Here is a 144,179-nt window from a genome sequence, read left to right as displayed (position 1 = left end):
TCTTGGTTTCTCAAAATTACATCTCCAGCATGTCTATCTATAAAAATCACCCACAAAACTGTTGGACTACCTAACTAAATCTTGTTGAAGACAGCTTGGTTTTTTCTCCAGAAAAGCTCGCTGAAGCAAGAGCTCCTGAGTAACAAACAATATCTGAACCTTGCAACGCACAAATGCAGGGTGAGACTTCAGTGCTGCTTTCTGAATGAAACTTGCATTAGAGAGGAAGACTTGTGCAACAAACATATTCAATACCTAATTCTCACAGTTTAGTGCCCAGGTCCCAACTGGCACTCAGCACAGTGCTAAATTTCCCCTGAAGGTTACTTACACATACTGGATTTAGTCTGCCTCCAGAGGTATTCTCACCTAACACATGACTGCTCTTCAGCCATACTTTCATGACTCTGAAATAGATCTTTACTCACTCCCTATGCTGACACTGAAACTGGAGTGGGTGTGAATCCTTACCTCGTGACAGACTTTGTATCCTTTGTGCTTTCAGAAAACTGTTTTGCCCAAGCTGAACTTGTCTGAGTACACACCAACAGCTGAACACAGGTTATACTTGTCCTGAAATTTTCAAAGCAAATTCAAATAATCAGTATTATCATAGATAATATTAAAACATGAATGCAATTGTAATGGCTATCATCTAAAAATAATACATGTATATGAAATTGCAGCTCAGGTTAGAACTCAGCAATAAAAAGGGCATCACTAGGGCATGTTTACAAGCATGCCTGCCACATGCTACACTTAGGAAAAATTATGAGAATTACTTAGCAAACACATAGAATAGTTTCAGACCTCCAGGTACATGAAATACCTGCTTTTTGCAATAGGTCTATCTTTGCTCAATTCAGAAACTAAAATAGTTTCACGTGTTTAACCTCAAAGGCTTAAAAGACATAACAATACAACAAATCTGAGTTGAACCGTCCACCTAGCAATAAAAACAAGATGAGTGCATGTCTCAGCCAAAATCTGAAGGATATTTCTATTTTGGAACTCATTTATTTAGACCAAAGAATATGCTTAGTGCTTTGCAAAATGGAAAATAAATTCCTACTATGAAATAAGCAACACATAAACCTTGGCAGCTGGAAAACAAAGGAGCTGACACAGAGATTTAAAGTACCACCCGCCTAATCCTGTATTCATCACTTTTTGGCAGAACTTATTTCAGAATCAATGTCAATTACACTTACATAAAAATTACAGAATTACCCCCCTACTTCGTTAGCATGATTACTACTTCAGTTCTTCTTTCTGTTATGACAGCACAGTAGAGGTCTCAGACTTTGAGAGTTCACATACTGTACAAATATACAGAAAACAATACTGGCTGTCCTGAAAATCTTAATTTGATTTGAAGAAACTGTGAAAAGAGGAAGAGAATAAGAAAGCAAGGGTCGTTTATTTATACAGACAGAAGGGGAGTACTAGCATACATAAAGGTACCAGTATGTGGCTTCTATTTTCATGTGACCATAATTTCTATGCAGAATGTACTTCTGTTTCTTGTAATTAATTTCTTGTGAGGAATCCATTTTTTGACAGGTTTTGGGGATGGTTTTTGTCTTGGTTTTTTTTTTAGCTGCAATTATTCTTTGAATTCTTACTGGTGTAATTTGGAGTTACGTTAATTCTTTCTGCTTTTTATGTGATACACATGTACATTTCTAAATGTTTTGTACACAAGGATAGCCTACATTCTGGGGGGAAAGTTAATACAGCATATTACAGAGGAGACATATGCAAGAATTTCATTAATTCTTTTGTTTTCTGGGGTTTTTTTTTCTCTTAATTTAAAGGAAAATTAATTCAGACAGAATGTCTAGAGTTGATCTTTGGGTAGGGAAAAACATGATTATTATTCATGCAGCAGTGTTTATTTCCATCTGTCACCATAGCAGTTCTTTTAATAACTTATTATACAATTAGTTCAATAGCCTTTCTGCTCCTTTTCTACCACTACTCATAGAACATTCTTATTGCCATAATGTTTTCACTGTCTCCATTTTACTCTCCATAAGTAAGTCTATTTAAAAGGTTTTAGTGGTATGCTGGTTTTATTTCCTGTGCAGTTTCTAAAATGAATCTCCTGAACACCTTTAGAAGTTACATATACAAAATATAGACAAGGTGAATTGTGAGAGAAGAAACCCAGGATCATTTCTAGAATCTAAATAGCTATTACATCGCAAACTAAAAATAAATTTTACACCTGCAGAATGTTTATGCATTTCTTCATGAGTACATGAAGGCTCCCATTTCATCTTCAGAGAGGTGGTTGAGCTCCTTCAGATCAGAAGCTTTTGCAGGATTCACCAAGGAAAAACTAAATGCACAGGCCTTGCCATCCTTCACGACCCCACAGGCTTAATAGGAAGCAGAGAGGGGACATACATTGTAAGTTCATATTTACAGAACCAGCAGTCCCTTAAATGAAAAAAAAGTCAAACCTGAGTGAAATGTTATGTGGAAAGGAAGGGAGAAGCTGGGAGTGGAGGGAAGAAAGATCAGACTAACTGGCTCACAGTATCTATGCAGAAAAGGGTGTGGGTCCTAGTGAGCAAGATGAACATGAGTTAGCAGTTGTGCATTTGCGATGATGAAGGTTCTGTTAGCAAGGACATAGCTAGGAGATTTAGAGAAGCGATTTAGCACTGGAACAGGCTGCTCAGAGAAATTGTGCTATTGCTTTTTTTTTCCAGATTTTTGAAACTCAACCAGATATATTTCTCAGGAGCCAGATCTAACTCAGAAGTTTACCAGGCTTTGAGTATGAGTTGGGCTAAATGATCTTCAGAGGCCTCCTCCACCCTAAGTTAGTCTGTGATTCTAACTGTATGCTAAAGGTGCATCTTTTTTCTTCATTATAGCTCATCTTTTTGGCTATGCCTGCTTGGTTAATATTCCCACACTTAGAGAAGAAAATACGAACCTGAGAGTTGACTTAATCAGTTCTCTTCTTAATTTCCAGCCCATGTATCTCTAAAGATCTGATATCCAGAGGATAATTTATATCCCACAGAATTACAGAGAAAAAAGTATAAGAATGTTTTAGCAAAGGAAGAATGTTTTATTTCTATTTGTTTAAAACATGAGGGAGAAATGTTTTTGATATAAATGTTTTAAATTATCACACTAGGCCATGAGATCCATTTAAAAATCTGTCTGAAATATATAAATACAGAACAAGTGGATGAAAAAGCAGTTGTGACTGCCATCTGTTTAAAGAAAAAAAAGGAGGCCAAGGACATCTATGGCCTGTGGAGATGCAGATGAGCTAATCCAATGAAGAGATACTGATATTTCAATAGTAGTTATTTTGGTTAAAAAATACAGAAACCTGTTAGTGAGTGTTGTACTGCTGCTTATTACTTCTTATTGTATGGCTAAAAAAGCACCCATCTGCCATTCTGAAACTTTCACCAGTCTCTGGACAGGAAATGTACTAAAAATTTTATATCCAGTAGCACAAACTATAGCATCATAGTACCAAATAAGACAAAGCTTTCCAGATTTATATACATAGATTTGTATATAGAATGTTGTGCATAGATTTCTGTAATCCTGGAAGAATGAAAATATATTAGTAGTATTCATTCTGTTAGATTAGTTTTAGAAATAGTAGCAGCCTTCTAAGTGACTCTATGGATGGTCATCACTGAAGAAGCCGGAGAAAAAAATCAGCAAGAAATAGGAAAAAATGTGCTGGAAATTTAAATCTCTCATGGCTACCTGGCTTTAAAGCATTGTGAAAATAGTAGTAGTAACCAGTATTCCTCAGCTTCTGCTAATTCTTCTGGTCAGCCAGCTGTTAGTGAACTTTCTCCATCCTCACTCAGTTTATGAGAAACATCCTTTAGTTGCCTCAGATTAATGCTATGGGATAGGTATGACCTTCTCCTCCTCTCTCTCTCACTCACAGGGCAGAACATGGTACCATCTTTAGGAGCAGGCTGCTTCAAAGACATTTCTGTTTGCTTAGTTCAAAACAATTCAAAATTCATAATCTAAAATCTAAATATGTTGAGAGATAAAAGAGAAACTCAAATAAGCATGCTGACAGAATATATAAATATATATGTAATGCTTAACTAAAAAAGGCTTTTTCCTGCTGTAGAATGAAGATAACTCATTTCTCAAAATTAGATCAATTGCAGTGGTGTTTTGTAGACAGCTGCTAGCCTAATTGCCAGATCTACCAGATCTGAGGAGTTTGAACTAATCTGGTAAGTGTGCTGTGGGAGAAATGAGGGGGGATCCTGTAGCATTTTATTATATCAAGTGAAATGCCAAGAAATGTAGCTATTTTAGCCTGACCCCAGCACATCCCTGGGAAAAAAGTGACCCTGACCATAAGAATCTTGACCATGGTTGACCGAATCTTGACCATGGTTGACCAAATCTTGACCAAACCACGTATCATTTTTTTAAACTTTGTTTCTGTTGTCAAACATGAAACGTTTTCTTTCTTGTATCTTACAGGATACCTTAGTTGTTTTTGCTCTTTCCATTTGCTTCTATTTATTTACTATTTGCATTCAAGACAATAGCTTTTTTTTTCAAGTATAGAAATAAAGGTACTTAGAGACGAGACATTTCAGAAGAATGGTATGGCTTATTATGAATATCCATGGTTTATAATAGAACTTTTATCTATTAATTATTGCCTTTGTGCAAATAGGTTGTATTATAAATCTTCTATTGCACTTCTTCCTGCAGAAGTGCTTTCAGCATATAGCCGCACGTCTGACTTCCCGCAGTAGTCACCCTCTGTGACTCGTGCTGAAGAAAGGTACTTTTGCAATGCCAGTAATATTCTTTCACTCACTGCCTCTAAGCCACTGTGTCAGACTGAGGGAAAAAAACAAAAATCAAAAAAAACTGTTAAGGGACAGCTGAGGCATTTCTGCATTGCATCAGTTATGAATTTTCAACAGCTAAACTTTATTGGCTGTATTTATTAAATTAAAATCATTAAACTCTCTTTATTCTTCTCAAAAACATTCAGATTTGTGACCAATCCAATAAATTAACTGTTTTATTCATAGTTTATCATAATGCAACATATAGTAAATGATTCTTCCTATTTCCATTTATAAAATAACATAAATATAATTAAAATCTCAACAATACTTTTCTAGTAATATTTTTTCATCCAAAATATGGATATTGCTGCAGCTGGACATAAGCTTCAGCAAAGTCAAATTCATGGAAAAAGTATAATTTCAAATAGGAAAAATGATACTCAGTCTCTGACACACTGATACATCAGAGTTCCCTGAATTAGAACATGAAATTGTAGATGTAAAACATCCTTTATGACTATTCTAATACTGAGGCCCTACAAACCTCTAATTAATTGGAGCTGAAATAGAAGTCATACATAAAGTTTTAACATTATAAGCACAATCTACTGAATGACAAAAGAGGAAACAATACTATATGTTTTGTGATCCATGTTTTTTTCTCTTTTAAAAGAAATATGCATGTACTGCTCACAGCTTTGTAAAGGTAGCACCCTTTCCTTATATTTAACTTAACCATATAAATAAGAATGACCCATTTGGGAAGATCACAGGATCAAGCACTTCATAGAACTAGACCTTTTAGTATTTAAATTAATGTCAGAATCTCCATGGCTTCTAAGTAACTGAAGTAACTTTAGGCTTCAAAAGTAGCAGAAATAAGAGCAGTATACAACGGAATGAAATGAATAATCAGTAAGAGCCTGCATTGTAATGTTCATATAAAGATATTTGCAAATAACGAAAAAGTTATCTTAATAAAAATTATATGATGAATTGCTGTATTGAGAAGAAATTATAAATTAACATGTAGAATTTTCTCTACAACATAATTCATATTTAACAGATGAATCTGCGAAGTGACTGTGAAGGAAATGTTTTCAAAAGCACCTGAATTAGTCAGCAATAGACCTTGCAAAAGAGATTTCATATAGCAGGCAAACTTATAAAATAAATTCATACCACCATTATCACCTCTCTTGTGTAGTCAGTCTTTCTAGCTTGGACAATTATTTATAGCACTATTTTGATCAGGAGTCTTTTGAGTAGGCTTCACTGGTACAGCGGAAAAAGACTTGAGCAAATCAGAAAGCCATCTCCCTGAAGGTTTCTGTGGTAGTACCAAAGGTGCAGGTCAGATGATAGTGATGATGAAAGAACTTGTTAAAAAATATTTCTTTTTGAAAGGGCAAAAAAGTCAATGACAAATAGTGAACAGAATGCCAGGCAAATTATTTACTGAACAATGACAGGAATTAAGTCCATAGTTCCAAGGACAAATTATATCAACACTGATGTCCACCTAGTAACCAGTTTGTAGTCCCTGGTGCCATGGTTTAAGCCCAGCTGGCAACCCAGAACCATGCAGCTGCTCACTCACTCCCCCCCACTTCCTCCCCCAACTCCCAGAGGGATGGAGAGGAGAATCGAAAGAATGTAACTCCCACGGGCTGAGATAAGAGCAGTCCAGTAACTAAGGTATAACAACTAAGGTATAACACAAACCACTACTGCTACTACCAATAATAATAATGATAAGGGAAATATCAAGGGAAGAGAATACAAGTGCTCACCACCCACTGGCCAATACCCAGCCCAACCCAAGCAGTGATCTCACCCTTCTGGTTAACTGCCTTCAGTTTATATAATGGGGATGGTGTGCTATGGTATGGAATACCTCTTTGGCTACTTTGGGTCAGGTGTCCTCTCTCTGCTTCCTCCTGGCTTCCCCCCTAGCAGGGGCTGGAGCATGAGACTCAGAAAGTCTGTGGTCAGAGTAAACATTGCTGAGCACCAACTAAAACCATTGGTGTTATCAGCACTGTTCCCAGGATGAAAGTCAAAAACACAGCACTGCAACAGCTACTAAGAAGGAGAAGAATAACTGCTACTGCTGAACCCAGGACACCTGGCCATCAATATTGTGTGGAAAAGACTCAGTGTGGAAGTCAGCTGTTGTGTGAAGACATTTTCAAAGAAATTTTTGCAGAAGTATGATAGAAAGAAAATCAAGAGCCCACACCTACTTACTCAAATGCACTAATAAAGAATTATTAATATCTATGGCTTAGATCATCCTATCTCTTAAGAAATTACATGCTTACAAATATCTTGTTCCTATAACTTGGGCAGAAATGTGGGTCTGTAGTTCACCAGATCCTCCTCCTTGCCTTTCAAAAAATGGGCATAATGTTAGTCTTTTTGCTAGTCATCAGATACTTTCCCTAATCATCACAACTTTTACAAAAGATTTTTTGACAGCCCTCACACTGAAAACAACTAACTGCTTTAGCACCACCAGATAAATCCCATCTGTCCCATCGACTTACGTATACCACGTTTACTCAACCTGATTCTGATTTAATGCTTTGTTGTGGACAGAAATTTTCTCCCTCGAACTTTGCTGCTAGGAACAGGGACATGTGAGGCCTGAGAGCAGACCTTGCTATAACGACAGAAACAAGGACAGCAGTGGTGTTGAACTTCATTCTTATCAGATTTCTTGCCCTGTTCATCAAAGGGCAGTGTTTTCCCATGTCTTCCTTCTGCTGCTAGTGTACCCACACAAGTTTGTTTGGCTTTTTTTTTGTTTTTTTCTTGTTCACATCCCTTTCAGTTTCAGATGTAGCTCAGCTCTGGTCTTCCTAATTGCATCCTTGCATGTCCAAGCAATGTTTCAATAGTCCTTGAAAGCCTGTCCATGCTCACAGCTCCAATACACTTTCTTTTTTGTGCTTGAATTGCCAAAGTTATGGGATTGTAAATGGGTAGGTATGATCTGTAAATTTATTAATAGATAAGGGATAACCCCAGTTACAAGACCATAATGTTGCAAAATCTGATTAATTTGAGAATAGATTCCAAAAATAAAACTTACAGGGCTTTGTGTTATTCCTTATGATTAAACAACTCTGTGATTCATCTGCAAGTTCACTATCACCTCAATGGCCAGATACAAAATCTTGAAATCATCCATTAGATAACTTCAGAGAATTATTTGGAAAACTACAAACTTGAATTTGTGAGCAAACAAGAAGAACCATCTGTAAGGTTCTATTCAAAGTACATTATAAGAAAAAACTGCTGAGGTGGAATCTCTGTCATTTTGATATTCAAAAACATAAGGTGAACCCAAATGCCAAACTATGCATTTAATGAATCATGCTGTTTTATGAAACACTCATATAAAAAAATAGTAAAATGAAGGTCATGAGAGGACAGCATTTTTAATTATTTCCAAAAACACCTTTTGTATTTCACAGCATTTCAAATCTTTTAAATACTAATTATTTTCCAGTAACCTATTTTTATCCTTTGCATTATTTATGTAGCTGCTGGCTGAGACATGCTTACTAGCAATGTATGCATGCTCATCTTCAAGCGTTAGCAACAGAAAAGTTAAAAATAATAGCGAAATGGTACCTGCAGCACAGATGGGAGAAATCCCAGAAGAGCTGGATAAGCTTCCGGTAAATGCCATATTTTTCAATGAGAAAAAAGAGTTCAAGTCAGTTCCTGTTTTCTCAGAAGCAATTCAATCAATCTTATGCAAGCTGTTTGTTGGGGGGGGGGGGGGTTAACATTACCCTAATGCCAAACACATTCAGATGTCAAAATGAAATAGGGATGGAGGTAAGGAAGAGAAATAAATCTGATAAATAAATCTGGTAATATAATTATTGTATATTCACTACCCTTTCTGCCAGGCTGACATTTGTAGGGCCATCAGACATCCAAAGACTGCAGATAGATGTTTGCTTTCAAGTCAGTTTGTTTTGAAAACTCACTGGTTTAAACAACAAGAACAATTTGGTTAAAAACCCAGTCTACTCTGAATGCAGTATGGTTTTAAAGATTCAGTCTGAACATTACCCTGAATTTTGTGAAGAGGGTGAGATTGGACAGTGAAAAATTTGCATGCCACGGAAAACATAAGGACAACCAGACAGGTAACTAGCACTACCCAGACTAGAATCCAAGTGGTCCTCTCTTTTACCTTCTAAATACTGCTAGAATTTGCTTTAAGACTCTTCTGGTTTAATTTTCCATAATCCAGTGTCCTTTGTTATTCTTAGTCATGAGCAAGCCTGCATCTTGGCAAATAGGATTTTTTACAACTGCAGTTGCTTTTTAGAAATAACTCAAAGCTGACAACAGCCATGACTCCTTCCAGGCTGCTGGTTGAAAACTCAGATTCATCATCTAAGTACAGATCATCTCACCACATATATCTCAGTCTGTACCTATGAATCCCTTGTTATAGCAATGTTTTCTTCGTCTCTCATATTTTCTTCCTCCTTGGTCATCTCTTTCAGGGCAGATGAATTCCTGCTTTCCATATTACTTTTTCCACCAGTCTTCCACTTCATGTATTTTTCTAATGAAGTATTAATGAAGTAGCAAAATGAGAAAACCTTCTTATTTCCTTATCAAAAATGCTGAGGCTTCTTCTTTTTTCTACTAGTCTGTGGGCCTGGTGTTTGTCATGGCAGAGTATGTATGCTAGAGACACATGCAAGCCATTGTGATCAAATATCTAACTGGGAAAAATCATGGTGGCCATAGAATTGAAAGGATGGAAGGTTTCTGAGGTATAAGAAAAAGCATAGGAAAGAGTAGCTGAGTTAGAGAGAGTTGGTGGAACCTGGGCAAAGGCAGAGCAAAAACTGCAAAACTTTGCAAGCCATGCAGAAGCAGCAGAGAATGAAGACAGAAGGATCTAGAAGGAATGGAAATAATTCTGGGGGAGAAAGAACAGAGACCAATGCATGCTGAAAGGCAATCAATATCTGGCTAAGAGAAAGGAAGCTTTACCTTGTATTCCTCAGTTCTGCTGGAAAACAATTCCGAATACACAGGACCCTTCCTAAGATGCTTTGCATATTAATTGGCTGCCAAAGATAGGAATAGGAGTGAAAGCTGTATTTATAATGTAACAGAACAGTACTACTATAGATGAAATAATTGGTGTCTGACATCTCTCCATAATTAACGTTTTTCATCATACTGTAAACCTATCTTAACCTCTTGTCAGTTAGTGGTTTTTTCCTGTAGTGTGAGACATTATGGTCTCATTTTTCTAATATAAAAGAGGCCAAAAAAATCATTATTGCTGTTTATTAACATTATTCCAAATGATATAATGAGGTATTACCCATGGCATTTTACTGTACGTCTGCTCAAGTAGATTAGGATTTGCAGCAAGGTCCTGTTTAGACACTGAGTGAACCCAACAGTCATGTTTAATAAGTCTTATGTTCTGTCAGAAAAAGCAGCTTATTGCTAATGAGATGGAGTATGTTATTCAATACCCAAATAAAACCGTATTGTTCAAATATGCATGCCTGGGGCACATATCTGACAAACACTTAGGGAAGCAAAATGCTGTCCAAAGAGACAGTGATTAATAAAGACCAATTGGGTGGAGGTTGTTTCCATGTTCTAAGATACTGGCTTTGCTATATTTCTTTCTTGGAGTGAATCCAGTCCAAGAGAACAGTGTAAGTATGCTGGGGAGTGTTTCAGGGAAACAAGGAATATCCACAGGGTTTTTCCTACGGCTGAAATGTACGGCTATGTTGCTGGAAACAAGAAAGATTTGCTGGAGTACTGAAGTGATGCCTGTGTATATTCAGTTTCTTTAGTTGGGGTTTAAGCATACATAAGAATTATGGTGAACTGTCATTACACTTTGTATTAGATTTGCATAACATTTTAGCCTGACTGCACACTATGGACATAGCCTTTACTCAAAGAGAATTTGTATCGGTCAGTTAGCACGAAACACTCTTCACAAGCTACATGATGGAAGAAAAACCGTAATTGCTTTCATTCTCTCATGGGCCTCTAGTGGTAAAACCTAAAACCTGATATCTCTATACAGTGAGCTTACCCAGCTTTCTCATACCTTGGAACTGTCACATATATAGTGCCAAGGGTACCCACTGCTAAGCCACAATCACCTAGTCTTTCCTTGCTTACTTCCACATAAGTAGGAATTGCTGTGTAAGAATGCACTTATTGATTCAGAGACTCCAACAACAACTAGAAATGGATGCCTAAGGAAGCAAGTTCTATGCACAGAAGATTCACCCTTCCTAATTCTGCTCCATTTTATTTAAAGCTCACTTCAGCACACCTGTCAGGTGGCCAGAAAACATAAAAAAGCCCACACTACAGAGGAGTCAAAATAATGCAGAAATATTCTGGGAGAAATACACAGTTGGAGTAATTATAGATAATATTTGTTTTCAAATTACTTCCATGTAAAAGCAAAAATTCCTACGGAATTTAAGAGAAACAGGTTTATGTGACATATACTATGGCAGTTACAAAGAAAGTAACAAAGGTAGAAAAATGTTATACCTGATAAATGATATGAATATACAGAATTTTCTCCTATTGAATTCCTCTTAATCAAATTCTACAAAAATTGTCCATGAAAATTTGTAACTTTGTATTTTTCTCCTATTTCCTAATTGCTTACAAACTAATCACATATGTTCATATATTCCAAATACAGATGTAGTTTAGGTTTCTCCTTGAGACTGTCCTCTTGAAAGAACACTTAATTTTACAATTTATTAACCTTGTTATTCATAATCACTATGATGGTATTGACTGACAAATATTTGTGTTGAATTTTAAAAATAAATAAATTAAACCATACAGAGATCTTAAAATGGCTGGTATCCCATTTGGCACAATGAAAAAAAAACACAGCAATTGTGGTTTTCCAACATAATTGATGTATTCAAATATCAGGCTTATGAGCTAATAGTACATTGTCCTGAAGTGGCTTTATAATGGAGAAAGATGTTGAAGACTCAAGAAATGGAATACTGTGATACTTGATCTAGGCTGCTGCTGTAGACCGGCCTTTGGAATAACGAAAGCAGTCTGGGCAGAGCATAAACTACTGCGGAAAGAGTAAGGAACAGGTTGTGCCTATTTATGCTGCTTTTTATTGTTCACAACTAAATGAATGTTAATTGAGAAGTGCTGTTACATATTTTATGACACTCTGGGTACATGCTCTGAAATCCCATGAGGCCTGGTTTAAATTCAAATTAATCCTAAACTACACTTAATTAGCTTTGCTGTAGTCGACTTTGCTTTTTCTGTTGCAAGGAAAGTATGATATCTTACAGTTTTGCTGTTTTCAAATGTTAAAATATATGATGGAGGTGAAGAAGTGATTTGGTAGCTGAATGACTTCCTGGCAGGAGAGAATCTGACAGGATGGCATTTTACTAATTAAGAAGAGTGCTGGACTAACCAGATGGGAAAAATACATACTGAAACTTTTCTCTTTATTCCTTTTTTTTTTTCTTCCCCAAGACAATGTAGAAATAAACAAGAACAATGAAGGGCACGCAAAGAAGGACTGGTAAGTAAGGCAATTTGCTAGCATAAAATAAATTTACCCAAATCAGATAGTAACCAAATCATCCTGCTTTAATCAGATCAAAAATTAGCCAGGAATCAGAAGCCACTGATGCGAGCAAGACATTTCTGTGCTTCAGACCCATCTCTAACATAAATGTACAGTGTGACACCTTGCAAATCGGCCAGGACTAGATCTATACAGATATTTTAAGTGTCTAAATCCAGCATTTTCCTGGGGGTGGGGGGGTGGGGGGGGAGGCAGGGAGGGCAGGGAGAGCAGGGAGGTTTTCAGGAGATTTTCCATCTCCTTTAGAATAAGAGAAGATAACTCAAACCACTCCAGTGCTTGGGACAAAATAAGAAATGTGCTTTAAAAAAATCCCAACATGCTAAACAACAGTGAGATTTTTTTAACTACCTTAAGCTCATTAAAGGTTCTACTTTCTATGCTCTGAGTTAAATTCCTGAAGAGTGTAAAAGAATAATACAACAATGTAAAAACGATGCAAAATCAGAAAAGGCAAGGCACAAAATGGGATAAAGAGGAAGGCAGAATAAAGATGCATTCTGGTAATACATCTGTCGCAAGACAAAGACAAAGGGAAGAGCTCTGCTAGTCAGTGGAGAGAAACTATTAGATGATGCTGAAAAGGCTGATATCTTTTTCAGTTTTCTTCACTGGAAGGGTCAACCTCAGGCAGCTGGCTAAAATAATCAGTATCAATGACAAAAGGAGAGAATATAGGCTAGAATTATAACTTGCATAAAACATTTTCAAATGAGCTGGGCTTGAAGGAATTCCTCTCAGAAAAATTTGAGAGCAGAATAAAGACATTTTTGAGCCATTAGCAATGATCTTTGAGAACTTGCGGAGAACTTCTAGAAGAATGAAAAAGAACAGACATCATGTTTGTCTTAAGAGAAAATAAGAGACAAAACTAGGGAATTACATACTGTTCTGCTTTACTTCCATTCTGAGAAGAACACTGGAGCAAATAATTGAACAAGTTTGTCTAAAAGCCTAAGTTTTTGTCCTGTTTTAAGGACATAGAACAGGCAGTGTGTATTTCTTGAAAACTGTGGTGGAAAATCTCAGCTGGAGCATATTGTCCAGTTTGTTCATTGTACCTTGTGGAAAATGTGGTTCAACTGAAGAATAATTAGAGATCTAGAAAAAAAAAATCTGTAAGAAAGAACAGAAGGTCCCTTGGGAGGCTGTGAAATCTTTATCACCAATATAGATCTTCAAAACAGGCAAACATATGTTAGAAATGGTTTAGGTAAAGCTGATGCTGCCTTTGGCAAGGATGGTATCTTCAGAGGGCTGGTTCTAGGCATCAGTAAAATAGAAAATCAGTCAGTAAAGGCGATTGTAAAAAGCAGCAACGTGGGAATGACCTACTACTTACTGTGCCATAAAACATACATACATTGTTAGAATGGAGGCTAGAACCCAAAGTTTTGTTATAGCTCTGAGACTAGAGAATTATAATCTGTCTTCTGCCCTAAATAGTCCATGCAGAATTGAATTTTCATCTCCAAGAGACACAACTAGAAAGGATTTAGGACTACAGAGTATGACCCAGAGGCAACAGTTCTACTTAAATTTTCTCAGCAAGCTAAATACTCTGTGTAGGAAAGAAGTTATGTACCAGAGGTTATAAATATGGTACACTGGTACCATGACCCTAAATTCTGTTTGTGATTCTTGTCTGTTCAACAAAGTAGGAGTATATAGGTTAGAAGACACAAATCTGTCAGGGTTTGGACTGGTAGAGAAATACTTTATCAGCTCATTGCCTCTGAAGAATTTGAAGAAGTTTAAGGTCACTTATAAAAGGTCCAGGCCATAGTGTAGATCAAATAGTCTAAAAGAGAGCTTTAGAGACAGCTATCAATTTGGCTGTACTTCAGAGTATGAATGGGAAGATAAAGCCAAGCACTAGGGAAGGAGGGCCTCTGGTACTTCGTTTTCTTATTCCCAACTAACATGACATCCAGCACTTTATCTTTCCTGGGTTTATTACCCATATGAAGAGCTGCCTTTTTTCATATTCTTGCCTGATCTCCTTTTGCGATCTGAAATGCAGTTGTTACTTGCTGTTGCAGGGAAGAATTTTTCGATTTTTCTGTGTAGAATTCTACCATTGGATTCAGCACACAATAGACTGGTTGTAGAGCAGTGGCAGGTGTATGCTAACAGTATAGCAATGGTCAAAACCTAGTCAAATAAAGTATTTCTAAATGGTATAGACAAAAATAAAGTGAGGAAAATGCCACTTAGAACTTTTTTTTCTAGGCCTTCAATGTGTATCTACTGAAGGGAAATGGTAATTAATACAGACAAAGTAACATATAATAGCACTACAGGAGTATGGCAGTTTGGAGTTATCCCATGCTTATTCAGATCTCTAATACAAGCCAAAATTCTCTTACATCTTTTGCTTCCAGGAAGCCAACAATAAATGGATACAATACTAGAAGAGCAGGTGTGTTTTCACTCAGAGGAAGCAGCTACAGATTTGAAAATGCCTTAGCAGCTGGTGAAAAAGATAACTGAAGCTGTGCCAGACAAAGTAAGTTAGTGTGTGTGTGTGTGTGCGCACGCACACGTTTTGCCACTAATTATGCAAAAAGGCCCAAACCCATTGATCATGTGTTTCTCTCCCTGCTTTACCAGGAATAAATCTTGAAATGTGACAACTCTTTCAGAAAGTCAGAGCTATTACCAGTGATGTACTTTCTGTATTAGAACTGAGAGCACACAATGAATTATCTTTTTTTTCCCTTCTTTCTTTTTTTTTTCTTTTATTTTTAGTACACATGTTCCTGTTTACAGCATGGTAAGAATAAATATCACTTGCAAGATGTCCGGTATTTTTGTTTATCATTTAGTCCTCTTAGGCAATGATGCTGTTCAGCCAAGCACAGTGTCAATCCACAGTAAGCCTCTACACAGCACATAGCTTCGAGTTTTATTTGCTTAAAGGTGGGAAAGATTTTCCATAAAATTCAGCAGGCACAGCTGCATGTATCTTTGGTACATGTAGATATCAAGAAATTTTAGTTAATACTTGAGTAGCCTGACTGTTCAATGACTTCTTAAATCTTTTTTGTTTACTTGGTTACAGAAAGCAACTGCAATTGTACATGGTATAATTTACAGAAATACTCATCTGAGCATCTTATTTTGTCTTACACAGCCTAATTAGTCAAGCCTTAGATCCACCAAACTCTCATAGGATGACTATGAGTAAGAATCAAGAAAAGCACCCTGTTGAAGTCACAAAGGTATCTTTTAACTTAGAAAACAACTTAAAAATTAACACAAAGAGCTGAAACAACTACATCAACAAGACTGCAGGGTTGAATAATTCCAAAGTATTTTTTCACTGTGCAGGGAAACAGCTATTTCTTTTCAAATTCCACTATAACATACAACCAAAAAATGTTGAAAGGAAGTATATCAACTCCACATGTTGAGGAATTTACAGATATATTTTCAGTTGCTTTATCATCTTGTAAAAATAATTAAAGGGAAGTTTTGTTTTCCTTAAAATGTGAAACAGAATCAAAACATTTTACTAGCTTTCCCTATAGATTTTACTTTAGGAGGAAGCATGGAAAGTACAGGTTTTAACTAGGGTAACATTTACTGGTGTATATGGAGACCCAGTTCAAAACTTCTGCACTAAATGAACAGCATTAAATGCTTAGGTGCTGTCATCAGCACCAATTTCTAACCATTACTCTTTATGAGGCCTTTTTCTCAAGAGCTGTTTACAGTCCACTAATGAAGAAGATAGCCTTGCTGTGCATTTACACAGACATATCTTCTGTTAAACTTTGTGTGCAGTTACATTTCTAACAATGAAAGCCATGATATGCAGCTGATCTTCAGATCATCACAATTTAACTATAAATATAGTTGAACTATTCACAGTGCCTTTTCAGAAACCAGATAAAATTCACTGATTATCTTTAATAAACCTGCTCAAAGGTTTTATATTTCAAATGAATATTCTAAAAAAATAGGAAATAATTCTGAATGGATGTTCCAAGGACTCTTGGAGCTTCTGCATTAGTAATGTTCCCTATCCTTTTACAGTATCCTGTCTTTTACAGGAGATTGTTTAATGTAGAGGAATTCCTACACATTTTTATCAGCATGAAGTCATTAACATAGGAACATATGCCACATTGGTTCAGACCCATCTTCTCTTCAGCAGTGGCTAGAAATCAATGCCCTGGGAAGAATAAGAACAGGGCAAGCATATGCAATACTTCCTCAGAATCTTCTTCCAGCTGCCAGCTATTTTCAGGTCAGAGAACTTCCTGAGATTGATGCTGCCTGTCTCCTTAGTTTCCCACAGTGAATCTCTCAATTATTAACTTGTCCAATCTCCCGTTGAACACATCCCAAATGTTCTCATCCTAAGCAGTTTTGACAAGAGGTTCCATAGGTAATATTGACACAGGTCCATTAACTTAATGACTTTGCATCAACACGTCTCTTCCTTTTCCCCAAACTTTGGAATTTTATGAGACTACAGAAACAAAAATAATACTATTGCATCTGTGATAATCCTGCACTACAGAGCTCCCCTTTTTGCAGAAGAGTAAAAGAGGTCATAAGATCCTAGAAATTAAATGTCTTATTTCAAATGCATTTCCTCTTTGCCTTCATCCACTCTTACTCCACCCTAGAAGACTGGATAAAGGCTCGAAATCAAACAACATTCAACAAAAACTGCAAATGCTCCTTATATCAATCATGTTTTCTTAAATTAGATACTGAATATAATATAGCTCTATCTAAATCACCTAGCAAGATTTACTGAATTTAGCAAGGAACAGAAGGAGAAGGCCTGTGTAACGTACTCGATATCAAAATATCTCACTTTTTCACACTGACAGGTCTAACGAATCAATGCTTATGTGTAAAATCTCCTGAGCATTTGTCTCTATGGCAAAAAAAGGCACCGATGTTAGAAAAAAATGAATTTCCAAGGTAAGTGTTTTCCCTACATTTTTCTACAGAAACTCAGTTTCAGTACACAGTGGTTTGGGGAAAAGGGGAAAATACACAATAAGGGTAAACTTAAACAGAGCTCAAGGGTCTGCACAATTAATTTCCTTCGGAGCTTAGCTAAGAATCAGTGGGTTGACTACTCTTTTCTAAGAAGTATTTCACCCTCCATCTTGTAGTACTCTCTCTATATGTAACACAGATTATGTTCTGTATAGATGAATAGCATTAGTTCTACAAAGCTGTTGCTGCTTTCTGTTGGTGTCATTACCAACACAGGCTTTTTCTTCACATGTTAAAAAGTATGTATTATATTCAGTACAATAGTTGCTATGTATCCAAGCATGCAGGGTTGCCTTTTTATGCACTAATCCCTTTTCATGCAGGGTAACCTTTTCCCAGGGTATTGAGCCTCCAGAAATCATGGGTATCACTTACAAAAATAAGGAATGCTGCACTGGATCCAAAGCCAGTTTGCAGGCTGTTTCTGCTTAAAGTCTCTGCTTCAGAGAATGATTGTCTGCTTGCAGTTGCATTTAAGGAAGTTCCTCGGTTGGGTATTTCTCAGTGGAAGTTCCCAGCTAATATTAGTAATGAGCTGTACTTAAGTACAGAACCACATTTCATAATACTGTTGACACTTTTCTCAGGCAACATAAAAATTGCCTATACTGTTACTAAAGAGATGAGAAAAGAAAATCCAAACCTTTAGTTTCTACACTTTGGAAAGAGCAAATTATAAACTTCAGCATACAGATATATAAAAATTACAAGATGAGCTAAAAACTTCATAATTCTGCTAACACTACTTTATGTTGCTTATAATGCACCAAGTCTGTACATCTGCATTTTGATTTCACATTCTTTAGCTAGCTTCTTGAACCCAGGTTTTGTCTGTTATTACAAACAACAGGCAAAATACATGCTTGATTTGGACTGTATGTACTAAGGTTTTCACGGACTCATCAACTTGCTGTTGGAGAAAAAGGAAAAAGATTCAGCCTCACAGCCTCAACTTCCCTCTTGCTACAGGACAGTGACATTTGGTCTAAATTATTCTCCTTTTCTGACCAGGAAAGGCATTTCAAGAGCAAAATACGCTTTTTATTTCGTTGAAACAACAGCAACAAGGTATTGAAAGAACGGAGACACTTTATGGCGTACCTTATGTATGCCGTATAGTACAGACTCTTTTAGGACCCAGCACCCTGCCACACATTCCCTTGGGACCACAGTTTAAAAGTTCTGGAAAAGGTTTAAACATCTGACGTGAGCCACCTAGTGTCTGAACGAATGGCGACATTAAGAAGTTAAAAGAAACATTTTAACCTCTTTCTGACAGCTGGTAAAAGCCAATTTGTATCTATAAGCTTAAAATTGTAGATAGGAATCAGATCCAAACCTTTACTGAAACACAGCCTTCTGGGAACTGGTTGGCTCAAACCTACCTTAAGAGCAATCAGCACACTGATAACACGTTAGTAAAGACCAGGTAAAAATCCTGTTAAAATACCATTTCAGGAGTAAAGTCAATCAGTAAACTGTGTAAAGGTGATGTGAGGTATTTAAATAACTGTTTGACCCACTCAGAGCAAACTTTCACATTTTCACTCTGTAAAAGTACCAACTTGTTACTTCTCCCCTCCCCCCCCAAAAAAAAGAAAAAGGTTTCTAATTATAATTAGTCAAAATAAGACTCTCTCGTAGTCTGAAGATAAAGTGAAATAAAATAATGTATGTCTTCACCACCACTCCCAAACTCTAGACAAGTGGTTTGCAGCTGGTTTTAAGGTTACTAGATTCCTAACTATAAATAATTTTTAACTATGCTGATATATACTTGTTCTTCCCAGTTATCTTGTGAAGACTACATACAGGAAAGCGATTCTGCCTTAACAGTGACATAAAAATGTGAAATATTGATGTGGGACAGAAAGGCATTACTGGAATAGCTGTAGGGAAGGAAAGCTGAAAAGGAGAGAGCAGAAAAACATAAAGAAAGCAAAATGAGGAAGAAAAGAACAAAAAATAACTGATTGTAAAGCAGAAACCACTCTAAAAGTTTAGAGATTGGGTTAGCTACGCAATATAAGGTTTGTATTATTTTCACAGGTATTTTTCTTCTATGCAACAATTTATTCAAAGGGTTGGAAAACCCTAAGAATGCCAGGGTGGGTTACTGTAAAGCTTGTTACATACATCTTTTTGTATTTGGGAAGGAAATGTAAATAAAAACACACTAAATATTGAAAATAGAGGAATGACCAGATTCTCTTGTGCTTTATTGTGAAGGAATATTACCAATAAAGTACTAAGAGAATAATGCATGTGATTTGAAAAGTCATGTTTATGTATTGTTGTCAGTTTTGCTTTGTCAGGTTTGAGACTTTCACTGAAAATTTACATTAAGTACATTTCTAGAATTTAATAAACTAACTTTTGTTTCTTATAACAAATAGCATGTAATGATAGTGTTTTGGAGTTGGCATATGTGTTATGGCTCTACTCAAATTCAGGTAGCCATACTCTTAGTCGATAAATGTTTAGCAGCAGATAACACCTACTTGTATTTTTCTGCATATTATCCCTTTTTAAATGCACGGTTAAATTATATTTACATGCATTGATCTGAATTTAAGAATTGCAGGTTTTATTTCAATTACTGAGATAGCCATTACTATTTTAAGCACAGAACTTCTTGGCAGGATTGAATAAAAATTTAAAATGTAGAAATTAAAAAAGAAGAAACAATAGCTCCTTTTTGTCTTAAAAAAAAAAACACAAAACCCTAAAAACTGATTGAATGAAACCTGAATGTCTCAAACACTCTGTCTCTGAAAGAGGAAAGCGAATCCCTCCTTTTTTGTAGACATACTAACACAGTAAACCCTCTCCAAACCTTAACAGTTCATTAAAACCTCACCTGAAGCTCTTGACAGTGGCTAACCAGGAAGTGTATTTATTGGCCCATCAAACTATCTGCCTGTAAGTCTCTTTAATCTTAGTGCAGACCAAAACAGACAAAAAAAGTTGTTAAAGACTTAGCATGAAAAGTAAATTATAATAGAAATAACTTTCAAAAGAGTGCAGAGAACAATGCCTGGCCTTCCTGTGGCTATGTTCAGGCTCAGTCTGTGGGCTTCCAAGGGCACACACCCAGGGTAGGTAGGGTTGAAATGCAGGTTCTGATCTGTGAGCTTGCAATGTTCTGCTCTAGCAGAAGGAACACCAGAGCCTGGCTGCGTGGGTATGTTCACCAGGGTTCAGAGACGGCTGAGGCCAATTCAGAATCTGTAATACTTCTCTGCCACTAGCTCTGTGACTGCACCCTGTGCAAGTACATAAGAAACGCCTCATTTTCTCACACCAACTCCCACCCTCCTACACACCTTCAGGAAAAATGTTGTATTCATACATGTGACCTAAAGAGCGAAGGGCTTGTAACAGGAGAAAAAAATAAAACTCTGTGTTTCCATTGTATTCTTATATACAAAATCCACTGCCTACACAACTTAAATGCAGGGAAGGAGAAACACCACCTTAGTAACAAAAGACCCTTTAATCAGAAAGTACTCCTAGCATGAAAAGCGTAATTACGTTCCAAACATAAACACTGCTATTTACAAATGACGCTGAATCGGGGAAAGCCTGGAACAGGAAAGGATCTGTAGAAATGAGGAGCAGTACAGCCCCTGCCTGAGGGGGTGCCCGGCTGCAGCCAGGCAGAAAAGGCACTGCAGGACAGATGGAGGGGGACTGAGAGACGCTGTTCCTTGCGCTGAGCAGGAGAGGCTAGAGTTGTGTTGCCTCGGCGGCGGGGAACCCCGGGCCGGACAGCTCGGTGCTACCGCTGCCGCTGCCATGACCCGACCTGACCTGACCGGCAGAAAGGGCAGTGCCGTGGCCCCGTCACAGGGCGGGGAGTGGCATAACAGGAAGTCGGTTCTGGTTCCTGGGTTAGGGTGCTCAGGCAGGAGCAGGAAGCCGAGGGCTTCGTGAGGTGCTCGTAAGTCTGATCCCCTTTTAAACCGCTCTTCTCCGTCCCACGGGCCCAGGAGATAAGGTGCGGGCCGTGGCGCTGATGGCAGATTCCGCTCCTGGGCACGCCGGTTCCCCCTTTGGCGCAGTTCTGCCCGGCTTCGGGAGCGGGGCAGGGGCCGCGTAGTTTGCGCGCGTAGGTGCTGTCGGTGCCCGCGGGAGGGCCGGGGCAGGAATAGGACCCTCCCCGCGCCGCTCCGGGAAGGCAGCGGGGGGATTGGCGGCAGGCGGCGGAGCAGGAAGCGGTGCTGCTTGCGGGGATGGCAGCGGCGGAGCGAGGGTGACTTCAGCGCCGCTGCCATGGCCGACTGTTCCCCCGGGGGTGGGGGCTACCCGCCCTCTGAGCAGTAGGTCTGATGCGGCATTAGGGGCCCTTGCCGGCTTTAGGCGTTTCCGGCTCTTCCCGAAGTCGGGCAAAGCGGAAAACTCGTCCATTAGACGGAACAAACAAACCAAAAAACCAAAACCGAAACACCAAGTACTGAAGTGCAGTGAGCTCTCAGTCTCTCACAAATGGTTACCTCAACAGGTTTCCAGTTCCCGAGATGATGGCAGTGTAACTTACAAAACATTTCCATCGAAGAACCTGGTTTGAAAGCAGAAATATGTAGAGAAGTACTTGCTTCTGGATGACATTTGTGTTCTCATGTGAACCTATGAGAGGTAGGCATGTGTATTATGAATGAATGTATATACACATGGTTAGCTAAAACTTTCTTCAGAATTTAAGGTGTTTTTTGAGGCACTATGAAAACTCAGTGTGCCTTTTCAGTGATCTGTGGAGCTGGGATTTCAGGATGTATGCAGCAGTATGTTGCTAATCTTTGTGTTGGGGCTCTTTTGGCATTTGACTCACAGAAAATTCATATTGCTGTTTGTTGGGGTTTTTCCACCTATGTCAGCAAAATGTTTCTCATTTGAAGCGAGCATTTCAAGAGCATCTGCAAGTTTCATTGGATTTGTTTACTTTAAAGTTTGTACGTTATAACCAGTTGGTTTAAAGTGTTCACTCAGAGATGAAATTCTAGTTCTTACTGCCATAGCTCTGGCAACTCAACATTCATGGGTACTCACATTTGCCCCCCCTCATCAAACAAACTCTGGAGCTAATCCCTCTAATTCTGTCCCTGTTACAATAAATGCAACATTTTGTATTGCTGCATCTGTTCTGACTACATATTGCTGTTAAATTATGAAATTCTTTAGGATCTAATGAGTATCTAGAATGTCAGTGTCTAAAGATCAGAGTTGTTAACTTTGGCCTGAATATGTTCCAGCTGCATTATGGATACAGCATAACTAAGCCTCATTAAAATAGTGGGGGTATTTGTTTTGGGGGTTGTTTTATTTTAGGGTTGTTGGGGTTGTTTGTTGGTTTTGGTTTGGATGGATGTAGGGAGAAGGGTAAATGACAAGGAACAGTTGGCAAATTCCCTGATAAATATTGATGCCTGTGAAGAAAAAGCAGGAAAAGGAGCCAGTTTTTCTAACTGCAAAGAGTTCTGGATGTGAGATAGATAGCATAAGAAGCAGTTATTTATTCCAGCAGCAGGCAGTTCAGGGTGTGACTACAGAGTAGTTTAATCCAATCTAAATCTAGACTACTGCAGTCCTGCCCATGGTTAATCTCATGTTCCCACTGCCTGCTTGTGTTGATAGTAGTGCTCCAGCAGTTGCGCAGAGAGCAAGATCCAGTATTGCTTCTGGGATTGGATTTTTTTAGGGGTAGTTTTGCTGCTTTTTTGAGGAAGTTACTTAGGCATACTCAACTGTATAGGATAGGAATACTAATGCCAGTACAAGTAAGTGGCAAAAATATATGGCCAGAGATGAGGTAAGGCAGACGTTATATACACTGTTATATAACTGTGACTTTATGTTACAGTTTTGAAGCCAGTGCTGCCATTGAACACAGCTTTCTTTTTTTTTTTAACATTGAACACTGTGTTCACTTTTTCACTTTTTGCTGATGTTTTTGCTCCTGTGCTTCTTCCTTGTGTTACCGTGCCTTTTGAAGTGGTCTGTGGAACTGATCTCCACTACAACAGCAGAAACACCTCTAGCATTTAGTTTTAAATTGGATTGGTTTGCTGATACGGTTTGCAGTAAAGATGCTTGTGCTGGAGCAAAGGAGAGGGTGAGGTGGAGACAGAATTGAGTGTCTAGGTTATGAGGGAATATAGGGCCAATTCCCCAGTTACAATTCCATCTAAAAGTGTTGCTAGTAATGACTTTTACTTCCCCTTTCCCACTGCATCAAGTCTGGATTTCAGGGAGCTACGATTCTCTTTATTTTCCCTGACAAAGTAGAAAATCAGGTGCAGTGCTACAGTTCTGCCTGTTGGATCAATTACCGTGGTGCCAACAGGCCAGATAAGAGCAGAACTCTTTGTTAATACTCCCAGTCTTAACCAATCTGTAAGTAAAAGGCTGGAAGTTAAGTATAAATTTTAAATACTGTTTTTCAAATTGAGATTTGAATTTGCATGAATGAAGGTAATGCCTTCATTTTCTATGAGTCATATGGAGTTGAAGCCTGTTCCCCATTCTGGAAGCTGAGCAGAGTCTTTTAAATTCCATTGCAATAATTTTTTCAAGTTACCTTTTATACCTACAGGACATTGCCTTTTACTAGGTAAATTGTTACAAGTGCCTCTGGAGAATTCCAGTAAACTACAGAATCAAGATCTGTGCAAACTCTGCAGGTTTTTAAAGAATGTGAGAGCATGTTTTCAACCACTTTCAGCCATAACAACATGCTTCTGCATTTTAGTACCTGCTCCTGCAGTTGACTGACATGTAATATCTGATTTTATTTATTGAACTACAAAAAACAGTCCTTTATTTGAAACTGAAAAAGAGCCAACCCATGTATATAAAGATGTGCCTCAGGTATTAGAATGAATATTCCAGTTAGTGGAGGGATGCTCTTTGTGGGAGAAAAGGGGTGGATGAAGGGTTACTAGTGATGCTTTGAGACAGTCTGCATGGGCCTGAGATTATAAACTACTGATGTTCAGAGAAAAAAAAAGCAACCTTTCATGTGAAACAACATGGGCATTTTACACAAAACTTACAAACTTGCATTTCAGTAATACTTGTTATGTCACAGTCCCTAAATGATTCCAAGCTGTTAAAGAATTCACTTTGCCACTGTTAAAGTACGGCCACACTGGAGGTGAGATGTAATTGCTTTTGCAATACACACACATCATTAGAATTAAGTTTGCAGGACAAAATGGTGCAACATCCATACAGCAGTCTGTTGCACCTTTTAGCAAAGTCAAACCACATTTCTGTATTCAGGCATTCTGATATGGAAGATATTCAAGAGCAAGGAAACATGAAAAAAAGTTTCAAGCTGCAATCCTTAAAATTTTGACCAAGGTCCAAAACAAGTTATCTTCATCCCTTCTTGCTTAGCTTATCCTTTTCTGAGTGCATCACTCTCCTTAACAGTATCTGTGGTTTATGAATAATCCCAAAGGACAGTGAGAGATGATAGTCGCTGTCCATACTTGTGTATTGTGAGATAACCATCTTTAAATATCAGGGGAGGTGATGTGAATTGCTGGGGGGGGGTTTGTTTGTTTGTTTGTCTGTTTAATTCTTTTTTTCCATAATGCTGACACCTTGGGAGTTTAGGGTTTGGGATTTTTTGGGACTTCACTTAACCTGTCCTCTGCTGTATTTATGATAAATTTTGATCTTAACATTCATGTAACATTACTGTAGAAGCAAAGGACCTGTGTTTGCAAAGTTCACTCTGACTTGAAGTCTATGACATTTAACAGTGTTGTAGTCTTATGTGTCAAAGTTCATGAGATGTAGCTTCAGGAATTGTTACTGAAATTGTACATAAAATGTAAAAAGTGGATAGTGTGAAAAGGTCTGAAGTCTTGCTAATTCTGACTGGTTTGTACTAACAATTTTTAGGTAAAAGATGTCTTCATTCACCTTGCAGTGTTGCTTGTGTTGCCATTTTCAAATATGCCATAGAATACTTTAGGTCCATGTGATGTAATGTTATTGAGCTTTTATCTTTTTATGACTTAATGCCAAAAGCTGAGTTTGGGAGGGAGGGTTTAGTGCCCCTTTTTCACATTTGAGTAAGCATGAAATTGTTAGAAATGCTATAAAATCAGATAATAGGTGACCTACATCAATTCTCAGTCCTCAAACACTGTAACTACACTTACATTTACACATTCTGTACATACAAAATTAATCTGCTTTTATTTAGCTTTTGGTTAAACCTATACCTGGACTTAAAGGAAATTTTTGGGGTGAGCAGAGCTATAGTTCAAACTATTACATGAGTTAATGCTCAAACATACTGCACATACTGCTTGAATTTGATACTGATATGAGTCACATTATATATTGTTTTAGTTATGCATTTCTGGTTTTTAGCATTCTTTCTTTTTCTTTCTGATTACTTTTCAGGTCTATGAACTTGACCACCTTTTCAGTGATGAAACAACATTGGGAATTGTGGACAAAATTGGAGAGCAATTGAATGAAGTTTATGAAGCCTATCGACAAGTGCCTCTGGAAACTGCTGTTCTGAAAGAAGGCTAGTACACAGCAGGGTAACATCTTAGGCTGTGAATGTAGTAGGTGGGTTTCAGGTTTTTGACATTTAATTTGTTTATGTTTTGGGGATTTTTGTTTGTTTGTTTGTTTTAAAGGTAAGAAAAGTGTTGTCTGTTTTGGAGGATTAATGAAGTCTAATATGAACAGCAATGATGTATATAACTTTAAAGAAGTATTTTTTGAATTTTCATTTGTTTTAATAAAAAATACTTTAAAAATTATTAATGTAAATAGCTTATATTAAATCATTTTTGTTTTAATTAGAAGATATGCCATATGAACTATTAGTTTACTTGATGTGAATGTCAAAGACTCTAATGGGTTAAGCACTGTGCAAGCTATTAGGAGAACAGAGTTTGTGCGTTGAAGCATTTACAGCAAACTCACCTTCAAATTATTGTAATAAGTATAGATTTTTAAAAATAATCATCTGAACAGTTTAACTATGAAGTAGTAGAAAGATTCTAGAGACATTCTGACCACTAAGGAGCACTTCTGAATTTTTACTTAGTCTGTTGTGAAATATATTACTTCAGGCAGAAATCTTCTAGAACTTCTCATCATGTATGCCAGCATAATGCAAAGCTGTCATTTTTGGGCTTTGTCATACTCATTTGATCATGTGTATTCTGCTCAGCAATGGAACCTCTGCTGCAGGAAGGCTCGAACGTTTTTAATGCTGCAGGACTTTCTGATACTTCCATAGAACTGGTAGGTTGGCTTTTGTTCAGGGGCAGATGAGCCATACTGAGTGTCAAGTTATGGAAGCAGTAGTAAAACTAGGAACAGGAAAAGGTCTACTAGAGAATATTCTGATATTTGGGCACAATCTTGCTATCCCCTTGCATGGCAAAATAAACTAGCCAGGGTACTGCAGAACAGTTATCAAATCAGTCCTGTGTGTAGTCAGCCAGTGTGCAGTCTTTCTCCGTTCATAGCCCCTTGGAGCAGTGCTGGTGCAGATCTGTAGCATTTTCTGTACTAAACAAGTGCAAGTAGCCTGCCAATATGTTTTGTGCTGAAATTGCAATTAACTTAATCAAAGGCAGCATATTGTAGAATGTTTGGGAGTCTTTTAAACTCTGTCTCTTATGATGAATTATTAATTATTTAAAGGAAAACCAGTCAAATTAATACACCTGGGTCATCTAACAGTACATGAAAGAAACTTCTGCCCAAGAAGTACAATGTGAGAAAGCCATTCTAAGGTCTACAGGAGAAAACCAGAGATGTGTGTGAGATAATCAGTGTTAAGTGAAATGCTTGCAAGATCTTTCTCTGCATTTTCTCCGATTCAGAAGTCAAGAAAGTAATACTTTCATAAAGTATTACTTTCATAAAGTATTGTTACAAGTTCAAATCTTTGTCCTAATCAAACTTTCAGTAGCTGGATTTCATAACTTCAAAAGAGAACAGAAGTATTTTTTTCAAGCATTGATTCTATGATTAGTTGGGCGCTTTTTTGTGTTGTTTTTCAGCTTTTTTATCCAAAGCCCTGCTTTTTGAATGACCTTTGTACAGTGCTTTATTCTAGTAACTTCCTCTGTTCATTGTGTGGCCTTCACACACTGTTGGATTGTCCACAATTCTGTTGTTAACAGTTTACTACTTAAGTTACCAATAGGCCACTTGTTTTGCCAGTCTCTAGAGCTGGGAGCCATGTCAAGCACACAGAAGCCAGAGTCATCTCGGCCAGATGGTGTTTGATACAGATGGATGGTTGGTTGTCATGCAGATCTTCTAGTTGGTAACTTGTTGCTGCCATCTGACTCAAGGAATAATTTGTGCACACTGGCTGTCAAAAGCATCTTCTCTTCTATCTGTTTTAGCTGTCATGTCTGTGCTCTGTACAGAAGTGTTGACAAGACATTGCTGTTGTACATTTTCAATTTGCTTCTCAGTGATTTTTCTGCTTCATGAGGTCTCTTATAGCTGCTGGAGTGTACTGCTCTTTGATCACTCTTTTTTCTCTTTTTTTTTTAAATAAAATCTCACAGCACAGCTCCTACCTGGCCTTCTAAAATATGATTTGATGTAGATTTTTTTTTTCCTTCCTGCTTTACAGACAAATACATTGGGCAGTAAGGAGCTGTGGAATTTAAATGTGACTGAGATTTGAGAATTAGACAGTAGTATGGATAAACTATGAATAGACATAAAAATAATGCCAAGTCTTGTCCCAGGTCATGACCTGTTCAGTGATAGACATATTCTTAATTTCAGGAAAATTCAGTGAATTCCTGTAAGTTTCCTTCCTGGGACTTCACAAGTTTTCTTGCTTGTTTTTAGCACTACTCTAACTGCAACATTAGGTATGTGCTAATGAAGTAATATGTTTTGAATACTAGTATCTTCCTGCCACCTGACTGTTTGTTCAATTAACTAGCTGTCTAACAGTATTTATACACTTCGATGGAATGTGAGCAGTCTTACTAGCCTCTGTATGGCCTGTTTATAGGATGAGATGGGGTATAGCTAGATGAAGCTTGCTTGCTTCCCCCCCATTTTCTAGGTTAGAAAAACAAGTCACTACATTCAAAGGAACAGGCAACTAAAGTTATTTAAAAAATTTTTGTTGCATGGAATAAGCAAGACTGTTTTCCATTTAATTTTTTTTAAAGCTTACTTTTATATAATATATTTGTTAGAAAATATGGGGGAAGAAAATAACATCTTTCTGTAGATAAACTAACCAGCATTCTGAAGAATACTAAAATTCTAATTTTAAACCTGATGTATTCTGTGGCTTTAATGACTTAAAAGTTACCCTATCCTTTACAACTGCCACAGTTGAAGCAGTTACTGAAATGGGGATTTATTTCCTATAATAGCTTTTTAAGAAGTGTAGTCTCAAAAATATGGACTCATCAAAGGTGACTGTAGTTGGGCTTTCACACAATTACAATTATCTTCAAAAGTCAGAGCTGCTTTTTATATGCCAAATAGGAGACCCCTAGTCAAAACAGAATAAGATTAATGCTAATTAAATTATATTTGCAGACAGAAAACTACATGCAGCAAATACGTGAACAGCAGGAAAAGATAGAGCTTCAAAACAACATTATTGCAAAACTGAAATCGCAGTTAGCTGCTCTGAATGCTAATAGAGGTATGTACTCCAGTTTGCACGTTATTTCTTTTTATGCTGTGTTGCATTGATGAGTTGCTCTGACTTTGTTGCTTCAGTTTTTACAATATACATCTCTCAAAGCAGTATCGTACTTTTCTGTGAACATGAGAGTTAACACAAATGTGCAGTTTCAAAATCTATTTATAAAATGCAACACTTCTGAGGTCTCTCTTTATCCTCTTCAAGAAATTGTGAGATTTTCTTTAGAGGTAGAACCTGCTTACACTGAAGACAATAAAAGTTATGAAAATATGGGTTCAAATTGTTCACTAGAATTAGAACCAAATTTATTACATATTCTACAGTTATCTGTTACTAAGTTTAGCTCAGGTTATTCTAGATGTGAGTGCTGTGGTTATGTTTTTTCTGTTTGATAAGTCTTGTGATGCTAATCTTATTGGATAGCCAAGCTTCACAAGCAGGTAATTCTGTTTCAAATCAAATAGTCATTGATGGATAATTTTCCATCATTTGACTGTATTACACAAATAAGAGAAAAGAGTCAAAGTAACCATGTGTTAATCTGCCATGCTCATTAAATATTTATTCACACTAGCCTAACACTCATGGTTTTCATAAATACTAGCAAAGTGGTTGGCTTTTATTTTAAAACATATATGTACATTCTTTATTGCTGGTTTAATCATGCATTTTCTATAAGCACAGCATTGGACTTCTCTTTGCTTGTTTGATATGAAAGCTTGCTCAAAGAAAATAGAGAACAATATAAGCCTAGCTTCTTTTAATTTTGCTTAGTTAGAAGCTGGCTGGGGAAAATGAAGTGTCAGTCAACTCAATCAGCTGCTTTTTTTTCTTTTTTTAAGGTAATGTACACCCCTACATTCCAATGCATGAAGACGTTGAAACCTCCAACTTGTCTTTAAGGCAGCTCTCCGAAAAGCTGAACGCAGCAAAGCAAAGAGAAAAACTCTTGAAGGTATGGCTGCCTGCAGTATGTTTAACATAAGATCCCATTTGTGCTGTGATTATACTATGAGAACCTAAGGAGAGAAGTGAGATTTTTACTTCAAGCTGCATGTTTTCTAGTACACGATCCTCCCCTGAAGTGCCACTTCAGGTCTCCTTACGTGCCACTTGGGTCTCCTTACGTGAACTAAGCATCTACCTTCGATTTTTCCCAGTGCAATCACTGCTTGGCCATCAAGCTCCCTGGAACAGTTTTGATCATAAAGTAGGAACTTGCTTGCTCATGTATTTCTTAACCTGCCAAAACCAGTGGTCAAGACGGGGCCTTCTCTTTCTGTCACAAGAGCTCTTCACATTGCAACCAGTCTGTGTGTTTTTGCAAGGAATGGAGAACCTGCACTCGAAAAGTGGTGGAGTGAAAAATGAAGTAGCCATCACTCTGGAGATGCTAATGATTTGTTTGGGTTTTGGTTTTTTTTAAATAGACAGTTTTAGTACAATTTCTCTTCTGCCCCTCTTCACTGAGCTAACACTAAGATTGTCACTACAGCCTATTGTGCTCTACAGACATGAGAGTAAAACAGTAGTGCAGAATAGATGGGAAATGACTTGAATGGATTTTGCATATTGAAAAAAGACAGGGACAGAAATGCACTAAGTTGCATTGTTCTTATCCTACGTCATCCTACTGTGTTGTTTAAGAATTGTCTTGTAACACCAAATCTCTGATGTTTTAATATGAATCTGCATAACAGAGAGCCTGTAAGAGTCATAAAAAAGCCCTTATAGGAAATCAGGCATTGGATTTAAAAATAATTCATTTCAGGATTTGTTTCCTAAACCCAAGCTATAAACAAATTGGTTATGCTAAATTCATAGAAATGATTTATCAAAGATGTTGATTTAAAAGTAATTTCATTGTATTGCTGATGCTTGCTTAATTGTCTTGAAGGAATCTCATTTGAGACTAAGCTTCTGCAAACATGTTAAACATACTGTTACCAAAGATTTATATACACTCCTTTTTATTAAAAAAAAAAGTTCTTATATAATTTTTCTATGTTAGACTCTGTAATCACAAGATATAATTTTTTTCCTAGTCTCTGCATTTATTTGGAATACAGCACAGCTGAAGGGTTAATTCTTTGATGAATCACCTTTGCATAGTTTTGTATTTCTGTGTCTTTAGTTGGATAAAAATTATGTCTTAAAATTGCACGTGCAGACCTGACCAAGTCTGGTATTTCGTAATCTTGTTTCTGAATGCTTGCTCAAGAGCAATAGTTTTAAGTAACTTAGTTATATAATGAATAGGAGAAAAGAAGCTGTATTATCTGCTCTTCTCATGGGAAACCACTCAGAAATTATATGATCTATACACAAGATTAAAGCAATGCATGAGAATCTGGAATCATTGTTTCAAGGGCTTTTTCATAATGGAATGTAGGTTATTTGTTTTTATCTGCATTTCTTTGTGTAGTCAGTTACTGCAGTTACCTCTCAGCAACAGGTAGTTAATCTGGATTTTGCTTCATCTGTACCATAAACAGAAATATTTCTGATGCAGAATCAACTATACAGTCTGGCTGCATTTAAACCCACAGTTTATAACATAGTGTTATAAAAATAAAGTCTTTTCAGAGGGGATCAGTAGAGATCTAAACCCATGCAAAGTCAGGTTGCCCCAGCCTACTCTATGTTCTTGTTACTCAGAATGTAGTAGCTCTCTTACTCATAAGTGTTGAGAGCATGGAGCTTGAGGGAAAATACATTTGACTGGACCAAGGCTGGCTTCTTACAGAGGCATGTGGGTATCTGCAACATCCTTCTGACATAAGGAGGATCCTAATGTTTGGTGGTGTGCTTGGAAGGCTTCTGCTAACCTGGTAAGAGTGATACAAAGATTTCCAGACAGCACAGCAGAGATACACCCTCTTCTGTTAGCTCTGGCTGTGTCTTGGCCATGCCATTCATGAGCTGACTATGGAGATATACAGCAGACTCTGTACCCAAGTCCTTGGGTTACTGAATAAATTCAGGGGAGGAGAGCCATATAATCCCTGTTGAAGATGGTGGAAAAAATAACTGTATTGTTATAAATGCTTTATATGCATTTATATGCTTCTTCACAGGCTAGTTAGTCAACAAGTGGAAATTCCTGCTTCAAGGGAAAATTGGACAACTTCATGGAAGAGAAAGCTGTTGAGAGTTAATAAATATATAGAAACTATTACTAAGAAGGTCTGGGAATTTATTAAAGGCTTTACCATCAAAACCTCCTGTTTCCTCATACTCTTTCCCCAGACATACTTCGATATCTGTTAGTCCAGAAATCCATCATCCCCTCACTGACACAGTATAGTTGTCTTGTATCTAATACAATAAAGTATTGGCCATTTTCAGCTATTGAAATTTGGAAGCTTTTTTGAAAGCCTGTGTTCTTTTAATAGCATTCTATCCACATTCTGCTATAAAATAAATTATTTCTATAGCTTGTCCTGTACTGCATTAACTACTTTATTCTGCTTCTCCACCAAAAAATTCAGACTTAAAAAAATTATAGTTCCAGATAATAAGTTATGATTACAGTCTTTAAGTTAAAATGTTGCTGTTTCTTCATGTTCTTTGAAACTCAGAGTCTCTCCCATGGCTGGAGGTGCCTGGGTTTATCAAAACCTTTCAAAAATGTCTTTTGCTGAGCTTAATGGGATTTCTCAGTGGACTGTCCTCCAGTGAAATTAATAGAAATCCTGGATTTAATGTAATAGGTGCATTGTTAGAGCTTAAATTTTAGAAGTTTAAAATGAGGGAAGGGTCAGCTTTTCTGTTCTCTAGTGGGTGGCCGTAGTTGTGTATTTTACCTGCTGTTGCCAAACTCTGTTGCCAGTGTGTTATAAAATGTTTTGGTGAGGGGGGTTGGGGTTTTTTTTATTTGATTCACATTAAATAAACATTCACTGAAATAGGTGAGTGGACCTGACTGGCTTGGTGGTCAGTACCAAACTATATACAAGACTATCAGATTTTTTCAGTCACCTGCTTGAGAGCAAAAAGACTGAAACTGCTGTCTGGTTTTGAGTACAGTCTGGCCAAACTTTATTATAAAGTAAGTAGAATATAGATCTGGTGACTGTTTTGGACCTGAAGCTACACAGCAAACAGAAAACCTTAGTAAGCAAGATTAGACAATGTAAAGTAAAGCTTCTTCTGCATGCTATTTTTAGTACAAAATCAGAATCCTTGTAAACTCCATAAAATATGAAACTAAAGTCAGTACTTATGACAAGAAAACACGTTCATGTAGAACCAATTAGACCCTGCTCCGCAGTATAAGAAATTCTGGTATTGATAGCTTTTTTTTCTTACTGCTTCATCTGTTTAATACCAATAATAAGAGTTTGTGGTTAAACTGTTAAAAGCTACAGTTAATATTCCTTGAGACTACTTGCAGTACATCAGTTGAATAGTATTCTTCCTTGAAGCTATTTGGCAATTTGTTTGTTCTGGGAAGCCATTGAAACACTAAAAATAAAAGGACCTGCCTTTGCAGCAGTATACTTTGGGGACTAAATGGCTGTGGAGAAGCTCTGTTGGAAAGGAGCTGGGGTCTTGTTAGACAGCAGGCTGAATGTGAGCCAGCAGTGTGTCCTGGCAGAAAAGAAGGGCAACAGCTTCCTGGGCTGTGTTAACAGGAGCACAGGTAGCACACCCAGGGAAGTGAATGTCTCCCGCTATTCTGCATCTAGAATATTACATCCAGTTTGAGACCTCCAGCACAGGAAAAACATTGATAAACTAGAGTGAATTCAGCAGAAGCCCAACTAAGATAGTAGGGATCTTGAGTATATACCCCATGAGAAGAAGATGCAGAAACTGGACTTGTCCAACCTGGAGCAGATAGGGCTTCAGGGGAAGCTAATAGTGTTCTAATAACTGTGCTGAGGTTAACAGGCAGATGGAGCCAGGGTCTTAGCCGTGGTGCATGGCAAAAGGATGAGAGACAATGGGTTCATATTTGACCTGTGTGATAACTTTTCTCCATGAGGACAGCCAGACATTGAAAGAGTTTACCATAGAGTTTGTGTAGTCTCTGTCCTTAGAGAATTCAAGGCCAAACTGAGCAACCTGATCATCGTTAACTGCCCCTGCTTTGATTAGGAGCTAGAGAACCCTTGAAGTCCCTTGCAACTTGAATTCTCCTCTGATCCTATAAAGCCTTTTCCAAAGAAAAAGCACAGATCTATTCATAATACAGATGTAACGTCTTTGCTGGCTGCTAATTACCAGCATGTTTAAAAAAGTCCATTGTATAATCAAGTACTTAGCAGGTATAGTGTGTGTGATATACTTATCATTATGGCATTAGCTTTATAAACTTCAGCCAGTTTATAAATCTTCCCACATTGTTGCAAATATCCAAACTCAGTCAGTACTAGAAACTGTAAGATCATCAAGCTATGAAGGGCTATATTACTGAAAGATCCTAAAAAGTGCAGTCATTTCTCCAGTGTTTCTCCTGGTGGTGTATCCTGACAGTGCATGAGAATGATGATTTATGTCAGTTAGGTACTGATATATCTTCATTACAACATGTTGCATAGCTCTTCTTATGTTGTTTCTTGTCCTCACTTCCTGCAGGAGAATGTAGGAGAAAGGGAAGAAATCCATTACTGGGGTCCATCCAATTATCTAAAAGCTTTTAGAAGCTCACGTGTTACTTGGAGCTGTAATAGTCACAAATAGATAAATTATGTGTGTACAGACCAATGCTGTAACAGGCTCAGTGGGTTATTTTACTGTCTTTAAGGCAGAGTTGTTCTTCAAGGGCAAGTGTCATCTTTGACATAAGCTTTTTCCTAAGTGTTTGGATTTCCAGCAAATCATTTTCAAAGGAGAAACTGCATCCCATTGGCTTTCAAAATGGGAAATTTAATTTGACCATCGAATGGCCAGACATACATATAAGGAAGAAATTCTTTACAATGAAGTAGTGAAACACTGGCACAAGTTGCCCAGAGAGGTAGTAGAATGCATCCCCAGAAGCACTCAAGATAGGTTGGATGGGGCTCTTGAGCAACCTGATCTAGTTGATGTCTGCTCACTGCAGGGAGAGGTTGGACTAGATGACTTTTGAATGTCCCCTCCAACACAAACTATTCTTTGATTCTAATGTTTGGGAACCCTGTGACCAAATAATGGCTCAGAGGTAGCTTGGGGTCTGTGAATTCACACTACATCACTGCCCACTCCTGGAGTGGCAAAAAGCAGTTCCCCATACTATAATGTAGTCTTTAAAGAACATGGAAAAGGTATACTTCTAAAACTATGTTCAGCATATGGCCCTGCTATAATTTTCTTCAGATCTGTTAAGCATACTTTTATGCATGTCTCCATCTTCTCTTAACACAAATTGTATTTTTTTCCCACAGCACTAGATATGATTGTCTGTTCTCATGGATCAGATACTTCCTTAACTTGCTTTCAACTTTCTGTGCCTCATAGTACTGTAATTCTTCATAGTGTTCTTCTTGTGCCATTTCAGAAATCTAGCTGCTTTAGCATCAGTTACAGATGATGACATATGACAACTGTGTGCCATTCTGGTGTCATCAACATAAGAAGGACATGGAGCTATTGGAGCAAGTCCAGAGGAGGGCCACGAGGATGATCAGGGGCTGCAGCACTTCCCATACCAAGACAGGCTGAGAAAGTTGGGGCTGTTCAGCCTGGAGAAGAGAAGGCTCCATGAAGACCTCATAGCAGCCTTCCAGCATCTGAAGGGGACCTATAAGGATGGTGGAGAGAGAGACTCTTCATCAGGGACTGTAGTGACAGAACAAGGGGTAATGGGTTCAAACTTAAACAGGGGAAGTTCAGGTTAGATATAAGGAAGAAGTTCTTTACTGTGAGGGTGGTGAGGCACTGGAACAGGTTGTACAGAGAAGTAGTAAATGCTCCACCCCTGGCCAGGTTGGACAGAGCCTTGGGCAACATGGTCTAGGGTGAGGCATTCCTGTCCATGACGGGAGGGTTAGAACTAGATGATCTTAAGGTCCTTTCCAACCTAAACTATTCTATGATTCTATAATTGTTTAGCCTAGAATCATTAGTTGTCTATGCTTGTTTTTTATCCAGAACTATATGTAAAAAAGAAATCTTTCTTCTTTTTTTCTCCTTTGCTATTTGGGTTTTCTTTTTTTACTGCTTCTCTGGATTCTTACCTACTATGATGCATACAGATTCTACACTACATGAGTGTAGAAAGCTTTTCATGATCTATATGTATATTCCCTACACCACCTACTAGGAGTGCAAAACATGGAAATAGGGTTGTGATTAAGGAGTTGCTGGGATAAAAACATCCCATTTTTAGACACTTTTGAACCTACTGAGCAGGAAACTTAATATGGGCCCTTGAGATACCATCCAAGTCCAGAGCTGCTTTGAAGCTCTTACTATAGGTTTACTATTCAAAGTCACAATTGAGACTGAAGAAAAAAAACAGTGCCTTCAAAGCTCATTTTCTGTAGGGTTTTTTTCTTTTTTCCATCCAGCTAGTATAACTTTTTGAGGCTAAACTGTTGTGTGAGCTGCATATACACATATCCATGCTTAACCACACAGTATCTCTGTAGACCAGCTCTGGACACATCCCTACATGGCTGTCAATGTCTAGAAGAGTAGCCCTTACCTACCTAATTGCCAAATGCACAACCTCACCTAGTTTAGGTCCCATTTGTAAATAAAGCAAGTGCTCCTGAAAAAGCACTTAATTTGTTTTCCTTTTTACCTTGCCCTACCTGCCTAGAGTGTTTATCACCTCTTTTTATTTATGTTGGTTCTTGCAGAGTTAACCTCCTGGGGTTACTTCTTTTTCAGAGACAGACAATGAGCTTCAGGCCACATGTTATAACACTTGATACAATTCAAGATGAGTACTTCTATAGATTTCATAAACTGACAACTATAAGGTTTTCATAGCTACCGTTTTTTATCATAAGTTGTTTCTTGAAAATTATCCAAGGACTATCTTTGTTCATATTAAAAAAAAAAAGTATGCTATATTCTTCATTCCACCAAAAAGCCCACATACATAAAAGTTCCATTAATTATATGGATAGTTAAAGTGGGGCCAGCCATTGCTTTTTATTTCACTTTACACTGCAGCCCTGCTTTACTGTGTGCTATTTTGGGCACCTCAGTGTAAGGTAAAGATGTCAAACTATTAGAGCGTGTCCAGAGAAGGGTGACCAAGATGGAAAAAGGGCTCAAGGGCAACAGTTAATGGGAAGCAGCTGAGGTCACTTGGTTTGTTCAGCTTGGAGAAGGGGAAGTGTTCATCTCCTCTCTTTGACTAGCAATTGGACACAAGGAAGTGGAATGAAGCTGCGTCAGGGGAAGTTCAGTTCAGGCTGGACATTAGGAAAAGGTTCTTCACCAGAGGGTGGTCAGTCACTGGAACAGGCTTCCCGGGGAAGTGGTCATGGCACCAGTCCTGTCAGAGTTCAAGGATCATCTGGACAGAGTGCTATTGGTTACATGGTTTAGTGTTAGGTGGTCCTGCAAGGAGCAGAGACTTGAAGTCAATGACCCTTCTGGGTCACTTCAAACTTGAGATATTCTGTGGTTCTATGATTCTGTTATTGGGTCTGCTCAAAAATTAAGCAAAATATAACCTTCTTCAAAATTGTTTAAGATTGAAATTAATGAAATACTATTTTATATATTGTACATACAATATATTGTACATAAAATGTTAATGTAAATGATACGGTAAGTAAACCAAGAGAATGTCTTTATTTCTTATAAACACTAATATGACTTTCAGAAATTCAGAACATACAATTCTTTTGAGTAATTATCTATGATGAGTTACCGCTATGTGTAGCGGTAGAAGGTCTTTACTATCAGTTTAAAATTATTAATGTCATAAATAAGACTGACACTTATGTTGCAAAAGTTTAATTTAGCTTATTCCAGACTGCTAAATAGTGATATTCCACAAGACTCAGTTCTATTAATTATACTGGTGTTTCTAAAATTGTTTTTTTAGGAACAGTTAGAAATTGAGAGCATGAAATTGAAGGAACTTGAAGACAAAAACAATCAAAAGGAAAGGAAGCTGATATCTATTATTTCCAACCAAGAAGATACAATAAGAAGTCTGAAAAGCAAATTGAAAGAATTAAGTGAAGCACAAAAGGATATACAAGTGCCAGCAGATAAAAGGGAGGTAAGATACAAAACCATATAGAGATAAAATGAAAAAAAAACCCAAAAAAAAAATTATTCCTTCTTTCAAACATGTTTGTACTAGTTATTATGAGAAATCATTTTAAATTTAAGCATCATATAATTACTTGGAAATCGTTAAAGTATATAAAGCACATAGGGAATACCAAACTATTAAATACATATTGGCTGCTTTGTGTGTTCATTATTTCATGTTATGTCATCAAAATTTAGTATTTGTGAAAACTCCAGATCAGCATTTCTGTTTTGTAATTTTCCATTAGGAGTTTTCATCAAGATTGAGTTGGCTTTTTCATTTTTATGCCACTCTCTTTTGGGTTACAGAATAGCATCCAGAGTGCTATTCTGTCTCTGTGGGATAGCTGGAATTAAAACTGTGTAATACTAGAATGAACCACAAGGTGGTAGTCAAAGTTAATAACTTACTTAAAAAACAGCTAGAACTCTTGACATACTGGCTTGTGATGTGTTCATTGAAAATTTCAGTGAATATATTGATTTTTCAGAGCTAAAGTAGCTAAGCAAGCTTATACAGAATGCATAATCTTAACTTGTATGTGACTGAAATGGAATTACAATCAAGCAGTATTCTTAGAACCAGTTTCCTTTCGAGGGAATATGAGCAGAGGAATGCCACACTGAGTTGCTGAGTTAAACCAAAAATAGGAATTTCACAGAAACAGTAAAAAACTGCTTTTGTAATTCTGTGAAAGTTTTGAGAGCTTCCAGGACCAGGTGAGGGATCCCATTATATTTTTATTCAGATCAGGGTGAAGAGCAAAATTAATATGCTTACCTCTGATCAATACTTTCATATTTTACTTCAAGGTGAAAAGTAAGAAAGTTGTTCCAGATAAGCCTGAATTATCTCTAGGGATCTCTGGTGTTTCACCTGTGACTGAAAGGTAAATGCTTTTGTAGCACTATTTTTTGAAATTTGCTTTTATTTGTCTTTTCTGCTATTAAATAAGACCAGCTATTTCCCTGTTTTCTACACAGCACCTTAAAAAATGAATGGGGAGGTGGGGCGGGGGAGGAGTAGAGGTCAAAGAGCCAATGTGGGAAGGTGTTAAAGCCAGCAACTATATGGAATCATAACTGAGGCTTTGCAAGTATGTAGGGATAAGTTGAGAGGAAGAAAAATAGCCACTTGGTTCAGCAGGAGGTTAAACTCTCTGGGAAACAGCAGTGGATGTTAATGCTGGGTTTTTGGTAAGCATTAACTCTCTTCAGAACAGGAATGTACAACTGTAACGGATTAACTGATGGCAGCACAGCAGAGGAGCCTGCTGCGCTGCCAGGAGGAGGTCTGATAGTCAGCATGAGCCATCCTAAGTGAGAGAGTTTGAAATCAGGTTTATCTGTAAGCTGAAGCCAGCCAGCCCTTGCTATGACCAAGGGACCAAAAGCAGTGTATTTCCTAACCCGATATTCCCTTTTCTGCCTGTGTTTTGGGAAAAGTATTGACCAAAGTCTAAAGTTTGCATTTTTCACAGGATAGGCAGTAATACCACTTTTCAAAATTTTGCTGAGGTCAAGTAGAAGATTCTTTAAGGTGCAGCTAGGACAGTATTAGGGAAAAGTATCACCAGTCCTTGCTGTCTTCATATACTCTTGCCTAGGCATCTGCTTTTGGTAGATGAACTACACGAATCTTTAGTCTGAGTCACTACTCCTTTATGATAAGAAAGAGAGGAATAAGATTGTGATGTGATAAAGACTTTTTTGTCCTTAAAGACTTTTTGTCTTCATAATGATTTATATCTAAAAAATAAAAAACCTTTACCTGTCTTCTGTCTCCCTGCTCTCCAGTAACTCCCTTACTTTACTGTTTGCTTGGAAAGAGGTATGTGACTGGTAAGATTACTGGTAATCTTACACTAATAAGATTATAGTATCACAAAAGTCTAGCAAATTAAGCTTGGTTCATCTAATCATATGCATATTTTAAAGCTCTGATTAGGAACTTGTGACAAGAATCTTTTTCAATTCTTTATTTATCAAAGACCTGAAAAAGGGTCAGAATGTAAGTGGTAACAGTAGCAACTTTAACTCCTGTAGATTTGGGGTTTTTTTCAAACGAATTACAAATAGACATTTGTGTCTTCAGAAAGAGAAATGCAACAGAAGTAGGAACACAGCCATGACACTCCTGACTGCTATATGAATAGGCAGTAAAGAGGAAAACAATTCACTGGGTCAAAGAAAAATCCCTTGTGAGGTCTTCTGAGAAAAAGATGCAAAAGAGAACTCAAATCCAACTTAACTTTTTCATCCTTGAAGTTCCATTTTATCTCATCCATTATATTGTGCTTAGAAATATAAATCACTCAGCAAGTTTATCAAAATTTAGCAATGGAATTTTATGGATGCATCAGTAACTGAAAAACCTAGTGCCTTTAGGCAAATAAAACTACACTAGCATGAAGAACTATTTTTCTGTTCTCAGTACAGATAACTAAATATGGGATGTCCATATGATACTCTGGAAAAGATATAATTAAAAAAATCCCTCAAAATAAAAGGGAAAGTCATGTGATATTGTATAAACTAGAGAAGTAATGAGTTCACAAGTCCCTCTTCAAAATGTCAGGTAGACAGAGAAGGAAGCAGTAATAAATGTTTGTGTATTCCTTCTCCTGCAAAGTCTGAAATGCACAGAAAAGAATGGAAAACAATTAATGTTTGCAGAAGTATCAGCAGCTTATTTTCCCTATAATGAGATGGAAACACTATCCTTTTGAAAGATAAGCTGTTCCACAAAATACCTGAGAGAACTGAAGGAAATGTAAAGGCTGGATTTTCTGGGGGGGAGTCCTTGCAGGGTCAGGCCCTAAGTTCAAAGGTATGTGTGTGTGGTAAGACTAAACAGCTCTTTGACGAGATTTTCTTTTCTCTTTTCTGCTTGCTTTTACTGAGGAGAACAAAAATATGTATACATATGTCGAGGAACAAGGTATCCAAGAAAAGTAGCTTACACTATTGTTTTTCTCTGGTTTGTGGGTGTGACTAGATTAAAGGTCACAACAAGCTGAATTGGTTGACTGATTTATAATTTTGATCTTCCAGGGAGAATCTGGAGACTATTTTCCAGGACATGAAAGAAGAGTGGCATCGAATATGTAGGCTAGCCAGAGAACAAACAGACCAACTGAGTAAATTTAAGATAAAGCCAGAACCTGAAACTGGTAATATCATACTTAAGCTCTTATTGTGATTCAACTGTTTGAAAGCTTTGCTTTATATTTGAAAATACTGTAAATTACACATACATAGAAGTACTTCCACTGTTTACCATCTGCCTTTTTCAAATCTGTTCACATGGTGCTCAGTATTTCACCAAGAAAACGCACCGCCAGTTTTGGCATTCTATGACGAATGCTCCAAATCACATGCTATAAAAGCCAGTCATCACATCAATGGCTCTTGTAATTGTTTTGTCCCTTGGAGTGAGAGGCAAGCACTTACTACATGTGATATTCCATCATACTGTGTGAATGACAGCACTTGCTTGCTTTTAATTTAGCTGTCAGTTCAAAAGATGTCTGTTATGAATGTCTCTAGCCCCATGTCTGTTAGAGGAAAACTGCTGGACTGAGGAGAGCCAGAGGACTTATTTTCTAGACTTCCTTGTGCAGACTTTTGAATGCTGTTTTGTTATATGGGACAGGAGTTTAATGCAACACTTCCTGAAAACAAAAGAAAGGCTTGATTTTTATTGTAACTGGAAGATATCCTGAATGTCGAGTTTTGCTAATGCTTATGTTATATTAAATGTAAGCTATTATTGGTATTCCTTAATAGCTAGCAGGATCAGATGCTTAGGTGATCTCAAGAAACACCTGCCAGACTTACATGGTTGAAGCAAGAGATGCTGATTTCAGTACTTGCTTCTTTTTTAGGTTATATAATTACTGAAGTTTTGTTACATTAAGTGCTCATGTAGAGCTTGTGGCTTCAAATTGCTGTGTCTGAACTGTACTGTTATATTCTGATTGTACAGCACCAAACTTTATTATTTAGGGGTGGGAATTTTGGGGGGTGAGTGCTTGGCAACTTATTTCAGAATGGACTTGTTTTCCTTAAGTAAGTGCCTAACTCAACATTGTGAAAAGCTATACATGATACAGATTCAATCTGCTTGATTTCCATTATTTTGTGGCCCACTATACTACAATATCTGAGTGATGTCAGAAGGCTGCTGTACAGTAAATGTGTACTGAAGTTATTCTCTCACCTGATTAGGAGTAACCATGTATATTATTACAATTTTTCTTAATAAAGTGGTGAAAATCATAGAATCACAGAATGGTTTGGGTTGAAAGGGACTTTAAAGCTCATCCAGTTCCAACCCCCCGGCACAGACAGGGACACTGGCCACTGGACCAGGGTGCTCAAAGCTCCATCCAAGCTGGTCTTGAACACTGCCAGGGATGGGGCACCCACAGCTTCTCTGGGCAAGCTGTTCCAGTGCATCACCACCCTCACAGTGAAGAATTTCTTCTTTATATCTTCTAAATCTACCCTCTTTCAGTTTACAGATGTTCCCTCTTGTCCTGTCACTACAAAATGGAGTTCTCAGAACAAAGGGAAAATTTGGTCCCACTTCTGAATAGTTACTCAGTTTTAAGTATTTACCAGATTTGGAAACCAGTGGGATTTTGGTACCTGAATACCTTCTAAAATTGTGCTTATGGTGCTTAGCATGTTCTTGGCACCATGTGAAATGGTTTTGGTTCCAGCTTCTATTTCTGCCAGAACACTTCAGTAAATATATGCAAGTATGTGTTAAAGAGTATGGGACAACATAATTTTCAGTAAAAGGAAAATGTTTACAGTGATAACTCAAAGAGAAATATAATTATTAGAACAGAATTATTTCCTTTTATTTCTGTTCTGATAGTTTTGTGTCAGAGCTAATGTTTGTGAAAGAGAGCTATGCCTCAAGCTGATTTCAAAGAGAAAAACTAAAGGTTAGAAAGCCAGTAAGGACTATCGAAAACCTCTCAGGAAAAATGCCCCAGCACCACACCTTTAATAACTATACTTCAGTGGACTATTTAATTTTTTCTTCATTCTTTCTTTGCAGAAATACAGTTTTCCATGCCGATACAGTGTACTGATAAAACTGATGAACAAGCAGAAGAGCTTTTTAAGCCTCGGGTTATAAAGGATATAAATAGAGGTGCATCATGCATCACATCTATCACACCAAGAGGAGTGGGCCAAGATGAGGACAACTCCTCTATAGAATCACTTTCTAAATTTAATGTCAAGCTTCCACCTACAGACAATGACTCTGCTTTCTTGCAGAGCACTCAGGAAAAACCAGCAATTCCTTGTACTGGTATAGCTGAAAACATGCTTCAAGATCATCATTTTAACCTGGAGCTTAGAGACCGTGCTGTTAACCTCAGTAAATTGGAACCTAACTCATTTGAAGCTCATGGAGTTGATCTCATGACCTCAGCTTTACAAAGTTTAACTACTGTTGACAAAACAAATCGCCCAGATTATGCAAACATGTCCATAGAAAATACCCATGACAAAACATGTTTAAAAACAGCAGACATTGATTTCACATTTGTACCTAAGCACACAAACCAGGGTGTACCTGAAGTAATTTTTCCATCTTTGGAAGCTGCTGGGACAGTCGTCAGAGGTCCTCATCAGGTATCTTTCTAATAAATACTGTACATTCCAAAAAATTGTAATGATTCGGTCAACCACTTTGCAAAGATCTTTGAGACAGGGTTAATATATTCTATGGGGTATCTCATCAGTCTTTTTTTAATACATTCTCTCTTGTCAGTTTTCTTCCTGATATTGCAGAATGTGCACAAGGCACTTCTGTGAAAGGGCAGGAATTTAAACAGATGTAGACACTGGATATGCTGGCACAAATTTCAGTTCATTTAGATATTAATTGCTTCTATATATTTCAAAGCTGTCATTAATCGGAAATTGCCCCTTAGATTGCTTTCTTTCTACCCTTGATCTCAGTTGAATAGGGCATGTAGTTATTTTAACTGTTCTTAGTATACAGCAGAGAATATGACAAATGGGCAATTAAAAAACTGAACAGTTAAATACTTCACAGTGGGAAAATTACCTACTTTTTATCTTTATGTGAGGTATAAAGAGCACCTTATTCCTCCCTTTAAGAAAACTTATCTCATTCCTTCATACTTTAGAAGGAGGAAAGCCTATTTATTTTTTCAAATGAAGGAAAGTTCACTAAAATACTGTGTTTTAGGTTTATGTATGTACTTCAGGCTTGAATTTTGCTTATAGCTACTTGAAGTCCATGGGAACTTCTGAAAGCAATGCCCAGTTGCTGTAATGCAGAAAAACATTTCAGCAGGTTCTGACAATCACATCTCTGAATACTTTGCTTCTTTTTTGTAATCCTTTCTCAAATGAAATTGCTGGCAAAATAATAATGGACCCTTGTGGACTGGGGTTTTTTACCTTTCTGTGGCTTTTCTCACACCTTGTGAGAGGAAAGGTTTTCAGGTATAATCGAATAGTGATAGAAATTCTGAGAGGACGGATTTGGCAGATTTTTATTATTTACATTAATGAAGTTTTGTGTTCCTTGCTCATGACAAGGCACATGCAGCAGAAGTGCTTTACCTCTTGATTTTGCCGCTACATGACATGAAAACTAGCATTTGGAAAGCTATTTGTAGGATGTGATTGCTTTGATGTTTTCATCTCCTAAAACATAGTGCAGTTTAGATTTCTACTGCAAACCAGTTCTGGATGAAAACTTTAGAGCATATAAAGTTTGCTGTTCTTCATCGTTGTATTTTAAACTATAAGTCTGATTTTTCAAAATGTACTTTAAATATTTATTTGTAATATGGAAGATCTCAATTCTATGCCAACTTACTAATCACAGATTTTATTGTGCTTTATTTTCCGTTGGGTCCTTAGTTAAAGTTGTGACTGAGTTAAACAAATCAAACCATTTATTTTGTCACTGATAGAATTCCTGTGGAGCTGTGAAGCATTCACTCCATTGCTTGTTACTATCCTCTTTTTATGTATTCCCTCTCCAGCTAATTCTTTTACTAGTTAATCTGTGTATTCATTTTTCAATAGATGGCACCCTGCATTGTGTATTACAGAAAGTGAAACAGCTGGTATGTGATTATAAATTGAGAGGGGAATATGCAGCTTAAAAAGTAGAGAATTGTGGTTGAATAGCAATAAGCCTTGGGTTTGAAGATGTAATTTTTTGAAGGAAAATGTATTAATGCTAACACTTGGAAAAGAGAAACCTAATGGTGAACCATTTCAGTATTTGTAAGTCAGATCTACAATAGTACTGTAGCACATACAGGACATAGATTAAAATGTTATACCTTATCAGGAAGCTTGCTTGAAATGAGCCAGTACTACTTTAGTCATTTAAATATATGTCTGCATATGTCAGTATATTTAAACATCCCTCGCCTTTATTCAGCTGCCTTCTGAAGAGGCTTTTAAGTATTTTTCTGAGTGAATTGGATTCAGCTTTAGTTTTTTGACTGTTAATTGTGCTAAAGGTTTGATTCACAGATAATATATATGGACATCAAAATAATAATGTTTTTTAAAAGTTACTTGCATACATGCCCTTTCAACTATATTAGTCTTATCAAAATTTACACATAAACTTGTTCTTAGTGTTTTTACCGTCTTTCTAAGGGTTAGTTGCACTGCTTACTGCTTCTGTTATCCCTGCCGCTGGTGAAGCTCCAATAGGGAGGAATTACATACCTGATTTTTTTTTTTAACTACTATGGAAAAAAGTTTCAAGTATTTACTACATATGTTAACTTATAAAATGGAAAACCCCATAAATGAAATAGATTTGGCAACAGTAAGTTCTTGGAACTGCTCTCAGTTGCTATAATAAATTTAGCTCTTTCCTTCTATGTGGATACTAAATGTGAAAACTCAGTCCTGTTTTCTTAGGATGTAACTTTAAAAAAAAACGTGACTGAAAAGAGCAGCAGATTAAAATAAACATGGATATTAGTGGACCTAGGATTTTACAGACTACATTTAACTGAGACTTGCATATAGATGCATATGTTTGTCGGTATTCACAGTTTGAGGGGGTTGTTTCCACCAAAAATTGTTCTAAGAATGTTCATGATTTTTAAAGCAGATTTATAGTCTATTGATGTTAATCTGAATATTAATGTTTTTGAAATGGAACATCTGCTTAAATATATCCCTGTTCTGAAAAGCATATTAAGTACACTCAAAGAAAGGAACAGAAGTGCGTGCCTCAGTGGGTTGCTCTAAGAGTACCTCCCCTTGTTGTGCTTTCAAGATTAGAAATCTAACTTTGTCCTTTGTGGGTTTTTTACAATACTATTTTATTTTCTTTCAAATCATGCTTTATGTCATAAGATATTAGAAACAAATAATTCTAAACACATTTCTGTAGGGATGTTTAAGTGTGTCAGTGTCTAGATAGATTTAGTATGCAATTTACACCAGCAACATACAATAAGTAGACTCTTTGAGCTGAAAAAAGTGGTGTGATTGCACTTAATTACTAATTAGTCAATTTAATTATATGGATTGCTGACCATAATGAAAGACAGTAAATCTGCTATTGCTATCTGATAAGCTAAACACTGTGTAAATAGGGAATGGGCAGGAAATTGACTTCAAGAAGTTTAGCTGGTTTAAAAAGAAGGTTTAACCATAATGAATGTCGGGTTAGTTGTACAGTGAGTTACCACGGGAGGAATAAACAATAGATTCTAACTACTTGGCATGATGAAATTTGAATAAGAACAAAAAATTAAAACTCTTAGATAAGCATCAATAGCAAGAAATTTAAAACTTCTAAAGAAACTCTGAAGTATTCTTGTTTGCTTTGCCATGTGTGACTGAAGCAAGAGAGAGGAAAACTGAGCCAAAAAAAGCTGTGGGGTGCTCTTCTTTTCTAGGTTCCATCCCCACATAGAGCTCAAACCAGCTTGGTTCCATTCTGTCTACTTTGCCATCACAATAGTATGCATTTAGTTTTCAATTTACTCAATCATCCTGGCTATATAACTTAACAATTTTATCTTGGTTTGCTAATACTAGTGAAACTTAATTTTTAACTTTACTCTGAAAACTGATAAAAGACTTTTTGCTTCCTAGTTGGTATGATGCTAAATAGTGCACACTCTGACTTAGAGTATGTATTAAGCTGAAGTCTCTTGAACTCCAATGTCAGGTAAACAGACTTACTTGCTGACTTCAAACTAAGTAGCTCAGGGACCAAGAGCAGTACAGCTGCTGGACCAAATTTAGTATAGTTTACAGAACTGCCTGAATGCATGGATAGATATTCAGGTGGTCCCATTGAGTATGATGATGTTATGGCAGAAGGAATTCCTAAAGAGATTTTTTAGTCAATTTTTAGACAAATATGACATGTATTTACACTAACAGGCAGTCAGAGCAAATAAGTAACTGAGGCTGTGTGACATTGCTCTAGTCATTTTGTAAGTAAACTGAAAACTAATTAGGTGTCAGTAAGAATAGAAATAAAATATGATTCATATTAACTCTTACAAGAAACATTTTTTTCTAAGGTAAAAATGTGGGATTTCATTTCTTTTAAATAGCTGTTCTGTACTGTGACTTCTACAGTAAAATACTGAAAGGCAAAGTTAAAGAAAAGCTTCAATATGTATCAGGCTGATATTACAGACTTTTGCTCATAGCCGTATTTGCCAACAATATATGCCGAGGCATTTTAATTGTTTGCAAGGACAGTATCTTTATAGAACTTAAGAAAAAATAATTTCTAAGTTCTATCTTGTTTTTCTTAAATGAGAACCCTCTAGTTTATGTCTCTGGACAGAAAGGTGTAAAGAACGCCTATATAAATACAAACCACAGCATCATGTAGACCCCATAGTAAACCACAGCACTAATCATTTTCTGTTTCTTTTAGCTCATTTGGCAGCCTGAAGACAATGATTTGCTGGCACAAGCTTATACAGACTCTGAACTGAATCAGTGTGGAATATGCGAATTCTGTCGAGAAGTTTTCCCACCATCTATGACATCTAAGGAAGATTTTCTTCGGCATCTGAATTCCCACTTTAAAGTACAGTCTTAATGTATGAGAATTCAATGGTTCACTGTTTTGCATATATTTTGATTTTTTTTTTATTTGATAGATACGCTAAGAATTGAAAAATTAAGACTTCTTGTAACAAGAACTCATGACTGAAACGCTGTGTCAGATAAGCAAGTTTTTAATTGTCCTTTGACAAGGTAACATGAAACTGTCAGTCACTTCGATACTGTAATTCACATTATTGCTTGTTATGCTTCAGTATTGCCTGCAAGAGTGATGTTAAACACCTTTTTCTTTTTTTTCCTTCCTTTTTCCTTTTTTTTTTTCCTTTTAATTTATGAGTGTAGACTTGCGGAATTAATGCCTTAATCTGGCTGTGGGAACTGGTGTAATGCTAAGATGTTTTTTCTCGCTATCCAGTGATGTGATTTTGTTCTCCTTGAACAGGAAGAGAAGTAGACTCTCATTTTTCATTTCTCTTACAAAAATTCCAAATTTAACTTACAGTAGTGAACCTCTTAATTGAGATTCTTGTAAAATCATCTCAGTAACTGAATGCCAGGTATGTCAAAATTAGAGTAGGCTTGTTCATTAGTAACTAAAAGAATGGTTGACTCTCCCTAGAGAGAGTAATCAAACACAGCACATAAAGTACCCATTTGCCAAAATGTATCAGTAGCAATTTTATGGGTATCTGTTACATGTTATAAAAAAATATGTTATTTACCTTTATAGCATTAATAATTTGTGAAAATACTCCCATGGAAAAAGTTGTATTACTGTTAGGGATAAAGTGAGAAAGGATTAAACATTCCTTAAAACTAAGACTACTAAAGATTATTTACCTTTCCTTCTGGTCTGATATGAAGGATTGCTTAAGTCTGTTACAGCCTAGATAGAAAAACCTAATCACCAAAATCTCAGTGACTTAATTTTTAACTAGAATAAGCTTAGTGGCCTTCTCAATGCAATTTAAATTTGTGTTTAATTGAAACACTGTATTCTGATAAAGTTTGCACATTTTCTGGATTTATTAGGATCAAATTAAAAAGGGGTACTAAGTAATTTCATTTAATCATAGCAACTAGAAGCTTTTTGCATTTGAGCTGCATATAGGTTTTAGTCCTGATATTTGATAATTAGCATTAATATTTTCATAGCAACAAAGCACAACAGTTTCTCTTTTTAAAGATTTGTTTGCAGGTAACACTTTCTGTGAAGAATTAACACCTGCACATTTTTAGAAATTGATTTTTCTAAAATTATTTCCTCTATTTTAAACATCTCATGCTTGTGACTGGCTGTCAGCAGAGTGTACTGTAATAAACAGCAGTGCGCAGCGCTTGTCTGCACCGTGACCTGGAGAAAGAGTTTGTTACTATTAACAGCTCTAAACCCCGGCGGTATCCAGCGCAGAGGAGGATACGTTCATCCCCGGGATCGCCGTGCAGCGTGTGAAGTACCTCCCAGGCGAGCTCGGCTGGGGGTGGTTCCTGGGAGACACAGAAGTTCCAGGATTGGGAGGAGAGATGGGGATTCGCACATCTCCAGCCAGCCCGACGCAAGGCCGACTTGTCCTCTCAACCGTGAAATTCGAGCTCAGGAGCTTACGTTATTACGAACTGAACAAACTGCGAGTCACCTTTAAAGAAAATAAAGTCATCTCTGTGTGTCCGTCGCCGTCGTGTCTCCCCTCCCCGCCGTGCGCGAACGCTGTTCGGCTGGCGCGGAGGGAGCCCCGCTCGGGGCCGCGGGTCTTTGTTGCTGGAGGCTGCCAGAGCTCCGCGCCTCCCGCAGAGCCATGCTCCCCCCCGCTTCTGTGGCCGGGGGAAGGAGGCTGGACGACAAGACGACACAAACACAGTTGTCCAAAGCCTCATGCAGAGCCCATCCCTCTCCCGCTATGAGTGCTCCTGCCTAGTGCGGCGTCTTTGGAAGCTGTTTAATTCTGCGTGCTTAAAAGTATTGCTGCCTGAGGGTGTCCGGTTAGGCTGGCCCATCAGACCACTGCGAGGGGCACCACTCGGTTTAAAAATAAATAAATAACTAAATAAATACTACGCTAAGCAGTTGTGAGCGACTTGAAGTGGGAGGCGAGTGAGGTCCCTGAGCGGGCCCCACTCACAACTTTCCTGGAGGAGGCTGCTGCTGCCAGCAGGGACATCTGCTTTATTACACTCACTAGAGGAGGTTCAGCATTCCTCTCGCCGCTCCCTCTTCCTCACCAGCTCAGCTCAGCAGAGGAGGTTGGATCCAAACGGGAAGTGGGATTTCATTAAAAATAATAGTAATAAATTATTACTAAATACTTGAGGGGAAGGGCCGAACAGCAGACTTATGCCAAAGGGCACTGCCGAGCTCCTGCCGCTCTGGGCCGGCGGAGTCCTTCCTGGGGCCGGCGGCCGCCGTTCGCGGGAGCTCTCGTTCTGACCCGAAGGGAAAGCAAAAGGAAGCAAACCACCCCCTGGCTGCCCAGGGGCGGGCTGGGGCATTACGGCCTACTCAGTTCTGTGCAAGCTCTCGGTGCCGGCGGCCGGGGAGAGCACATGTAGCTCTGTTTCTCTGGCTAGCTCGACAGCTGCTCGTAGCTCCAGTAATTAGACTGTCAGTGCTTGTTAGAGGAGAGGAAAACGCTCCTATGACAGATTCCACGAGTCCTCTGGTTTTTTAAGATTTCTCAGAAATCACCAGAGCATTAGCTGAGATCTCTTATTTCTCTGGAATCAGAAGGAACGAAGTTCCCTCTACCATCTCGCACTCCAATCAGAGTGCTCTTCTGACTCTCATGAAACACAGGAATTTACTCTAAGAGGCTCAGAAGTTACCTGCTCTCCCTGTCTACCCGGGAAAAAAAGGAGCTCCCTGACCCCGTGAACTTACTTTTAAAATCCCCTTCTCGTATTTCTGAATTTAACTAAACAAATAACTCAGTCGAAATGCAGTCTTTCCTCTATTAACTGAGCGGAGGAGTCTCTCTACGCACGATCCTTCCTCACCCGAGCTAACGTTAATTCAGAGGATGCTCAGGAGAGGCTCTTTCCTCTCACGAACAAAAGCACTGGAGGATCAAGCCGAGATGCTCCTACCCCCACCCATGGTTCACTTAGCAGATGAAACTCAGAGGAGGCGATTTCTTTCCCTCCCTACCGTACATTCCCCTTTCCCCCGCAATCATACAAGGTTAACTCAACAGAGGAGTCTCAATCCAAATGGCAACTGGGATTGCATTTAAAAAAAAAAAATGGAAGGGGGAGAAAAAAATCAGAAATAGGGAAAGAAAAGAGAAAAAGCAGCAGGCTGATTACGAGGTGTCAAAACTGCCAGGAGCAAGAAGGTGATAGCAATCAGGGGTGAGAAGAGTGCGCCATTCGTGCGGGGCAGCTAATTATCCGTCTCATTTGAGAAGAGCAGCATTCGAGGCAGCAGCGTTCGCCTGCTGAACGGTGACAGATTGGCGCGGAGGAGAGGGGAGGTGTTAAAACAATGGAGCCGGGCTTGCGAGCGCTGCTGCATGCTAATCAGCCCGGCCTCCTTCCTTCCTTCCCTCCCTCCCTCCCTCCCTGCTTTCCCTCCCTCTGCCTGCCTGCCGCGATCCCTCCTTCTCTGTGGCCGCATGGCAAGCCCCACACAGCCAGGCCCCTCGCAGCAGCCAACATCGCACCCGGCAGGGCTGGTACCCAGGGGAGTTCCGGCGGGGCGGCGCGGAGGGCGGGCAGCGCTGGGGGACCCGGCCGGCTTGTAGGTATCGCTGGTAGATTTCAGATCTCGCCCTTGGTGCCCAGGCTTCCAAGAGCCCGTCAGTGTGCGCCCAGCAAGGGGGAGAGGCCAGGAGCCATTTCTCCAAGTCCTGTGGGTTCTTTAAGCTGGCATCCCGGCTCCCTCTTCCCTGCAATAGGACAGCCGGGACTGTAGCAGTGTTCCCTAGCAAGAGACAACCTCTGACAAAACCCCAGACCGGGCCCGCAAAGGTGAGGGAAATGCAGAGCTGTGCCAATTAGTGATGGGCTACAGGGGCTCCGTTGCTTAGCTCTGCAGTCACTGGAGTCCGGAATGCTAAACAGGTTGTAAGCAAGTTGTATGGCCTCTCTTCCACCGCTGCCTTTTGCCTGTCGGATCACTTGGCCTGGCGAGCCTGAGTGACCGCATATACCCAATTTGACCTCCTGAGTTGATACGAAAAGGGACGAATTCCCCGAGACCAGGAACAGCTAATTCCCATTTACAACCAGGGCGTCAGGGTCTGCAGAGAGAGGATAAATGCTTTGCGTGGGATGACTTTGGCTCTAACTCTCCCAGAAAGTCCATGCTCTGCGGGACTTGCCGGGCAAACCCCTGTGCTGGAGCGTTGGCAGCCCAGCTACAGCGAGTGCTCCACTCTGCCAGGGAGAAGCAGAGGAATGAGCGTTGGAATGTTTACTCTCCAATATTTCTCAGTTTCCATTCCATCCTGCCCTGAAAGATTTCTGATTACTATACACTTCAAAATAGTATTTATTACAGATTTACATAATCTGTATGTTTTATGTTAAGGGAATAACACATTGATGCTGTACTACTGAAAGGAGTTAATCTAAACTATGTAGTGTCTGCTATAACAGAGCTCCAACTAAAACAGTCTTGTTTCCTGGCACTGACAAGTAACACATATCCAGAAGGACACTGCCCAGCATATTAGGTAAGATGCCAGGTGAAGCCATTGCTCGACTGCTGAACCTTCACTGGGTTACGGATCAGTACTCGGCAAAATGAACTTACATGCATCTCTCTGTAACCTCCCATTTAATATAACAAGTGTTATTTCCAATAGCATGTGCCTGTTTTATGACAGGATTCATGCGAGTAAGCAAACACTGAAAGGGATTAGACTGGTTTGGGCCTAAGGTAAGCAGCATGATAACTCAGGTTGAATGCTATTCAAAATAGATTTGAGTGCATGCATGGCCAGGCGGTAGTAATAGCATTTATATTTTGTTATTCTAAGTCTGTCGTTGAGTGTACTTGATGAGATTGTCCATGAGCATACAGATGGTGAGATTTTCATGATTCTGTGGCATACTGACATCTCAGGCTGCAAAAAATAAAGTCCCAGATCGCTGCAATACCTAAGAAGTAGAAAAATGCAGTTCACCTTCATGCTCCATATTAAAGTGCTTTATGTCTGAAGAGGTTTTATAACACTAGATTCACAACTTTGTGCAAATCTGGAATGCTGATTTAATGGATTTACAATATAAATCAAAATTCAAGATCACTCCTTGCCCTCGTTTTAAGGAGATTATTTTTCCCGTGTTTCTGAATTTAGAAATATGGGGGGTGGAGAAAAAAGCTTATCTTTATTTGCTATTCTCTGTAATAATTTTTTAAAACTGTACATAAATGTGAAAAGGAGGAACTGACTTTTCACTAGGTCAAGCTTACTTTTCATTAAAAGCTTTTTGGAGTGTTTGTCGATTTCACATCATTTTCCAAACTGGTAACAAATTATTATATCTATTTTGATGATTTATGCTGCACTGGAAAGGTATTTGCATCAAATACGAATGCTGAGATAGCTTCTCGAATATAATAATCAGTTTCTTTTTTCCTAAGCAGCCATACTGTGGACTGCTCCGTGCATCAGTCTCTTCAGCCTGGAAGCCAGCACTGATGCTGCTCATAAATAGCTGAGGTAGGGCACCCCCATTGGTTAAGGTCTGGACGCAGACATGGTGCTGTGCTTATCAAGGTCTTTGAGCTGACCGAATTAAACATTTTAAATAGATATATGTAGCAGGGTGATATGGTGAAAATGAGCTAAAAGAAAAACATTTTGCAGAGATAAGTACTTACTTTCAAAAGGTTTAAAATATTCAATCGGTGAAAAAATAACTACTTGTAAAAACGTGTGTATTTTCATTATGCTTAATTTGCCATTCAAAACAAGTTTTTCTTAATAAGCTCTATTGTTTCTATCTGTTTTGTGAAATGTAATACGTGTGAGACAGAAAGCAGACTCGGAATGTGAATGAGTCTTGTTTTCTCTTTCTCTCTTTCTATCGTTTTTAAAATACAACTTTATTCATATTCACAAGCTTCTTTAAGTCGAGAAAAGGATTAATGGAAGTGGCATGACATTTCTGAGGTCATGATCTGCAAAGATGAAACATGAAATCGTATCTGCTAGTATTTTCCTATATCTTATTTCTGTGCAATATAAAAGTCTCCATAAGCAAAACAGTCTCTGGTTAATAGTTATGTTTTCGCTCTCAGCAATGACACAAGCTTTGTCAGGTTTTCGCTGTTTGCACAGTTCATTAAAATACTTTAATAAATGACTCGTTGTTTTAAAAAATCACCACACTATCACTCGAGTAAAAACATCTATATCCTCCCAATCCTGCAGTGTCAAAAAGTATAGTCTCCCAGGGCAAAAGGTTATAGAGCCTTCATAAAGGTTTCCCATCTGTCAGCAAGCGCGACATCAAGCCCTCTAGGTGCTGTGAAAATGATTTTCTCCGGAATTCTCCAGCCCAAAGATGCCACCCTCTTAATTACAAGCATTCGAGATCAGGAACGCCACTGAATTCCCTGGAGATACACAGAAGATATGCAAAAATAATCTCTTCTCTTGTTCGCCTGCCAGGGCTTCTGTACCTGCCCACAAGCTCGTCGGCTCATTTGCTGGGTAGTGCTGGGTGCACGGAGGGCAGCCCTCTCAGCGGCACTGCCACCCTCCCGGCATTGCTGGTGTGCTGCCATCGGAAGTGGCTTCTTTATAGCTGACCGCCGGCAAAGAGTGACAAATAATGTTCTTTTTTTTTTTTTTTTTTTTTGGTTAACGGCCCGTCTCGCCACCACCAGACTCCTGTACACGGGTTCCTCCTCACGTACACGGGATAACGGAATGAAACAAGTCGTTCAGATTGTCAGAACATCTACTTACAACAGGTGCCCTAAAAACCCCACACAAACTCTTCCTGGGGTCAGTGTGCATGCAAAAGAGTATACGTACAGACGGGGTGTGGAGTCGAGCCATTGTGTGACAAGACCGTGCCTGCACAGCAGAAACTGAGCCTCCGGTAGGGCGAGAATCCTATCTACAAATGTCCATTAGCACTTTTTCCAGCGGTGACAAACAGGTGAAAGGCCATCCGACCCATCAATTTATCAACAGTCGAGCGTTGGAGGTTTCTGTTGGGTTAAAGGGTTTACAGTAGTTGGAGGAGGAGGTACAGAATGAGAAGTGAGCAGGAGAAAAATACCATTGTAGTCTTAACGCAAGTTCTCTCCCAGTACGGAACCAGACCAAGGACTAGCTGGCGTGAGCAATACTGTTCAAAGCGCCCAGAGACCTGCTGATGGATACGTCTGGAGAGGCTCTGATTGTGTTGCCAATCCGAGCAGTGTAGACTACATTTTTAATATGTGGAAACATGTACATAACTCTGGACATAAGGGTGGGGGCGTAAAAAAAGCCACGTCCAAGCTCAATGGGAGCACGGGAGAGAAACCTCGGGCTTCATGCCATCCGAGATGTGAAAGCCCACGGAGACTCAGCAGCCAAAATCGCATACACTGATTTTTTAATAGAGTTCTTATCCATGTGTCCATTTAACTGCAGTTGATGCAGACCACTAAGCTTGTTACTTATAGATTCCCAGTTGCCTCAAGTGATACAAGACAGACGCGACAAGAATATCCCTAACTATAAGGGATTAAGCTGATTTCTTTATTCAGGGAGCTTGGTGTCCCCAAGTATTCAAAGAAAGATAAAAGTCTTCCAGCATAACGCTTCCAGGTTTAACCCTCCCGTCCAGGGAACAGGAACACCAGGTTTCCTTCTAAGGTTTCCTTCTACCATTAAAACTTCCTTCCACTCTTTAGTATGATTTCTGAAATCTCCTTTACCAGGCCACTCCCCGCATTTCACCGAAGTTTTTATGTCGTGTAATTTTGTGTGCATACACGCACGCATTTCAGGCAAGATAAGTCTGAAAAGAATACGTAGCTGGAAAGTAATAGGAAATACTCTATCAGTTGGTCATGAAATACTTTCCTACACCTTAGCAAGGTTTTAAAAATATCGTCTTTTTTTTTTTAATTATTTACTTAGTGTAACGATAACTTCGAGTCATATGCCATGACTGCAACTATTCGAAGATACGTGTAGTAGTAGTCTGTGAGTGCCTCTTGCAAAAGAAGACGTTTATTTTAAAGTTAGTTCAGTTTTAAGTGGGGCTTTTTAATTGTTGTTTAAAGGCTTGCGTAAGTCTTCCCGTCCTGCTCTCCACAGAGGCAGCACTGTAAGCGCGACCTGCACCACGGACCCACGCTGTGCGCCATGTGCGCTCGCAAAGCTGCTGCTTAGCGGGGACTTACGGGACCGACGATCGGTGTGAGAAAAGGCCGATACAGCCGGTATTAACAGGGAGGTTGTAGCCATGCCCTCAAGCTCTCAAGCTCATCATCAGGTAATGGTCGTAAGTTTATAAGCTGCCCTGTCTTTTTATTTCATGTCGAATACCATGAATGACAAGTAATGCCCTCCCGCCCGGTAGCCACTACAGGCGCAGGAAGAAAAGGCAGTCCCGTCCTTTCAGCTTTTCCCGACGCCACCATCCTGTGGAAAACGACCTGGAAATGGATGCAGTTCTTAGAACTGTCGAATGTTTTACAGGCTTCAAGGGAATCGTCTAGCAAATAAATCCAGCTTCACTTTGATTTTAGTCAGTCTGTCAAAGTGAAGATACTGCCCAAATATCAAGAACAGCAATTACCTAGCCTTTTGCGTGAGGGTAAGAAGATGATCAGGATGATGAGACTCCCACAGCATTTCAGGAGGTCCGTATTTCCCACTGGGCCTAAGTGACTTTTCCATCAAAGGGTGAAGAAAATGTCTACTGTAAGAAAACGCCAGTGAAGAAAATGTTACTATAGAACAGAATGGTTATCCCTTTTAGTGAAGACTTTGTAGAAAATAACACAGAGTGGGGACTCACTGTTTTACTGTCCTCAAAACCGGCCCCTTTCCTTTTGCGATGTTGCCGAGAGGAAGCTAAGAGGGCATTAGCTTTCTTTTAAACAAAAAGTTCGTGGCGTGTGTGGGTTTGTTTGTGTTGGGAGGGGAAGTATCTTTCTTTTAAAATAAAACTGTTCCTTGGATTTTATTTTTTTTTTAACTAAGGGTTAAGGGACACGTCTTCTTCTTTGTCTTCAGAAGAAATGTCAGAAAGTTCGAATATCCTCGTTTTCTCTTCCCAAAATAAACTCCTTGTTACGATTAGACGTGTGGTGCCCTAAAAAATGAGCAACAGCTTCCAGGTCCATCCATGCGCGCGCACACACGCACAAAAAAAACAACATTCAAAACATCTTTGAAGAAACAGGCTAGTCTCAACCTTCACATTTAAAGTCGCAAGGCTGAAGGAAAATGCCGTTTAAATGGGTTCCTAAAGTTCTATTTGGTGGCATTTCCTTAGGTTAACTGTTCGCGGTGCTGAGATGCTGTGAGCAGCAACGCAGCTCCCTCAGGGGCCCGTGCTTGAGCCCACTGGTGACTCCGTGAGCCGCCAAGCATAGTAAGGCACGGGCTGGGATGTACACTGGACTGACTTTACCGTCTGATTTAAATGTGATGATTTTCTCATTTGTTGCATTGTTTGTATTAATACGAATATCTTGTTATGTTTGTTTTGTCTCCTGGGAGCCAATAAAGCTGTGAAGTTTTTCTTTACACCAAATGCAGCTCTACGGGCGATCAATCAATGGGTAGTTTTTGGATAATCTGCGAGAGTGAGAAATCTAATAAAGCAAGCAACTAAAAAAGGAAAACAAAGTCTATTTTCTGTTAGGTTAGCTACGTCAGGAGTCAGGCTTTCCACCATGCCTTTCTAAGATATTTAAACAGCTACATTTAACTCTCAGGGCACCACCTTGCTAAATTAACTTGCTGGCATATAAAGGAAAAAGTTTAGACATCGTGACCTCGGCAGCAATGTGGGTGACTTACTCTTACAATTAAATTTACTTTGACACTTGCATTTCTCCCCACCTCCTCCTCCGCAGTGGTATATGAAAACACACTAAGGTGAAACGGGGACCTCTCATGAAGTGAGGGAACAAATAAGAGAAATTTTTAAATTACTATTGCTTTACTCTACCAGGTATAATGTTAAGAGGTAGACAAAGACGATGTAGTTAGCTTCTAGGTCGCAACAAGGTCCATAGGAAACCGTGCCATTTAATTTCAAGGCAGCAGTTCTCTTATCACAACAAAATGAGTTATAAACAGATCAAAATAACAATCTGAATTATCTAGCATTAGTGGCTGAACTGAACAGCCCCGAATTACGTGATGAATTGTTAAATTGCAGTAGCATTGTTTTGGAATTGCTAATTAAAAAATAAGTAAACCCCCATGACTCTAGATATGACAACTGAAAATATCCACAAATTATTTAATAAATGAAGCGTCTAACAACTCTAACACTTCCTGCTCGCCTTGTTAATAAATGTAATTTGAGGTAGATTTAAAAAATCTCCCATCTAAACAGTGAATTCATTACGCGACGTTCAGATCTCCAGATGCCTATGGACTCCTCGGAATTAGGTGTTAAATAGACAAAAGTGAACCAAACTGCCTTTAAAAGCACAGCATGACCATGTAATTCTTTTTCCAGTTTGTGGTAAAAAATGATGAAACTTCTTTCCAAGTAGCTATCACCCAGATTTAGTGTGAAAAGTAGTGTAATTGTAATTCACGCCATCAGGGTCTATCACTGATAGACTATCAGCTGTTCTGTAGTTAGGAAGGCTTTCTTTTCAAATAGGAAAGCTGCCAAGTGCTCTGTGATACCTCCAGCAAGCTTATCGGATGGAAGATCGGAGCCAAAACAGCAGCTGCACACATATGCAAATTGGCAATTAATAGTATAACATTCTGGGGAGGATTTTTTTTTTTTAATATGGGAAAGTATAGCGGAGCTACCTTAACATTAACCTTAACAGTGACAGGGAACTTCTTGCCTGAGCGGCCAAAGAATAATTACCCTCTGGTGAGACTTTCACTCTATTACTTTCTTCCTTCACACAAAGATCAAAGCTTTGTTGTCCTGCCGAGTTTGTCTCCATCATGAAAGTTAACTTCAGGCGATGCAAAAAAAAGGGGATACCTTGTAGCTTCAGCTCTCGAAAGTAGGGAATCATGGCAATTTGCGCTTCCCTTCCCACCCCAAGCTTCCCAAAGAACAACAAAAAAAAAAAAGAAAACAACCGAAAGAAATAATAATTAAAAAAAAAAACACCAAAAGGGGGGGGGGAAATCATTTTAGTTTTAGTTTAGGATGTTTATCCTGTTCCCTGAAAAAATGTTCCTTGCTATATGGAACTCTTAGGACTGTGCATTTGTTGTGGATACTCTAATCAACGACAAAGTAATTGAAAGGATTAGGTTTATGTAATTTTTAACGTATTTTTCCCAGCCTGCTGCAGAAAACCAGCTTGCTTTATTTAGCCCAGCATGTATGAATACAAGACTCCCAATTAATGCAGTTGCTTGCTTTAGTCAGAACATCGCCTTTCAAAGGGTCCTCACATGATCCTTTTCTTGTAATAGCAGTCTGGAGCTGGGAAGGCTTTGCAAGGCTGCTGCATTTCACAGCAGCCCGTCCCCAGCGCTTTCCCCAGTGTCTGTCTCTTCTAGGACAGGTGTGGGGTGATTAGCTACGTTTTAGATAATCTGTGAATTTTTAATAGTCCTGTTTTGACGAATAAAGATTCTGGAGTGTTTAGGATTAGGAAGAAAAAGCGGGTTCTGCACGAAAGCAGGCCAGGCAGTTCTCTCTTTCCCAGGGGCAGGTGCCTCAGGACGGGCCGCGCGCGGTCCGCCTGTGCTGCAGCCGGCCGTGCGCTGGGAGCCTGCCCCGGACTTCCCCACGTCTGCCGTCCTTGCCCGCTCTCACCCCCTCTCCTACGCCAATCCCTCTCTATTTTATTACTCAGCAATTACATTTGGAGTTGAAACCCCTTTGTGTTGCTATCATTGAGCTATATTTCGGCTCCGAACAGAAGCTGCTTGGGAAGGCGGCGCAGGCGGGTAGCGAGGTGTCCGTCCCGCCCAGACGCCGCTTGAGCCCGCCGGCAGCACGCAGCAGCTCCGCGCAGCGCGGACCAGAGGCTCCCACCGCACTGGCGGGCGCGCCACCGCTGCCCTGTTGAGCAGCACCTGGCACCGCAGCAGCCGGGGATTGCTCCGTACTACTGCTTCCTTAGTCACGCAGCAGCCTGAAATCTGACGGCCCCCTCCCCTCTGTTTCCAAAAGAGGCTCTCCCTACCCAAGTCCAACGGCGGCTTTCCAAACAGCACCCGACAATCCCGTCAGACAAAGAAAATATAGCTAGATCTAGAATATAATTCTTCACGACCCTGTTCCATCATCAAATCAATATCGCACACGAGTTAGAGAAAAGTGGGGATATAAACAGATCCATACATTCTGGTTTTCATCTAGAACTGGAATATATAGACATTCATCTTCACAGCTCCTAAAAAAGTCAGATCTTTGGGAGGGGTATTCTTCCTTGAAATACTGGGGTCCCAAAGGCAGGATGATACAAATCCTCATCTAAAGTCGACTACAGCAAAAAGAAGACCAGCTTTACTGAAGTATTAGCTCAACTGGACACACGCAGGAAAATCTGTCTGTAGGCTGCTCCACAAGCAGTACTTACAGTCACATGAGTTTCCCACATCTGTGCTTGTCTGGATTACTATTTGCAGTGCCTTTTTCCAGACTGCAAACACTTAACTCAATACCTCCATTGAGCCACTCCTTTATTTTCTTCCAGGGTCTCATAAACACATAGAACATAACTGTTCTTTAAAACTGCTGTAGTTTAAGTTGTGTTTTAAAGTTTCATACCAATTATGCAAATCAGCATCCCAATGTTTATATAAAATATCTTTATAATTTCTCCCATTCAAGAATTTGCTGTTGAAGTTTTAATTTGGACAAGGAATGGCCTTCAAGCCTTCTTGTGAATATACATATGAATACACAAAAATAAAATGCTTTGCATTCACATAACTTTGCTTCTTCTGTTCTAATGATGGCATAAATCTGCTTAATCAGTTAAATTTAAAGAACACCTTAGACAATGTTGAACATATAATATCAAATAATGTAAGGAACAACCTAATAAAAATAATCTTGATGATGACAGTTTCATATGAATCAACTGTATCCATGAAATTCAGAACTAAAATAATGGGATTATTTTTACGATTAAGGAGAACAGGGGTTGGGCCTTCATGCTCAGTTCACTTAATCAAAGCAGTGCACTGGAAAACATGTGGTGCTATACAACTTCATGCATGGTGTGGGGAGTTCTGTTCTCTCCCACCTTTGGATATGGTTTCCATATATTTGTTATCTGGGAACATTTGCATCAGATACAGGTATATGTACAATTGTACAAATAGTATATATATACCCCCTTTTAACAGTATTATTTTTTTTCAACAGTACCATGTTACTCAGGCATTTTTATGTGTGTATTTATCCTGCTTTAGGAGATGAGGTGGTGGTGTTTTGTTTTTTTTTTTAATTCTGGCCTCTAGAAAAAGTAAGGAAAACGGGGAGGTGTGTTTTGGCCTATCTCCTAATAATTTTGAAGTATGTTGGCAAAGTGCAACCATTTTTGACTTAGAAATATACATTAAGATATTGGTTGGTTGGTTTGTTTGCTTGCTTGTTTTTAATGTTATAAATAAGACTATTAATACTAGGGAAAAGACACAAAAAAGCCAACGATTATTCACTCTATAGGGCACCAGTTTGTTGACCAAAAGGCCTTCATGAGCTCCTGAACCATTCTCACCATGTGGTATCTCTTACCAAGCTGGCAGGCCAGAACTCGAAACTAGAGGTTATGGGAAAAGACAGAAATATACTGGGGATGTCCCATCGAAGAAACAGAGGGTATCTTGGAGGTTTTAAGATAGAGGGGTAATCTAAGGATTACTTGGGATACTGAGGGGATGGGAGTAGACACAAGTAAAGAATATAGGGGGATATAGGAAACAACTACAAGAAATCAATTTTGATGCTAATTGGAAAGCTTTACACTTGGGTATTCTATTATATCATTACTGTATTCTTCATGTTTCTGAGACAAAATATATGAATGACAAATCATTCACAATTAATTTCAGAACTTTGTCCACCAACCCAGTACCAAATTTTGTATTGTAGAAAGCAATCCTTTAATTTTTACATCAGTGCAAGTTGGGCAAAAGATAATTAAATGCACTTTTACAACTACATTCTCCTGACATTACTAAAGAGAAACTGTGAACAGCAAAGGTTGAAGAAGAAAACAAGTCAGTTAAATGTGATGGTAATAGAAGAGTCACAGTGGCAGTAAGGCTGCCTATGTAGGTTATTTTCATTTGATTCATAAGAACCACAAAAAAAAAAGGCTTTGTTTTCTTTTTTCTTTTTGTTTTTCTTTTTTAGTGAGATGGAGTCTTCCAATGTTAAAAGATTATGCTGTATTATTGCATTTGAAGGACATGGATTGAACATTCTAGAACAAATTGCTTATGAAAGTTAGAAATAAAAAGAAAGGAGAATTACAGGAAACAAGAGCCACAAAAAGAATCTCTAGAACACTGCATCATTGGAAGACAGAATTACTCCTCAGTGAGAGTGAACTTTAGAATTGGATTTTTCTTGAGAAAGAAAGAACTATCAGGAAAGTAGTAGAAGCTGGGACTGAACCAACACTTCTGGATAATATTTGCAAAACCTTGGCAAATCCACGGCTGTTTAAGAAACCATAGGCATTCTACTGGAAATGTTTTTGTAGAAATTGAAGAAATCACAGTGGCAGTTGATAGCTTCCGTGTTTGAGAGCTGGAGAAAGCAATGTGCCTATGGATAAAAACTACTACAGGAAAAAAAAAAGCCTTGCTCTTAATAGTACACAAATTAGATAATATTAAAACATATTAAATTTAATTCACTTCATTTAGATAAGCAATTTACAATAATATTCACTTATACAGAATGTTTTCAGCAATAATTCTAAGGAACTTTTGAATGTATAATTCAATATAGAAACCCACATCATCTGTATATAACTGATGATAAGTCATCTCTTGAAGATAAGAATGGAAAACCAGGTAAATGTGTAGTACAGAATACAATATTCAGTAACTGAGAGGCAGAGACAATACTGTATTAGTTTTAGGACTGCTACTGGATGTATCTGCCTGATTTAAAGGGATATTCCTTAGATGGAATGAGAGAAAAAGTCTTACAAGCATTTAATCTCAGGGAGACCTGGACTAATGGGGGAAGGTCACAATGGGTAAAAAACTCCACTTTTGTAAGATTTGTAATACTGGGGCTGGTCAGATGTTCACAATATATTGCTCACCAAGAAACTGAGCCCAAGAATTTTAAGTTTTTTGGTGAATAACTTTGAATAATTAATCGTTCTGAGAAAATCACAATCTGTTCACCAAGAGTTCATGAAAAAAACAAGGTGAATAATTCATTATGAATTATTTGACCAGTTTTAGCAATGAGATTCTAAATCTGTCTTCTTATGGATATTAACCTCATTAATACTATTTAGATACAACGCTTCAAGATAATTAAAATGATGCAATATTGCACGTCTAATATGGCACAATTGAAGCTACTGAGTTTCTCTCTGTAAATACTTTGAAAATAAGTCTTTATGTATTATACTTTAAAAAGACTCTCTGTCTCACTTTAGAAGTACTGATAGTCTTGGAACAATTAATGCAGTAACACGACCTTTCTTACATAAGAAGAAATCCTTGATGGCAGACAGATCTAAATGTTTAAAATCTGCTGGGGTCTACTGCTATAACACACAGCTGGGTGACCAATTCTGTGGTAAGATGCTGTCACTCCTGAGTGTTAGGGAGTTTGAGAGTATGTCTAATCCTGCACTGAGAAACAAAACTTCTATGGATGTGAAAAAATCAGGTTCTGATCCCCACTCTTGAATATTTTAAACCCATTAATTATACAACAGTTATTATACAATAATTTAATAACTGAATAATGTTACAAGACTAATTTCAAACTCATCCAATGTGCCATCCTAAACCAGCACATTTAACCTATTACTACACTATTTCTTTTTAAATAGAAGCATGACATTGTTTGAAATTAAAAACTAACATATCCTGACAATTTCCAAGCAACTCATAGCCAAGTATCCGATTTTATTAGGTAAAGCTGCAGTTTCATGATACTTTGAACCACTTTGCATCAGAGCTGCTAGTGTGCTTTCTGCCAAGCATGTCTGCCTACTCCCTTGTATTAGCAGTACTGTTTGGATGACTCTGTCCCCCCACTGCCTTCCCACAGAGGTGAGTTGTTTCATGTCAGCATACTATTCAGAATGCAGCCTGACAATACAACTAGACTGGTTTAAAAACAAGCCCCTAACAAAAGAGATTCTTTTTTGTTTCTGAACCTGGTTGCATGCCTTCCTGGCATAAATATTGATCTGACCCCATAGGGAAGCCAAAGAAACAGAAAGCCAGTCTTATAAATAAACTACTTTGGGTTAGTAGCATGCCATTGAGCTAAAAGAGATTCAGTTTAAAGTCAGATGAACGAAGGTGCCAATGAAAATGCTGGGGAAGAGCACAGCAAAGAGAGCTCAAGGGAAAGCGGTGGTAACATATGGCCAAAAGTAGGGTTTGCAGCAATCAACATTTAGATTGGCTTCAGCTTTAGTGGAACCACAGACTTGGATTTACTGTAAATAAGATCCAATTCTGAAGGAACTTCCTCAAAACAAACATAAGGCAAGTCATTCCATACTCCTCCCCCAAGAAAAATACCCAACAAAAGCATCAATTACGGTGATAGTAATAGTAGTTATAACTTACTTCATCTAATGTATTTTCAGCCATTTGGCATACCACATGTGAGTCCACCAGTTTATTATACTTGATGCTGAACAGAGTTGTACCCATGCAAGATTTAATCTGACCCTTCAAAGAATATTTAAAAAACATTTAATTGTAAATTTAATGCAGTGCATTTTGTAAAGTGTTTTACTGTTTACTATATGCAAATATACATCATAGTACTTTGAAATGTCAGTAAAAGCCTTTTAAAAGAACAGCTCTTGTGGAAGAAATTTTCCAGTTAAATAATTATGAAAGTAATCCTCTATCTAGTGCTATGCTGTTAAAATCAGTTTATATATTATGATTATGAAGCTATTTATTATCTACTATTTATATACTTCATGCATATTTTCAGTCCTACTTCTAAATTTGAATATCAAATCTGAAATTATGTAGATATAACTTCAAAACTATTTTCTTCCATGTACTACATTAAAACACATGCAATGAACACATAGTAAATATGAAAGACAATCCGCAGTTTAACAGTTAAAAATTATGCTAATAATAATAAATACAGTGAAATTGCCATTGCAGTGTGTTGGCAGAATGAAAATGTGTGTATAGGTGGGATCTGGCTACATGGTTCCTATTCACACCAATGATTCAATCACATACCAACTCTAGAAATATTCTTCTCATTAGTTTAGTTGTTTGGGGTTTTTTTAATCTTTGGTGGATTTTAAACTGGAATTAAAGAGTGACTGATCTTTGCTAATTCTCTTGGCTGTGGCATTCAGAAATACAAACTTTCCAATTCTACTTTTTTCTGCTCTGTATTAAAGAAGGAATTCATGCTACAAAACAGGGCTGTAGCTTTGTATTACTAACAGCTATGCAGCTATAGTTATTACTGCAGCTATACTGTCTTTACTGGTTAGTAATGTCTAATGTTCGTTTATATGACGCCATAAGAACTCTGTAAGAATTCTGTAAAAAAAATTTATGAAGCCATTAATCAGAAGATTATGGATTGGATGGACAAGAATTCATAGAAACACAACATTTTAGAGTAAAATATAGTAAAGTGGCTACTAGTAGAAAACATGCATATGGGGGAAACATTCATCACTTCTTGTGACCTAGTTCTCCCTTAAGGTCTGGGAAAAACACTGAGCAGATCTCTGACAACTACACATCTTTGAGTACTGATGGGTTGCTTGGTGGATCTCTGTTGCTATGCCCTACAGGAACTTTTTATCTTAAGGCCAGGTAAGTCTTTGAAAGGTTAGCTCTTGTTTGCTGTCAGACGGGTTCCTGGGCTATGAATAGAGAGATCAGAGTGAGGTGAAAGGTCCACAGAAATAAGTAGCAAGTCTAGATGGATGGAAGTCACCCCTAAACCAAGGTATACCTTGGTATGTATGAGTGAGAAGGAAAGGGGATCTATGTTTCAAAAAATGACAGACAAGAAACTTGCTGAAACAAAAGATCATCAACCATTTATTTATATGAGAGGGTGAGATGTGACCTCCCACTGACTACCAACTTGTTCTACTAAAGCTTTAGCTCACCAAGCTTTCAACAGTTTGCTGTTTGTCAGCAGTTGGTCAGGATTTTACTGAAAATTTCCCAATATTATGTGATGGATTATGTCGAGAATCTCAACTTCAATTAAATAAATTTTAAAAAATGATTTTTCACACAAATAACTTATAGCTTACCTGAAAAAAATATCATGAGTTAATAGCACAAATGTGACAGCAGTAAGAAAGAAAATGTATCCCTCTTTGGCACTTTCTCCAATCTCTCTGATATTCTATGAACTATCTCAAGGTGCAGATGAAAATGTCTTGGTTCCAGACTTAATAAATTACATTAAGAGACTGTTTGGGTTTGTTGTTTGTTTTAAAACTTTGTGATATCTTTTCAGATCTTGCGGCTGAATTACAGTCTTCTGAATAATATTGTTCCAAAAGGATCACCATAATTACAAGCATAAGCAATTACTATATTTAGTCTCTTCAGTTAGCAATTCCAAATGCTCAAAAGATACATGTATCAAATTTCACAAGTCCTTTAATTGCAGGTGAACAGACTTCTTCACTCTATTTAACCAGACATGTACTAAGAACTAAGATGTTATGTAATTTCCATAAATTGTAGACAGTTCACAACAAAGCCTATTGTTGTGGGGGTTTTGTTTTGGTTTGTGTTAGCTTGTGTTTGGTTGGTTGGTTGGTTTGTTGGCTGCTTTTTTCAGTCCTGTGCTCCCTCTAATGTACAATTTGTTTTCAAAAAAGGATAAGGTAAATATGGGTATTGTTTGCTCAGTAATCAAACTTGCAACTAATAAAATGCATTTATAATTCTTGATAAGAAAAAAATTGTCTGCTTTTTACTATTTTTAAGGCTATTTGGTTTTTAACAATTTATAAACCAGCTATTTTAGTATCTATAATCTGATTTATTTTGCAATGTTTTAAACGTCTACTATGAAACTAAGAACAATATGTAGCTTTTAAAGGAGTAAGCTCAGAAATGCTGTTGTTAACACAACATGCTAATATGATGGGACTGAAAATTAGGACACGCTGCTGTCGCCACTGGAGAAGCTATAAGACTAGTCTGGTTTTAGTGGGAAACTATTTTTCCCTTTGAAGACAACAGCCTCCCTTTTGTTCCTATTCTGTTCTGCTCCTTAAAGCCATGGCTTGATCATGCATTCCAATGTTCTGTTATCTCAAAATAGCAATATACCCCTTCTAGCAGCAATACTCCTCTTTCTTCTTTTTCCTGGAGAAGGCAGGATAAAATGGCTACAAGTGGTCAGTAAGGAAGTTTTGTTTCCATAAAGATTAATGGCAACAGATGATCCGTCAGCAGCAAACCCAAATATTCTCCAGGTAAAAGTTTTTGTTCAGGCACTCTAGCCTATAGCTTTAGTTAAGTAATACTATTTAATTGATTAAAAACCAAAAACCAAACAAACAAAACCCCAAACAAACAAAACGCTTGCAGGCATGCTTCAGTTAGGCAACAGATAACATAAGAAGTTCTCAGAGATAACTAATTAAATACATTTAATCTCTTCAGTCTACCCCTCAAGTGCTCTGTTCCTTAAGAGTTTATATTCAAATATATATCGTAGATTCTCCAAATGTAAAGACAAGTCACTTTTTTCTTATCATACTATTTGTAAGTATTCCTTTAGCATTTAGTTTAATAATAAGCAATATGATTTGCTAGGGAGTTCAGCAAAGAATTCCATAAATGGTAAAACCTGGGAGATCATTCTTGTCCACCCTCCACTCATACAAGCAGAACTTCCTGTAATAGCTTCTAACTCATTGTCTAGTTTAAGTATATCCAGTATTAGTGCTTTCATCCATCTTTCGAGTCTGAATACATAGTTTAAAATTAATGAAAGTAGGCCCTACTTTTTTTAAACAACTAAGCATTTCAGTTTGAAAAGCAACTACTGTGCAAGCAGTCTGACTTAAAGAGAAAAATACAAGGGAATTCTGGATCCATAATTCACCCTCCACCTTCTGACCCCACCAACCGCCATATTAGTGTGCCCCCACCAAAATACCAGCTTGTGTTTACAGTTTCGTTTCTCCTGATGGTGGATGGGCGCGTGTACACGCACTCGCTCTATGTGCACTCAATAGGATCATGATCTGGAGAGCTGAAAATGTAAACACAAGCTGGTATTGTGGTGTGACTAGCGGTTTGTGGTTTCTTTGTTTGAATATTTCAAAAATGGCACACTGGCCAGAACTATAGAGGAGAAAAGCAAAGCTGCTATTTCTATGAAAATTTGGTGGTTCCAATATTCACATTTCATGTAGATAAAAAGGGCTACACAATTGGAAGCTATTTTTTCAATACCTTATTTTAATCAACACAGTTGATTACACTTCACTGCACAAATTTTGTTTTCAGGGATAGATAATATATTCTTTGCCCTTAGTTTCACATGATGAGGAATACCCTGCTTGTTTAAGTGCCCATTAAGCTATTTTTTACAGAGCAGGAATATTCTGTTAATCGAAAACTGAAGTAGGATATATGGTTAAGCATTCACAGGATTAGCTCATTTTACATGACTACAGCTCATTCTCTTCTCATAAAGAATGTACGTGGAGCTGGCCCTTTTCCTTATTCAAGCTCAAACATGGATTCATATGTGGACCAAACATCCCAAGCAGAGCTCTGAAATGGCATATCCATACAGTTACAACAGTTCAAACTTAAACTGGTGTAATTTCAGAAATAATTGTTTCCTTTTTGCTTCACTGGAAGTAAATGAAACAGAATGACTCTATGAAAAGGCCATGAGTCTAAAACTCCATGTATTTTTTCTTTTCCTAAGTGTACCAGCCAGTCTCAATAAAACTTCTTAATAAAAGCGTCATTTTGCTACTGTTCTGAACATGGGAGCAGGGAAGAGGACTGAAATTCAGCTTATAAAGTACTGGTTTATGCCCACTTATATGATCATATTATACTTTTTAAATTTATTTTTAATAAGCTTCTCAAAAGTAGGTATTTTAAGTAAGGTTTGGGGTTTTTTCAATCATTTATTTTAAGCAGAGTTGTGGACTGGTTCTAACACCTATTACACATACTACACATGCTCATCACTGCAAATTTAAACAACACCTGAACGTAAAATCTAAGAAGAGACGGAAAAAAGAGGAGTGGTCTTCTCAAAACAGAAAAAAAAGTCCTGAAACTCTATTAGTCTTAATGCAATAATTCTGGCTCTTTGTTCAAGAGTAACAGTTCTGCAACTAGTACCAGTGCTCCACCTAAAAAAAACAGTGTTATAGTAACTTACAGCTCATCTGGTTTATAAATACTTATAAGTTCCATTTGATTGAAACATATCTGTCACATAAAAACCAGAAAATTCCTTCTAAAAGTATGCAGTATTACCTTCCTCACAAAATCATACAATAACAACATGCAATTTTCCTCTTAAAAAACTTTTCATGTGTATTTCAGGAACATTTAATCACTTTACACAAACTGCACAACTGCAATGCCATCATAAGGTTGAACATCTTGCTTCTTTTTAATACATTACTCCATATATGCACCCTCACAAAGACAGCTTGTGAGCATTTCACAAATTATAATAATGGAACCACCTACATGTATATCAGTGCTGACAGATCTGGATCATCTTATTTTCACCTGCAGTAAGTTCAGACTCAGCTGAAAACTAAATTATACAATGAACAGCTTTGTTGTAGGAATATGCATGGCCTTATTTTTCACCAAGATTTGCAGAACAAATGCACGCAGTAGCATAGATATTTAATGTAAATGCTAATAAATACTAATGATCTTGTGACCTATTTTTTTCCATCTAAATCAAAGATAAAGTTCATCACTTCATTTTTTAACATACTGCACTACAGAGGAATGGTACTGTCTACATTGAGGCATACTTGTTCAATAGACATTATCTGTAATAGTTTAATGCACAAAGAGGAAAATGCATCCAAAAAATTATTCTTGCTGTTAGCTGATACTAGTAATAGTATTCCCATTGACTGCAATATCATGACTTAGATGAAGAATTAACCAAAAGAAAAATTAGCATTTAGCTATTACAGAAAATACCACAGAATTCTGATGACTGTTTATAGTCAGGACCTTTATGCAGTTCTTAAAGGTAATAGCAGTTCTGGTCTAAAATAAGAGTACTGCCAACTGAGTTGATAATGCCACTCTGGAATTTCTGAACTTTAAAGAAAAATACTGACCAAATACAGACCAGTAAAACCAAATACTCATCTTACTCCTTGGCCATCGTAGAATGGTTTATGCCAAGATGCCTCCAGTCATATAGAACATGTTTACAACTCTTAAAAGGGAAAGACAGCATTATTCACAACATTTCCTTCTGTTTGAAGATCTATCTAAACCATTTTTTCTAAAGAAATAATAAGTATATACTCCATGTAAACATGAAATAAATGCGTGCAATTCTACCTGATAATATGACTTCCCCTCCTACTTGCATCAGTTGATGTAAAATAAAATAAACCCATCGTTCTTTAGTAAATTTTATGAAACAGCATATTTAGCACTCTTAGCTGCTTCTACAAAAAATAAAACACCCTGCTTATTCAACTGGCAAAATGACAAAGACCTCAAGAGGCTATAGATCTGTGTGCCCAAAATCAAGCAGAATGGATTCTTTTTCCCTAAAAATACCACTTTGTTCAAAATGTATAAGGGGTAGCTGCTTTGTCTGTCATAAGAAAGACTTAATATTATTGAAAGGATTTTTCTATTTGTATAGTAAAGCATAATGCTAAAAGCAACAAGGAACAAAACATACCTGCATTGTAACAACATATAATTTTAACAACGCATGAGTATGAAAACATTACACTGCTTCATTCATACATTAATGTAATCCACATCAGTCAAGTATATCTGAAGCCAATTTTAAATTATAAGGGAAATATCAAAACTAGCTAGAATTTTACTGGTAAGCAGTGATGAAAATTTAACAAATGTTCAGAAAATAAAGAAGAGCTGAAAGAAATACCATAAAATAAAAGGTTTACACCATGTTAATATTGTAAATAGCTCACCTACTTCTAAGTCTACTGGTTGTTTAAAAACTAACTGCAATATCAAAGATATCCTCAAATAATTAGAAGCATGGTTACTTTTCATGCATCAGGCAACCTTTTCTTATGCTTCAAGACAGTAAAGGTGGTTTGCATTTACAAAATTTTGTTATTTATCTGTGTGTATAACAGTACCAGTTACATAAAGTATAGATATAGATTGGACAACATTCATACTGTCAGCAAGAAAAAATGTTACAATATCTTTGATTTGTTTTCTCAAAGTTAAAGCTAGAAAATATTTCCTTAAAAACTGTGTCCCATGCAGACGGTCAGAAGACATAGTTTAAAAGACCTGGCCTCTACACCCAGTTTTGGTGATTATTTGAACATATTACTTGGTGGCCTACATGTGATGATCACTACTGGGGATTATTTTTTTCTTTACTTACTGGAGAAACAAAACCATAAAAGACTGTAAGCAAAAATCTGAATGAAATGTTTTGGAAAGTTTTTGAGTTGGATGGAGATCCTTAAACTTGCTGCTTATGTATACCATTAAGAACACATTTTGCCATCTTCCATTACAAAAGAACAGAGCTACTTTACCTACCACTCGTTTAAAGAATATTAACTATTCATGTATTACTGCTATTACAAAATCCCATCTCTATCACCAACAACAAAGTCAATGGGTAAAGTAGAGCACAAAATTTGACCTTTAAAAATATTTGTAAAGTTTTTCTGGTTTTTAGAGAGAGAGACATATTTTGCTTAGTGGTTAATAAATTCAGATAGTGACCATTTGACCGGGTTTTTTGAAAGTAATTAGCAGCTCCAGTTACCTGAAAGATGGAGCTAAGATGAGCAGGCAGTTTTAAATCAACGCATTTCTAATTAAAAATGATGTTATTTACAGTCACTCAATAGAAGTTGTAAGCATCTGTGCTCATAAAGAAATATGCAACAAAGGACTGATGATTGTTTTAGAGGCTATCCAGAGTTGCTGAAAACAGCAAGTGAAAGATGTTGAACACAAAAAATGATTGATTGTTAGCTAGATGAGATTATCACTCTTGCTTAGACTGATTCTTTCAGGTTACTTGGAAATATGTCATTTAATTAATTTCTATATCCAATTTTTGTGGAGAAGGGAAATTTCTTCACAATACAGAGCATAAAACTAAACTGAAAGAAGCAAATAATTATGTTAGCTTGTTGAACAGGTGCTGAACAGTGTACTCCAGAAAGGACAACACAGTGGGAGTTCTAAATCTACAAACACTAGTCAAAATCCCCAAGCTTCCAAAATTCACAAACATACTATTATAACGCCCTGATGCCCTGAGGTAGTTTCTACAGAGTGTAATTACTGTAAGGAAAAGATTATTGAGACTACCAATCACATTTACTACACCAAAATTCTCTATTGCACAAATGCCATGTGAATCATTGTACAGTATTTCAGATATTTTAAACAGTGCAATTCATGACAAATACTCAAAACTACTCCAAAACTCCAAAGCATTTTTAAAGCACTAGAGTCAACTCTGTGAACTGTAGACTATAGAAAAGTTTCTCTGCTATATTAACTAAAATCCATGATCTTCAAAAGGCTCCAAACCACAATTACAGATTGTGTATTGTATTACATTTAACAACCCAGCAACTTAGATACCAGCAATACAATAGCTTGAAAAACTTAATGAATATCAATTTTTCATCTTCTAGTTTCAATATTATTGTTTAATTACAACAAGCTTTTGTATTTACTTTTGCCTCAAACATTTTGTTTATCTGTGTGCTATTCTGCTTATCTGGATTTAGGTACATTTTTATCAGTGAAACGAAATGTAGTCATTTAGACAGTGCTATGACAACACTTTAAAAGCAGAATAAACAAGCAAGTCCTATTTTTTTAGCAGAATAACCAAATCTGAAATACAATCATAAAATACAGTTTAAAATAAACTAAATTAAGTTTAGTTAAATTAAATTTAATTTAAAATTAACATGAACTTCTCACAGAACAGGTTAATGATGCCTTAACTGATACTGAGTGCTGCTTCATTAGTTATCAGGAACTTGAACGACAAATATGCAAATATTTGAATAAAAAATAGCATGTGCAAGTGTAATATTTACATCTACCTTCTCTGCAAGAGATAGAGCTGTCTTACTGTTTTATTATCTTAGCAAAAAATATCTGAAATGGATCATATTTCCCACATCCTACCTTTGCAATGAAAACTCACAGGTTCAGTTAGTGTTTGGACTGAACTCAGGACCTGGAATAAGATGGCAGGGGGAGGGGGAAGTGCTTAGTTGTTTAAGCTAAAAGAATCAGAACTCCCTAAATGAAGAAAAAAATCTGGAAGCATATGATTTTTTAAAAAATCACTGAAATTAAAAATCTGGGCAGTATTAAGAGCGTCTTCAGATCATCTCTGCAATGGAGATTCAAACTGCTACCACATGGTTCCAAATATTTAGGTCTCCAAATACCAACTGTTACAACATATAATTAAAGTCAGTTTATAACCTTAAATCAATTGAATCAAGATAGCTAGTGAGATGAGATAAATTGCTACTGTATTTATTTATGGTATTCTATGATTTTATGGCACACAGCCAATATAACTAAAATAAGGATCTTGGCTTACCTGTAATAGTTCATTGCCAATTGCAAGTACTCTGCCTATCCAAATCACAATTTTATCAATGTTTGTAAGGAGTTTGCCTATTCAGTAGAATAAAATCCTGAAAAATCATATTTCTGACAATTCAGATGCTACAAGTATAAAACAAACCTTTTCTACTGCTTCTAATATTTTTATTCTGATCAATGCAGAAGAAAAAACATGATCACAACTGTATGAATAATGCATAGTCAAGAAAAAATTATGTTGCATTTTATTTTCCTTTTCCTTCTAATAATGCCTTGTGTTACAAAGAGCTGAACCAACTGAAGTCTGATGTATATGTTCAATCAATAAAATAGGTATTTTCTAAACCAACCAAGAAGGAGAAATATCTAAGCTTATCCAGCTAGCTGTTTACAATTTGTATTATCTCAGAAAATTTCCAAACACAATAAGGCTCCATCATGCTTTAATGCTTATAAGCATAGCAGAGAATTCTACTAGAGAGAAGATGGATGGAAGAGGCAGGACAGTGAAGGAAAAAATGCCATGGAATGTATCTTGGTGTATTGGAGGAACTGAAACCATCCTAAAGGGAAGAGTCAACACTTTCTGATCAATAGCTTGCATAATTATGAAGAAGAAGATTATGTGGAAGTCACAGATTTTATGCGTAAATCAGATACATTCTTTTGTGTTTAGCTCCAGTTTCTACTTAATTCTACTTAAAGTGCATTTTTTTTTTCATTTCCTAAGTAACAGTGTAAATCAGAAGTATAAACAGATTCCTGTTCTGTAGAGGTACCAGACTGCAAATACCTTAGTCTCTGCTATATTATTCTGATTATTAATGTAATCTCTACAGACTTAATTAATTTATGAAAGCACTGTGGAATGAGGCTATGTAGCAATTCTTCTTTACTTTTGTGTCATTAGAGAAATGCACAAATTGCATCCCTGTTTGTGAGGCAATTTCAGGGGAAAAAGTTCCGTCTGAGTGGAAAATCTGTTTTCATAGAATAGTATCATCCCTACCATCCTTTAATAAGACATTATAATTACTTTCACTGTTGTCACCATCATTATGTCCTCCAGCAGGATAGTCGTGGATAACTTTTCTTTAGCATATCTTTACAAGTTGAGTTAAAAGAAATCTATTTTCTGCAAAATGGCTGCTTTCATTGTATACAGGACACTGAACCTCTTGTGCAGGACCTTTTCACCATGTTGTGATTGATTTTACATCTATTGAAAACAAGTCTGGTCTCTGCCACTTGTTTACCCTTGTATTCTCTCTTTATGCTTTGGTATGCATTTTTAATTAGATACACTCCAGTTCTTTCACCACTAGCTAACACTTTTATTTGGGAAGCAGTCTTTACTAGCCCTGCAAATATCCGCTGTTCTTTGCAATGTCAAGTCCTTTTCTCACCTTGCTTTGACTTGGTTATCACTTATATCACAAGTAATTCATCCATCTGTTAACTGCTCCAATTCACATTACTTGGCTTTATTTTAAAGATCTTAACAATGGTCAATGGTCTCATCTGGCAGCTGGTTTCTTGTAAAAAAATGTGCCTTTCCCAAGTGACACTCTTGTGAGGATCAAAATATTCACTGAATGGGTTTTATCTAGCAGTTTACAGGTCCCTGGGGCTCTCCATAGAACATATTGTATATACCCAGTGCCTTGGGCATCCCATGTGTAGCAATGTGGAGGACTTCGCCTTCTTCAGTTTTATTTCACTCTTCTCCAGCTTTCTGCCATGTTTTCTTTCCATACTGTAGGTTAATTCTTGCCACAAAAAAAAAAACAAACCATATAATGTATCTATATGAAGGTTTAAGTTTGGATCCAGGGTGTGCCTTGAAAGCAAAACTCTTAATTCCGACGCACTTTGATGCCTTATTTTGCCCCGTGAAGTTGTCTGGGATGCTGGAAATGGATTCTTTCATATGAAAAACTGCATACCAGGAATATGCTTAACACACTTTTGTTGCAAATGGGCACTGCATTCACTCTATGGGTCTCAACTAGAGCTATCCAAAGTAAAAAATGCTGAAAGAAATAAAACATGGTTACCCTGTTTAGCCCTACAGATTTGCTCCTACTAGTCTGTATTACATCCTAATGCAGACAGAGCCACAGAAGTGATTGAAATTGTCTTATTTCTTGGCTCTCACTACCTGACATTGGTGAAAAACAATTTACCAGTTACACAGCACTTTTTTAAAGGAATGCTTGATTCTAACAACAGAAATATCTTAAGTACTAAAGGAAGCGTGAAATTTATTTTTATTGTGTCACAAGAGGAAAAACTCCCACTGAATAGAGAAAAAAATTAGAATTAGGTGGAACATCATTCCATCCCACAGTAATCCAGAAAAAAACCCCACAGTATGTCCACCTTACATACCACCTTTCTCTTAATTTACAGTCTTCAACTTACAGTCTTCTATACAGTTATTTAAATAATCTGTCTCTCACGGAGTAGCACCTTTGCAATTGCCAGGGACACAAACCCACTTCTCTGTTTCCTCATAAAAATTTTCCATTGACACCCCCAACACAGGCATTTCCAGCAAGACTGATTTTTTCTTGGCCTTATCTTCTCCAGATGGTTTGTAGATAGTTCTCACAACTCCGCCATCACTTTAAATAGACATAAAAAGATAAAAGTCCAGTTTCCTTTAGGACTGTATATGAAACTTGTATTGGCTGGCGAATACTGAAACTTCCAATATAAACGAGATCTTTTGGCTCCATTTGGGAGGGGTGGTATTATGACTCACTGTAGGGAACGTTTGATTTCTTAATACTCTCTTCTTTCAAAATGGGGATGGATTATATCCAAATATATTGTTACCATTCTTCTCACCCAAATTAATCTGGGTTTATACTTGTCATACTTTAATGGGCAGGTCTATGTTCTAGAAGAGATAGATTTGTTTGCACGTTTTCAATAATCATATGTTTCATGATTAATGAAGCCTCTTTCAAACCTCTAACAGCCTTCTGCAGCTGATTGCAGGAATTGCTGAGAAGACTAAAAAAAGTCATCTCACTCATATACTATCTTTAACTAATCTTGTAAAATTTTATTCATTGTCTGTGACAAGACCTGTTATTAGTCTGTACACAGCAAAAAGTTATCAGGCATTTTACAAGCTGTTGGGGATGTCACAGGGGTCACTGTAAGCACTTGTAACTGTTTTGAGTGCTTGCCAAGTATGACAGAGGAAACCATTTTCCCATATATAGGTTTGTCAAGGCAGAGCTCCAGTCCATTCTCAGGGTAAAAGGCTTCAGTTTAAGAAACTACTGTTTCTCTACTTTTTTAGTGTTTGACTAGCAAACATAGTTCTAAGAAGAAAAAACAAAAAACAAAACCAAGGAAGTGTATGGCTGCTGATTCTATTATCCCCTCAGAAGGATGTCAGCTCTTATACTCCCCAATGTATATTCATTCCCTATGCTCTCTTCTACATGTTAAACATACAAAATGTAATCATCCACAACTCTTAATATTTTGTGCAATCCACAATGCAAATGGAGTGCATTTTTATCCTAGACTTTCTAAAATTGTATCTGCTGTTGAGTTTTAGCTTTGTTCCATTTTTTAATATTATGACAAAGTCCTGGAGACTTCTTCCTGTAGCAGCACTAACAACATTCTGTTTGTTTATGTATATGATTTGCAAGGAAACTGTGGCCAGTTGCTCTGTATATTCCTTATATTCTATATACAACTCTTCAATTTCATCACTCAGCTCTGTAAAATTAAATTCATTAATTACAGACCTGCAGGAAAATTGCTGCTTTAACCCAATCACAAACAGACTTGGGGGAAAATCACACACCAGAGAAGTGAGGAGTCAGGAAAAAAAGGTGTGATCTCTTTGCAAGTCTGATCCCTACTGATCGCTTTACTACAAGCAAAGATAGGTTACTATGAGGAAAACCACAAGAATGTAAGGGTCCATTTGAAAGAAGTTTTTACCACTTATGACAGCCACCCAAGCAATAAAAAAGGGAACATATCTTGAACATTTTCACTCAGCGCTGCAATATAGTAAAGCAATAAACAGAAATATTCTATGGATTAGCACTGGCTAGACCAAAACAATAAGGGATTCAGGAGCATGCAAGAGAGTGCCCTTCAGATTAAATGACAATTTGGAAGTGTTTAACAACATATGGTCTCTTTTCTTTGACATATATGATTAAGAATATATCTTTTTTTATATAAAAAATATAAAATACCATCTGTCATAAGTACCAACTAGGATACTGCCTCTGTATATCCAATTAATTCACTATACTTTCTAACGTAAATATTTCTCCTATTTTCTCCTTTTTTCTTCTTCTGTAACTATATTTATTTCTAAAATTTCAATACATGTATATATTTAAAAAGTCAATACTATGACTTGAAATGTAATTAAAACTAACAATGAAAGTCTGTTTCACTTTGTATTTCAATGGAGAAGGGCCAAATCTTCACATGGTTTGAAATGACACAGCTCATTTGAGTCAGCGATTAGAGGTAAATTAGAAAGACCTAACTATGTTGGTTTTCCTTACTGCACACATTAACACAGGGGAACGCTTTTTGTAAATATTTTTGTTTCCTTCTCTTTATCAGAAGTGCTTAAAGACACATGACTGCAGAGTGAGGATCGAAATATATTTAGTATTTCTCATGGAATTCTGCCAGAATTCCAGTGAACACACAGGAATAGAAGGATTGCTCTCAAAACCACAGTACAAATCAGGAAAAAATACAATGCATTTCAGTTGACTGAACTAATATTTTACCTCATTGATGAAATCATAAAAAAAAGAACTTTTTACCACATAATTAATTAATTCTGAGGACATTAAAATATGCAAGAGTCTCAAAATACGGTCTCAAGACTGTAGTAGTTAGGTTTTGCCAGGTTAAACTAGGAAAGAACATAATAGCCTGTTTGAAGCAGGGTGCAGGTTTTCTTCTGTATGAGACATATATAGATAAACACACACATGCAGACAGACACATGTATGTCTTTACTTTTTTTTCCGAACAGTTTCATTGTGGGTGCAGCAGTAAACTGCATCAGTAAGTTTTGCATTAGTAACAGAAAAAATAAATGTCTGAACCACAACATAAACTACATTTTAAGCCTTCAGCTTTTAAAGAATCTTTTGGGAATTGTAACTCTTGTGATTTCCTCAGCCTAGTAAAGATCTGAAAAGGGATGGAAGAGACAGTTATAGGAACACTGATGGGGCCTTTTGTGTGTGTGTTGGGGGGGGGAGTGTTTCGGTTTTGGTTGTTGTTGGTTTTGGTTTGGTTTTTTTTTTCCCCAAAAAGACTGTCCTTCTTAAAGAGCAAAACAGCAGTTATAATGGTAGCACACTTTCTTTTGATTCATTTTACACATCATGGTATAAAACCCTAAGGCTTCTGAGTCTGACGAAGTGTCATGGAAGGGGTGACTATATTGGTGTGAGGTTATATCTACATAACTTATATCTATATAACATATTACCTTTTCACCTGCTTCCATGTAGTTGTCTGTGAGCAGAAAATGCGGACCATCTTCTAATAATACATCCTCAATCCTTAAAGGAGCTTTCAAAAACTAACCATAATGGTCTTCTTGGAACCCTTTTTCACAGTCCTAATAAATTGTTTTAAAAGGTTCTTAAGTAGTCCAACACCTTCTAAAATACTTGTAATACTTCAGTAACTAGATATAAACAAAAGTTTAAAAAATGGCATTGTTTCAGCCATAATAAGCTCCCGAGGTACTGAGTCCCATGACCTCTTCACATATTGTCTGAAAAAAAAGTATTTCCTCAGTCTTGTATTTTCCTCTTTTAATTTACAAGAGATTTTGTTCCTACTTTAATGTAATTGAAATTCCAGTGTGCTTCTCTGCATCATTCATCACCAACGCACGCTTTTATCTTATAATCTCCTGTTCATCTTCTATGTATGGCAAAAATTCTCACTTTTCCAGTTTTGCTTATGCTGATTTTGTAGGAATGACCATTCTCTTCTTTAAATGCTCTTATTTTCTGTAATACTGCTTTTGAGGAGTACATGTGATACTGTTCCTATTACATAATAATTCTTTTATTGATTTGATGCCACATGCCTTGGTTCTTCTGCTATCCTGTCACTTAGTTCTCTGTGCACAGGTGCCATTCGACTGCAATTTGCTTCTGAGCTACGGCCACTAACTAACCCACGGCACTTCATAGTTTAAGTGCTTTGTACCACTTTCCATTGTCACCTAAGAGGTGGCGTCTGAAACCCTCTGCTTCCAAAAACTCGAAGTAACTGTGGCAGTTACAGATTTGGTAGTGCACAATCCAGCAAACACAGCAGAACGCGGGTGCGACCTGCTGCCTCAGCGGCTTCTCAAGCTTTTCCTCACTGACGCAGCCATGCCCTTAGCGGCCTCAGGCCCAGGCCGGCCTCAACTCGCCCTCTAGTCTCGCTGTTTCGGGGACAGCAGCGGCTTCCTGCGGCCTCAGCGCCACCGGGATACCGAGAAGGTGTCCCTCCTAGCTCCGCCTCCCCGAGAGAAGCCGCGGCTGCCAAGGCCGCCTGCGGCCGGGCCACAGCAGGTTTAACGGCCGCAGCTGCTCCCAAGCCCACCGGCGGGACACACGGTTGCCATCACACACCGTTGCCATGGCTCCCAGTCCCCCCTCCCTCCCCGCCACTTCCTGGGCTGAGGGACCGGAAACCCCAGCCGCGTGCCCTTTGAACCGGGAAGTGGTTGAGGAGGCCTGGGCGGACTTGGTTTGAATGAAATCCGGCTGATTCACGGCGGCCCGGACCGAGGTGGCGCAGCCGGGAACGGCTCCGCGTAGAGGTGAGGACTCGACGCGGCTGGCGTCCTCGGCACCGGCGTTCTTGGGAGCCCGGTGCGGCCTGTGTGGGCTTCGCCGCGGCGTGAGGCGGCTTCTGCATGGTGGTGGCGGGACTGCGGCCCGTGGGGTCGGGGCCCGAGCGCCAGGCGACGGGGGGAAGACCTGGCAGCGGTGGCGTGCCCTCCCTGGGAGTGAAGATGGAGCAGATGTAGGAGCCCTGGGGGGGTGTTTGCTCCCCGGGCGGGGGGCACGTAAGGCCCCATGGGGTCGGCGGTGCCTGCCTGTGTTTGTGCTGGCTGCGACCGGAGAAAGTTTGGGCAATTTCAGGCAGCGACGGTGGGGCTGGAAACAGGCGGAGCGAGGCGGCAGAAGGCGGCCCGGCCCTCGGGTGCGGCGGGGAGTAGGGCAGCGGCCCGTCTGGGCCTCAGCGCCTGAGAGGCCCAGGCGGCTCTGCTTCTCTCTCCCAGCCGAGAGCAGCCGTCGCGTCTCGCTCGGCAGCGCCTGGGTCGCAGCTGCTGGCCGGTGTCGCGGGCCGTGCCCCCAGCGCAGATCTGTTCCCCAGACGCAGCCGTCGCTTCTCGTTTTGGGGACTTCGTGGACTGGAACTGCTGCTTCAGGAGTGAAGCGCTGCGGCGGTGCCCGGCGGTGTGCGACTCGAGTGCCGCTGGAGTGGGGGAGCTCTGGCTGGGACACGAGGAGTAGAACTCTTTAATCCGCGTCAGAAAGGATGAAGCTGAATTGCGTAGAAATGGAGCTATAATCAGAATTAACAGAGCAGTTTCGGGTATACAGCAGACCTCTAAGTATCGTTTCCAGAACAAGTCATGTGTTGTAGTTGGATACTTGTAAACAGTTGATAAATGAGAGTGTATGCTGATGTCATAATTTAAAATTGTACTTGTTTCCAGTACACTGTAGAAACCAGGAAAACAACAAGGATTCAGCTCGACTTTTAAAAAATTTTATGCAGATGTATTTGAAAGCTGTATGTAGCTGAAATGATACTAGGCTTGCTGAAAAGTCTTACAGGTTTGTATTAGTCTTAAAAGCTTTCACCCCTGTGAGCTCAAGGTGTGCCGTAATGCTTGCACACAGGGAGAACACTTGGAAAAATATTCTGCTGAGAAGAGCACTGTTTGTGAGTTTGTGTTATGGAAACAAGTAAAAGACCTGTACTTGTGAAGAAATCGGGAAATTGGCTTGCAGATGAATTGTTTCTGAATCAGTGTGACTTTGAGCAGCTAGGTTTTGCCTACAGCTTAATGGGAAATTTGTGTTCTGTCAGGTGTTCTAATGTGTCATGTCAGGGATATTAATTTGATATCTGTGGTTAAGAAAATGAGAAGTTAGAGCATAGTTCAGAAGTAATTTATATGTTGGCATTATTTAATGTTAGCTTGTAAATTTTCTTAGAAGCAGTTCAACCTTGACAAACATTATGGAGTGTATTCTGACAGTAGCTACAATTATCTCCTGACATCTAGGATGATGGGAAAAAACAGGTAGTTAAGATTAATAGGAGACTAGTGTGATGATGGAGTCTTGGGTGACGTGGCTTAGTGTATGATGTACCTGTGTGGGGCAGGGGGGTTGGAACTAGATGATCTTAAGGTCCTTTCCAACCCTAACTATTCTATGTTTCTGTGAGTTTATGGCAGGGAATTGTTCCATGGTACCCACACTTATGTAGATTTCAGCAAAGCTCATTACTTTATATGTAGCATACAGTTAAAATTATTTTTGTGGGTTTCTGTGATGTTGTGATTTGTTGTTTTGTTGGGGTTTTTTTTGTGGATTTCTGTGATGTTGTGATTTGGTTTTTTTTTCCCTTAACTGCAGCTTTGGTGTGTTAAGTAGCTCTAGAGTAGCCTGCTTGAGTCTGGGTTACTTTGGTGACTCTAGCTTAGCAATTAATGTAGTTAGAACTAGGTTTGCTGTGCTTCTGGAAATCAGAAGGCAGAGTCTGAGAAGCTAACCTGCATACCATCTAGTCAGCTCAGTTCTGTTGAGATACAGGTCTGTACAGTCCAGAAACATTGGGTTTACAGAGCTAAGCGCGTCATAGAAGCAAAATAGTCATGTAGCTCTGGACTTGCAGTACTGAGACTGCATTTGTTTATGGCATGGTTAATCTTTAGCTTTACTTAACAGATTACTACAAATTAATGTTGGTGGGGTTTTTTATCTTTTCATACAAAAAGTATAGAAAGATAGACCCGCCCTTCTTGTCACATGTGAAGTCTCTGAAGCTTCTTTCGTTCAGCATTTGGTGACTTTACCTGCAGTGAGGTTTTGTTCTTGGTGAAATTATATTTCTCTGCAAGATGGAGTTTCTCAATTAATTTACCTTCATAGCTGTTTGTCATCCCTAGTAAAGTTGAAACTGTTATAGTTGCAGCAAAAAGCCTTAAACCACTTGTTAAAGTGCTGTTAAAGTTGTTAATCCATCTGCTATGTGGAATTTGTCAACAGGAGGTCTGGAAGTGCTTATAAAAAGCTTGGTATGTAGACTCAGGTGAAGAAACTGAATTACTAAATACGAAATGATTTGCACTAAGTCATTCAGTGTACAAATTGCAAAGTGTGGAATAAGTTGCTGTCACCCATGTCTAGCCTGATACTCTCTCCACTAATTGGGTAGTTTAGTAGCCAGTGTTTTCCATGTATTTTGAAGCTATTTCTAATTTTATTTTTTTCTTGTAATAACTCAGAAATTGTCAACCTGGGAGAACCCTCTTTCCTTTAGGGATTGCATCATGGAATGTTAATGCTAGATAAAAATAGTGCACTGTAGTGTGAAATTTGTCTCATGCAAAAAGATACAGTAATTTAAGCCTATTTCAAGTCAGTTTCAAAATATGTGCTGAAATTTGTCAGGTATAAGCACAGTGGCTATTGGTTTATACCTGTGAGTATGTATACATTTGTGCATAATGCACTTATATAATTTCATCCCTATGTTACCTTACAAAAAATATTTTTGTTATTAAAAGTCAGCATTTAAATCAAGTTTCAAGTGACTTGAAAGTAGCAACCAACACCTGAATGGTGAACCAGAGCTCTCCAAATGGACAACTTTTGCCAATTGTTAGTTACCTAGCAGTAGTATTACGAACACATATTAGACATGATTTAGAAAAAAGTCTGTTTTCAGGTCAGTTGTGAGATGCTCTGTGTATACTTCAACATGAAATATATACTATATATATATCTATATATGAAGTATATACTATACTACATGATCAATAGCAAAAAACTTTTACCTTTTGAAGCCAAGATAGTTTTAAAAAAATTACAATAATGGAGTGTTGTTTTTTTTTTTTTTTTAAATACCATCGTATATCCATGGCTTTTTAACTGAGGTGTTTCAAGCATAGACATACACAGAGAATCTACTTAGCTAGGGTCTTTTGTTTGGTTGTGTTTTGTCCCACCAAAGTGCAAGTTTATTACGATTATAACTGGATTTTTGTGGCTTTCTGCAACGCTCTGATATGGAATTGTTTGTTTAGTCTTCTGTGGGTTTTATATATATCTTTACGTGTAATGGGGAAAAATCAGCAGATGTGTAAAGTTTGTAATTAAAACTAGCCTTTTGCACTTTGCAGCAGAGAGGGGAAAAATTCTCACCTGTAAGTTACAATGTTGTGTGCCTGCCCTAGGAAACCCATTAAGCTCACAGAGATCTGTCTCTTTAATATCATTGTAGGAAGTGAGGAAGGAGGTGCAAGACTCCTGGGTGGCCAGCTGGCTAAAATTGAATTGGGTTGCAACTCTGAAGCCCACTTGTGAACTGGATGGAGTTCTGTTGCAGCCTGGGCTAATATAACTGCTGCTGTTGTGGTTCTGTTTTGTCTGATCTGGATCATTTCCTGTTTCAAAGCCAGCAGAAATGTAGTCACTTTTTTCTTTAGACTTTTTAGTGGAATTTCATCCCAGCCTGTCACCACCAAGAAACTCTTTTGTTCTTTCTCCTCTTCTACTTAAGGTTCAGAATGGTCTTTGTTAAATTCCCTCTGTTCCTAATAAAAAAAAATAAAGTTGAACTCCAAAGACATTCTTTGGGCAGCATCAGCTTAAATAATGATTTGACATAAATGTCTTCTGGGGTCTGGATTAATATTAGAAGCAATCAGCTTTTCCAAGACCTCTTTGTGTTATGTCAAGACAACTGCTTCTGGCATGCAGTGTGAATCCTCTGTGAAGTGAAGAGGGTTAAAACCAACATTTTTGTTAGCCTATCAGTTTACTGCAAGGCTGCACAAATGGCTGTCCTGGCAGTACTGAGAAAGCAGCATCAAGTTGGTAAGCAGCAGCAGCAGCTTCCCCACTGCTCCTTATGTTAACATTGACATTGAAAAAAATGTCTATCAAATCATGGCCACAGATCATTTCACAGATCTGTTTTAAAACACTGCAGTACAAATGGTTGAGTGGATTGAATTAGTGGGCAGTATATTCGGGGAGGAGACTTTTAACTCCTAAACTGCATGTGGAGCACCCTTTCTTAACCTGAATTTAGGGAAACCTGAAGGCCTCTGTGACTTTCCCAATGAAGCCAACTGGTCTTGCAGAAGCAAACAGGAGAACTGTCCATACCTGTGGAATGTGCGTTACCTTTGTGGTTAGTTCATCTTTAACTATGGCAAAATTTTCAAAGCTAGAAACAGAGGACCACAGTTCCAGTTTGCAACAGCATTTTTAATCATTTGTTAGCATTAAATTGTTTAAACAGATTATTAAAATACCTCACCCTTGCATGGAATTCTGAGAAACTTGGGAACTTATTTCAGTGTTACAGATACTTGGGCAAGACATGGCATGTACAGCTTCCAGGAATTATATAGTACAAGGAGGGGGGAAAAAAAAAAGGCATTCTTTGGGTGGTGCTTCAGTGATGCTTTGTCCTTTTGTAGGTCATCAGTGAAACACTTCATTTTAAATAACTACTGTTTCTAAATTTTACTGTGTTTCTGCCCTTTCCCTCCTTTCTGTTTCTTTTCTACAGGAAAGAGACTTCCTGGCATCATCTTTATAGTCAAAAGTGGGAGCTGCTACTGAGCTTTCTGTCTGCTAGCACATCTTTCTGAGCACCAGGTTAGAAATGTATATTTGCTTTCTTTGTAAATGCTAAGGTTATCTTAATTAAGACCTAAAAATTTTGCTCAAGCTGTTTAAAGGTTTACAAAAGCATTATTTCATAAACTGAACTTAGGCTGAAATGCTTGGGCACAGTGGGTTAACAAAAAATAAAACTGATTTTAATTTGGAACACTAGCCTAAATTCTTCAAAGCTTTATGCAGAGTAAACAATTATGATTAGGTATAAATATACTGTAACTAACTAAACCACGTTCAGTTACAGATAAGGAAGAAAAATATTAGTTGCCAGAACTCTAACCAGAGTCAAAACACAGAAGTAGTGAAATAATTTGCTGTACATCTAGAACTGGTTCGTGAATATTTTTTTTTCCTTTGTGCTGTTGTCTTAAGAATCAGGACATCTTCCTTTCAGTGGCTAGTCTGTTCTGGGTGGGAAATGTTATATCCCTCCAGTTCTATAAGACAATGAAATTTTCTTGTTTCAGTTTGTGTAACCAATTATTCTAATCCAACTTTAATATGAAAAAATATGTTTTTATAAATTATGTACTATTTATTTGGTTGGGTTAGAAGTTGGGATGAATTATGTAAATATGAATTAACTAGAAATAACTTCATGAGTAAAGTGAAGTGTAAGTAGATATAAGATTTGTTATTCAATATTACCTCTTAAATGTACAGAGGTAATACACCTCATCATCTTATGGAAGTTGTAGTTATAGGCAAGACCAGTTTTATGGTTACCAGTTGTAGAGACTAAGTTTCTTAAAATAAATGTGCAGCCATGATTGATCATAATTTTAGTTACTGTAAATCTAATTCTCAGCTACTCTTCAGCCTTCATTAGTGTCATGAAAGATGAGTCATTGTGGGTTTCAATGGAGGAGTATCTACCACAGAGGGGTAAAATGAAATTAAGTTGGTGTTGCTTTGTACTTGTGACTTGAAGCCATTTACCATGTGCTTACATAATAGCTTTAAACAGCAACTTAACCTTTCCATGGAAATCCTACAACTTTATTTGGAATTTATTATAGTTCAGGATAGAAAAGTTTGTATGCTTTATGTGTAGCCTTTGCCTGTAATAAAGAAGCTTGGTTTCAGTGACTGAGTGAAAAGAAAAGCATAGCCACTGACCCTTTAATAAATCACTTTTAATTCTTATAGTGCCAAGTTAGATGTAAGAAAGTACTTGATGTTATTTGAGGCCCCAGTTGCTGGGTTTGCATGTTCTACAAAATCAAGCGAATGAATCATATGAAGATAATAGCTTGCCTAATGCATTAAACTAGGAAAGTGAAATTAGCAAATAGAGCAAGTGATACAAATCCATGTGTCTTAGATACTGTTGTTTGAAATGGGTGAACTTCCATCCATGATTAAAGTAGGACTTAGATAATCTTGTGTAGTGGTAAATTCAAATGCTGCTTCTTTGTGTGTTATCAAGAAGCTTAAAATACCTGTTACAAACTTCAACTGAAATAAAGCCTGTTAGTATCTAGCCATAAAAAATAGTAGCAAATTTCAAAGGAATAATGAGATGACATTAACCTTGAACATAAAGACTTTTAATACACAAAGCAAATTATTTTCTTGAGAAGTTCAATGTTCTTTTGCATAACTAATTTTTTTTAAAAGCTTGTATTAGTATTAATGTAATCTGTTGAAATTATGTGTATAATTCTGTTATGTGTAATGTCCATTTGGAGTATGTATATTGGAAGTATTGTTACTACTTCATTACTTTTGTATCACCTGAACAGGCTTTGTTGTGTTGCATTAAGACTTGTGCAGTTAAGTTTCTGATTATTTAGTATCTTCTATGTCACAAATAAAATAAGCCAGTAAAGTTTACTCATTTCTATAACCTTTGGAAATGGCTTTATTTGCTGAAAGCAGGTGTTTAAAAAGTAATATTTGGTAGGTTTTTTGTTTGTTTTATCACTGAGTTTAAAAAAACTAAAGATAAGTAAGCAAGATAAAGGTCTGTTACAGCAGGGACAGAACCTTTACTTAGATATCCACAATTAAATTGTAGGTTGCTAGAGTGCTTTTTAACAACAGAAAGTGAATAAATATTAGTGTAATTTTTTTTTAGTAGAGTACCTTAACAGTTCTTGTTCCTGGAGGTCGCTCCTTTGAAAGTTGCAAGGTAGAAAAGCTGCTGCCTTCATTTATTTATTTATTTATTTATTTATTTAAGTAATGAGTTAGTTGCATTGATTGGAATAATCTTGTACTAAAGCAATGGCACATGCAACACTGGAAATGTATTAAATGACAGTATTGTCACTAGTGTTCTAACTATATACACATTAAATGTTTACTTTACAGTATTTCTTTTTAGTATAATGAGTTCATTAAAAAAAAAGCTTTTGATGATAATTCAGAGATCCATAATCTGCTCAGTGTCTTTTATATGGAGTTTTGATAATAACTGACAAGCTGTAAGTTAATTAGCACAGAACTTACTAATGAGGATGCTTAAAATCCTTACTTTCACGTTTTTATTGATGCTTTCTGAACAAATTGGAGTAAACTTGATTGTATAACTAATAAGTTTTAGGCACTTCCTGGGTGTAGGTGCTGTTTTAAGCAATAAAAATCCCCCAATTAATTGAATGAGAGGAAAGTTTTGAGAAGTTTGTCAAGAGTGCTTGTCTTCAGAAATGGGGATAACCCAAAACCAAAGCAATAAAACAAAGTCTGTTAATTAGCATGGAAGACAGCTTCTTGAATTAATATGTGGTGTTAATTAACAGGAAGTCTGATGTTGTGTTGTAATTACCACCAATATTTTTGACATACTGAGTGACTGAAGGTGAATTATATAGATAGCAATTTAGTAAACACTTCAGAGATTGGGAACATTTTTCCTTTGTTTCTGTTTTTCTAGAAATATGGATAGACTTCTGCGACTTGGAGGCGGCATGCCTGGGCTGGGACAGGTTAGTATATAGCTTGTTAATATCTTCTCTAATATTAATAAATTCTGAAACGTTCCATTTACTGTATTTAAACAACATGTAAAAAAAAATGGTTCATAGTAATAATCTCTGACTCTACAGATGCTATGCAAGTGTATGCAAATTATTGTTACAGCCTGATTGGGGTTTTTTTGTCAGTATGAACTCTTGGGTTGGCGCTGAGTTTACATAATGTTTATAAACCTTTCATTTGGCATCTGAAAGTTTTAAATTTTGGATTGAAAAACTCTGGAAACAAAATAAAATAAAAAATTTCCAATTATATGGATTTTCAGATATAAAGATTGTTCTGAATAGCTGAGCTCCTTTGGTGCATAATTTTTTTCCCACTTGCTCCCTCATAAATAATGTACTTAAGTCCTTGGATTGCATCTTGATTGGTATTGTAAGACACTGAAGTATATGTAAATTTTAGGATGTAATTTGAGTTACATTTATCACTTGCAGGTAATTATAGCCACAGATATGTGTGTTTGTTTCTTCATTTCTTCTGTAGTCCTCACTACTGTAACTATACTCACAGCAAAAAGGCCTTCTGGCAGCTGCCCTTGTTCCAGTGGGAGACCTACACACGTTGTATGACTTCTGCTACCACTAGAGCAAGTCCTAGTATGTGTCTTCTTGGCCTATTGATAGGGCAGGTACTCTTGAAAATTAAACCAGGCTGATCTTAATACATTGTGGTGACTACTGTGGATATAGGGAAAAAAAAACCTCCAAACCCAAGCATTAGGAACCTCTTTGTCTGAGGCTTGTAGGAAGAACTATTTCCCTAAGGAAAGAGCTCCAGTGTAATTTCCTTTGTATTCCTGGCTGGCCACAGTAGCTGGCCTTTCTCTGCTTTTCTCGTTTGCCTCCAGGGTTCTTTTCTACATTGAGAATACAGTCTGGTCCTGGAGTAATCAGTTCTTTTTGTCTTAGGTTTTGTGATGTGTGTGTGAGTTTCCTTCTGAGATGATTGAAATTACCAAACCCACAGGTTCCTTTGGTTGTGTGTAGTGTGTTCGTGTCCAGTATAACTAGAAAAGGATTGTTTTAATACTGAAGCATTTGGTGAAATATTCTAGGCTGATTTACAGCCTCTAGGTGTTTTGCCAAATAAACTGTAACTTTTGGTGCATAATTTTTTTCCTTTTTATAGCTGAAATTCTATTCACGCTCTCTTAGCGAATCTTCAAGCAGCCCTCAGTTATTTTTAGTTTTACTTTCTTAAACAGTTATTTCTCTTGTTCCTCTGAGCTGCCAGCCTGCTTCATGACTCTTCATTTTTTTAACATCTGCGCAGTCTAATCACTCAAGCTTTCACTTCTTAGTCCTCTCTGAACTTGACGCATATCAAAGCTGTTTTTCAAATTTACAGTTAACTCTCTGCTGCTTTCTGAATTTCTCAGCTTTAACTTAAAGCTTGCTAGAAGATTGTTGCAGACAATAGAACGTAACATTTAAAAGCTTGCAGAACTGTAACAGCTTTGGTCTGCAGAGCTGCTCTGTGTTTGTTTAAATGTGGAATTGGTTCTTAAATGAATTGATGAATACATATTGGATTAAAAATAAGGGCAGGAAACTGAATGCAAGTTGCTGCTTGCACTGGATATCTTGACTCCTTTTGTAGTCTTTTGGTTTATTGAATCAGCAGGAGAGCTTTTCAAAAAGAATAATTTTAAGTCCTCAAATTACAGTTTCAATGGATCTTCAAAGATTGCTTTTGTTCCAAGTATTGATTGATTGATAGGTGAATGATAATCCAGAGTGAATCAGGTGGAAGAGAGAAGTTGGATATTTTTTGGATGTGCTTTGTCCTGCTGGAAAGTAAACAAAGTTGTTACTGTTTGTTCATACCAGAGAGTTTTAAAAAGTTGTACAAAGCTTTTTGTTTTTCTTACTGCTGTGCCACAGTTGTTCTGTCTTTGAAGGTTTTCCTTTTAAAGTTGAACATAGTAAAAACATCTGAGTCATTCTTGCTAACATAAGAATCATCTGTGTGTATAGTCTCATAGAAAGAGAATAATTTTCAAAGTAATTTTATAACAGTTTGGGGATTTTTTTTCTTGTTGCTGGCGATTTGCTTAGCAAGAGGAGTGAATCGCATAAGGTCGGCTAACAGTCTGTTTGATTTGCTTTGTAACTAACGTTCAAGTAACAGCAAGTGCTTGGTCAGCACAGTTCCTATTTGATCTCTGCCAAGAAATTGTTTCTCAGTGACTTGCCTTAGTTTCTACAATAGCAATTACTCAGGTCTTCCACCTTGGTAAAAACACCTCTTCTGATTATTATCTTGTTTGTTTTTCTTCATTTCCAAACTCAATGTGTTGTCCTAAGTGCTCTTTGGATTAATGTTTTTACAACTTTATTTCCAAGTATTTTTGTGTCCTTTATTCCACTTGAAAAATCCTTTCAGTGATTTCATGGTGGTTCTCTTTCTGTAATACTTGCTCTCTGAGCATGCTATTGAGTGGCTGATTGGTCTTCAGTATTGAATTGTCCAGAGGTGGATTGTGCTAAATTCCACTGCCCCAAGCCTGTCTTTATATGGCTAATAAACATACCTTTAAGGAAGTGATCTTAAGGTGATATTTCAACAATAAACTTTCTCTCCATTGACTTTGTGGCTTAGAAATTTTGAGCCATTTCATCTCTTCTAGTCTTAGATGAGCAAGAGGACAGGGAATTGCTTGAAAGAGTCCAGCGCAGAGCCACAAAGATGATTAATGGAGTGGAACATATGAGGAGAGGCTGAGGGAGCTGGGTCTCTTTAGCTTGGAGAAGAGGAGACTGAGGGGTGACCTCATCAGTGTTTACAAATATGTTAAGGGTGGGTGTCAGGATAATGGAGCTAGGCTTTTTCAGTGATATCCAGTGATAGGACAAGGGGTAATGGGTGTAAACTGGAGCATAGGAGGTTCCACGTTAACATCAGGAAGAACTTCTTTACTGTAAGAGTGACAGAGCACTGGAACAGGTTGCCCAGGGAGGTTGTGGAGTCTCCTATGTTGGAGATATTCAAGGCCTCCCTGGACAAGTTCCTGTGTGATGTACTCTAGGTTACCCTGCTCTTGCAGGGGGGTTGGACTAGATGGTCTTTTGAGGTCCCTTCCAACCCTTGGGATTCTGTGATTCTGTGAAGAAGCTGTCTTCATGAGGCAGCAGGTGGACAAGAGAAGAGGGAAGAGAATCTGATAGCTTTTGGCATCACATAAGCCATCCACAGTATTTCCTGGCAGTGAACTTGGTCATTAACTTTGTGTTCTTTGTGTGGGAAGGCACCCATGTTTACTTTTGACCTTGATGTAGTAGATAAGGCCTTTGCAACACTGCTTTATGCAGAAATTGTCTTACATGCTGGGTATTGTAGGCATTTTTATTTTGCCCTGTGGTAAGATATATAAAAAACCTGAGTGATTTAAAAAAAGATATGGGGGAATGGTAGAAGTTTGAAAGTGTTGTAATGTTCCAAACAAAATGCTTATTACTTTAATTTCCATTCTGTTGTTCATGGAAGTTCAGATTTTGGCAATGCCCTTGTTTTCCTTCTTTTGTATGGTCTCCTCCCTTCCTCCTCCTGTCTCTTGTCATGTTTTTTAGTTATCCTCCCTTTCCTGGTTCATTCTTTGTCTCTCTGTTCATCCCCCTGGAGTACTGCCCACCACAGAATTTCACTAGTGATTTAATACTTCACTTGCATTGTACATTTGCTGCAGACAAATTAACAGGCTTTGTGGGGTATGTAAAAGCATTATACTTATGTAGCAGGCAGGAATTTGGAGCAATACTCCTCTTCATTTTGTATGCTGAGCTATTGTTTGCTACAGTGCCACATATGCCTCTATTAGGCAATCCTACTGGATACAGTTTAAGAGTGAGAGCAAATAAAGTGCATTTTTAGCAGAACTCTCTCTTCAACACTTTCAGAACAATAATCCAAGTTCTTGTTCATGCTAACACATCCTGTCTATTTTCCTGAATCCAGATGTGATAGGAAGCAGTGCAATAATGACACTTATAAAACATGTTGAAATTTTTTTTTATTACTTGATGGATTTTTTTTTAATACTCATTTACATTGCTCTGTTGGTGCAGACAACTGTTCTAGTGCAATAAATGGAAAATAAAACTGATTCTCTATTTCTGATTTAACATACTTGGTGGCAGAGGGGAAGGGAAAAAATCTAAATGGGAGGGGAGGGAGAGACAGAAATGACCTGTGTCTTCTAAGGAGTGTTTACACCTTGACTTGGAATATAGAAAATAGAAGTGCAGATAGCTATTTTATTTGAATAATGGACTTGCCAATTAGCCATCAAGTGCTTCCATCTGTGAAATAGTTGATCAGATGGGTTAGCTGGGATGTTTCCAGATTAGGGCATTGTAAATGGCACTTGAAAACTGTCACTTTGATTATGAGGTTTCAAGCATTGTACTGCTTGGTGCTGTGGAACCCTTTTCCCTCATATTATCATGGTTTTTTAGAATATGCTTGTCCCATTTAGTACATCTCTGGCACCATGTGAACTTGGGAGACCTGCTACTGATCTAAAGTTATGTTTCATCTGCTGATCTAGCCAGAATGGTTGTTAGAAAAGAGCACTGCTGACTCCTTATTCTGCAGGGCCTCAGAAATAAGAGCTGGTGATTTGGCAGGAAGGGAAGGTCAGGCTTAGTGTAGTTCATTCCCAATTAAGAATTAAGTGCAAGTTTCCTTGAGTTACTTCAGTAAGCTGATGTGTCTCCTGAAGTAAGTGATGTGTTCTACTTGGCTAATCTGCATCCTAAGATTCTGTATTCCATAAAACAAAACTAAACACACTCGAAAACCCAACCAACCAAAAACCATACACAAACCCCAACTGATCAAAACCCTCAAAACCAAATCAAATCCAAATAAACACCTCTCCAACCCCCAGAAAAAAACCAAAACCAACAACCCCCCAAAACCCAACCAGAAAAATACCCAACAAATCAAGACCATAACATCTTTACTGAAAAATTGTTTTAGTTTATTAATCTTTGAACCACATTGGATTTTAGTTTGAAGGGTGTGAATGTGCTTTATTTAATGAAGTGCTTCTTTCCTTTGGAAAGCTGTAGAATGTTTAACTGTGTCAATGTCTGTTTCAGCTGCATGACTCTTTTCTTCCTGTATCTCCTGGGTGTACGTGCTTTGTGGTTTGAATTGTGGTAATACTCTATTACCTGTTTTTCACATGTATCTGAAGCTTCATGTATTCCTTTTGAGAGTACCCTAAGGGGAATAAATCTGAATTATAGTTCTTAAAGTTGTGCATCATTTCTGTGCCATTGCTTGTAAGACATTTTCCAGCAAAATTCTCAAGTACTAAGAATGTTAGTATTTCTGGAATTCTAATGTACGTCACAGTAGATGAGATGGTGTACAATTTGGGTGGGTTATTTCAGTTTTACTTTTTTCCTCAGAAGCTGTCAACCCATTTAAAAATTAGGAACATTTTTTCAGTGACAAAACATTTTTCATCTATTAAAAATATCCAGTGTTAACTCCCATAAAAAGTTCAAATGACTTGATCGATTGCCTGTATCATCTTCTGTAGAAAGTCTCAGCCTCAGTTCATATAGCCAAAATGCATGATTCTGCTTTAAGGAGAAAAATATACCTTAGATATAGAAGCTTTTTTACTTGCATGGTCTGGGGTGAGTATTTTACTGCATTGGTTAGTGTTTTAATACAGGGCTGTTCAGCCGAAAGCTTCATATGAAATTTGGGGAGTATGATGTAGCCTGAGTCTGCTTACATTGAAAATGATCATAGCTCCATGGGTGGTGTAGGCTTATTTGAAAGTTATTGGGAATTGCTAAAGGCTGGGTATAGTTTTCCTACATTTGAAACATGGTTGAGTGATTCTAGTGTGATTTATAGCCAAAAGTGCTAATGGAAGAGGGAGAGAGAAGCATGCTAGAATTGGTTTGGGGACAGTCATATGATTGTACTTACAACATGGTGCATACTTTGTGTTATAAAAGCTGCTGTAAGCTATGATGAGCTGCACTACAGCTATACCTTACATATTAATTGCAAACAGGCATAAACCTAAAAATAACAAAGCTTGTGGGTTGTACCTGGGCATTTACAGTTTCCTCTGATCTACTATTTTCCTGTAAATTCTAGAGACCATTTTTACCTGCTTTCTCTTGGCCTCAGATCCTCAACTTCCTTATTTCTAATAATTAGGCAATTAGCTTCTCTCTCCTCAATTTAATTGCTAGTGTAGACCAGCATACTTTCCCCACCAGAGACAAAGGAGCTTGGATGAGGAAATGAGTGTAGCCATAATGAGAAAGAAAGGGGAGGGGGAAGCCTAAACAAGAGAAGACATCTTTATGCCTTTTGTGTTACACCTGTTCACTTGTAATGTTCCTTTCTGTAAGCAGGAAATAGCCCCCTTACAGTGATAAATCTAATTTATTTCTCTTAGAAATTGTTCCTTCTTTCTGAACCCATGCTATTGAATATTGCAAGTTACAGTGCTACTGTATATCACTTTCAAACAAGAGCTTCTGTTTAATTCCTGTGGTGGTGAAGAGTCCTATTCACTTTTTCCTGGAAGTTTGGAGTGGTGTTCTTGTATTAGTAGTGGTATGGGGTTTTGGCTTTATGTTTAGTTTAGTTGTTTACTTCATTTTGGGAGGGGTGTGTGTTTTGTTTTTCAAACAGCTCACCTTCCTACATACTGCCACTGAGTCTTCCAGTTCACCTGCTTGTCTCCAGAGGACCAGCTCTTCACAACAAGGAGCTTGTAGGCATATAGAAAGAACCCAGTACTTTATTTTACATATTGAGTAAATCCCTTGTAACTGCTCTGCTATACAAAATGTACTTTAGTGTGACCTCAGACAGCACTCACTAAGGGGGCTGCTTTACCTTCTTGGCAGAGCTATGGTTTAGGATAAGGTAATTAAAAATCTGCATTAGAACAAGACTTCCAGAGATAGACCAAATCTGCAAATACTGACTTGTTATCTGCCTTGAGGCTCTCGTTTCTAAATCCCAATGCCCATTACCCAGTACAATAGTGCTAGGAATAGAAAACAGGTTAGTCCTGGGCTTATTCTGGAGTGAAACTGACCTTCGTATTTTGTGGATTTTCTTTTTACCCAATAGTTTGAGGTTGGAAAAAAACAGTTATTTTCAAAAATATGTACAATGTTACTGAGGATCTTACGGCTTTTTGTTAACAATAGCATTGTCATAGACTTTTAGAAAGGTTTCGATTGGAAGGGACCTTTAAAGTTCATGTAATCCAGCTTGTCTTTATGCTTGATAATAAGGAATATTAATTGCAGTGATGCAGCATACCTTCCCATGCTTTTTTATTTGTCTCGAATTTGTCTGGAGTAAAGAGAGAAAAAGTACTAGAACTAGGAAAGATACATTTAAGAGGCCATTTCATGCAAGAGTTGTTGGGAACAGTGCAAAAAGTCTGATTACTGCAAATTATATCAAGGTGATATGTATATAAACAATTTTGTATCATGAATGCATGTTAATGTTGGTTAATAAATACTGATTTCTAATAAAAATTAGACTAAGTAAAATAATTTTCTGTGAAGTTCATTGTGGTAAAATTAAGCTTATCTGACCTCAAAATAAATTTAGCTAGCATTGTTTGGTGCCAATTCCTGGTAAACACATATTTTTCTTGGTAAGCTTTAAGCCTCAGTCTACAAGAACATTTCAATGGTAGTATCGGAAAACATGAGTTTTCTGTAAAACACCTGTTAGTTTTTTGACAATTTTTGGCAGTTCTAATAGGGTTTGCTCATCTATCCTACAGGTAGATGTGAAATCCTGCACGTGCCCATGTGGATTACTATACCTCTTCCATGAAACTTAGTTCAAGAGAGATTACTGATAGGTTATGTTTCTAATCTATCCATCTAAAACTTCAGTGGCATTCTTTCTTTAACTAAAACTGGCCAGTTTTTCTGTGGAGTTTTCCAGTGAACTAGAGATTATTTTTGCTTGAAGTTTTGTTTAATTTTGAAACAAACAAAACTTCATAGAAACAAACCCTCCAAACAAACAGAAAAAGTAAGCAGTAGAGTTTTGGCTCTGCACTGAAGAGGTGTTTGCAAACTGGTGATCCCAACCCATGTAACCAACTGCTCAAAACTATTCAAAGTTGCATGTTCTGTAATTTAGTTTCTTGGTGTGGAGTTGGTTTGTTTTTTTTTTTTTGTTTCATTTTGTTTGGTTTTTAAAGGAGGGGAGATGGGAAACCTTTTATATTCCAAGTCCATCTGTATTGCTGTTTATAGAGTTCTGTTGTAAATATGAACCTGGACACAGATTTTTAGGAAACAGGACTTTGTAAAACATACTGGAGCTTTTTTTTTTTCCTTTTTTTTTTTTTTTTTTTTTTTAGTTTTTCTTTTTGCCTTTTTTTTTTCTTTTCTAATCTAGCCTGTTAAGGTTGAGTTTGGGTTTTTTTTAGTGGGTTCTTTCCCCCCGCCCCTCCCTGATATTTTTAATTTAAAGTACCAGTTGGTGCCATGATATTTCCTTAGTATCCCCACTCAATTTTGGAGACTGAGACTGTCTATGAGACTAAACATATTTCTACAATTTTTATTTCATCTGACATATGGTGTAACAAGACAATGTGATCCTTTCAGAAGTCTAGGCTGTTTGTTGAGACTTATGGTATTTTGTGGTCTGTTATGTATGCTTGATTATAATTGGTATAAAAATGGGCCTAAACATACAAACTGTTTAGACATAATGCTAGCTTCAAAATATAATCCTGTTGATGTGGAACTAACTATAAAGTTCTGTGTGTACTAGCTCGAAAACTGCAATAAAATTTCCGATTGCTAGTAATTAGTGTGTGATTCACAGTGCAAAGTAATATATTTTTCCCTTTTTATGAACTCTTACAATTTTTTTTTTTTTTTTTCAATTTTTATAATGAACTGGATAATTTCCTATGTCATGACTGATCACATTAACTTCCTGTACTGTTGAAAATGCATACATGGCTTCTGGTGTTTGTCATGACAGTGTTGCTAGAACCATTGAGATCTGTGAATCTGGCTTAACTCCCTTTGCCACTTCCACTGATGGAATATGTGCAAGTTGGTATTTTCTGTATTGTCTCAATACAGGGAAAAATTGCTCCACAGTCAGTTCGGTTTAGATTTTTAGGCGTAGTGATGTGTAAAAAAGCATTTGGCTCATCTAAGAAGTTCTTTATTCTTTATGTGAGTATATCATCATGTTATGCTACTTACTGACAAAGGGTAAGTAGAGATGAACAGTGGTTTCCTGGTGAACTTTGAAGGTCTTTTTGTTATCACTGCTGTGTCTGAGTTTGTCCTCTCTGCAGGTAGTACTTTGTAATGTTTGGGGTTTTCGCCCCCTTTCCCTCCCCCTTCCCCATACTAAACTATACGCTCACAGTTGGATTTACCTCCACAAAATAGTAGTTGTAAGCTCTCTTTAAGTGCCTGATCTTTGCATGCATTCTTTAATATGAAAATTATTATTTCACAATGATTGTCATTGCATTTATACCCCAGTTGCCATTTCCAGCCCCCCTGCCCCCCCCCCTCCTTACATGATATATGTTATTATTACCTGAAACACTTGTCTTGGAGGACGTAAAGAAAGGAAGTAAAGAAAAAAGGGGGAGGGTGAATACTTTTTTAGAAGTAATGCAATTTTTTGTAGGTTTTGTTTTTCTATTAGTTAATCTTTCTCAATAGTCTTTAGATGTAACAGCTGAAAATATGTACTGAAAGGGTTAAGTCGGCATGAAAGAATTCATTTCCACTTTAATGACCTAGCCTTGCTGGGTTAGGACGATGGGGAACATGCTTCTGACTTGTACTCCTATTGCCAATTAACACCTCCTATAACAGGTTGCCTCAGCTAGTCATTGAAGCAGAGGCAGTAGAAATAGTTTACATGCAGCTTGTTTTTCACACTAGTTGTTTAATACTCACAAAATTAAACTATTAAAAGGTTCTTTCTTGCCTTACTGGGAAAGAAATAAACACTATAGCAGTCACTGTTCGCTTGTGTGTTCCATGTTCATATTTGAATTGTTCCAGTTGCAAAAAATAAGGATTGTAGCAGTTCTTATATTTCATACAGAAATGTTTTTGCAATAAAGCTTAGATTTGCTCTACAACACTTCAGTTCACTGCCTTTTTTTTTTTAGTACAGTTACCCTTGTAAAACTGTGTTTCTTTGTTGAAATAGCTGTGATATATTTAAAAAATCATCTTTTGTGCTATTAGTGTGACACCAGAGCAGTGTTTTAAGATCCACTTAAACATTAGAAAGCGTATCCATTTGTGGAATATTTTTCAGTTGCTTGTGTAATTAATCAAGTCCACTTTCTATACCTGTTTGAATAAATGTGGAATAGTACAAATAAAGAGCAGTGCTCTAAAATGACACTTTAGTTCACATTTAATCAGCAGGTATTTTAATAATGTAATAAAATTGGCTAAATAATTGATACCAGTTCACACTAAGAGAAAGGTGGAGTAATATACCTAAAAGTGTTAACAAATTTGCTAAAAGGCCTGAGTAGCTAACACTTCAAGGCGTTAGTTTTTATCCTGTTAGAATGGCAAATGCCTTTAACACTTCGTCAACAAGGGCTGGCCAAGTAAAGGGCTGCTTTTTATATTGGATCATCTCCCTAACTGAAATAAAAATAGTATCATGCATAATTTAATATTACAATGTAATCTTCTGTTCATATCTTGAACGTGATTAGTTTCCATTACAAGTCTTACTGAGAAAATTTAAGGGGAAGAAAAGTATTTTAATTGTGGTAACTTAATTTTACCAATTATTATTGAAATTAGGATTCTGCCATTCTAAACAAAAAACAAAACCAGAATTTGGTTGGGGTTTATGAGATGGCTGGCCATCAGGCAGCTCATTTCACTGACTGACAGCATGTATAGTTGATCCAGAAAAAAAATCCATTTTCAGTGAGTAGCATAACATTATTATTTGAGAACAGGTTTTGAATTTTATTAATCTCTGTATCCAGCTTATATAGGAAAGCTTGGAGAAAATAATAATTCCTTGTAGTTTTCAGATCGCATTTTTCTCCAGTCCCCTGGAGAAAAAGCTGTGGGCAGGCATAAGGAAGGCAATATTTGCTGTTTTGCAGTGAGGTGGACAGACTTACAGAACTCTGTGCAGTGGGAGAGCTGTCTGACCTTTAAATACCACAATGTAACCAAAAATACAAGCAGATCTTTTGCATTGCAGATACAAATGTTTTCTTGTTTGGTTTTCTGACACCAGTTAATTTAATTTGGTGCTCTGCTTCATAAGGATGGTGGTTCTTTGTTAAAGTTGGCAGGCAGCGAAGTTTATAAACAGTGATAACAGCACATGCTGTGGAGGGTCAGTGTAAAATACTTTGCCTCCATGTAGAGATTAGCTAATAAAATCTCTCTTCCTCTTTGTTTCATGAAAAAAATGCATAAACTTCTGTGCAAGACTAGCAGAAAGGGGCCAAAGAAATCTCAAAACATGTAACCCATTGCTAGCTCCCACATACTGTGTAGCTAGCATGCAGGAGCTGTGACTGTCACTCCAAGACTCTGTTGGTTTATCAGCCATTTATGGAAAAGGAAATGGTCAGAGATGGAAGTAAAGTGGTTACAGTTTCCAAAAGTCTGTTTTTCAAATGGCAGCTTCTAAAGCCAAGTGAACTACTTGGAAGACCCAAGATCTATTCTGTTTTAACTGTTAAACCTTAAAAGTTTTAGGTTAAGAATTTGAACTTTGGGGTTATAATTTTTTGTAGAAAGACAAATATATGCTTATAGTATTTTATGTGCCAGTTAGTGTCTGGTAGAAAAAGAATGTTAAGCTAGGTCTGGTTTATATGTTGATTCTTGATAGTTTTTGACATATGGATCCTTTCCTCCTCAAAATTCTTGAACTGGTTCATCAGAACAATATCAGAACAATTTCAGAACTCTGAGCAGCTCATTCTAATCTATATTCAAACAAAGGAAGGAATATTAACATGAGAATTAATACACATAATTGGTACAGTGCTGTTAATTATAATTAATCTGGAGAACAGAGCAGACTGAAAGGATATAGCGAGGTCTTCACAAAAGAATTATCTGTGACCAAAAAATTACTTAGTATGTGCTGTATTTTATAAGACTGAGAATGAATAAACATACATTATTTTTGCATTGTATGCTACCAGTACCTAAATTTTAAGATTTCAGGTAATTGCCTGGCTGTGTGATAAGAGTGGAAGATAATCTTTATTTTTGCTATCATTCATGTGCTTACAATGGAACAGTGAAGTTTGCAGTTAATATTTCCTAACACTGTGTATTTAAGTTCACATCTAATGAGCAGAGTCATTCACAGTGAATACTATGGTTTAAAAAACAAACAAACAAAACTCCACAACTAAGTAAGTTGGTTTGTACCAATGAGGCATTCCTTTTTGAATTAGCAATGTTGCCTGTTCTGAAAATGAATTGTTGGCTATGGATGCTGGCAGGAGAACTTATTAATATAAGTTTTGAAAGAAGAACCTACTCTTCTCATTGAATGCCTGAAATATTGCTAAGTTTATTGAGGAAAAAAAAAACATAGTAACAATCAGAAAATTATTTGGCCATTTGAAACTTTGTCAGTCAAACAATTTAATGTAGTATTTCCTCTTCGGGACCATCACCAAGGTAAATGAGTATTTGAAAGCTCCAAGAAGTATAGGAATAATAAAAGAAGGAAAGATTAGGAATGAGTACAGTAGGATAACGCCCTGCTTCAGTTCTTACCTTTGCTTAAAACAGAAGGTAATTTAATTGCCTTGTTAGAGAAACAAAAAATATTTGTGTCCTCCCTATCGGCATTGAATCTACTGACTGACTTCAAATAGATTTTAAAATGGGCAAAGTTATGAAGGATGAAACTCTTACAAGCTGTGAACACGAGTGTCTGCATACAGGACAAAGATGAAATTAATGCCTTGGCTGCAGGAAGGGTGTCAGTGTGATCATCTTAACAGATGTTAAAGATTCTGTACAGGAGAGCCTGCTTAACAGCCACAATTTGTGGAATAAACTTTAGTTCAAGCTCCTAGTTTTTGAGAAGCTAGTCTCAATCAAACGTCATCATTAGCTTTTCAGAAATCACAGAACTACTTGAACTAGTTTTAGGGAGATCTTTTTTCCTTTTTTAATGCTATTTGAAAAAAAGCAAAACGAAAAAAATGCTTTAATGGTATGCCTGCTTACAATGGAATGTTAAAATCTTGGACAAATGTAGAATATGCATGGTGATCATAGTGTGGATGTTATGGTTCTTCCTAAAGCAGACTGTTACCGGTTTTGTACTTTTACTCTCACTTCAGACCTTGTCTGGTCTAGAGCTGGTAGAAAATGGGAAGAAAGCTTTATGTATGGAAAAAGGGGGTTGTTATCAAAGTAGGATGTTAGGGTTTTTTTATTAAGATGCAACTTATGTGTCCTTTAATCTTAATAGTGATTAAGTAGAAATATGAGTCTTTGTGCTTTCCTGAGTATCAAAACTTCTAAGTGAAAAGATGATAATTTAGAATAGACTTAAAGCAGGGGAGATACAGTTAACAAAGTGAACCTACATGTTTATGGAGGAAAACCCATATTAATAGTATGAGAAAACGATTCGGTATTTGAAACTTTGTCAAACAATTTGTAGTAAATCTGGAATATGTGGTTCAGGTGCCTTGTGCACATGATTCTGTGAGATATTTTGAAGAGCTGTTCATAGAATAGTCCTTCATTGTTAAATGTTATAGGAACACTTCTCCACTGGAACATCTCGCTGTTGGGCTATGGGCTGTCTGGAAAATAGCCAATGGAATGGTGGAATTTATTAAGAATGGACCTTTGGCAGGGGTATTATAGAAGGTGAAAAGTTAAACCTGATGGAAAATGGATGATGGAAAGGCCGAAGTCACAAGAATTAGCAATGAATAGTAAGAAGTAAGGAAGAGCAAATATCACGAGGTGGTGATCAGTGGTATCAAAGTTGGAATGAAGGTTTGAAGGTATTAGAAAGCAGCTGTGGTTGACATAGATCCATGCATGTATGAGAGTTCCAAAATACAAAGATAGGATTCAAATTATAAAGATTGAATCTGGAGCTAATAGAGAAGGAATTAATCAACATGGGGAGGGGGGAAATAAAAACAGCTGAATTTTGTTACTGTCTTTAAAGCATTCTGAAAACTAGATGTTTTTCTGAATGTTTAAAAGTGAAAGTATGCAGAAAGAACAATTGCTATACAAATTTAATATGCTGATTGCTTGCATTCCTGGGGTTATCTTCAGGAGGTGATAGCTTGTGTTGATTGCTATTTCTATTTGATGTTGTGTGCATGCATGTTGCACCGAATTTTTCTACTTGAAATGAAAAATCAAGAATTTACTCAAAACTTTTTTCCCCAGTTTTGCTTATGCCTGTATAATCAAAGTTCTAAATCTTAAAATATTTGTGAAAATACATTATTTTTTCCTCTTTGATCTTAAGGTGGAGTATCTTTTTGCCATATTTCATAGTTGTTTTGCTGCCCTTACAAGTTTACGTCGATTAATGCAGAAGTAACCTTCTGTCCTTTCAATGGAAATCTGTTGTATGCAACTTGGTAATAAAGTAATGAATGTACTGTTAATTGGCAGTAAGGAGGTATGCTTGTATGAAATTATGTAAGTAAGAGCAATATGTCTTACTTCTCGAGAAAGGGACATTTAAATTGCTGCCTCCTGTGTTTTTCATTTTCAACAGTACACAGAGCCTGTTTCAACCAATCATTCACACCTGGGACAGTTGTGCTAATTTTTGAATAACTACTCATAAGGCAAAGAGCAAAGTATTTTGTTCACAGCTTTTCCACCTAGGGATCGGAGGTCCGTTTTTTCTCTCACTGTACCAGTGTATCTGCAAAGTACTCCCATAGCCTTTATCTGCAAGTCCTCCTTAGCTGAAAGCTGATGAAGCAAAGGGAAATTGCTGTTTGTGTTGGTGCCAGTTAATCATGCTAGCCCAGCAGCATTTACATTCACACCACTGTAAGAAACACATAGTTAATTGGAGAACTGGCCATATTTTACAGCTGATGAGGGTTAGCATTGTGGCAAGGCTGAATAATGGAAACTTAGATCTGACTCAGCCTGTGTGTCTTGTAGCAGGTTTGTATCTAGTTGCCAGTTTATTTGATTATTTTGATAAGTTTGCTCTTTCGATTGATATTGTTCTGGGTGGGGGGAAACAGGGAATGATGACTAGGTGACTTGTATTACAAAATAGGTTAGTGAAGGAAGGTGCTGTGAAGAAGCATTTTGAGGCTTGGGTGTTCTTGTTTTTATTTTGTTTGTAAGAATTGTATCTAACACACAGAGTCACACTTATGTTTGCATTTCATGTAAATTTTGTAATATGGGAAACCAAAAGAAAATTATTATAAACTGCAGAGCAACAGTGGTGTAAAAAATAATTATTTATTCCTTTCATAGGGACCACCGACAGATGCTCCTGCAGTCGATACAGCGGAACAGGTTTATATCTCTTCGCTTGCACTGCTGAAAGTGAGTGTTCTGTGTGTACTGCATCTGTGTATACTGTTGGAAATAGGGCACCTGACACTTATCCAAAGTTTATGGACTTGTACTCCTTACATGCTGGTCAGACTAATTTTTAAAATAAGTTAATGCTGTTTGGAACACTTAGAAAGTGAGAAACTGATTTTAATTACTTCTATTTTATTGGTTTTTTACTATTTTATAGTTCCTTACAGTTTCCAAAAGTGCTACAAGATGCAAATTATCAGCAAAGGCTGAAAGAACTTTCCCAAGTCAAACTTGAACCTCCTGTTAAACATGCAGTGTCATTTGGTCTTAATTCCAGATGTTGAAGCATGGCCGGGCTGGTGTCCCTATGGAAGTTATGGGTCTGATGCTCGGGGAATTTGTTGATGATTACACTGTGAGAGTGATTGATGTTTTTGCAATGCCACAGTCAGGAACGGTGAGTTCTTTGCTGCTAGACCTGGGTTATTTTGTTCGCATCAGTGTTTTTTTCTGTATGGTGAATATTTTTTAAAAGCTTTTTGTGCTTTACCTCATTCATGCAATCTTAAAGTATAATGTACAAGGTATGATTCAAACATGTCTAATGGATTTAAGCGTTTCAGTAGAAAAAAAATAGTTCAGAGGTTTTGTTGGTTTTTGGTTGGGTTTTTTTTTTTAGCAAACACTAGTATGTAAGTGTGTGTAGTGATATATGGAGATATTATATTTTTATGTATGTATAAATGTATTGATATAGCATCACTCATAAGATTTATAAATTGATAACTTGAAAAACTCATACTATGAGCCAAGGGAAGGTTTCAAAATGTAAAAGGTTTGATTAGAAGTGTATCATGCCCTCAGCTGTGATAGATAAACTTCAGACATACTGTGATATGTCTCTTAAATAATAGTTTTGTGGTGTGAAAAGATTATTTATTTTAATTTTTAGTAAGATATTCATATTATAAACATATTTTAAAGAGATAATGAACCAATGGGTAAAATTGGATTTTATAATTGAAACTTTTAAATTCTTTTATCCTGGGCTTATTCTGTGCGTGTGCATAGTACAAATAGAATCTATGAAAAACAGAATCTTGAATAAACCTGTAGAGATACCACAGGCCAGAGCTTGAAGAACAAAAAGAGAAGGAAAAGATTAATTCCTATGTCTATTTAATCATGTTTACTCATAATAGAGATTACTTAAAAGTAATTTAAACTCTTCTTTCAGCATTTTAAAAATTACATTTAAATACATTTATAAAAAATGTATTTTACATTTAAGGGTGTTCTGTCAAGTAGTTTTAATGTAGATGGGTTGCCCAACATAGGCAGATGCTTATGAATGAAGTTTAAATTTGTTTGTGGAAAGGAAAAAGTGAAAAATATTGCTTTATGTAGAACTACTATGGTTTTTGTTTGTCTTCTGTATCAGGGTGTCAGTGTGGAGGCAGTTGATCCTGTATTTCAAGCAAAAATGTTGGATATGCTGAAACAGACAGGAAGGTAAGTAACCCTAAATAGGGCTGACAGTTACAAGTACTGCCTGCATGTTGTTTAGGAGGTACAGTTGGCTTCCCACAACAGTAGTGATCTAGGGTCTATTAGAAATGTTTAAAAAGAAATAATTGGCCCAGAAATCAGGTAAATAGCATAGCATGTAATTCAGTCCACTTCATGTGTTTCAATTGTCAGGAAGCTGTTACTGATGTTAAACCTACAGCTTTGATTATTGCACAGAAAGATTAGAATGCTGCTCAGTTTAGTATAGACGGTTACTAGACAGTATCTGCTTACAATATTGATTTTTTGATTTCTTTTAATTAAGATAAAGCCCATGAAGTTGTAACTTACTTATGAGTAATTTTAATGAAAAGGGGAAATAATTTTGTAAAAGATCATAGTATTTTAATACATCTTTATTTCACTCCTACCTCTCAACAGTTGTCGCCTGCTTGCTCAAATTCTTTAACTGTGGGAAAAACTTCAAAATTAATGTTAGCAAAAAGCTCAGCAGCTGAACAGAACAGTGCAAATTGCTTTTCGACTGAGTTCCTAGTTCTACTGCTGGTTTAATTGATATTTAATCCTTTCCCACCGTTGGTTCCCGTTGTCCATGTCTGAAATGGACTTTCTGCCGTGAAAATTCAACCCTCAATGCCAAGGAGTTAAAGAGTAGATATTTACTCAAGTGCTGAAAGGGTAAAAACTGGTTCAGGAAAGGTGTGGTAACAGGGTGAAAAACTGAAAGCATGATCTACCACTGCTAATGTGCATCCCTTAATGATAGCCCTCTTTTGTCGCATTTATTCATGTTTTCACCATACTATGGTGAGTAATTTAAATATTTCTAATGGTGTTTTTTTCACAGCTCATCCTAATTTATGCCCCGATACATTACTCTTTCTTGTGTTACGTGGTTTTGTTTTTAAGAATCTCGATGTCTTGGTTTTTTTTTGTTTCAGACCCGAGATGGTAGTTGGTTGGTATCATAGTCACCCTGGCTTTGGCTGTTGGTTGTCTGGTGTAGATATCAATACTCAGCAGAGCTTTGAAGCCTTATCAGAAAGAGCTGTTGCTGTGGTGGTGGATCCCATTCAGAGCGTAAAAGGAAAGGTATAGTAGGCTTGCTGCCTTTTTTTTTTTTTTTTTTTTTTAAGAACTTCAGGAAGATTTAATATAGAAGCACTGCAAATATGTGCAAGTTCCTGATTTTTTTCCAAGGCCCATTCTGCATTAAGAAAAAAGAATCTTTTTGTAAATGAAAAGATAATTTTTAGTTTATTCTGCATCTTATATCAATAGTCCTTAAATAGACTGGACATCTTCAATATTGTCAGTACACATAACCAATCATAATCCTCCCTTAATATTTTGCTGTTCAGGTGTCACTCAACATGGATGCAACTGATAATCCAAGTATGCATTGTTTCAGGTATTACATTTCAGCCACAAAATCTGAGATCAATTACTAACAGATTGGAATAGATTCAGCCCCTTATCATGGGCACGAAGAAGGCATTGATTTATAGGCATTGCATATGATGGCTTTTAGTATCATTTCTGTTCCAAATGTTTTGCGAAATAAAACTTTACAGAAGACTTGGTTTCAAGCATTTGAGTTTTTGAGGAGTGTGCAGATGAATGATTATGTTAAATGATAATGAAAAGAGATTAACTTGCAAAGCATATTGGGTTATAGTTGTCCTTTGTTGAAATCTCTTTTGTTCTTGTTTAGTTCTCTTTTTATTTCTTTCTAGCCCCATATGCCATTTTCCTATTTCCTGCCTCATGACAGCAGGGAGCAGCTCTATTATCACCTTCACAGAGCTGTCTGCAAATGTGAGAGGCAATTCGATTTTGCTCAACCACAGGGAGAGTGGATTAGAAAAAACTACAGAACGTACAGAAATTGGCTAGGTGGTTTACTGCTTTAAAATACTGCTGAGGTGTTTTGTTTGAGCATGCACTCCCATTGTATTGTAGAATAATTATTGAAATGCGTCATGGTATGTATGGATGATATTAATGTAAATTTATAAATATTTTAAAAGGAAGTGTTCATCTTCTGTAAAGCTGTAGTATCATATTTCCTGTGAGACAGATCATATTAAAGCTACCAAACAATTTCACTAAGGGTTCCCTTTATTTCATAATAGAATATTCGGAAGCTACAGTTGCATTTTCAGTTGGGTTTTTTCTAATTCTCATTTTCATAGCAAAGTTGTTTATGTAACAGGAAATAAAAAATTAATAGCTTCTGGTTGTTTGGAAGCTATTAGACATCTGAACCAGTTTTGCTCCCTTTTAAATTGCATAATGAGTAGAAAAAAATTGGGTAATTTTGAGGGGATTGCAGGGAGACCAAATAGTAGAATATTTAATTGCTCCTGACTTTTTCTATAACTTTTTTCCTTTCACTTTTTCTTATTTTCCCACTCCAGTGGAAATGCTGAAATAGGTTTCTCTTTAGTTTGTCAAAATACAATTTTCAGGACCACACTAATAATTAATTTAGACCTAAGTAGTCATGAAATCCTTTAAGGAGAAAAGCTTCCCAGTAAGTCATACTACTGTTATACCACACTTGGACACGAAATGCTTTTTAATTTTTTTTTTTTATTATTATTTTTGCTACCATTGTTTGACACAGATGTCATCTTTGAGGGTCTTTGTTCTCTTCAAGTAAATAATCTTTTGTGTGTTTATTTTGAATGCAAATAAATTTTTGTCCATCTGAACACTTCTTGATTACAGCTCTTATGTCATTGCTGACAGTACTTGAGACAACTGGAAGTCTTGTAATGTTTGTTTTTCGTACATGTCTAGCTGCTACAGTCAGATTAAATGATAGTCTCAGGTTTCACATTAAAAAAAGAAAAGAAAGAAAGTTTACATCTGTCATTTTTCTGGGAAGTGCATACTTAAAAGCTTTGAAATAGAAGGAATCCCCAAATTATGAATTCCACTACTAATTAATTTCATGATTTGGGGAGTGAGATTAGGCTATGGAATATGTATGGTTTATGATCCTGGTTGGCAAGATCACCGATATTAAAACCTATTTTGATTTAAAATGAACTGAGAGAGCAGATACATCAGAACACAAGGGGATTTCTTAGGATGGGTTTGACTGCTTCATGTGCATGGATGCCTCAGTATGGCCTCCAGTGCCTCTTCGTATGTTAGGCAACTCAAGCCAAGCTGATTTCAGGCAAGTACCTGCTTTTTCTCAGTGCCAACAAAAGCAGAACTGCTTGCAGAGGTAATTTTGCTGGTGCAGTTGCCACTATACTGGTGGGGTTTTGCTCGTGTATGTAGCTATTGAGTCCAAGATCATTCCTCATTATACCTTTTACTAGCATAACTGTCTGGCAAAAAAAATATAGTGAACATGTGGCATAGAAGATTTTAATATCGTGTGTTTTGACTGAGATTAGCTGTATTTAAAAACAAATTCCAAAATAACACATTAGCTAATTTTAAACCTGCCTCAGGGCAGGTCCATGCCCGTATAAATTGCTATGGCTTATAGTCAGTGAAGCAGTCATGGTTGTGCTAGTGAAGAATAACCAGGGCAGAGGTTATTTTCATGTGTCAGGAAGTTGAAATGAATTCTGATGAGAAACCTCAGGTTCACTTTGACTGGCTAAAGCATTAAAAAGCAGTTTGCCCTATTACTGGTAGAAAGTGAAAACTTAACTTCTTTGTTAGCTGTCCTCATCTGGACACACATGTTCCAAACATGTAGGGATGATGATGCATGATTGTAATTTAAAGATTAGAATACATAAAATTCTTATCAGTAAACAAACAAACAAAAAACCCAGAAGTTATTTTATGTCTTACTAAAGTGAATTAGCAAAAATAGTCATATAAAATTCTTATATAAAAATAAAACCCTCTTATAGATCTGTGGATTAAATGCCAACTGCTTTAATGGCCATTTTAAGACTGTGATATTATTACATAAATATAGTAGGACACATGAAGGACAAGTAATTCTAAATACTGATCTTACTATTTTCCATACTTATTCTTGCTTTTTCTTGACTGTGTACCACATATAGCAATTTTTAGGCTAACCATGTACTAGTGGTCTGTGAAATAAACTAACAACAGATCAGTGAATTTTAACTGAAGGTCAATGTTATCAGAACCCAGAGAGAAAAATCTTTGGTCTGTTTTGTTTTTTTCATTTAGCTGTTTGATTTCTATGAATGAAGTCAAAGCAAAACATGCTGAAATATAGCCACTGGGTCAACCTGGCTAGCTGTTGCTTCATCTTGTGCTTACTAATAAACCTTTCTTCTATTCCCTCCAGTGTTCCAGTCTGTGCATTGGAAGTTGTAATTCATATTTAGAATATTCCGCAGAAGCAGTAATTTCATTAAAGATCTGCAGTAAGCTAAATATTGACATTTCATATTTATTTCCCACATACATTTTGAAATGTCTGTACAGAGAGCTATATACCTTTGCCAAAAGTTAAAAATAAATTTTTTTTGGACTTAACAGCTGTTCCTCACCTCTTAAGGAAAATATAACTACACTAAACTTACTGTGACATAGTATCTTTAACTCCACAGGCAGTAAGAAAAAATGCGGTGGTTTTGGTGGGATGTTTGGGGTTTTTTTTGTTGTTGTTTTGTTTTTTTCAACTGCTTTAAAATTTAAATCTGTATTGTAAAGGAGTCACCATTTGAACCAGTTTGTTTTTCGGAGGCAGTTCACTGGTTTCCCTTGATTAATAATTGCTGGCATAAAGATTAGTGAAATATCCAAATCTGTCACAAGTCCATTTTGTACATCTGAGTAGTTTATTGGAGCTTGTGTTGTTTAGTAGGATATGTAGCGCAATCTCTTATTCATACAGAGAAAATTAATGTCCATTATACCATAATTTTTTCTAGCAAGGCACTGTCAGAATTATTTGTAAGAAGATCTGTTGGTTTTGTTTTGCTTTTGGTTGCTGAGGAAAAGACTTGTCTTTCTGATAATTTTTTATAAATTCTACTTTGCATGTTAATCACCTTCTGACTGATTAAAGCAAATCTGCTATGCATCTTTATCTTGTGCTTAAACCATATCCTGCCACTTTGATGGAAAGATTTCTACAGTGGTATTTTATCCTTATCTTACCCTCATTCAGAGGATACAACGATAAAAAACCATGTATGTTTGGGTAGCCAAATGAATCAATATCATTCCAGTTGTAAATGATTTCAGGAGATCATGTAGTCCAACTTTGTGGGACTAGTCCACTGCATTGATAGTGTCAACACAGAGTTCAGACCACCTCACTTTGGATTTTGTCCACTTGATCCTTGAGATGCAACAGTCTCCTAGAAATACCTGCTCTATTTTTATTTGATACTTTATTTTTCTTGCAATTAGTTTGGTTTTGTTGTTGTTGGGTTTTTTTGTGTGTGTGCAGTAAGCAGCTCCCATTTCAGTTTATTACTGTGTCCTGCTGCATACACATAGAAGAACCTTATTCTGTGGTCCAGGTATCCTCTTCTGGAATTGAAGATTTGATACTTCATAGATTAGCCAGAATGGGGGCTGTATCTGAAACCATTTTGTTCAAGTGGTTTCTTTTCAATGGAAGTTATAAATTGCTTTATTTTGTTCAATTTATGAGATCTTCAGAATTTTATTCTAAAAGGAGTAACAAATGTGATGAACTTTATCATTTGTTCCTTTGCTCATTTTTAAAGTGTGAAAAAAATATTCTTATGATGCTCCTGAAAGTCCCAGAGAGGGACAGTTACATTGTATGTTTAAAAAAATAAAAAAGGGAGATAAAGTATTATTTGTCCTAAAATAGCTATTGTCTGGTGAGAAAGATGTTTTATCCTTCTTGTACAAATAAAGAGCTGAGAAGAGAGCTTAGTGGAGTTGCTGCTAGAGGTCCATAGCCAAGGTGTGTTTGTCCAAAGCCAAGGTCATCCTGAGCAAGATGAAGATCTCAAAGTCCTTTAAGATGTTAACAAAGAAAAATATCTTCAAATATTTAAATTTCTATTTAGAATGGTAAAGCAGTCTACAGCTATCATAAAAGTATGGTGGCTCAAATACTGTACTTTGAAATGTATCAGTCCAGCAGTTTTAATTCTTACTGTGCTAATGAGATTTTGTCCATTTTCCAAAATGGACAGAATTTAGGTAGGCATAGGATAAAATGCCACTACAAAATCAGTGTTTGAGCAGAGCTTTTTTTTCCATCTGCTGGATGACCAGCTCTGGAGACCTGTTCAATAAAACACTTCCTCTTTTTTTTGCCCATTGATACTTCCAAATCTAGGTGACAACCTGTGTGTAAGTAGTTGTGTATATGAGCAATATGGTTTTGTTAATACCTGATTTCAGTTTTTAATTCTCCAGAGTAATAGATGGTCATTTTGTTGAGTGCTGACCATAAGAATAGTGCTTTGTAAATAGTTTTGAGATCTCCTGCTACATTTACATTCCAGTTTAGATGAAATTTTCTATATGCTACATTATCTTGACTTGCCGCCTGTGGGGAAAGGCAAACAAACTCCTTTTCCAAAACAGGTTTTGTGTTGCAAATCCTCCCAGCTTACAAAGGCAAATATGTATGGTGAATGGTTTTATAACTTGACAGTCTAATAAAAGACTGAAACCAAAAGCAGACTTATTTAACAGTTACTACTGTGAATATTGGAATTGCCCTCTAGCCTCAAGAATATTCTTCAGCTAACATGTCTTACGCTAGTTTTCCGAAATATGCCATATTTTCAGACCTTCACTCTTTTATTAGCGATACTACTTTGAACTAGGCCTTTTCCTTTGTTTGTTTGAATTGACTGCAGGATTGGAGGAGATGGTGACTTTTTTTAAGAAGACAGGGAAAAGGAACAATCCTTGAGATGTGTGGAGAGACTGGTGTGTCATCCCTGAAATTTGTCATTTAAAATAGCCCATTAAAAATTAAGTTAGTGAGTAGATTTGAGCCACCTAACAAGATTTTCTTTATATACCAAACTCCCCCTCCCCACTTCATGCATTTGTCTTAGTAACCTTTATCTTCAGACACAAGTTAATTCAACAGTCATTGAGGTACATTTTGAAAGTATTAACAAACCAGTAAATTGACTATTTTGTCACTATTGCTTTGGAGACGTGTCTTTTTATTGTGAATTATTATGCAGATAATATTTTACAAGAAAATGTGGTTTAAAACATGTGGTGCCTACAATTTTATGCCTGGAACAACTTCTGTTATTAGAACTGGACATGCGAACACTTTTCTATTGTAAAGGGAAAATTCTAAAATGGTGAAGATAACTTTACAATATGTAATTTTGGCTAAAATTTCAAGGGTACATTTCTGTACATTTTGTATAATGTCTAGTATATCTAGATACTGTTACAGTACTGTGGTATTTCTGAATGGTGACTGAACAGTGCATTTGGTGCAGTAGCCTGTATATCAGGGGCAGAAACATCCTGAGTTGATCCAGGCAAAAAATGAGTTTCAATAGAAGACTGATTTGGAGAAGAAGGAAGTAAATATGTTTGTGCTGAGTTTGATTAGTGTTGGTTCAATAAGGATTGATGCTCTTTTTTTCCTGAAGAATCACATTTGTAAGAGATTAATTGCATCTGCACTACAGTGTTTTCAGTTCAGGATGTGTTTTTCTAAACCTAGGCACAAACTAAGGAGTATTGAACTGTTTTACTACTGCCAGTATACCACTGTTTTGCTACTGTTTTGTTTGAAAATCAGCTTTTTTTTTAATAGATTTGCACAAATTCAGAATAACATTTTGCGTATTAGTAATTTTTTTCTGGGATGCCAAACCTGTTAACATCAATTCTGCTGTTCAGAAATTCGCTAGGGAACATCTTTTGAACGTTCTGTGATCCAATTAAGTGATGTATGTTGACCTACCAAAAATTTGCATAGGTTACTTCAGTTCATGCCCTTTCTTGAGACAAGAAAAGTTCCAAGAAGACTTCTTGTTGAAAAGTATTAAATGTTTAATTTCCTTTTGCTGTGGTGGATGTAGAATAGTCCATTTATCGTCATTAAGGCATATAGCTTCAAAACTTGTAGTTTTGCTACTTGGGAGTTATGGATGCATGCACTCACTTGTCAAAATAAATGTATTATACTGTAGTTCTCTCTCCTCCCAGTATGGATATTGAAGTTGTATTGCGGATTTGACCACAAGTAAGCAATTCTCTAAGGATGGAAAAGGAAAATGCACGTACTCCTAGGAATATATTTTCTGGAGCTAAAATTGACATTTTATAAATAATTTCCATGTTGCAAACTTCAAACTCACAATCACAGCAATTCAGTGATATGCATTTGGCATGAGTCAGTTTCAGTTCTTAGTGCTTTTCATTGGAAATGGCATAAAAAGTAAGATTTCTTTGAATTTTTTATGTTGTGGGCTTACAGGGGACAGAAGATGTTCTTCACTTGTAGCTGTCTAACAGTGCATGGCAGCATAAATAACGAAATGGTCATAAAGCCAAGCTGCACTTCTCAGGTCACATGTTCCATTTCATTTTTAAAGAATCAGAAACAAACTAAGCAGTTGATAACAGGTCAGTTGCAGGTGATAAAAGAGATTTTAGATGGGACATTACTTCTTTTGCCACACCTGGCATAACCACATCATATCCTTCACAGAGTTGTCTTTAAGCACTGGTATGTTTGTTCATAAACATATGGCATAAACAATACATTGCTATTTGAATTCCAGGGACACAATACATTTTTAAAGATAGTCACCATATGTCACAGATTCTTCACTGGAAAAAATATTGATGTTAGAAATGCTTTAAATTTAAACAAAAAAAAAGGCTGACTTATTGCTAACTGAAGTTTACCATTGAAACAAGTGGATCTTGCACAACCGGACTGCTTCCTTCAAAATTGCTGGTAGATTTGATATTGATGGCATTTAAGAATTAAGTCTGTAAAGTACTCTTGAAATTCTCTTGTTTTGTTTTGTTTTTTTTAAATAGCCCACAAATTTATGAAGACTATTTTAGAAAACGTGTTAATATTTATATGGCATTCACATTCTCAGAAGCAGCTAAAATAAGTCTGTATACTAAGCATTCTAAATTTTAATCAAGCCATTATTTTTAATAACTATGTACAGACTAGAAAATGCCAGATTTTTATCTAGTTAGCAATTGAGGCATCCAGTGCTTGTCTTAGATTGTGAATAACTATGTATCATATTAATTATATCTATCCTCAAATTTATTAAATACACTGCAGATAATGGTAAATTTTGTTTCTAAATATATATTTTGCAGGCTCTACTGTGGGTTGTTGACTCTGGGGAAATGCTTAAAAAATTGCTGTATAGTTATTGTCTTTTTAGATTATTATGCTTTTTGAAGCTAAGACAGATGTACAAAAAGATGCAGTTTTTATTTTGTATTGGCAGCTTCCAAATATTTAGTATCTATTTCCAAGAGCTGCAATTAGTAAAGCATCCATGGTACTGAAATCCACACATCCCACAAGCTAATTATATTTGCAAGGTCAGATTGAATACATATTTTCAGAAAAATAAAGGGTTATATAAATGTGTCTTCTACTTGGCTGTTATATCACAGTTTGTTGATCTGGAGTATAATGTGTACAATTCACAAATTTGTCTGATAACAGAAAGTGGTGTGTGATTGTGTTTATTTTACTAACCAGTATATTCACAGCAATCACTTCCAAATATCTCTCCAGTAAAGATGTGTTAATTACAAAACAGACAAGGTCTTCTATTATATTAAAGCTACTAACAAGAAGACAGCAGGAATCACACATGTAAATAGCATCATCAACCCCTATTTTAGTCCTCTGTTTTGATCTGTGAGTTGCGCATAGACCAAAGGTGCTATTAAAGACTCAGTATATGAAATAGGCAGCATTATATGAACAAAATTTATTCAACAAGAAAACAGACCTTTAACATGAATTTAACAAGCCTGAGAAATTATAAACTCTCATATGCTGCAGATTCATGCAGTGATAATAAACAAAAAAGGAAAGTAAGAGGTTTCCTTAAGCTAGCCAAACTGCTAATGGTTTTGTTATAAGCTGTCTGCTGTGGAAATGACCTCTGAAAAGTCTGAAGACACTTATACTAGGAAAAATTAAATGGTCAGAGTGGTGAAAGAGTTGCACTGTGGAAGTGAATTTGGAAAAGAAAACATCTACCTTCATATTTCTGGAAAATATGCCAATGGCATAGACTTTTGTTTAACTTTTTAATGTTTTTACAGAAAGGGAATTTAGCATGAAGCTTGGAACCTGTAGTTTTTACTAAAACAGGGCATGCTGCGTTAGACAATTTAAGTGCAATGAAAGCTTAAAATTTTTGGATGACAAATACTGACTTACAACAAGAATCTAAGTAACTGAGTAGCATTTTGTGCTGCTTTTAATTAATCCTTGGAAGGATTTTTTTTGTTCAAAATACTGTGTCTAAAGTTTCCATTGTAGACTACGGGGTGACCATATTGCTGTCATTTGATTGCATCATGCTGTACTTCAAAATGCACAAACATGGAGAGGAGACTTCGGCTTGTACACACCTCCAAGTGCTCACCAGGGCTTTTTTCTTGAATCTTACTGTGGCATAATTAACACCTACTTCACCCATTGCTCATTAGTACACTGGACGTTAATAAGTCTATTTATTTTGAGATAATCTTCTAAAACAGGGACTGATCTGTGCTCACTGTGAAAAAAAGCAATTGCATTTCATAAAAATGAATATGTAGGATTTATTGTTGTATTTATGTTTTTATTGCGTGTTAGCTCTAAATTTAGTCTCCAGGTTGTTGAGCATGTTAGTTTCTTTAAGATGGTTGCTATAGTGATAGCAGCAAATTCCTTTAATCTTAGTGTAGTTAAAGTATTTGGTTACCATTGGTCGTCACAGTGCGACTGAGACGAGAAATAAAATTCACACGCTTACTTTTTGTACTCCTCTGAGATTGTAGAAATTGCAATTTCATCCATTTTTAAAGCTTAATATTTGTGATTTTAATTTTTCATACCACTTTCTGTTAGATTGATATTTGTTCTACTTAGGAAATACTTGCATTTCATTCCTTCTGGAGGACAGATAGAGCGAGCAGTCCTTTTTCACACAGATAGTACCTGAAGCATAGCAAAAATTACTTTTAGTCAGAACTAAGATGCTAGAGTAATATTCAGTATCACTCAGAAATATTTTAGCAGCTAGTTCTCATATTTTAATGTGAAATTTATCCAAACATAACCTTGAGAGCACCAACTGCAGTGTTGAATTTATTATCAAACCCAACTTTTTTATTATTAATTTTTATGTAGTTTTTATGACTCAAGTCTCAAAACAAATCCGTGCTGGACAATAGCATTCATTCTTGGATAAGCTCCACATTATATAGTGAAGTTCTGTCAGACTCAAATCTAGAGACATGGCCGCTAGTAAGTTATAAAGAAGCTCCTTGTGATAATAGTATCCTGCCAAGTTCATGTTCCTTGCTCCTCAGGATAAATTTTTACTTGCTTGGCTTTTTTCCTCTCTATCTAGATAGTCTCTGGAGAACTTGTGATGTGGAATTTTTTTGCTTTGCTTGACTTTTTAATTTATCCTGCCTGTTTGTTGCACTTGGGCTTTTCCAGGTGCTCATAAATTAGAGCATCTGGTTAAAATGGAACACAGACAGACACGTAGAAAAGCTTGTCAGAAGTGTTTTTGAGATAGAGAAAAATCGACTAGCAATAAAAAAAAAGGAAAAAATGTGATTGCTTTGTATGTTGCCACAAAAAAATGTATAAATATATAGAAACTTTCAGATTTTGTTGAGAATTAAGTTTTCTTCAAATTTAATTCTTTTTTTTGGTAGCATTAGTATCAGATGGCGTGCTGTAGCTACATATTTAATCTGAACAGTGTTTTGGTTTTATTATTGTTCAGAAAGAAAAGTCACTGTTAACTCACTGTAATTGGGTCACAACCTAGCATTTTTAATGAAGAAGATTATTTGGTACATTTTATACATGCAGTTTTAAGATGTGACATATGCAGATGGGTCTGGCCAATCAGCTGAGGGTCTAGGCAATAGCCCTTAGTGGCATTGAGTCAACACAACTGAAATGGTTGGGTCTCAGAAGTAAATACAACAGGTGATAAGTTATTAGTCTTTCGCAATTTATGCTTGGATAATTTCTTTCGCTATAAACACTTGCCAATTAACCTTACTTCCACATGAATGACTTCAATATTTATATTGTAATCCTACCAAATTGCATATGTGTTTAGTTATATTGATGTAAATGGAGAGGAAAATGCTAGAACGAAGTGGAAACTAGCTTTCTCTGCCACCTTTCAGCATCAGTGATTTGTTTGTTCAACATAAAAAATTTGATTTGGGTCTAATTCCTCAAAATACCAAAACGAGCCATATAAATGCATCTGTTAGTGTCCAACCCATAGTATAGAGAGGAATATAATAATAATGACTGTAGAAAAGATGTTAAAATGAGATTTAAAGTATTTGGCTTAATGAACTGGAATAACTATTTAAACATATGCAGCGAAGATGCCTGCAAACTGTGCCTGTCCTATTTCTGTGGATGTACAAGGCTGTATGTGGACTTGTCCATTTGAAAGACTGGGCCCTAAGCAAGAAATTTTGTCTTAAAATTACAAACCTGTAATGGCAGGTACCCAGTAAGGGTGGGTTTGGGTATATTGTTGGTATGTTCTCAGTTCTGTTTCATCTCACAGGTCTTGGATAGGGCTATGGATTTGATTATGTGTGGCCATGAAATCCTATTTCCAAAGATTTTCATGGAAAAATTCAGCATAGGACACAATAAAAAACAGTGATGCTTTTATTTTATTTACAGTGAAGTAGCACTGAATACTACCTACTGTGTACCCTTAAATCATAAATGACCTTGGTTTACTTTTACTCTGTTTTTTTACTCCTGAGCATGACACTGACAAGGACTTTTTAATCCATCAGACAGTTTATAGACCCTTTCATAGTCACAAGAAGCAAAAAGCATCTGACTAGAAGGGAATACATGGGGCAAGTTCCTTGCTGGCTATAATTTTGTTGTCATTTCAAGTATTGTGGTAGTATAATTGATGTGACAGGGCTGGGCTTTAGACTTGGTCCCTTAGCTTGTGCTCACTTTCAGTTTTAGTCTCTCTCTGTCATTCATTTTGATTGGGTAAGATTTAGGTGACAAACATATGCATACCATTGAAGCTTAGAGTAAGCATACAGAAAAATTCCGTGTTATACGATGATATCGTGTATATAAAACTTACAGCTCTGTGGAAAAGGTAATAATTGGTGTCACTGTACAATACAAGGTAGTGTACTGTGCTGATAGCATAGCCGGCAGGAGGCTCTTTTTTATTAATATTATAATTAAATGATTTTCTGGATAAAGGCCAAAACCATATGAGAGTTGATTGTGCCTTGTCCACTGTTGCTTGGCACTATTAGTTGCATTTTCTAAGAAGAATTGACTTGACATCTTGTTTTTTACAGGTTGTTATTGATGCCTTCAGACTGATCAATGCTAATATGATGGTCTTGGGACATGAACCAAGACAAACAACTTCAAATCTGGGTCACTTAAACAAGCCATCTATCCAGGTAAACCTAGTGTTGATAGTCCTGTAAATTGCAAGATTATTTCCACAGTTTTGGGGAAAAGTACCTAAAACCAGTAAGATACAAATTGTTTATTTTTCTGTTTCTAGCATTCTTCTGCATGCGTGTATAATTGATGTGTTTCATCAGTCGAGTTGTATATGTGAAGGGTTTAAAATTGAGCCCTAAATTAGCTACCTAAGTGTGAATGTATGTATAAGTATATACAGCAAAGGTTAAAGTACAGATTTATGGAAATGCAGACTTTTAAAAGTGACAATTGATGTCATGTCATGTGACACAATATAGGTACTGGTTTCAGTGCTACAATTTAAAATTGCTGCTTATTAACATCTCAGCTTTTCTAGAAGCAAATTATTCTGAAGCAAATTATAGAAAAAGTTCCCTTATCATTGACAATCTTGTCTCTCTACTGTATGCTTATACTCATTCTTGCTTAATATGTAATCTAGATTTAACCTTGTATTTTGTCTTAAATAATTAATCTCTGATTTTTACATAATGCAGTAATTTGCTGAAAACATAGTGGAGTAGAAGCTTCACTGGGGAAATAGGATGTTTGGTCACACCTTCAACTGTAATGTTTCTTTTGAGTATGTTGTCCTATAGTTCTTTGCAAGCATTTGTGAAACTTAAATATACAAAGTTTGCTTTGTGAAGTTGACATTCACTAGTAAGACAAAAATACTATTCTTCAACAAAGGAAATCATTATTTTGAGAAATAGCTTCTGTCCTGAAGCACAGTATCCTCTGGAATGACTAATGATTTTATATGTGTCATTCTTCTACCTCAGTGTTGGAATTTTTTTCCTGTTTTCTCTCCAGAAAGCTTTTTTTTTTCATACTGAAGTGCATGTCCACTTGAAACCGTGAAGCCCAGTTCCTGCTCTTTTGATCCATTACTTGAACAATAAAAGTAGTATTTCTTAGATGTGTAGGGTCTTTTTCTTAGCTACTTGAGTCATAGTAGAACTGAAATAAGGGCTAAATTTCTGCTGTAATAGTCATCTTTTGTGAGTTACTAAATCACCATACCCCTGTCTTACAAAAGATCAGTTGTTTTATTACTAATACATTGAAACCCTTTATTATTTATAAAAATGCTAGCCAAAAAATCATATAGTTAAAGAGTATCTGCTTCAGGAGGTGGTTGTGTTTTACTTTTTGATTTTTGAATCAGTAAAAACTGCAAACTATCATGAGTATGAAATAAGCAGCTAATACTCTTGATTGGATATAGGCAAGCCCATACGTGCATGTTTCAGGGTTTTTCTAGCTGGACTTCTCTGGACTGTGTGTAATGATCTCCTTTGTAAACCCCTGTAGTATTTTTTTTAACCTCATTATTTTGAGACCAGTGTTGCTACAATGTGATATTTTGGCCATGCGATTTTGGGGTTTCTGTTGTTAGAGTGGGTATTTTTTGTTTGTGTGGGTTTTTTTTTAATTTGGCACTGTTAAGCTAAAAATCACAGTTTAGAATGAAACTCTATTCTTAAATCTGTAAAGGCTCTTTCAGTTTTGTTTTGCTTTTATTCTAAGGTTATGAATAAGATTCTGACCCAGTTGAGGTCAGCAGCAAACTTAATATTGATTTCAGCTGGGCTAGGAGCAGGTATTTTAAGACATTAATTAAAATCTCAGGAATAAGAATGGTTTGACTTTATGCCTTTTTCTGGGTTTTGGGCTTTTTGGATTTGTTTTGCTTGTGTGGGCTTTTTGGTTGGTTGTTGTTTTGTTTTGGGGGTTTTTCTGGGTTCTCTTATCAACAGTTTTTTTGCTTGCTCTTTGTGCATGTGATTTGAAATGCTTTTGGAATGATGTTTTTCATTTTAAAAAAAACCATGAAGAACAAGCTTTGCTTTAAAGTGTTCCATGGGTTTTTGTTTAACCTGTTGCAGTGGCTAAACTACAGCTACTCTTCCGGTTTAAAGTGGAATAGTTGCTTACCTTTTGCATTTGTCCACTCTTTTAAAGAGTGGTTTCAGAAGAGGAGACAGAAGAGATAGTTGGAGAAGACAAAGATGTTTGTCAGATTTTAGGAATTGTGGAAAACTCCCTACATATCTACAACTGAATTTAAACACAAACCCCGAAACCTCATATACAATCATTTTGAGCAGGATAAGCAGATGGCAGTGGAACTACTTACTGCTAATAGTTTCAGCCATAAATTACTTTATTGATGATAAACTCTGTATTTTACAATTTTAATTACAGTAAGTGGCACAAGTAATGGTAATCTGGAACTTCTGGTTCTCATAAATGTAACCCTTAAAGTAGCTTTGTATCTTTGTATATGTGTCTGCAAAAGAAATCTGTTTAAAATGTATGTATGAGAACATTTTCAGCTTTCATACAGATAATTTTGGAATGCTGAAATATTAAGTTGCATAAGATGCAAATACACATTCATTCTGTATAGCTCTAAAGAATATATTTAAACATAAATAGGTGCAATGGTTTAAATATAAGCAATATTTATCACTAATTCTGTGTATTCGACATATGATTTATCGTATCTCGTTTCTAAATGTATACTTCATGTGCAAAATTTTAAATGAAAAATAAGCAGTTTTAGATGTGATGATTTACTATAGAATTTTCTTAAGCTGCCATGTCCCCCAAATATTAATCCAACTCACCCTAAAGTCATAAATGCACATCATAAATTATGTAATTCACACGAGCAAAATAGAAGATATGCAGGTAGGTGTCACTTAACCTAATCTCAGTCAGTCAGATTGTGATATGTGAGTTTATGAGTTTTAAGAGTTTAAGGCCAATTTGCAAAGGGCATAATTATAATGAGAGAGGTTTTGGTGTTTTTTAATTTTTTTTAATTGAAAGTTTAAAAATAGAATTAGCTTTAATACCCAAGGTTAGTTTAATGCACATAATCTAACCCCAATACCTGACATGTTTAATCATCATTTCAGGTACTCTTTGCATTGTACCTTAGAGAATTAAGTTGGGAATTTTGGCAATTGTTGTAAATAGATAGCCATCATTCCTTTGTTTGTAAAAGAAAGAGCCTTATTTTAATAGAAGTGATAACCAAATTTGAGAGAGGAAGGATTTGAGAGAAATATGTTTGTGCATATGTATCGGTCAAATGTGTGCAGGCAGTTACCACTTTTTCCTATGATAGTTGTTACTGTGTGAAAAAATATGTGGTTTAGAAATAGAAAGTATAACTGTCAGAGACTGACAAGAGAAATAGGAACAGGTATATTTACTTAATACCTACTTATAGTCTCTGTGTATTTATTTCTTTGTGGTTTTTATATAAGTGATGTTTGAAGATAGCTGTATTTAAATTAACTCTTTCCTTCTAATAGTTCTTCATTCTAGTGGGGATAATTTTTTTGTGTAAACTTTCCCCTGAATTTTACAGGCGCTAATTCATGGACTAAACAGACATTACTATTCCATCACCATCAACTACAGGAAGAATGAACTAGAACAGAAGGTAATTGGTTTTAGCTTTTATTCAGAAGACAAAACTATGCACACTGTGTGTTTAAGATTTGTGGCAAAATTCGGATTTCAACTGCTGATACTTTTCAGTAGGTGTTTTAACTCCTGGAGTAGATATCTTCTCTTCCAAAAACACATGTGTAGTCATGATGATGAAACCTTCCAAAACCACATTCTAAGCGTTCATATAAATAGTTTGACAACATTTTTATCCCTGTGTTTTATGGAAAGTTCTCATGCTGTTCTGTGCACCTAACAGGTTTGTGCAGAGTTTGAAGCTGAAAGACATACTAGCTGCCTTAGGTTTTCACAGACTGGAATTCCTGAAGCTAGAAGACCATATTTTACAAAAAGGAATTGTATAACCAAGAAATCTCAGGTTTTGATTGTAGTCACTTCAACAGAAGGTGCTTCCATTTGGTATGAATAGAGCTCCCCAAGACTTCACCGAGCATCAGGAAGTGGTGATGCCCTGCATTTACAGAAAAAATACTGTGCAGTTAGTGACAGCAGCAAATAGTGTCAGTTACTTTTGTATCAAACTTTCTCAATTACAAGTAAAATATAGGTTGACAGTCTCAACCAAGAAAGCAAACAGAAAAAAGCTTACCTATGGAAGTTAGTTCTTGAAGAGCCAGATTCTGTCCTCAGTTATGTGTGTGTATGTTCATGGCCTTGTAAGGGCTATAAACTGATAACCCAACTGTAAAGTTGGAGTTTGTGGTGAAGTAGTCAGAATAGTTTTCTTAGTTTGACTTTTAGAGGGGTAGAAGTAATAAGAAAACTCAAGTTTGAACAATGGAAGAGTATCTATGCAAGTCAGGGAGTTTAAAAGAATTTGTGGAATGCATAACCCTTTTTATGGATATTATCAGAATTGCAAGACCTTGCAGTTAATGAAAATGGTAGCTGATTCAACAAAAACTGCTCTCAGGAAATGTCAGTGAAGCTTGCAGAGGTTACTGTTTCTGTTCAGATACAAGTGTGGCCAATCCAGTCTTTCTCGAGTTCCACGTGTGCATTTTCTTTAATGGCTTTACATATGTAAGTTTTATTACCTTTGCAAGTAGGAGCATAATCTTGACCGAGTTAGGAAAACTTCAGTGTGTGAGGCGGCAACTATCTCGACACATCTTTCATAAGGCAGGTTCATATATATCTCAAAACCCCCTCATGGTGGTGGTGATCTGTTAGCTCCATCTGTAGTAAGAGTACATGCTTCATGTATTAGATGAGGAGTCCATCACACCAAACCATAATTATAAAACCCAGATAGCCTAGCTAAACTGTCCATATGCAGTTTGCCTACAACTCCTTCTGTCAGTAACTGAGATCTTGCTAATACAAATTATGACACAAACTCTCAACTTGGTTCATATGTTCCAAAGCCAGGTTTCTTTGGGAACAGTGTATAGGATGTAACAGGCACTTTTATTCAGGTGGTAGCAATTACAGGGTTTATGGGCTCTCAAAGATGGCTATAGTAAATATTTGCAGATTGAAGGAAAGCTGAAATTGCTTGCTGAAAGGGTCTTCCCTACAGTCCTCAACTCTGCAGAAGAGTCACAAAGTACGCTTTCTCTATTGATGAAAATCATGAAGTTGCCTTTGTAGCTATTCCTTCACTCTTTAAAGAATAACATCAGAGTATCAAGTAAGAAATTTCAGATATTTCTGATAGTCCCCATGTTTATCACCATCAAAACTCTGCATCACTTTATCATGTTGTTTTTAGGGCTGTTTACTTTGTATGAGGACAAATACACACAAGTCATGCTTTGGTTGCTTTTGAAGTTCACTTCTTCACAACTGTGGCAGCTGTTTGCATTTAGTTCAGGATAATCAGTGAAGCCTAAATAACTACTTCATTAATTTAATCCAGGCATTAAAGTATTTTACAACTTTGTCATTGGTCAGGAGCTTCAGCCATTCCTTATTTGACAGTTAAAACCGTTCTGTTAGCTCTCCTACAATGCAATTGTGCATTCTCAACTACAGTATAAATAAATAAATAAATCCAACAAACAAAAGAAAAAAACCCACAAAACAAACCAGAAGAAAAACCTAAGTATTCCTGTCAAAGGTAATGTGGCCCTGGTTTCCATGCCTCATTTTCATGTTTAGGGTTCAAGGAGCTTGATCTTTAAAATCTCTCATCTGCTCTATAAGAATCTTGGAATTATAGAATAGTTAAGGTCGGAAAGCACCTTAAGATCATCTAGTTCCAACCCCCCCCCGCCATGGGCAGGGACACCTCACACTAAACCATATCACCCAAGGCTTTGTCCAACCCAAGCTTGAACACTGCCAGGGATGGAGCATTCACAACTTCCTTGGGCAACCCATTCCAGTGCCTCAGCACCCTCACAGTAAAGAACTTCCTCCTTATATCTAATCTAAACTTCCCCTGTTTAAGTTTTAACCCATTACCCCTTGTCCTGTCACTACAGTCCCTAATGAAGAGTCCCTCCCCAGCTCCCTATAGCCCCCCTTCAGATACTGGAAGGCTGCTATGAGGTCTCCATGCAGCCTTCTCTTCTCCAGGCTGAACAGCCTCAATATTCTCAGCCTGTCTAGTTGACTGTTGTATTTCCTGTGTTTAAACATTGTAAGATTAATGTTTTTTATTATTCCTACTATTAGGAACTTAGTTTTTCTGTCCGAGATCTTCATAGTATTATGAATGTATTTTACGATGAATGCTCTAAAGAGATTTTGTTTTGCAGATGTTGCTAAATTTGCATAAGAAGAGTTGGATGGAAGGTTTGACACTTCAAGACTACAGTGAACATTGCAAACTCAATGAAACAGTAGTGAAGGAGATGTTAGAATTAGCTAAGAATTATAACAAGGTACTCGTATCCCATAATGAAAGTATAACTGTAGCTCTGTTTATGAAGTGAAGAAATTCATTACTTAATATCAGAAGTAAGAACTTGATTATCACAAGCTTTGTTCAGAATGACTTGTGAAAGGACTAGACTAAGAACAAAACAACTGTGGCAGGAACTCTTTTGGACCTTGGTGGGATTTTGATTTTTATAATCTGTTCTCAGCTAAGAGTTTGAGTTGGTTAAATTAGACACAAGTGAGGCTCTAACAGCCTTGTGGAGACTGTGTTTCCTGTTAATCAACTATGTATAGTTTCTATGTGAAGTTGCCTATTAGCTCTTCAGCCTTTGCCATCTGACTTCTTGACCTGAACTAGCAAAGAATTTAATTACACTTTTTGCTTTGAGATGTGAGTCGCTACATCAGTTCTGTTTTACTTAGTGAAGAGAATATAAGATCATTGTAGATGAAAATAAATGATTGGTTGTGTTCTTCATTCCCTCAGTCAAGAACTACTTGACCAGTGTAGCAGAATAAAGGTTATTTATCTGTGTCATTCCAGTAGATAGATACTAAGTATTTAGAACACATTCTAGACCTCAGTTCAAAGTTCTTTTTAGACAACAATATTAGCATTGGTGTTGTAAGAAAGATGAATCAGTTATCTGTACTGTTTTAATACTGGTACTCACATTTAGAAATTTTATTTTAATTTCCTGAAAGTCCTGAAAACCAAAATTCAATATTCCATTTACTAGATAAGGTAGTGCATTTACTTTATAAAGGCACTGTGTTTAAAGGCAACAGAACATTATAAAAATGTATTAAAATAAGTGACTTTAAACAGTATAAGGATTTATTGAGATCAAGTCTCCAGTAAGTGAAACAATGTAGATAATGTTATTTATTTTGTGCTTTTCTAGTTTATCTTCAACTATCTTTAACTAGTGATACTGTGCATTTAAGATTTTTGCTTAAAACAGGTTTGTGAATATCTGACAATAAAACCATTCATGAGTGTTTGCCTTGATCTTTTGCACTAGCACTTAGTAATTAAAACCACGTCTGCTGAAAAGCTGAAGTACCTTTCCTTTTGACTTTCTGAAATGTGTTGTCATTTGATTTTTTTTTTTCCTTTTTTGTTTTGTGGTTGGGGTTTTTTGTTGTTTTTTTTTTAAGAGAACTGTATTTTGAGAGTCTTGTGGCTTGGGGAAAAAGTAAATGAAATCTGAAACACTGACCTTTTCTGTGTTTCTTTCACAGGCTGTTGAAGAAGAAGATAAGATGACACCTGAACAGCTGGCAATAAAAAATGTTGGCAAGCAGGTGAGGTGTGATGAATTAGAGTGAGGTGGAATGATATGCTTCGTTCATTCTAAATATTAATTTTTTTACATGTGCGTAGGTGATTTTAGTTCTATGTGCAAGATATTCTCAATGCTCCAAATAATTTCTTTATGTGGAAGACTGTTGTGTAAGGAACGAGGCTTTTGACAGAATATCGGCAGGGTATCTGCAAGTTGTTCTACATGTGCTTGTATTACGTGCTGAGGAGCAGTGGTGAAATTTGGTAGTTTTTCTTTTTGCCTTTTTTTTTTCCACTCCTTTCCAAGAAGAGGCATAAAGATATCCAAGTCTCTGTCAGAGAGGCTAAAGGTATGGAGACTTAAAAAATAGTAGTAATTGAGAAAAGGTGGGAGTGTTGTTCATGCATTATGATGGCTGAAGGAGCGGCTTATCCCTATCTTTAGTTCATGAACACACAGTCGGTGTTCAGCTCCAGTACGCACGTATGCAAGTGAGCTGCATTTCTTTGTATTGCTGTTGAGGGAATAATGTTTAGGACCATAGCTGGAACTGAAAATACCCACTCAATTCACTCTGTCCCTTGCAGTGTTTGGGAATGTAATGTCCTTGTAGAAAACTTGACAGAAAACTATTTCTCCGTTTGTTTTGAATATAAAGGTTGTGGAAATGTGCTTTGGTGGGCAAGAGGAGAGCAAAGCAAGTTTGTAAGAGGTGTTCAAGTTCCAGAAGGGCAATGGAAGCAAGAAATGGCTTAAAAAACATGCAGTGTGTCCTTAAAGAACCAGTATTTATTGTATTGCTAGTAGCAGTAGAATTTAAAGGATTCTGGATTGCTCTTATGTGTCAGCTTCTAGCAGCAATGTCATAACACATCTGCACTATTGTGCAGTCACTTGTGTATTTCTGTATCATTCAGAACAATAGAGTTTATGCCCACCTACACATACATAAATATATGTATAAAATAAAACATTTAAGAGAGGTTGTATTTTAAGGGTTATGATGTCATCTCAAACAGAACTTGAGCTCCACTAGTTCTTTAAATCATTATGCATACCTGAAAAAAAAAAAGGAAAAAATATTTCCATAGAGTCCCATTAAAAATAATTTTTTTTTTCCTGATTAAAATTAAGTCTTTAAATTACAAAATTGTTCAGTTAAGTAATTCCACTTGGGTTTTTTATGCAGCTGATATAAAAAGCTGCAAACAAACAGCTGTTCACAATAGGGATATTATGTTATTAAGCTGAATAATTTGCTGGGAACATAGAGAATATTGAAGAACTGTATGATCTTTGAAAATTAGTTATTTAAGGACAGCTTACACAGATTTTCTAGTGCACTTTTGTGTGAATTTAAATAGGTTCATTAGATTTTGACAGTAATTCTTTTTTTAAAACTTCAAATTCCCACATGATTGTCTTCCATATTTTAATTTTTATACAGACAAGAATGCTACAGTAATACTTCAGTAAAGTTTAAAGATGTGGGTTTTAATGTGCCTGATAATTTTGCAGTATTTGGAGATTAATTTCTTAATCTGAATTCTGAAACTGAGGAAGTGCATGAGCATGGTTTTTGACCAGAAATAATCTTATTGTTCTATGCAGATGCCCACAAATGCCCACATCAATTGAGTAATAGTGTGTGGGGATGTGTATTTTCAGAGTACTGCTCAGGCTTAACATTCAGGTTTTTGGAACATTTGAACATAGCATTGTGATTTTAAAAAAATAATAATAATAATTTTTATGGGTATAAATATGCTAAGTTTCTTACAGTCAACTATTCAAAGACTGTGTTAGATCACACTAGAGTCTTTACAGGATTAAAACACCCAATTGTACAATTATCTCAAAACAAATTGCAATGTTCCAGAACTGAGATTAAAATATTGGCCTTAGTGAGATGTATAGTAAATTCTACATATTGTGTGTCCTCCTAAAAAATCACAGCTGTCATGGTTACTCTTCAGATGCTGGGTAGGAATTTACTTCCTAAACCTATTCTCAACTTAGTATGGACTAATAAAACCTTACTTATGGAAATTCAGTCATTTGCTAGGTCTTGTTTGAATGGAACATTTTAGGAGCTTTACTGGCCTCTATTCCTTAACCCACAGTCATCTTTAATGGACCTGAAGTAAATGAAGTCTTTCAGAGATGTCTTTCATTCATTTCTCTCATGGCATCCTTTGTGTTTCAGGACCCCAAACGTCATTTAGAAGAGCACGTGGATGTGCTGATGACCTCAAACATTGTCCAGTGTTTAGCTGCTATGTTGGATACAGTTGTATTTAAATAACTGATTTATGTTTGTGATGCTTTCTGTGTATATTTGTTTATTGTTTCTAATACTCACAAAACAGAGACTGTTGAGGCTATATTTGATGGAAGAGACATCTGACTTCATTTGCAATGTAAGTGCAGCACTATAACACCTTTCAGTCTCTAACTGTGCAGTTGCTTCAGTTTCTTCAGTTTCTTTATGTCAGGGTCTTTACAGATTCCAGAGTGTTCAAGAACACAACGTGGGCAAAAATGTATTACATTTTCATTTAATATTTGGGGGAAAAATCAGTAGTACATATATATTTTGATTGTGCAACATAATAAAAATACATTTACAAACCTGTCTTTAAGTTCTGGAAGGTCTTCTTTTGAAGAGGGGACGGTGGGAATTAACAGTGTAGGAGAAATGTTGGTACAGGTTAATTTCTACCCACTGTAAAACTAATGAGATGAATTGCTAGGACAGCAAAAATTCTCTAATAAAATTTGGTTTCCATTGATTGCCGGATACTTACATGGAGATTAAAAAAAATCATAAAATCAGAATTGTCATAGCGCGGAATTTGGAGGATGTACAAAACCCAAAATGCTGAAAATTCCCCTGCCAGCTCCCTTTCAATATTATTCAAGCCCTCATATTCGCAGAAGACAATTGACCTTAAGAAAATGAATTCAGTTATGCTGATAACTGAATCACACAACTTTCACAAACGGTGTCATAAATAGCAGTATTCTGAGAATAAACATTAAAGTGATAGAAGCTGTTCTAGATTATATGAACCCTCCCTCCTGTGAAAGAGAACGTACACAAGATGTCCATATATGAAAATATATGGAAAGAGTCCCAACTGGAACACAACATTTAAAACCATTTCCACTGACTAGAGGGAAAACTTGCAAGAAGGCATGTGGGTTGGCTGCTTCATTTTAAGCAGGCAAAGCCAAAAACCTGGGTTTGAGAGTGATTTTGGATTTTAGGCAGGGGACCCAGTTAGGCTTTTTTGTGTAAGTATTGGGTGGTACTGAGGTTGATTTGATTGTTTTGTCTGGGCATAAGAGTTCTTTTTCTGTGTCACAATATTTTGTTCACTGGTTTGTTGGGTTTTTTTTTAATAAATGGCAACAGTTGTGGCAGGCAAATATTTAAAACCAGATCCATCTTTTGGTCTTGAAGATTATTTTTTTTACAATTTATTTTACTTCTTACTTGCTAGTAAAGAAGTAACCCATACAATTGTCTTGTTTTCCATTTTGTGCCCAGTAATTTTCTATTTACTTACTCATTCCCATTGAAAGGTTTTTCTTTTGTTTGGAATTTCTTGTTTAGGCTTTTTAATTTACTATTTTAGAATAACACTCTCTCAAAGTATATTTAGCATGCACTAACTTCAGAGGGGAACATGCAGATTTTTGCAGCTGCCCTCCTTATGGCCTTCCCTCTGCCCCCACAGTAGGCAGTAGAATATCAGGCTGGGAAAATGGAGACAAACCAAACCACATTTGCCAGCATACAGTCAAATGGAAGTGCTTTCTGGCGATGCGCACTGAAAACCTGCATATCGTTGAGGACGCTGTATTTGGGCCTCGTCAGTTGTCCCATGTGTGCACCCCAGGGTGAAATGGGGCAGGAGATGATGGGGGACATGCCCCAGGCTCATCTGCCCCCGGGGCTCTGCGTCCCTGCCGCTCTCTACTCCCACATGCATGTGTAGCACCACGAGGGATACGCAGTTTGGCAGGTCGTGGGTAACATGGTACTGCAGAACAGGAGAGGAGCTATCGCAGTGCTGCAGTGTGTACATGCCTGAAAGGCCGGTGTAAGCAGGGAGACAAACAGCCAGTCTTGCATATTCTAAATTAATTTTGACAACTGTACATCTTGCAGAGGGTAGCTGAAAGGAGACTGTTGGAGATGCTTATCTCCTGTAGAATGAGCTTGTGCTGTGGTACCCTGCTTGCGATCCACTCCTCAGTTTGAATTGAAGGCGCAGTTTTCCATTTACTAAGATGTTTCATGAATAATCAAAAGGCTGGGTTTTTTGGGGCATCTCTCCTCATTTTTGTCCAGTGCTTTGGGAGCAACACAGAGGACTTGCAAGAATGTGTGCATGCTGTAACCTGAAACGCAGCAGTCCATATACCATCTTGGAAGAAGAAAGAGGTTTTCAAGCAGCCACCTTCTGAGCCTCCAGCCGCAGCGGAGCAGACCTTCATTAGCAGCTTGACCCCTCGTCACCTGTCATCACGAAGGATGGGCATATTGTATTAGCAAACCTCTCTCCCTCTTTCTATGACGATTCTATAACACCACCTGCCACGGCATTTCCCCCTATTATACCAGTTTAGGAGTTGTGCACTGAAGATTTTTGGCATATATTAGCACTTCCATCTGATTGGCAGTATACCACTGAATTCATTGCAGCTCTGCATCTATATGGGTGTAGCTCTGAAATTCAGGGCAGCGTTTCCTAAGGTTTATCTGTGTTTCGACCCATCTCCTGCCTATAAAAGTCCATTACCTTTCCATAGGTTTCAAGCAAGGAAAGGGGAGGGTGAGCACACTGGTGAAACAAGTGCTAGAGCCACCAGTTAGAACTGCTACTAATAAAACTATTTTCTTAGCACCAAAAGGAGAAGGTGTAGCATGGAAGGTTGCATGTGCTGTACCACCCAACTGTGAGTAAAACGGTGAACTGCTTGCTTTTGGCCTCATAAATTATTTTATTAGAATAATTTTCTTGCAGAGAGTGTATGTATGCTGTCTTCTGTGAAACACCAAATAACCAAACTCGCTCACGGCTAAGCAATGGAAAAATAAATGGCTGTGGACTTTCAGAGTGTTGAAATACATGTTATCACAAGTCATGCTGGTTCTATATCTTATCTGGATATGAGTTTGCAAAGTTTCAGCCTGGCTTCAGATGATACACTGGTCTTGGGTTTGTTATGCAATGGTCCAGGCTCCGTTACCGGTGGGATTTGAAGTCGGCTGCTGCTGTCACATGGAAAGAGATGTGATCTATAAAATACCTGAAGTCCAAACTGCTAAGGGGAAAATACCAGGAAAAATGGAACGGGAGAGCTCCTCCCCGGGCAAAAAAACGGGGCTTTTAAGAAGTCACAGGTGTGCCTAGAATGGAAACTGGAACTGGTGCCTGGCAGAGGCGGGGTGGCAAGCGAGTCCCCTGAATTCCTCAGGTGCATCTTCATGTCTTGGAGGGTCCTGCTTCCAATTAGCTCAAACGGGCCCGCTGACCGGTGCCTCCAGCTGACGGGGTCCCGGGCGGGCACAGCCAGGGCTCAGGTCCCGAGGCCAGCTCTTGCCGGGCGCCCCGGGCAGAGGGGGCCGGCGGCTGATACCGCAGCACCGCTGCGGTTTGGGCTCCTCCGGTCCCGCCCTGGTCCCGCGGGCCGAGCCGCGGGCGAGGCGGCTCATGGCTCACCACAAACGGTGCTGCAGAAGCAGCGCTCCCGCCCGGCGCTGCCTGCGGGACTGAGTCACGGAGGGAGAGCAGGCAGCGAGGGGAGAGGAGCCGGGCGCCGGGCGGGTAGATGGATGCCTTCCACCCTGCTTTGCTGATAATCTGTGGCATTACGGCTCCCAGATAAAATATTCATACACTAAAGAACCCGTAAACACCGCGGCAAATACATCAGGGCACTTGGTTTGCGGGGCTTATGATTATTTCAGAACTTAAGAGATGATACACGGCCGCTTTCAGCAGTGCATTTTCCCCCGCGAAGCAGGCACGGGTGGGAAGGCGGGGGGGAGGCTGGCCCCGAAGGGGAGGCAGCTCGCGGAGGTGAGAGGACGGCAGCGGCCCCCGGCCCGGCACGGCACTCCCCCCGCGCCCGTCCCCGAAGTCCCCGGCCCACGTCCTCTCCCTAGCACACAAAGGCAGGGGACACCAGCGCACATTTGGGGAATCGCAGGGGTTTGGGTTTATTTTCCAGCCGTAGTGAAAAAAAAAAATTAAAAATCTGGAAAGGTCACATAATAATGAGCACTTACAGCAAACACATTCTTCCCTTCCCCCTTCCTTCTATCTCACAATAAAATCATCTCCTTCAATTTGCCATGATCGTCGCGACCAGGAGCCAGGTGATTATCCTAATTAATGTCTATCTAATTAAATTACTGTCAGCGGTTAACCAATGGCAGAAGCCGTTTCATCCTCTCCACAAGCAGCGAGATCAAAAGTGAGTCTTTCCTGATTGCTGCATAGTGTCAATTGGCCAATCTCTTCTCCCAGGGAAGGGAAAAAAAAAAAAAAAAAAAAAAAAAAAGTAAATCAAACGTTTGGGAAGCATTTGGTGGATGAAGTGCTGCTTTCTGCCTAGCGAGGGTCCCAGGATGTCTAGCTTCTGATACTAAGGAGCCCTTTCAGATCCAGGGACTGAAGGGTTATTACTGTGGTGCTAGAGCTATGCAGCTGGAGCATTGTCTTTCTCCCTCTATCATGCTCTCCAAGAAATTTCTCAATGTGAGCAGCAGTTACCCACATGCAGGCGGATCTGAGCTTGCCTTGCATGATCATCCCATTATCTCGACCACTGACAACCTGGAGAGAAGTTCACCTTTGAAAAAAATTACCAGGGGGATGACGAATCAGTCAGATACAGACAATTTTCCTGACTCCAAGGACACACCAGGGGACGTCCAGAGAAATAAACTCTCTCCCGTCTTGGACGGGGTCTCTGAGCTTCGTCACAGTTTCGATGGATCTGCTGCAGATCGCTATCTGCTCTCTCAGTCCAGCCAGCCCCAGTCTGCTGCCTCTGCTCCTAGTACCATGTTCCCTTACCCCAGCCAGCATGGACCTGCTCACCCAGCCTTCTCCATCGCCAGCCCCAGCCGCTACATGGCTCACCATCCTGTGATCACCAACGGAGCTTACAACAGCCTCCTCTCCAACTCTTCTCCACAAGGCTACCCCACGGCGGGCTACCCGTACCCCCAGCAGTATGGCCATTCCTACCAAGGGGCACCTTTCTACCAGTTCTCCTCCACCCAGCCGGGGCTGGTTCCCGGCAAGGCTCAGGTCTACCTGTGCAACAGGCCACTCTGGCTGAAATTTCACCGGCACCAGACGGAGATGATCATCACGAAGCAGGGGAGGTAAGACACCGCGCGGACCCTCGCCTCGCCGGGGGTCGGGGCTGAGCTGCCGGCTCCGCCGGAGGAGCCGCCCGGAGCCTCCGCCGCCCCGAGGGAGCCCCTGAGCCGGGCGCCAGGAGCCGGCAGCACCGGTGCTGGTCCCCGCCGGGGCACCGTTCCCCCGGGTCCCCGCTGCCCTCATCCCTTCCCCGCGGAAAGCTCGACGTTTCGGGGAGGGAGTTTCTTGTGATTTTTGTCTCCCTGTCGCTACCGGGAGCCGTGAGGATAAAACACAACGGGCTGGCTCTGCCGCGTGTGCCCATCGCTGCCAGGGGCTTGCTTCCCTCCTTCTCTTTATTATATTTCATTTTTCCCTTTCCTTTTTTATAGGCGCATGTTCCCTTTCCTAAGTTTTAATATTTCTGGTCTCGACCCCACGGCTCACTACAATATTTTTGTGGATGTAATTTTGGCGGATCCCAACCACTGGAGATTTCAAGGAGGCAAATGGGTTCCTTGCGGCAAGGCGGACACCAATGTACAAGGCAAGTTCCTCCAATTAACACTTTTCCCGACACATATGTAGGTGAGAATGATTAATTAAAGCCTTTGTGGACTGGCTCTGGCGACTTCTTAAACGCGTATGAGCCAATGATTCTCTGGAAATAAAAAAGAAAATAAAAGAAAAAGGAGGGTGGAAAACAAAGTAATAGGAGTTCGGAAAACGCTGGTTTAATCCTCAGTGAAAATAAAGGGGGGTTTGACAGTAAAATGCCGCTGACTTAACGGGATCCTTCGACCTCGTGTGCTGCTGCGGTGGCAGAACCGGGGTGTCCGCGAGAGCTGTGATGTGGTTGTATTTTGCTGTTTTGCTTAGGAAACCGGGTGTACATGCACCCCGACTCCCCCAACACGGGAGCCCACTGGATGCGCCAGGAAATCTCCTTTGGGAAACTAAAACTTACAAACAATAAAGGAGCATCAAACAACAACGGGCAGGTTAGTGGGGAAGACGCAGCCGCTCTGCCAGGCTTATTTTTATTGCTTCAGGCAAAATCCTACCGTTACGGAAAGGACGTGTATTTCTTTAGATCGTGTAGTTAGGTGACAGTAAAAGGGGGTGGTGGGGGAGCCCTCCCGTTAATTTTGCCACGGGTCTCGCTGATCCTGTGCGCGTCGCCCGGGCGGGCCCGGCTTGGTCGGGAGAGCCGCAGTCGGCCCGGGGAGGTGGCAGCGGAGTCCCGTTGCCCGCGGGCATCACGCTCCCCATCCTTCTTGCTCTAATTTCCTCCTCTTCCCGTGGCCCCCTCCCTGCTTTTCCTCTGCCCGACAGATGGTGGTTTTGCAGTCCCTCCACAAGTACCAGCCACGCTTGCATGTGGTGGAGGTGAACGAAGACGGGACGGAGGATACCAACCAGCCGGGCAGAGTGCAGACCTTCACCTTCCCCGAGACGCAGTTCATAGCGGTCACCGCCTACCAAAACACCGATGTAAAGAGCTCTCGGGTTTATTCCTCTCGCGGTCCCCCGCGCTCCCTGCAGCGCACCCCGCTGAGTGCCGAGGCCGCCGAGGCCGCGGCACTTCCCCCTCGGGTCTGCGGCACCGGGAGATGGGGATCCCTATCTGCCCCTTTGTGCCACCCTGCCCTGGCCGGGGCCACTGAGCGCCGAGCGTGGCAGGAGCCGCCCGCCCCTGTCTCGGGTGCCCTGCACCAGCGTTGCCGCTCCGCCCGGAGCTGAGCGTTCATTCGCCGCGCTTCTCTTGCAGTCGGAAACAGCTCAGTTAGCTGTTAGCTTAAGCTTTAAGCCTGCAAAGATCAATTAACAACCTCATTGATTGCGCCGGGGGTGACGGAGCAACTTCCTCAAATTAAAAGCTCTTTAATGCCTGGCTACGTTTCGGAGTGGTCTGGCTTTGCTACAGACTGGTGCCCCCTTTTTCAACTGACATATGTTCAGTCCACATTCTCGCTTCAATTATTTTGCTCGATGCAAATGTAAACTCTTAGCTACCGTTCTGCGGTTTGGTTTGCCTAATTTCTGGATTTAAATATATTCATACCCATGCAGTAGCAATACTGACACATCTCAAAACGTGGGGTTCAGTATTAATTTTTACCGTACTTTTTTTCAATAAAGTACATCTTAAAATTAGACCTTGATATCTACAAGCATGCCAGATCTTTATTTTTCACATTTTAAAGGCAATTCGACCGACTAGTGTAAAGCTTGACTTTAAAAATGTGTTGGCTGCAGTAGGATGTATTTTTCAGGCTTTCACAACTCTGGTCCTTTCTTTCCTTAGATCACACAGCTGAAAATAGACCACAATCCTTTCGCAAAAGGTTTCAGAGACAATTATGACACGTAAGTAAAGAAGATTTCTTTTATTTCTCTTCTTCCGCTGCACACACATGTCAGGGGAAAGCTTTGGGGTGAGGGCTGGCTTCGTTTCACACCGAAAACGCGCCGTGTCGGGTTCTTCCAGAGCCCTCCTGGAGGGAGGCACCCGCAGGCTGCCCTGGCAGGGCCGCGGAGAGGCTGTTCCTGCGGCCGTGCTCCACGCAGTCCCGTGCAGCCTGTGCTCACCTCCGCGCTTGGGGCAGTGCTGCCCGCACCGCATCTCGCTTTTGCACTTAGGCGGTTTTGTCGCTGGTGTTTCCTGGCACGCATTTTTGACACCCTGAACAAGTTTCCGTTTCACCTGCACGCAAAGGCTCCGAAAGAGGCACCCGGGCAAAACCGGGCTTAGTGCCGGAGCAACGCTCTGGGTTCGGGTAACCCGGGGTCCGCAGAGCCCGTGTCCGGAGGAAAGTTGCTTCGTCTTGTTCTGCTCTTCTCTGCGGTTGGATTTTCTATTTTTTACCCTCCCTCTCCCCCGTTCAGGGTGGAGCTCAGGCCTCCGAAGTTTTTTGGTCGCGGTTTGTCCCCGCTCAGGCCCAGCCGCCAGACCCACCGAGCCGTGTCCCTATGCGACCTGTGGCTGATGCTGCCCCTAACGCGGTTCGAGGAGCACCAGACCCCACTCCCCACCTCACCGGGACACCCGACCCGGAGCCGCTAGTCTGCACCGTCTGCCCAGAATGGCCGGCGAGAGGCGGCGAGCCAGGGCAGGGTCTGGGAGGCTTCGGAGCTCACCTGCCCCTCTGCAAGTCCAGGCTTCGAGAGGGAAACCTCCTTTAGACTCTTTCGAAAGGAGAGGCGAGGAGCGGCCTCCCTCGGAGTGCCTAAGCCTGCGTGTAACTTCCTCGCTTGCTTAAAGCTCCCTGACCTCCGACGGCGGCCCAGCATCCCCCAGCAGCGGGATTTCAGTCCAAGGGTAGAAACGATGCCGAAGCCTGAACTAGTGTGAGGGGGGCCCGGAGCCGAGAGCAGACTCTCTCCTGGGAGAGGCTGGTGGTTCAGGCGCTATCCCCTAAGGGCGGGGGTCGCGACGGCTGTGTCGGGGTTCCGGGCTGCGACGGGAGGGGAGCTGCGGTCCCTTCCCGTGTCATGGAGGGCGGCCACAGGGCCTGGCCGCTCTTCTGGGAGCTCTGCAGGGAAGATGCGCGGCCTTCGCCCCCAGCTGCCATTGCTTTTCTCTTTTTAATAGGAAAAAACCTTTACAGGGAGTCACTTGAAAGGAGACGGGGGGGAGGGGGAAGCTTCAATGTTGTCTAGCACGTTGAATTTGTTTAAGGGCCAAGTTTATTTTGGATAAGAAATTCCAGGAGGCGTGGAGGGTTAATTAAAGCACAGTTTTAGCCTGAATTAAATACAGATAGTAGTTATTCATCCATTAAAGTTTTTATAATCGCAAATTGCAGCCCAGCATGGGAGAATTATATATAGGCCACGCAGGGAACACTGGATGTGTCTTGTTTTACATTTCCTTCAAGTAGGTGTTTAAAGATTAGCTTAATTTAAACTCGGTATAATGTTGATGGTTCGTCTGTGACTCCCAATAATAAGTGATAAACAGCCGATAGAATTCCGTAGTTTGCCATTCACGCTGTTCACTGCAAATGACCGCGTTGCTTGGTGCGCATATGGCGGGAGCGGTCAATGTGTCACGGCTCGGGTTTTCACGTCGGTGTTAAGCCGGTTTCGGGCAGAAGCAAGAGATCTCTCTCCTGCCAATGAGTGGCCAATCGGTCCCAGAAAGGGCTCTCTCCGTGCCTTCCCTGCCCCTTCCCCATTAAGGCCCTCGGTGCTCCCAGCGCCGCAGGCCGAGGCCGGAGCTGAGCGCAGGCCGCGGGCAGCACAGGCGCACGCTGAGGGGGCCGCCGGTCCGTTCGGTCCCTTCCGTTCCTCCCAGAGGGCTGCAGCAGTCCGGCTGCGGCGCCGAGGAGGGCGGCGGGCTGCGGCGGACACCCAGCTCTCTCCCCTTCTCTTGGGCAGGATCTACACGGGCTGCGACATGGACCGGCTGACACCTTCCCCCAACGACTCGCCCCGCTCTCAAATTGTGCCCGGGGCCCGCTACGCCATGGCCGGCTCCTTCCTCCAGGACCAGTTCGTGAGTAACTACGCCAAGTCCCGCTTCCACCCCGGGGCAGGAGCCGGCCCGGGGCCCGGCGCCGACCGCAGCGTGCCCCACACCAACGGGCTGCTCTCCCCACAGCAAGCCGAGGACCCGGGGGCCCCCTCGCCGCAGCGCTGGTTCGTCGCGCCCGCCAACAACCGCCTCGACTTCGCCGCCTCCGCCTACGACACGGCCACCGACTTCGCCGGCAACGCGGCCACGCTGCTTTCCTACGCGGCCGCCGGCGTCAAGGCGCTGCCGCTGCAGGCTGCCGGCTGCGCCGGGCGACCGCTGGGCTACTACGCTGACCCCTCGGGCTGGGGGGCCCGCAGCCCTCCGCAGTACTGCAGCAAGTCCGGCTCCGTGCTCTCCTGCTGGCCTAACAGCGCGGCGGCGGCGCGCATGGCCGCCGGGAACCCCTACTTAGGGGAGGAGGCGGAGAGCCTGGCCCCAGAGCGGTCCCCCTTGCCGGGCGCCGAGGACTCCAAGCCCAAAGATTTGTCCGACTCCAGCTGGATCGAGACGCCGTCGTCCATTAAGTCCATCGACTCCACCGATTCTGGGATTTACGAGCAGGCCAAAAGGAGACGGATCTCCCCCTCGGACACCCCGGTGTCCGAGAGCTCCTCGCCGCTCAAGAGCGAGGTGCTCACCCAGCGGGACTGCGAAAAGACCTGCGCCAAGGACATCGGCTACTACGGCTTCTACTCGCACAGCTAGGCGCGGCCGCCCGGCCCCGCCGTCCTTTTGCACAATAACTCCTCCGCGTTAGCGCACTGACCCCCGCCCCTAGCTGCCCATCCGTACCCCCAGCCCGGCCCGCAGGCAGGCAGGGAGGCAGAGCCGCGGCTGCCGCCGTCCCCCCGCCCCGCTTCCCGCCCGGCCCGGGGGCGCGGGGGGCACCGCTGCTCCGAAACCCACTGATAAGTAGGATGCTTAGACTCTCAAACAGTACAGCGCTTCCTTCCTTTTACCACGGATGGATACTAGGGGATAACAGTAATAGTGGGGGAAAAGAGCCTGTGAAATGCCTGTACATAGTACTTAATTTATTGTAACCGACTACTTTTCTTTGGTTCTGTTGCTTTCTTATTTGTTTGGATTTTCTTTTTGTTTTCATCGTTAAGTCAGAAAACTTAGATCCTGTTTAAATCTCTCCCTCCCACCTTTGCTCCTTCTCCCCTTGTCCCAACATCGCAGCAGCCCCCTCCTCCCCCCCCCCCCCCCCGCCCGGTAAACACTCTTTCTAAATGCCTCTGGAAGTGCAGAGCGGCCCGTAGCTGCGGCAGCGAGTAATGGGTTTCTCACTTTCTCTGCAATTCCTCGCATGAAATAATTACGCCGTGCCCTGGGCTAACACAGCTAAAGAATAGCTCAGCTTTCCCTTCAAAAGAACAGAAATACGTCTCGTAGGAAAGTCGATTAAAGTAGCATGACGCCTTCCAAAAGCAAAATTAACTGCCTCTGTATTTTTTCTTTAAAAGGAATAGCTCGACATCAGCAATATTATTATTTTTGTGGTATTCCTCCTCCCCCTCCCCCCCCGCCCCCAAGTGCCAAATCCATTACTGGTCCCTGCAGGTGCCAAATATGCTGACAAACTCTTTTCAAATTTCTTTGCAGTTTTCCCCTCTTTCTTTATATTGCTGTAAATCTTTGTAATGAATAATCTTAAAAAAAAAGAAAAAAGGAAAAAAAAAAAGAAAAAATATATAGACGACTGAATCGTTGGTAACCATAGTGTAGTCCAGTGAAGATGAATTGTGAGTTGTATATTTTACTGCATTTAGTTTTGGAATTGACTTTTTCATAAAGTAGCTAACCGAGATCTGACTTCCTGGGGAATCAAATGCACATCAAAAGTAAGAGCGATCTTTCCTGTAAACCTGTTACTAAATTCATGAAGGAGAACTAATATCCCTCCAGGTCTCTCCCCCCGGCGAAGCAGAATAGTAAGTCTTCGAATTTTGAGTAGCAAATCTATACAATTAACGCATTTTTATATAGAGGGAAAAAATACAATTACAAACTGAAATATGCATCAGGCTAAATATTCAGTTTAGATTACACTCGACGGGGAAATTTCCTAATAGAAATTCAGGGTCATAAACGTGTGTATATTTTTGACTCTTCTGTAAATCGAATGTTGTGATTTTTATATTTGTTCTGTTACGTCTGTGGAACTGAATAATTTATACCAGTACATGCTCCATTGAGAAATGTTTCGGTTTTTGCCCGTTTGTATCGTCTGTGTATAACAAGTAAAATAAACCTGGCGAAACGTTCACGCCGTGTCGGAGAGCACTTTGCCGTTCTGCACGTCCCAAGTTGGGCGACGCCAGCTCTGCCCTAGCTGCTCCTCGCCCAGCTTTGTCTCTTTTTTTTTAGGGCGGGTGAAAAGGGGACATAGGGGAGAGTTTACGCACCGCATGGCCAAGCACGGAGGTTTGCAGTCGGAGACAGCGGGAGATGAAACTCCTTCGGGTTTTAGATGTTTGTGATTACCCCTGTCCTTGACTTTTAAACCCCCTGACAGCACTTTGCAGGTGGCAGAGGTTCCCTGCTGCGGGGGAGCTGCCCCGTTGGCGGAGCAGAGCCGAGGGGGGCAGCGCTGCCCGCCCGCAGCTCTCGGGTCAGGCCGGGCCCTCTGGGGGAGCGGAGCGGAGGAGAGGCAGAGAAGCCCCCGCTCCTGCGGCACCACCTCCTTCTCTGCCTACCTTCGAGGGACGCTACTCCCCCTTTAAAAAACACGTACCCATAGGATTTAGTAGAGGCGTCATCCCCCTGCACCTGCATGGCTCGAGGTGAGCAGATATCTGGGGTAAAAAGGCCAGCTTTATTCCTGATCCGTCAGCGGGGTAAGCTCGGGTGAAGAACCGCCATGGGGGTTTTGTCTTGTCGCGGTGTTGACAGGGACACCTGAGGAGCTTCGCTGCATTATCTCCCCTCTCCTCCACAAGGTGCGGGGCTCGACCTGAGAGGCGTCCGTTCGGCCCCAGCGTCTCCGCCGGCTGCAACGGGCCTGTGGCGACGGCAGCGGCGGCCTTGGGGCCGGTACCTGCCCTGAGGCTGCCGCCGGGCTCACGGTGCTGTCCCTGAGGCGGCGGTGGGAGCCACTCGGCCCACGGGCAGCGGGACCCCTCTGCCCGGAGAGGGGGCGCATTTCCCGGGAGGGGCAGACCAGGCCGTCGAGGGGGAGAGGGCCCCCAAGAAGCGCAGGCAGCCGGGGCGTTGGGATTGCGCGTCCTTCCCAGCCGCCTCTCACCGAGCGCCGGGTCCGGGCCGTGGCACCGCCCGCGTCGCTCCGCTCCTCGCCCACTCCTCTCCGCCTCCCGCGGACCCGGCTGCCCCCTCAGTGGGTAGGAGAGGGGCTGCCCGGCTTCCTCCCGGGCTGTGAGGCTAGAGGAGATTTACTGTTCTCGGTCCTCCTTCTCGCTCTCGGCCACCAAAACCCGTCCTCACGTTTCCGTCCCCCCCGCTACCCTTAGCCCCTACCCGTCCCAAAGCATTACCCCCGAGAGGGCCAAGGGACCGGGCCGAGACCCAACGACATTCCCGAGGGGAGCCCACTGCAGCGGCGGGCAGTCACCGCGGGTAGCCCTGGTCAGAAGTGGTTTTGCTGGGTCGTGTTCTGCAGGGGTTACCCAGCAGGTCTGGAATAAATACGTAATGTGTGACAGGTCTGAACAAAATCCTCTCCTGTGTGTGAGTGGTTGATGTTATTCCATAACTATTTCGACAGGGTAATTCCGTAACTATTTCTGCGAGACACTGGGAGAGATAAGGGAGAGATGATTTCCTATCGGTAGGTCACTTTATTACTATTCTAATTTTTTAGATGACTATCAGAGGTGCACCTGTGTGTCTGATAACCACATGTTTACTGACACATTCAAATGTTTGCCTTCACCTGGAATCGAACACGCAGGGTTTGACCCGGTGCATGGAAATGATGATACCCTTGTGGTGCGCTTGGTTTAGTCAAAGCAAAACCCCCTCTATGAATTTGTTAGACCAGCAACTAATTGCATGAATTTTACATGAATTATAATTTGTACAATTATTCTAGGCATGTTGAACAGGCTTTTAATATAATGATTGTGTAAAATAATCTATTCCATTGCTCTTTCTTTGCTTTATTTGATATAACACAAAATCAAGCTCTGATGTGTAGCAAGTAATTCCAAGTTCTTATCGGTAATACTTTCTACCACGTTTTACATTAATACTATAGCAAATGTAATACAGTGATTTACGCTCTGCAGATTTTGCACGAGTATGCTATGCATATTTGATGACACATTGCATATTTTAACAAGGT

At 38.5% G+C, this 144,179-nt stretch overlaps 3 protein-coding genes across 7 annotated transcripts; all 3 read left to right on the top strand.

Annotated features, from left to right (window-relative positions):
- The first annotated feature begins 21,410 nt into the window (after positions 1-21,410).
- TANK (TRAF family member associated NFKB activator) lies at positions 21,411-50,163 on the top strand. 4 transcript variants are annotated; one of them, XM_031052244.2, is made up of 12 exons: positions 21,411-21,466; positions 22,028-22,161; positions 25,945-26,118; positions 26,732-26,805; positions 28,318-28,406; positions 29,095-29,203; positions 30,049-30,161; positions 38,205-38,384; positions 39,233-39,309; positions 41,474-41,592; positions 43,494-44,077; positions 48,363-50,163. In XM_031052244.2, the coding sequence occupies exons 6-12, from the start codon at positions 29,107-29,109 to the stop codon at positions 48,528-48,530; spliced, it is 1,338 nt and encodes a 445-aa protein (XP_030908104.2). In that variant the 5' UTR covers positions 21,411-21,466; positions 22,028-22,161; positions 25,945-26,118; positions 26,732-26,805; positions 28,318-28,406; positions 29,095-29,106; the 3' UTR covers positions 48,531-50,163. The 4 variants fall into 4 exon arrangements, with proteins under 4 accessions (XP_030908104.2, XP_030908105.2, XP_030908102.2 ...); XM_031052245.2 differs by lacking the exon at positions 26,732-26,805; XM_031052242.2 differs by lacking the exon at positions 28,318-28,406.
- A 31,194-nt stretch (positions 50,164-81,357) lies between these two features.
- Positions 81,358-130,600, top strand: PSMD14 (proteasome 26S subunit, non-ATPase 14). 2 transcript variants are annotated; one of them, XM_005152656.3, is made up of 12 exons: positions 81,358-81,487; positions 86,494-86,582; positions 89,485-89,536; positions 105,107-105,178; positions 105,498-105,617; positions 106,602-106,672; positions 107,632-107,782; positions 120,218-120,325; positions 123,742-123,816; positions 126,551-126,676; positions 127,920-127,982; positions 130,170-130,600. In XM_005152656.3, exons 3-12 carry the CDS (start codon positions 89,489-89,491, stop codon positions 130,266-130,268), a joined length of 933 nt encoding a protein of 310 aa, XP_005152713.1. In that variant the 5' UTR covers positions 81,358-81,487; positions 86,494-86,582; positions 89,485-89,488; the 3' UTR covers positions 130,269-130,600. The 2 variants fall into 2 exon arrangements, with proteins under 2 accessions (XP_005152713.1, XP_030908033.1); XM_031052173.2 differs by lacking the exon at positions 81,358-81,487 and adding an exon at positions 82,159-82,269.
- A 4,005-nt stretch (positions 130,601-134,605) lies between these two features.
- Positions 134,606-140,578, top strand: TBR1 (T-box brain transcription factor 1). The gene is made up of 6 exons (XM_034065617.1): positions 134,606-135,374; positions 135,744-135,898; positions 136,231-136,352; positions 136,687-136,845; positions 137,660-137,721; positions 139,735-140,578. Exons 1-6 carry the CDS (start codon positions 134,683-134,685, stop codon positions 140,576-140,578), a joined length of 2,034 nt encoding a protein of 677 aa, XP_033921508.1. The 5' UTR covers positions 134,606-134,682.
- Positions 140,579-144,179: the final 3,601 nt, after the last annotated feature.

Source organism: Melopsittacus undulatus, chromosome 8, assembly GCF_012275295.1.
Source record: "Melopsittacus undulatus isolate bMelUnd1 chromosome 8, bMelUnd1.mat.Z, whole genome shotgun sequence".
Lineage (NCBI taxonomy): Eukaryota > Metazoa > Chordata > Aves > Psittaciformes > Psittaculidae > Melopsittacus > Melopsittacus undulatus.
This window is presented reverse-complemented; position numbering and strand designations above follow the sequence as displayed.

Excerpts from the sequence above, each read along its gene's own strand:
- TANK (XM_031052242.2), top strand. The coding sequence starts at position 26,734 with ATGGAACCTCTGCTGCAGGAAGGCTCGAACGTTTTTAATGCTGCAGGA. Across the intron at positions 38,385-39,232 it reads TGCCAGCAGATAAAAGGGAG|GTGAAAAGTAAGAAAGTTGT; the intron begins GTAAGATACAAA and ends TTTTACTTCAAG. Across the intron at positions 44,078-48,362 it reads TCGTCAGAGGTCCTCATCAG|CTCATTTGGCAGCCTGAAGA; the intron begins GTATCTTTCTAA and ends TGTTTCTTTTAG.
- PSMD14 (XM_005152656.3), top strand. The coding sequence starts at position 89,489 with ATGGATAGACTTCTGCGACTTGGAGGCGGCATGCCTGGGCTGGGACAG. Across the intron at positions 105,179-105,497 it reads CTTCGCTTGCACTGCTGAAA|ATGTTGAAGCATGGCCGGGC; the intron begins GTGAGTGTTCTG and ends TCTTAATTCCAG. Across the intron at positions 126,677-127,919 it reads TAGCTAAGAATTATAACAAG|GCTGTTGAAGAAGAAGATAA; the intron begins GTACTCGTATCC and ends TTTCTTTCACAG.
- TBR1 (XM_034065617.1), top strand. The coding sequence starts at position 134,683 with ATGCAGCTGGAGCATTGTCTTTCTCCCTCTATCATGCTCTCCAAGAAA. Across the intron at positions 135,899-136,230 it reads GGCGGACACCAATGTACAAG|GAAACCGGGTGTACATGCAC; the intron begins GCAAGTTCCTCC and ends TGTTTTGCTTAG. Across the intron at positions 136,846-137,659 it reads CCGCCTACCAAAACACCGAT|ATCACACAGCTGAAAATAGA; the intron begins GTAAAGAGCTCT and ends TTCTTTCCTTAG.